This window comes from Panicum hallii, chromosome 3 (assembly GCF_002211085.1).
Source record: "Panicum hallii strain FIL2 chromosome 3, PHallii_v3.1, whole genome shotgun sequence".
NCBI lineage: Eukaryota > Viridiplantae > Streptophyta > Magnoliopsida > Poales > Poaceae > Panicum > Panicum hallii.
This window is the reverse complement of record NC_038044.1, coordinates 9,361,812-9,502,419: the sequence shown is the minus strand read 5'-3', so window position 1 is coordinate 9,502,419 and position 140,608 is coordinate 9,361,812. Positions and strand designations below refer to the sequence as shown.

Sequence of the window (140,608 nt, the reverse complement as noted above, 5' to 3'; positions counted from 1 at the left end):
CGACATCCCTATAGTCAGAGACTGGCTGCCTCTGCTCTCCTGCCTGCCAAGGAGCAGCACACGCAGTGATGCGGTACGAGTCGCATCGCATCGCATCACAACTCTGCTACACGCGCTGATACGCACGCACGCAAGGGCCCTCCGGCCTGCCGATCTCTGCGAGTAGTCAATGCCACGGATCCGTTCCTCTGTTCGTGAGACCGCATATGAATGCACCGGCAGCCTGTCAACGATTGGCGTGATGCGTCTCGTCCATTGCAGGGACGACGGATCCGCTCGAACATTGCAGGGACACGGATCCGCTCTCTCTCCATATGGACACTGGTGGATTTATCCGAGCAAGCCACCAGAGATTTTGAGGACCTTTTCCTTATATTTTCGGTGGACCTTTTTATCATTTTATGTTACATATATGAGATCTACTAATGGGAATATGATTATGCAGGGGTGAAAAAAAAGATGGAATAAAACATGGGACAAAAACAATGCCAATGCTCCCCCCCGGATAGTTTTCATAATTCCATTCTGTATTTGGATATTTCATTTTCTACTAACTTATAGGTTTCCTTAGTTCAGTTTAAGTTTTTTCTTTTTGATAAAGTAGTTGAGTTTAAGTTAGACCGAATCTGAGGCCATGAACTACTACCAACAACCGAGTAGCTCATTTTTTAAGTTGCATGTAACTCAACCGCAAAAGGACGCAGGAGGTAGAGCTAGCATAAACGCAGGACGGCAGGAGGCAGAGGTAACATCAAATGCGAGAGTAGCATACTGTCAGCAGCACTGTACCTGTACGTCCATTGTGCCAAGCCAGCAGCGCTCCGCGATGTCACGACCAAACCAAGCACTAGAAGCAGGTCAGGTCAGGTCAGGTCAGGTCGTCAATGCTGCCTGCACCGCTGCACGGTGTCACAAGCCTGCCTCGCTGAAAAAAGCGCAGTTTCCCGAAGCGCACACCGATCCAAAAAAACTCCTAGGCTCCCGCAGGCCACGGCCTACTGCTACAGGGGCAGAACCGTCACTTGGCCACCTCGTCGCTCTCGCCGAACGAGATCGCGCGGCCGCGAGATCGGTCCGTTCGTAATCCGACGGCCCACGCTGGCCTGCCCACGTCGCGCGGCCTGGTCGCCCGCGTGGCTCTATAAAAAGGCGACCGCCCGGCCGGCCACCGCCACGCAAGCAAGCCCCTGCCCTGACCCATCCGACCCGATCGATCGGCATATATTCAGCAGCTGCCTCGTGGTGCCGGAGAGGAGAGGAGGGATGGAGGCGGCGGAGGTGGCCGCGGTGGTCGGGAGGGTGGCGGAGCGCCTGTACGCGGAGGACTACGACGACCACGAGGGCATCGCAGAGGAGTCCGTCGCCGAGGTCATGAGCTGGCTCGAGCTCGAGATCAGGCTCGCCGCCGGGGCCGCCGTCCTGCCGCTGCCGCCGCGCCCTCCGACGCCGCCGGGCGCCGCGCTGTACGCCACGGTGGGCGGGGGCAAGGAGAGCTGCGGGTCGTCGCTGTCGGGGCCGGCGTCCACGGTGATGGCGTCCGTGGACGGGCGCGCGGGCGCGCCGCCGCCCCCGGCAGTGCCGTGGCCGTGGCCATTTCCGGAGCCCGCAGCAGGGAACGACGACGAGGATGCCGATTACGACGACGAGTGGGTCTCGCAGCTCCTGACGGACGGGCCCGCGGTCGAGGGACTGTGCAGCGGCCAGTAGCTGCGCGTGCACGATGGGACGAGGGCGTTTGTACTGCTGCGACGAGGCAGGCCGGAGTAGCTTGGTGTTTTGGTGTACTTAAATGACCAGCACTTGGGTTTCTGTTGCAGTGTGCGCAAAATGTTTGTGTTGGTGTGCATGAACAAATTTTAGGAGGGAAAGGGCAGTGCGAGAAGGAATAAGATGGTTGCCCCAGGGAAAAAAAGCTTGAAATTGGCACGCCTTTTTCATTTGGCTTCAAACGTGAGTAAGAAGTTGAGAACCCAGACGGTCAGACCCATACATGGCAGTTTTTAGTCTTATTTGGATTGGATGAAAGTGCTGGAAAACAGGAAATCCATTGAGGTGTTTGGTTGTATGAGGTGATCTATGGCAAGTTCATTGTACAAAATTTGTTAGGATAGCTCATGGCTCCACCAATGCGTGCATAGCAGAACATAAGATGATGGCATAGGCTCTCCATTTGATCTATGCAGGCAACACGGTGATATGACCAAGCACACAGCTCTCTGCGTTTCTGCTTGCGTTGTCAGGTTTTTTTTTTCTTTATATATCTTTTTCCTTTCCATTTCATTCAGTTGTGGCATAGGTCATAGAACTTGTGGGCCCAATAGGGAGCATTTCTTATCCAGGGGCCGGCCCGCACACGCTTTCAAGCCCAGGCCGACCTGCATACACGCAACTTTCAAGCCCAGACTGACCTGCTCTCAAAAAGGAAGAATTGGGCCTTAAATCCCGCCATTTACTTTTCATTTGATTCATGATATTCAATCTATTCACAATAGAATTTCTTTTCCATGTTTTGACCCAAGCGGAGAGCAAAACCCTGCATTTCACTAACAAACAAGAGCTTCAAAACTCCTACATCATCGATTCCCACTCCCTTCAAAGCAACCCAATTACAAGAGCAGTGACAGTGGGTGAAGTTTGTAAATGAAGCGCACACAAAAGTATACTTAGAAATTGTATTGGTAATGATTATTAAATTGAAAACAAAGGAGGCATGATAGTTAAAATGCATACGAAATTCTGAAGATTTTTGTGGCAGAACCAACCTGAATTATACCGGCTCAAGTACGCGAGTCCACTCCAAAGGGCTCCGACGTACTTCAAACGGTATAATCCCTTGGCCTGTCGGGTAACGTCCCGATAAACCACCGATACACAGGATCAAATAAGGTTACCTCACACGAAGGTGAGTCCAGAGATACATTCACCATCACATTTTACATCACAGGGAATTACATTACAAGGGTTTCCAAAAGAGGTACGAAAATTAAAATTCAGAGAAAAGATTACAAATTGTTAAAAACTATGGTTGTTAGCAGCGGAAAACATACGCGATGATTACCATACGTCGTTAAGACGAATGTCATGCTATGCCCGAGCACGACATCGCTCGATATCACCAGTGCTGGCCGGGGACGGGTCCCATTCCACGGACCAACCTTCTGAAAGAGCACAGGGCCAGGGCAAGGGAGGAGTAGGGTCTTCAAGACATTACCTGCAAAACATATATCTAGCAAGGCTGAGTATTCTAATACTCAGCAAGGCTTACCCGGAATTGGGTATACTTAGCCCATAACTAGACTTATGAAAGCTTATAATGGTTCTGGGTTTAGTTTCAGCTGAAAAGCAACAAAGAGTAGGTCCTTAACTTCAACTTTTACTTTTCAGGTTCTAGTTGATTATCCTTTCTAGGTGAGCACCTATAACTACTCAAGCATAGTAAGATCTTTATTTCAACCATCAGTATTAATCATCATATAGTTGCTCTTGTTACTCTGTGTGATAAAGGGATCAAGCAGTCTCAATCTGCGTGAGAAGCGGACGATTTGAATCGAATTTAACCTTGCAAGGTAAACCTAACTCACACGCTTGGAACACCACAGGGTCATTCCGAAGCAACCGTTTGCCTTTCATTCCGACTCGTGGACAGGTCCACCACAAGCGACTGCAGGAACATACGCACATCACTCGTGCAGGACATACGTCTGTAGCGCGACTACAAAACCCGTATTCCTGGTTGCCCTTGCAACACGTATTTCCTCAGTCGAACATAAGTAACCAGAAGAAGCAATCGAGTGGTGGGAGGTATGTCCACTCCTCGGACCGATTGGCTACTAGGCTTACCGCTTACCCATAACTCACGGCATGTGGTTAGTACTTTCAAACGCTTAACCCCGATCGGCACACACCGCGACCTTATCAAATTCAACAACACAGACGGGGTATCATCTCAACCATGCTACCTCACAAAACTCCCGTCCGGCATCCTTATAGTGATAACAGGAATGTAAATATTACAACTCCTATATCGCGCGAGTGACAGGAAATCACCCGACTTCTACCGGCCCTATTAGCATAGCAGCTAGTCGGACTCAAGTACTAGTATTCATCACATTGGTTCCTAGGAGAATGCAACTAGGGTTTCAAGCAATTCCTAAGAACTTAATGCAAAGAATATGTAAGTAGATATAGATTGCAGTATAATTAAAATAGTGGGTTATGTCCGGGGCTTGCCTTTACTGGTGGGACTGAAGTCAGAGATGTTAGTGTTGTTATCTTCCGAACTTGGTTCGGAGCTTCCGATATTCCCTTGTTGACATCCACTTGGTCTTCAGAAACATCCTCTACAGACTCCGGGAAGACCTCGTAAGTACCGTTGCCGAAGTAATCGTATCTACATGCAATGCGACATTACATTCAAAGTGCGCACATAAAACTACCTTACTTCTCAATACAGTTACAATCCAACACTCATATAACATACTATTCACATTACACCCAAAAAGATCTAAAACTAAACTTAGATAGAGCTTTAGGTGGACAACTAATTGGAATCGGCTGCTCGTTGAAGATCACAACAGAGCCGATTGGAAACAACGGGGGTTTAGCTGATGGAAAGGTGCATCGGATTCCTAGATGATCGATGAAAGTATCGATTACCTTGGTAGAAGGATGATTCCTAGAGCAATCGTGTTTTAACTGAGATGTGCTTAGGTGTTATTCTAGGTAACTAGGTGTGGTTGTATCGGCTCGATTACGTTAACACAACAATTGAGTAACGTATAGCCGAATGGAGTGTGGTTAAGGGTATATGACCGATAAGTATAAAGCCGATCTCTCAGTCGATAGATCGACTGATAGAAGTGTGTGGATATGAATGGGGAAGCTAAGGATCGATCGGCCGTGTTGACCGATACGGAAAAGCAACCAAAAATTGGTTTGGGTCGGACGATTGGCAAGAACCCTAAGATCGTGTGTGCACCTCAGATTGATCGGCTATGTGATAGCCGATGTAGGACGGAATAACAGAATGTTACCGGCAGTAGCCGATACTAAAAAGATAACAACCGTTCCAGCTAACCAGCCGATGGTAGAAACATTTTACAAGAAATGCATCGGCTGACAACTGTTACGCAGAAACATCATAGACTTAAAGAAAACAGATGTTAAGTGGCTAGGTTGATAACCTGCCACTGAAGTATAGTTGTCGAAACATATTAGTTAAGCAATAGATGCACATGAACTAACAAGAATCTATATACGGCCAGGAACTTAAGGAAACAGCAATCAAGACGAGGATAACGTCTTGACGGTAGGGATATGAGCACTTCGTAGGAAAGGATTAACTAGATATCGCATATCTCTACTTAAGACCTAACTTCTATAGCTTACTCTTTAGTTATAACATAAGCATACAATATAAAGCACAATATAACATTCATTCCCTAATATTTGACCTAGACCACACATCAAAGACTTTCACTTAAGATCACAACATAAAACTTATAGGTTTTGACTTAGGGTTTCAAACGAAACTGATTTTACATTTTTATGAACTTCCTATGAAAATCTATGAAATGTAGAAGTTCATCGATTTGAAATAAAGAAAGTTCTGGAAATTTTACAGAAAACACCCTAGAACTATCTAAAACGTAGCAATCAAGTCCCTGGTCCGGGAAAACAGATAACAGGAGGTTAACGACGATATTCCGGCAAAGGAATCGCCGGCATTAGAAAGATTCAGTGGATTAGGGCAAACCTTGGGGTAGCCTTAGTTATGAAGAAGAATACGCGGAAAGTAAATTCCCGCGGTGAACAAGATCGGCGAAGAGAAAAGCTCGACGATGACGAGACTCCGTGAATGACGAAGAAGTTTGTCGGGAAGGGTTGCCGTGGGTGGAAGATGGCCGAAGGGGTAATCCTCGCGGTAACTTGTGGTCTTGCTTGGCGATCGACGAGAGAAAGGTACTGCTGGATGTCGTGGACTCCTGGGACGAGATGATGGAGCCGAATGGGTTCGCTAGGTCAACTCCTCCGCGAACCTCCAGGGTCCATCCGCTCACGAGCTAAACTTTCTTTTGCTCCCGCATCGCGAAATCCGCACACGCACGCTTGCACGTCGTCGTCCTGCTCGGCCACCTCTCCTGGCGCACGGCCCCTGCACGCATCGCCCGTGTGCCGCTCACGCCTGCGCAAGTCCAGCCTCCGCGCTCCAGCACTTGCACTCCAGCGCGTTGCGTGCCGTCCGCTCCCGCACACGCCGCCACGTCGCGCCAGCACCTGCATACGCTGCAACTCCACCCCGGCCGAGCCACTCACGCACGCGCCGCCAACCGCATCTTCAGCGCCCTTCGCGCGCACCACTGCTCGCTCCGGGCTGCCTGCCTCCACACGGTTCTCGCATCTGCCGCACTCGTGCGTGTTCCTCTGTGCAGCGTCACGCCACGCCGCCACTTCAGCGTCGCCCGAGCCGTCCTGCACTAGCTCGCCCCCGCGCAGCGCTGCCCCACACACTCAGCTCGGGTCTGCGCGCGCCTACACACTCGGCTCCCGTTCGCGTCAGCACCGCCCGCTGGGCTCCTGCACGCCGCCTGCCTCTACCGCTCGCCAGCCCACGCCTGCACCTGCGCCGAGCTGCCCTGCGCTCACCCCTCCTGCGCCCCCGCTCGCGCCTGCGCGCCCACGCGCCAGCGCGCTGCCCGCGCGCCACCTTCGCGCCTACGGCCGCCTGCCTGCGCACGCCCGCGAGCCGAGCCAGCGCCGCTCCCTGGCTCCCGCGCGCCTGGGCCCGCCGCGCGCGCCCGCCAGCGCCCCGCTTGGGCCCGCAGCTCGCGCCGCTCCTCGGGCTCGCCCGCGTGGGGCTGCTGCCGCTGCGCGCCGGCCCCGCGCGCCCCGCACCGCCTGCTGCCGTGGCTGCTACTGCCTGTGTTGAAGAGAGGAAGGGGATAGGTGTGCTGCCCGTGAGAGGAGGAAAAGAAGGAGACGGCAGGGAAGAAGATAAGGCGCCAGTGATACGAGAACAGAGGAAAAGGGGGAATGGTTTTCCCCAAGGACCTATGCGTAAATACTGAAAACTGCAAGGGCCTGTCTGTAAAACAAAATTTCCCGTTGATTTAAAACTCAAATGAAGAAATGTCCAAAATGAAAGTTGGAGAGTTTTTCAAACTCTACAATATTGCTTTAGGGCTCACGTTCAAAAACTCAAAACTTATATTTTTACACGTAAATCTTTGAATAAAAGTCGGATTTGTATTGCTTTTGTCCTAAAGAATGAAACTTTATAAAATTCAGGACCTAAATGCAAGCATTTATGACATGTCATGATGACGGGATAGACTCGTCATAATGGTTGGATAGACATGTCATGATGACTTGCGCTTTTACACTTTAGTCCTGAGTAAATTTAAAAGTTACTTTTGTAAATCAAACATTTGCATAAAAGGACTTGTACTTTTATAAAATCACATAAATACCCTTTTTTTTACCACTTTACCCAAAATTTTTACACACTTCAACACACACATTTCAAATGAAACTTTCGGATAATTACATAATTTTTACAGGGATAGAATAAGAAAAACACCTTTGCAAAATCACCCTTCCCTTATTTTGAAATTACCTCCCATACAACACATTTTGCAAAAACAACCCTAGGTTTTTCTGTAATTACAAAAATACCCTTTTTACTTGCACTTTAAATTTTTCAAAAGCTTCACATAAACACACTTAACTTTATACAAATAAACACATATTTCACACTAACACAATATATCTAGTTTACAAATACATGAACTGTCACAATTTTATTCACAAAACAGTGCTAGAGTCCGTTTTTTTCTATTGCTTTTTTTGTCGTTGAAAACTAAACACCTCAAACTGTAAAAAGAATGGCCTCGCGAGAGTCAAAAACTCTAAAGCAAAAAGGGGCTAAAAAGGCGCGCAAGTTGTGTCACCACCTGTGATTGCAGTTTCCTCTTGGCCGTCTGAATGTTCTTCGGCACTTGCAGCAACAGGAGCACGGCGCACTCGCAAAGAAAAAAGATGGGTGAGTTTAAACCACCACATTGCCTTTCGGCTTAGATTCTCCACTTGCAGGCATTGCCATTCGAGGACTCTAGTACTCCATAAACATCACATCTCGCAAAGAACGGTAGATTCTACTCCATGGACCGCACAGCACAAAAGTGCATTTGAAACTCCACCTCCATGACTAAACGATGCTGAAGCCTTTGGTGCAGATCTCAAGTGTCGGTAATCTGCCAACGCCGTTAGAATTTGACAATAGAGGACTGAGGACCAGCCACAGAAACATCAAATTCAAAGCCAGCAGCAGATGCAGCGGCTGTCATACATTTCATTGCTTGCTCGCCGTTTCAGAGAACCACAGCAGTTACACACTCGAGTACAATAGAAACCCACCGTCAACATCTCACCTATGGAACCGCCACTATTGGGGCAGTGCGGGTACAAGAGCCCCCCTTTTTACATAGGGTGGTGTTTCTTTCATGCCCCTCAAAAACAGGGCATGTTATCCTATGATGAGCCCCCAGCAAACTACTACTACGAGACACAACAAAATACAGCGTACCATTAGAACTGTACACACGCAACAGGAATTTCCTCGGGAGGTTACTGCACCTTTTACCGGATGATCAAAGGCAGGTCTCAAGCCCATATTGCAAGTGATGACATGGAGATTGCACCAAGGAACAGTGCGATGTATGCCATCACTTGCTGTCGCAGCGACCCTGTCATCTTTGAACCCAAGAAGTCTGCAGCAATGAGATCCACCAGCGACATGTATATGAGGATGCCGGCCGACACCGAATCAAGAATGCCCTCAATCACAAGAGCCCTCGGGCTATTTGGATTGTAAAATGTGGACAAGCCTGCCCCAGCAGCTATCCCTGCCGGTGTTGTAATGGCAAAGAAGGATGCCATTAGAACCGCTGAAAGGTTCTTGAATTGTGCCTGTAGGGAGATACTTTGGTAGTGGGTCAACTGATAATTTAATTGAGAAAAAGGCAGCATCGCAGACAGCTAACCAAGGAAAATAAAATGAGTAAAATAAATGTCAAAGATAAAGTAAACAAGCAATGCAAACATGTCCATGCATTTTTCAGAGCCTGTTTAGTGCTAATGCGATCCAGTCAGTAAATGGACATCCAACCAAATTGTCATGACTCCGCAAAATCCTATTTATAAAGTATAGTAGGCAACCATAACTTGAAAGAAAAGTCATGGATGACCATTTACATGAATAAACGAACAGAAACTGTAAGGAGAGAAGAAAGATACTGCAACAAGTACACTACCCAGTTACACTATTAAAGTCAAATGTTTGAACTCTGGCATGCCAACACCATTTTTTGTAACCAATCAAGTATAAAAAACAGTACAAGTATTGCCAAAATAGTAGTTTTGGAAACATTAAACAAATGATTTGGGAGAAGGTCAATAGCGCAGAGGTCTGAATTCCTGATGTCAAGTGGTCACAAACATCAGTTTGGAAGGTTGAAACAGCCAACTTGAAAGGTTAGTAAAAGGAACAATTGAAAGAAACACAAACAAATTATATTCACCCCATATCAAGTTGAGGCGTGAGTATCAGCTGGATTTTTCCACCAATGAGAAATTATATAATATATTAACTAAAGGAGTTCAACATCATAGTATGAAACAGTTGGTTTCGGTGAGGGATGTCCCCCCAAAAGTAGTGGGCACCTAGAGACTGATAAATACACTAGCACCAAAAAGAATAAATAACGTTCCACCTAAGAATGAGCAATATCTAATTTGGGTTTGTCTTATTCATGAGGAGATATTGGAATAACAGGATAAATTTTTACACAAACACTAAATTTAAAGCAGAAATAAACTCGTCATGTTACTACTCTACATTTTGATTTATTCTTGCACAGTAATTTAAACAAATTTTGACATGCCATGATGGAACATCCACAAATTAGTTTTTCTAAAGTTTCAAGGACGGGGTCCATGCTCTTAAAGACTGATTCCCCAACCATCAAATTGACAAAGGAGCAAATCCAGACGAAAGTAAATGTAGGACCCCGTACACGCTACCAAACAGATCAACTGCTGGAAACTAGAGCAATCTAAATAATTCCACTTCCATGTTCTTCACTATGTGCAAAATCATCCATCATGGTGCCAATAGAGCTTGGTAAAGTTTTATTGATTAATTAAATAACGTGAAATTGAGAATTACTCGATGGAAGCTTACTGAAATTCTCACCTGAGCAATGCACCCGCCTAATGCAAAACCCTCGAAGAACTGGTGGAAAGAAAGTGCCGCGACAAGTGGCCTGATTGTGCACGGGCTCCGCGATACTCCCAGTGACAACCCGATGATCACAGAGTGAGACACTATCCCCATCTCCAGTATCTGCAACCAAGGCAATGGTCATCACAGTGTGCTCCATGAAGCATCAAAGCATCCCAAATGAGCTGATCAAACAACCACCTGTGACACGACGACAGAGCGGACATGCTCGGACACATCCCCCTCGCGGCCCTCTGCTTGTACCAGCTCGTGCCCATGGCTGTGGCTGTGTCTGTGTCCGTGCGAGTGTCCGTGGCAGTGCGTTTCCAAGAGCGGGGCCTTGCGCTCGTCCTCGACGACGGTGACCACGGTGATGTCCTCGTCACTCGCTGACGCGGAGGAGGCCGCGGCGAGCGCGGCTGCTGCGGCTGCCTTGACGCGCGCGGCCTCGTCGCGGTGCTTGGTCTCGTAGAACCTGGTGGCGAGGAAGTCGAGCACCAGCGTGGCGAGCGCGGCGGCCATGGCGACGAACCCGGGGAACGGGAACCGTCGCCACGGCACGGCGGGGAGGCATGGGCTGGAGAGCGCGTGCTGGGCGTCGTGCAGCATGTGGACGAACCCCGTGGCGAGGATGACCCCGGCCGCGAACGCCTTGGCCGCCATGAACGCGGCGCTGTCCGTGCGCATCGCGCGGCGCTTCCGGCCCGCGAGCGGCAGGCCCACCCCGAGCACCCCGGCCACCAGTATCGCCGCCATGGCCACCTCCTTGAGCCGCAGCGCCGCCGCGTCGTCGCGGCACCCGCCCCCCTCCGCCTTCTGCATCTCCTTCGCGCAGCTCGCCGTCGAGAGCGACGCCGCCATGAGCTCTGCACGCACAACACATGAAACCCGTCAATCTCCACACCAAACGGCGAAATACGTGGATAAACCTCGGAAAAGCAACTGAATTGCGCACCATTGCTGGTGCTCAAGAACTGGCCGGCGTGCCGGCGTACGCCGGCGAGAGCCATGGCCGAAGAATCCAATCCCGCGACGGACAGGCCGGACAAAAGTCTTGGGGAAACCGGTTCTTCAGGCGGCTGCCTTTTCCGACGCCGTGGATTCCTAGCTCCCCGTCTCACGCTAAAGGAACATGGCTAGTGGACAGAGAGAGAGGAGATCGAGAGAGAGAGGGGAAGTCGAAGTCGTGGGGAAAGAGTCGAGCAGAGAGAAGGGCGGACTTTCAAGAGAAGGGATGTCGTCATGGTGGTGGGAGTGCACCCAACCGCGGTGCCGATGCGCCGACGCCATCGACGACGTGGACGGCCGCGGCCGCGCCCAGGTGGTCGCGCGCGGGAGTCCCTGACGCGTGGGTCCTGCAGGTCTCGGGTCTAGACGACCAGGTGCCAGGAGGCATCCCGACCGTCGGCCTCCTCGGCAGACGGCGGGGATGTCGTGTCCCGGTCGGGCGCGTCCGATGCGGGACCTAGCGGCCGTATAACTACCTGGGCCCCACGTACGGAGGAGAGTGCGTGTTACACGTGGTCCTGGCGGGGATACAAGACTGATAGGTGGGTCCTCCTGAGGCGGGGCCCAGCGGGTAGCGACTGTTGTGGCGGGGAGGGATCCGCGGCGGAGGTCACGTGCAGGCGGGCGCGGCGTGGGGTGGATCGACTCGTGGGGGCGATGGCAAACGATGTCGACATGGTGACGAGGGGTCGCGGAGCCCACGCCGCGGCGGCACGAGAGGTCCTCCTGGATCGCCCAGATTGGGCTGCATTTGTTGCCTTGCTAGGCCCACAGTACTCGGAGCATGACCCTGCTGCGCATTCATCGCCTTGCCGGCTTGCCGCGGAGGAGCAGGTCGTGCCCAGTTACATCCAAGAAAAATCCATCTCCCTAGCTAAAAAATTCAAGGCCTGTTTTACTATGATCTTGTCCAAAGAATTAAACTTTTAAAGTATTACTCGTTGTTTACATAACTTTTGTATTTCTAAATACAAACGAATTTATCATGGAAGAGCTTAGAAATAAATAGTACTACAAACTACATATAATTTGACTAATTATTTTTTGATATCTATTTTTTTCCCAGAGGAGTGTATTTCAGCGGCAACGCTGGTGGGCTTCTGGCCCATTGGCAACATCAGGCCTTCTCCCTCTTCTTCTGGGCCATGGGAAACGCCGCAATCAAAATAATCAGTGCGTGCCGAGGATATACGGACATGCAGAGCGACTGCAGGTGCCATTGCTCGTGTGTTCTCGCCACTTGCTTCGTCTTCAGATCTCGCTGACGCTGAGACGCTAGCTTCACTCTTGCGTTGAGGAACATGGAGTGCACGTGACTAAATGCCCTAGTGGGCGTGCATTCGTCTTTGTACGGTAGCTCGTGGAGGCACCTGGCTTCCTGCCTACCCTAGCTATAGGATGCAAGCAAGGAACGCAAGAAATTAAAATGGGCAGCATGTGCGTGCTGGTACGTAGTACCGTCAGTTGCAGAGGACTATCGGCAGTGACATGCGTGACTGCAAGTGGGAGCGTGGCAGAAAGCCCCCCAACCTCCACCGCCGTGAGCCGCGGGTGGATCGGCCGCACTCCCCTGCCTCCGCTGCCACCTTCGTCGCCGCCCGCTGGGTCCGGGACGGTGTCTCCATCACTGCCCTTCGCCACCGCTGATGCTAACCCGGCTCTCGTTCTCGATAACAGCCTTCGTCTTACCCCCGCCGCGGGCCACCGTCAACCGGGGATCCAGCCCCGCCCGGCCAGCGATGCTCCCACGCCGTCTCGCCTCCTCCACCGGTCGAACCGTCATCATTAGCGGGCCACCGCTGCCGCCGACCTCCCCTCTAGAGCCGTCGGCCATTGGAAGCCCCGCAATCCTAACCCCACCACCTCGACAACCACCCATGTCACCGGCGAGACCTCGCTGGCCGCCGCTTCCCCCACCTCCTACTTCTTGCTGGCAGTCCCTCCACCCCCTCCCCCCTCCACCTCCCCCTTCCCTACCTCGGCGGCGTGGCGAGGGGAGGCGGTGGCGGCGGGCCCTAGCTAGGTCTTGTGCGACGGATCACATCGCACCCGCGCACGCCGGGGCGGAGCCAGGAACAACTCAAGCCCCGGGGCTTAAAAGCTAATTCATAGCTACTTTATTGCTTAGCTTTAGCTTTTACCTAATTTTTAGTCTGATTTACCACTTTATCCCAGACTCAGGATCCGGGCTGCAGCACAGGCAGCACGCGGCCTAGCTTCGCCCCTGCGCGCGCGTGACCCTAGCATTAGCACAGTTGCAGACCTGAATTCGATGGACCTTCTACTAAGTACGTATCTGAAACAGAAAAGAAAAACATATAAATGTTCCTACTTTGTATTGGGTAGTCACTTTATATTCATTTTATGCTGCAGTTGTTACGGGCTTTGGGCCCTAATAATCTGATAGTTTGCACTGACGAACCGTATACCAGGCCACAAACTGGGCCTATGATCGACAAGGGCACGAGCCCACGAGCTTCTTTCAGCCTCTCTGAGGTTTTCATTCCATCGTCTCCCCTCCGTTCATGGGGACGCACACACGCAGGCGTCACGTGCCCCTGGGACCGCACTAGTCACTACTCACTAGAGCAGGCTGCAACGCGGCACGCAAGCGCCCCTGCGTTTGTATCGAGTTCAGGCGGCGACGCGCAGGGCGAAGGCTAGCGACAGGGGGGCCGAGCCCTGGACTCCTGGTCGCTTGTCCTCTGGAACGGCGGTGAGCAGCCACTGCGAGCAGCCAAGCGCTCCACTGTGCCCGCGTTGCACGTTCGGTCAGTTTAACGCATACGCGTACACCAGCTGATTACTGCGACGTACGTAGCGGGACGCTGACTTGACGGTGTACGTACACGTACGGGGCTAGCTGCTGCTACTGCTGCCTGCTGGGCTGCTGGGCTCCTGGCCGAGGAATCCGGCCGCGGCCCGGATGCGTACAAACAGATGCGGACGGCTGCTGGCTTCTTCTCAGCTCAGCTCGGCCCAGCCGTACGTCGTCGGCTTGCTCGTAACGCGGAGACGCGCACGGGAGTGCAGTGCCAGTGCAGGCCGCAGGAGCCCCAGCTGCTGCCGCTGCACGTCACGGGATCGGGTCCATGCATACATCTACCGCAATTATGTTACCCCCCGCGGCTCGCCGGCGGCAGCAGATGATCCGCCTTTGCATGGCTGCAGATCGGCCGTCGATTTCTCTCAGAGAGGATGGATTTAGCTGCTAGCTGAACTCTCTCTGGTTTATTTCCTTCTCCATGCCGTGAGGGGCACGCGGCTTTCTTTGGATGGGTCCGCCGGCGATGTCGTTGACGACCACGTACGCAATCCGATTTCCAGACTTGCAGCTGGGGGTCGGCAGACGATGACCGGGAGAGCCCGTGCCGGCCGGCGGGCAGGGTGCGCCGCCCCAAGCCTGCCCGGCTGGAAAAGATGCGGAGTTCTGGAACTCGCAGGGAGGCGGAGGCAAACTCACACTCTACCTTGCCTTAAGCATCCTCGATTGCCCTTAGCTTGTTTCTTTCTTTCCATCCGGTGACGTCTACGCCACCCACCGTACCCTCCTCGTTTAATACCTTATCTCTCCACAATTACACGTATAGTCAGTCGATGCAAGACAGTCCACTCCAGCTACACCTACACCTTTTCCATTCTCAATTCATCTCCTCCCCTTCCTTCCTTACTTTCGATTGCAGTTGCAGTTGCAGTCGCATACACACGCACGTCACACGGTCAGTCACAGCTAATCAAGCGAACAGAAAGAGAGGGAGGCGAAATTGACGACGCTTGTACAAGAAAAACGTATTAATTACATTTAGACCCAGACATTTCTCACGGAAACCCTCAGCTTTAGCCAACCCTCTCACCGCCAGCCCCGTAGCAAAAGCACCCCAAGTGTACAGCAGGCGAAGACGTCTTACTAACGTCACGGTCCATTTTGCTCCGTCCCGTAACGTACCCGTGTATCTACAGAGACCCAAGCAAGCGACCCGCCGCGGCTCCGGCGTGGTCGTCGGCCGGCGACGCGCGGCCCGGCCCGGCCCGGGGCCTAGCCGTAGAGCGCGCCGACCTCACGGAGGCGCGGGACCAGGAGGCCGCTGAGGTGGAGCCCCATGAGCCCGTCGAGCCCGCCCACGGGCGCGCCGCCCACGAACAGCGCCGGCACGGCGGCCGCGGCGGCCGCCGACGCCGCGGCCTCCTCGGCGGCCTCCTCCACCTCGATCACCGTCGCGTGCGCGCCCACGGCAGCCAGCAGCCGGCGCATCACGTGGCACATGCAGCACCCGCGCCGGGCGAAGATCACCACGGGGCTCTCGCGGACCAGCCGCCCGACGCGCTCCGCGGGGGCCTCCACGTCGCCCGCGGGGTCGATGGTCAGGCCCAGACGCCGCCGGGGCCCGGGCGTCGGCCCCTCGCCGGCCACCGCGCAGCTCACGCCGCCGCCTCCCTGCATCTTCTCTTCCTTCTCCTCTTCGCTGTGGTTGGGGCGGCGGCGGAGGAGATCGACGGACCCGGCTGCAGCCTTGCGGGAGCAGAGAGGGGCGTGCGTGTGGCTGCCGAGCTGCCGCCGCTAGCTAATTCACGGCGTGAACTCTCTGAGTGGCTGGTTGGGTGGTCGCCGTCAAGATCCGGGCCGGAGGACGGGGGGGAGGCCCCGTATATATAGGAGCGGGCGCACATGGGGGCGTGACGTCAGCCGGAAGGTGACGGGCGACGGTGGGCCCGGGATGGCGTCACGTGGCTGCACGGGGAGGGAGGTTAGCTTGGATGAATTGAAGAAGCAAAGTGGAGCTGAAGGGACAACTCGCCATCGCCGATATTTGCTAGGTAGGGTAGCACAGCAAGTTGAAGGGCATCGACTAATTGATGGGATCCCACTGCTCTCAAGAAAAGATGTGAATCTCGCATGACATGGAGGGTTTTTGATCATATATAAGGGTATCCATCTACTACCAGGACTAAAGAGTTGCTTAGCAAAGAAGTACATGAACCAAGTAAGAGTGTAGCCAGTATCAATCAAGAATAAACCTAACATGCTCCGAGACGTAGCCTGGGCATGCCACAGTTTTTGACCATCGCTACTCCCGTCATGCCACACGCAGAACCACACTTGATTAGCTGCCAATTCCTATCTCGTGAAGATAGGACCACCTTTGCGCGCACTTTGGCACGTCCAGATCGATAGCTTTCCGCACATATTTCCCTGTATAAGTTGGATCCCGCACCAACTCTCAAACCCCCTCCCCAAAATCTCCACCCCGGACTCCCAGTTTTTGGTAAGGAGTCTTTTGAATTATGATGCGTGCATACAGTAGTACAACTACCATGCGATCCATGCTGTGCAGAGAACTCGTACACAAAGTGGACCGAACACGTCATCAAGTCTCGAGTCTCATCAATCATGGTCTCCTATGTAGAGCCATGTTGGGCCCCGCTCCAAGCTAGGCAAAAACTAGTAGCAAAGAAGATAACATTATAATTTCAACAATTCGTGCTCCCCTAGAATTAGCATGCTACTGTGCAGGTTACCATGTGCATCAACTTGTTAAACAGACGTCTGATTTGGACAGGACCAGTGCCTTGGAGTCACGATCGAGAGCCCCGATTTGAATTATGTATGTTGTGCAGCAATTTTGCATTCCGACCCCCGTCTCTAAATAACTAACCAAGCGTTCTATTCACCCGCTAGTCACTTCGCATCATTCTCCGCATGGAGTCGCGACGGCCCCAGCAAATCCCGACGAGGCAACGGCGACGGAGAAGAAAGAGATGACGCCCCGAGCTGCAGGGCCCGAGGTGGGCAGCGGCGGTAGCCGGCGACGTCACCGCCTCCGCGCCGGCATGGCGGGCCCTCCGGAACGTGGCGGGTGACCCGCGCGGCCAGGGGACTGGCCGCTCGTGGGCGGGGCCCGCCGGCGGGGTGGGGGGCACGGTGCGGGCCACGTGGCGCGCGGGGCCTCCGTTGACGTCGCTGTTCCGGGGCGCCCGGGCGCGCACGCCACCACGGCCCATGCACGGATCCGGAGCCCCGCCGACGGCGAGGATGGATGCCGCGGCGCCGGGGCATTTTTGGCTCCTAGTGTCGCCGAGTCAACTGCCATAGTACTCGTACCTGCCGCGCGCACGCCGCCCACGCTTTTTCGAATTATGGCAGCCCGGCCGGTGTGTCGTGCGCGTGTAGTCTGCGAGTACGAGCATATCGTCACCCAAACTGCACGTCCGTTTCAGGCTTTCAGCCTAGATCCGGTGACAACTGGTTAGGCAACAACTATCTATTTGCAAATAAATAAAAACATTGGGTGTAGCACGTTAGAAGTTTCCAAAGAAATTGGCAAGCTACGAATCAACATTAGCTGATCCAAATGCATGTTGCCAAAAGGTAGGCTAATTTTTAGCAAACTCCCTTAGCAGTTGTTAGCCCATTAGTTGACTTTCGGAGTACACATTTTTTTGGATGACCGAATAAGCCGATAGCTCATCATCATCATCCCATTTGTTGATTTTATTGAAGCTGCGTCATCCATAAAGCATGGGAGTCTCTGATTGTTGATACCTCCAAATTCTGAGCCTTTTTCGACACTAGCTAGGCATTGAATTGTTTCATCTAAAACAAACAGCATAATTCATGCGGAGTTCCTTTTTGTATACTCCATGTGGCAGCAATCGGAGCCTAAATATCCCTGAATGAACTGAAGGGTCCTTTTCGCCACGCCATCGATGGATGCACGGTCCAGACGTGAGTGATCGCTTTACTGCACCGGGGGAAAAAGCGCTCGACACGGCGTGACACCTCAGCAACACTACTATACACAGCTTGCTCAACTGAAACGTAGCCCCGTTACGTTATTACTTACCCTAACAACGCAACCAAGGCGCCTAGCTAAAAAAGGCAGAAAAGGACCAAAGCAAGTAATACGCCTTGGTGCGTTGGAGATGACGGCAGCGTCCACTACTGCTCCGCTCTATCAAAACCCTAATCAAGCCCGGGCACCAATCGGAAGCAAAGCAACTTGCCGCGTTCTAATTAGTTTGTTAAGCATGATCTGACGCCAAAGTGGCACAGTTCGCGGCCCGTATCACTCTGGCACTCTCTTTATCCTCCCCTCGATCTTATACCGCTAGTAAACATAGACTGCCGCTCTTAGTTTAATCGCCACCAGATCAATGACTAACTAGTGTAGTGCATGATGCAGTTAGGAAAAGATCAACCAATTGGCGAGGCACACGACGGCACTCTGTTTCAGGTTTATGAGAAATTGGAATATCTTCAATCAAATTTCGCATATTTTTTGTACAAAATCTATTTGTTAGAACGACGGAGAAGGCGGCAGGATTCGAACTTGGTAGTATCCGCGGACAACTCAAGACTTCCCTCGCAGTCACAGCGTATGCTCTATCTACACTTATACATGCCTCAACTCTTGCCCGAGCTCGGGATTTATGCTTCCGGTTCATGGAAGCATAATTTGAGCTCTTGCTGTCTAGTATCTTCCAAGGCATTATATATGGAAGTAATGAGCAGGTTTTCTTTCCCTGGAGGGAATAAACTCGATCGCTAGTTGCTGATCTAAAGTTGCACATCTCTTTTTGATAGGTTGCACAATAAAGGTTGAGTGAGTGTGGCTGCCTCCAACCATAGTGGGAGAGGGACAAAAACTGGTTGAAATCTTTTGCAACGTCCAATGGGTGGCTTGGCTGGCCCTCAAAACTAATGGCCGTAGTTTTCTTATCCGGGGGCGACGTCTGGTGGAAAGGAGCCACTTTTGCACTTAGTTGCCTCCATGGTGCCATGCTTTAATTCCGCATACGTCTCGTGTTGTTTAATCATGCCATCTGCTGGTGCTTTTTGCTGCTGTTGTTGATGACAAGATGTGTGACATATATAAGCATCATGCATATTTATGGTGACTTTTTGTGTGCATATAATTTTGATTTATTATGACATATATAAACACCATAACGGTATGAAGTTCAAAAATTTGGATCTTTGTAACCCTTCATGACGGTATATGAAGTTTGTGGTGTGATGTAATCCGCTGGGTTACTTCTTACGAAAAGAAGAGAGGTAATGTATTGCACACGTAATGAAATCATCAGATGACTCATAGCAAGGGAGTAAGAGTAATTGTAAGTAATTGAATGGTTATAAGACGATGCATGTATACACAACACCTAGTTAAACAACCTGCCCCCGATCCTTTGTCTTCGACGATGTTTACCTCTGGACATCTGGGTGTGCCTCGATCCTTCCCATCTCCTGTCGCCACCTTGCCGCCACGACAGCACCCACATGACACAAGCCCACTTGTCTCTCCCCACCACCGTCCTCTCGATGCGTCGTCTCATCTTGTTGCGCTCGTGCCCAGCTCTTTAATGTCCGACCTCCGTCCAAACCTACGTCGCACCGCCATCACCACAGTCAAGGCCATCTCCGGATCCACTGATGGTATTATAACAGGGGCTTCGCGTTAGTTGAAACCTAACTCAAATCTCCAAATCTTATATATGGTAGTCATTGTCCATCTATCTTCAGAGAAAAATCTATTCTACACGCGCTTATAGCTACTTCTATATGTGTATCTCATGATGTAGGATGTATCTGACCCAATGAAAGGCATGTACGAGGTGTATATGATCATACTAGACCATCTGTGGTGATGGTATATACGTTGGGTATGTGACCATACATAGAGTACGTGACCATGCTCAATTTTATATACTAGTACTAAAGTATAATAATATATATTTAAAAAATAGGAATGCTTTTGAAATTTTTTTATATATCCTTTTGAAGTATCTTAGAATAAGTATATAAACATACTTAAAGTGATATATATATATATATGAAAAATCACCTATTAGCAAATAATAAGTCACGCACTCGGAGTAATAAGTTAGAGTTAAAGCAGCAAAACCTGACTTTCTTACTACAAGAAAGATGATCAGTTTCTGCATGTGTCAGCGTCGTTTCTTGTTGGAGAGAGTTGAAAGGAGTACTGGAGCTTCCGTGACGAATACTATTATTTGAGCATATTCGAATCTTGTGCATGAAGCATGGTGCGTCGCTCCCCTCTAAGCGATAAATGGCCGCTTTGTGTGATGTGGATGCATGCATAGTTGTCATCTCCAACTCTCGACCATAGATGTCGAAAGCACATCACGGCCGGCCGGTAATCGAGTGTTATTGGATAACACGATATCTATCTAGTTAACCCACCTTGTCATAATCACTAACTTTGCTACTACTCCCTCTCTATTAGTTTGCCAACTTGCGATTGGTATAAAAACAATTAAAACCTAGTCTACACGAACTGACTGAGGTCATCATTTGCTTAAACTAAAGAAGAGGAAATCGGTACTACTGTTACACACTTTATTTTACTTTGCACGGTGATCATTTCAGCACATACACCATTGCATGTCTCTTTATTAAGTTGGTGCCTCTCATCTCATCTCGTCATCATAACCACTGATCTCTCTGGTCTATCCATCCATCCATCAATCATGCATATATGTCGTCATATTCCAAAGCCAAGCTATCTTGTGACTTGGTTTCTACTAGATGGGGTTGGGTCAGGAAGCACCATGCATGCACCTCCACCACCATTCGTCATCCTCTCTCTTTTTTCCATCCTTTTTTTTTTTTTTGCTTTCTTTCTTTCTGTGATGGGTGCATGAAATGCCGGACCTACCTTAGCTTCTTGCCTGTTGATGCAAGCATGATTAATAAGCCACTAGCACGAACTAGAAGTTACACAATTGCGTCGGCGAAATGGCATATACTTCGTACTAGGAAAATGGGATCTTGGAACAAAGTGGCAATAATGGGACTAGCAGGAAGCTAAGTGTGTGAATCCAAGTGTTTTGTGAAGAATGGACTTGCACACCAAATCGCATTGGAGATTCTGTGGAGGTCGCTAGCATCAGAATAAAGCCAGCACACCGTCCGTCATCTATCGACCTTCTCCGGATTCTTTGGAAAATTTATACCGTTTCCGATGCTGTTATCATATCGTTGCAAGAAAGTTAAGGTCGGTCGTGACAGATGAAACGCCACGTATATATACACGTCGATCGGACCGCAAATATTTGACTTAAAGCAAAGCTAATAGCTTAGCCAGCTCGATCAATCGCCCATCTAATGGCCCGGCCGGTTCTTCTATTTCATCTAGCTAGGACGTACCAGATAATTATATATAAAGCTAAGGGTTGTTTGTACCTTCTCCGTATTGCATACGGACAGAATTTTTGACGCGGAATTCAGCAAGATTTGGCCTCTCTACTCCAGGCATGCGCATGCATGGTGGTCAACACTGTTGTATCACCCTATGTATAGTGACAGCCATTGTTCTTACAGTTGTGACCACAATATTAATTTGTAACTGATCCTATGAGACCCAAAAACTAGCTAGAGTGCGCATGCATCATTGCATTTCCTCATCTCGTAGCTGATGGTCGTGGATGCTGAGATGTATAGGTAGATCCGTTAAGATTCTGAATTCTATCATGCACACTCTCCTCTCTCCCGGTATGGTGGCCAGCACTATTGTGGCAAGCAATTATTAGCAATAGGGATGGGAATTATGGTTTGTCGGCTGTCCCCATGATAAGCTAGCTGTACGAGCTCTGGGCACAATCCCTTTGCTCGAATCGGAGCAGCTAGCTGCCGGCTGATCCATCCATCCATCCCACAGATCCGAGGCTCGGCATTTTTGCTCGAATCTTCTGCTGATGCACGAGCTGAACAAGCAGCCGATCTCCCCATGCGCGCGTTCGCAAATGCCGCACAGTGGCCGCACTCGGGATTCCGTCGTGACACGAGTAAACCGGCCGCGCGCCTCACGTGCCTAGCTCCTGGAAGCTACGGACGCGCACATGCGCTCGTGCGTGGGCAATGAGTAGGACGCGACGCGTACAGACAAACTGCCGTAGAGCGCGGTTCATGGCGGAAACGACAGGGCCTTGCCAGCGACGGTGCACCTGCCCCGGGCACGCCGCCGCCGCTAACGGTTTCGCGTCGGTGGCGCTTCCGCCGGCCGCCGCCGCCGCACGCCAGCCCCACCGGCGGGCCAGCGATATGATTTCAACCTTTCTTCTCCGCACGGCGGCGTTTCGCCAGATTTAACATCCCTTCAAGCAAGGAATTCCCTGGCGCATGCGGAGCCAAAGAAACAAGCACATAGAGGAATCGAGGCTAGCTGCAGCGCATACTTTATAACTTTATATGTGTGTGTGTGTGTGTGTGGAACCCTAATGATGCATGCAAGGGAATCAAGGTTGTCCTTAGTGGAGGAAGGGGCCTCGCTCGATCCTAAACTATTCTCGCACCGGATCGACGGACGGTTCTCAACAATTTACTAGCGCTAATCAACTCCAGGAACGCTGCTGCAATGATTCACCGTCAAAGCTAGCTAGAGCTGGGTGCTGGACCAATGTGGACGATGGTGCCCCAATTATTACTTCAAGGGGGCCCACCAGGTTCTCTGTCTGCATTCCGGTGACATCATGCACCGCATCCTGATTTGTTAGGCATCTACCATCTCGGTTGATTTGCTTGTACATTTCCAGCTTTAGGCGCTGGAAGTAACTTTAGACTAGGACTTCACCACCTTTGATCATCGATCCCATCTTTTCTGTAAAGGTTTGAGGAGGAGGAACGTCTGGTCTGCAGGTTAGGGGGATTCTGCTTGCTTTTGGCCGGTCGATCACTAGTGGAGGTGTGTGCTCGCTTCAGCTGGGTCCTCTTTTTAAGTTGTTGGTGTCAATGTGCGATAGTAGCAAGTGTATGGCAAAAAATAGTAAGTACATATGACATGATATTGTATAATCTCTATACATTAGCGCATATTAATATATACACACACACTATATAATAAGGTCATTGTTTTCCCCCACCGCCCGTCTAAAAAGGTGTTGTGTAGTGCAGTTGAGTGTATCACACGATATTCCAGAGAAAGAAAATGGAGAGGTTCCAAGCTAAGGCTGCTTTATTTGACTGCAGGATTATTGTGGAATTAACAGAGACTCTTGCTAGCTAGTGATGGGTGACGACACAGTCGGTTGGCATTGCATTTGCACTGCTTCTTTCTTTCAACAAGACAAGTTTAGGAGGAGCTAGCTGTTTATAGATTATTACCAGCAGAGTCCAACTCATTTGCCATGTCCACGGTAATAAGGTCATGCTAGTTACTAGCTAAGTTCTTTTCAGGCCTTGGATGCATGATCAGTTCTCTCTCTCTCTGCGCCAATCCGTGCCGATGTCGGCACAATTTTGATTTCTTGCGCCGCTTGTCAGTGTGCCTGATCCAACCGAGGCGGTTAGCTAGATTAGGGTTCGCTGCTGCCTCACATGGCATCGATGATTGATTAACAGCATGTCGTCATCCGCCGGTTTGTTCCCTTCCGGTTTAAATATGCATATACAGATTAGTGACAGGCAGGTACGTTACGTGGGTCGTCTTTGTTTCGTTAGGGTAAGACAAGACGAAGGAACAGATGGCTAGATAGCTTCCTCTTGACTTACAAAGGGATCTAGCCATGCCCATGCAGGTCGTCATAGAGCAGAGCAGCCGGCCTGTGCCAAGAGTATTAATCTGGGAGCTACCAATGCAATGCAATGGTCAGCCGACTGAAAACGAGAATCTCAATCGACACGTAAATACGCTAACCCTGCAGACCGTCCCATGGAGATTGGAAGGCAGGCTTCCTTTCTTCTCCATCAATCATCTTCAACCTTCTCTACGTCGCCATACATGGTTTTGGTGCTCTGTCTTTCTTCAGCAGTGCCATCATCTCGGTCCCCAATCCCGTCCTGCACAACTTCTTGTCATCTCTGGTGGACTTTAGGCTTGCGGATCCGCGGTCGCCGCCTACCATCACGTTAATCTGGCCATACTAATCATTTCTTTCATCTCACTTCCATGACAGCCAGCAGCATCGACCGGCTCTCAGTGGGCGGGCTACCCTAATGAGCAAGTGTCAAACCCAAATGAGCTTCGTTCGGCCCAATTGCAAGATTTTTTCTTTGCATGCGCAGTTTTCTTTTGGTGCGTCCTCCTCTGATGGGCTTCGTTCGACCCATATGCTTAGTCTACACGATTTGCTCAGGCCTTGCTCTTTTTAATTAGAAAAAAAGTTTTTTTACCTCCTTGAACTTTAGGACGAATCTATATTAAACCGTCCGTCTGGACTTCTTGAACTCACAATACCGGACACATAACCTCCCTAATTGGTTTCTCTCAGTGGTTTCTCATTTTTTTCTTTTATATTTATTTTGGCTGAATCTTTAAAAATATCATAGTAAATAAAAAAATTATAAAATAGAAAATCCAATTTTGTTGGACTTCACATAAGTAGATCTATGCAGTGAACATATGATATGATATAATTTAGTAAAAAAAGTTTATTGTACTTTTATATATATATACTTTTCTATAATTAATTCATAGCTACAGTTTTCTTGGTCCAGTTATGGTGAAATTTTTATGGTAGATTAATAATTATATTATTAAGATATAGTAAAAATTTTATGATCACTGGATCATGTAAGCCAGACATGAGGCATGGGGAGAGGCTGAGCTCTTGGCGGACCTGGTGCAAAATTGGGCCATTCTGGGCCGTCATGCAGTGGGGAGGGAGATGGAGATGGAGACAGTATAGTGGGCCGGAAGGGAGGAGATTGGCAATCTGTTATGTGTTTTTTTTTCATTTTTGAATTCATACATATGGTGTATATTGTATATATAAGAAATTTTGCTCAAAATAATGAGTATTCATTTGAATACCCTTAAATTGAAGTGGCCCCGCCCCTTGCAATGGCGGTTTCATTTCAGTAATGATACTGATATTCAAAAGTTCCTGGTATTTCCATAGAACATTCTAAGCAACTTCCTTTTTTTCTTGAAAAGCTAAGCAACTTCGTTTTAGGAAAACAGAGCAATAGTAGATTATTCTTCTTACAAGTAAAACTAACAGAATCTTTGAACATATTCATGTCGAGCTGATTGAAGCTGCCCCTGGGCTTGGAATACATTTCAGCCAGCAATAGTCCTGTTGAACTTGATTTTAAATTAGTATACATTATTAAAGGTCAAGTTTTGAAATTAACCCTTGACCATTTCAGCCAACAATTGACCTTTAAATTTCACTGTCCTGAAGTTGGAATGCATATTCATCAATTGTTTTTTTTCTTCTGAGAATTGAATTTTGGCCACAGCTCTCTGTTTGAACCGTAATTTATCAGAAAGTGTGTCATAAGGACATATATCGTCTGCAGAAACTAGAGTTATCTTATTTTCTTTTGCAAACTGAATGTCCTCGTAACAATAGGGGTGGACTGTTTCGTTGCTGATATGAGAACTGCCACAATAAGATCGAGACAGTCCAAACTTCATATTCCTAATATTTTCTCTAGGCAGCTTCATATGAGAAAAAAAAGGAGAGAAAACAACAGGTCTTCTCATATAAGTTAGACTACCCACCATTGAAAAACATTTAAGGTTGGTCTCAAAAAAAAATTAAGGTACATATGTTCAAGTTGAAGCTGCCCTTGACTTTGAATGCATTTCATCCTATCTAGAAGTTTGAACTTGAATTCACTTAGTGTTATGTTAAGGCACTGATCAAGGGATATCAATTATCCCGTGCGATGTTCAATCTTGTCCTCAAATTCGATCAGGATAGCTGCCTGTTTGAGTTGAATTGTTCTGGGGTTGCTGACTAGATTCAAGAACGCATCATCAACAATGAATGAATTTTATTGTGCGCGTGCATATATAGTAAAATCCAACTCCATTTTAGTGGGAAAAGAGAATGCAAATCGAGATTCCTGTTTGCCAGTGCATGCAAACGTGAAGTCCGTTTTGATCAAATCCAGAGCTAGCTGTACTTCCTCAAAAGTTAAATCTTTGCATTGCTATGTGCCTTGCTTTGTCGGTCCTTTTATTTGTTCACTCTTACTGAAGCGTGTCCTACTGAAGCTAGCAGCTGACCGCACTGAAGCGTGTGATTAGTGAAAAATTCTACACAGGTGCTTATGTGAACATATATACTCTTTACTTTGTGCCTGTTTTAGGTATGAAACCACGGAAAAATGTGTCCTTTGTTTGTCCACTGATGTTGATGATGACACTGCTGATGTCGACCAAGAGTAGAATAAGGGAAAATATGCAGTCCAGGATAAAGCTGATTCGGGGATCCACCACCAACCACCCAAATATTCCTCGTGGGTTGTTGTATACTTGTATGACCTTCGGTCACTATTCAGACGACACCATTTCAAGTTGCCCTTCCGTAGGAGTAGGGCAACTCTCAACTTGCTCTTCCCACTACTCGCTGGTCGATTCAGTGCGAATCAATCGAATATTTATCCATCACGTGGAGTTCCTAAAACTCGCCAGCTCAATCAGAAAAGAAATGGCCAGTTTATTCCTGATCAAACATTATCTAGCTACCTGGCAGAACGGCTACAGATCAATACTGCAGTTCGGAGTCACGATCCGCATGAATCACATTGGTAGACCAACCGCTAAAGTAAAAGGCTCCACCTCTCTACATTAGCGACTCATACGAAAACAAGTTTTTGAAACTTCCGATACAAGCGTCCATAAAAGTTACAGAGATTTGCGATGCTCTTATCTTATGAGTAACCCGTTTGCTTTTCTTTCTCTGAGTGTGGATTAACATGAACTTTTGTGCAGTACCGAGTGCTGGTCTTTTCAAATTTAGACCATTCTCAAAATCAGTAGCCAAAAACTTCATAGCAAATGATACATACTCCATTTATCTTCATATTAGGTTTGTCCTAAGTCAAAGTTAGCTAGTTTGACCAAGTTTATAGAAAAATATAGTAATAACTATACTATCCAACATATGCACTGTCAACGTATATTTCATGATGGATCCAATGAAACAAATTTGGTATTATAAATATTATTATTTTTCTATAAATTTAATTGAAGTTGACCAAGTTTGACTTAGGACAAACCTAATACGACGTATAAATAAAAACAGGGGGATTAAAAGACTGGTAGCTGTCAAAACTATAGCCACAAAGTTTATGGGTTGATGGGGTCGAGGAACGGGATCGAGGAACGGGGTATGGTCCTTACGAGAGGTTTTTATAAGGTGGAGATCAAAATGACCCACATTCCCTAGGTAGAATCGGCATTTCCGGATCGGGGAACCATATCTTCAACCCCGATTTATATGACTACTCAAAACTGGCCTAGCGATGAGATGTATTCATCTGCAACGGGGCAGAAATTTTCTTTTTTCCTTTTTACATGTGGCTTGCTATCTTTGGGCTCTGCTTAGGTTTTCAAAAAAAATCTTTAGAGCTTTGGGCTCTGCTTAGACCTAAGCATTGGAGGAATAAGAAAGCTTAGCTTATTCCTCCCAACAGACATATATAGCTCAATGCACACGGACTTGTAAAGGGTGACGTTTTTTTTTCATCATCTTGATCGCTGCTGCGGCTCCCGCACAGCTTTATTTTCGTCCGGCCGCTATGGAATGTCGCCCGTCCAATCTGCTACGGAACATCGCCCATCTGATCTGTCCGTCGCCTCCTCTCTCTCCCCTCCCGCTTGCTGCCACCGTCGCCCCCAGTCCCTCACTCCGCACTCGCGCTGTCGTCACCCCGTCCCCCCTCGCCGCTGTCGCCCACCGCAAAAAGGCGCGTGTCACCCCTCGCCCCCTCCCCTCACCCCCACCCGCGAGCAGAGTAGTTTCCAGCCCGTGCATCGCTCCGGCCACTCTAGCCTCCCCCTCGCACTCGCCGACGCCACCGCGTCCCCCTCGCGTCACCTCCCCATCAAAGCCCAGGCCTCCGCGACACCCTGCTGGAGGTGCCTTGAGTCCGACGTGCTGCCTCCCCATCTCACAACGCACCGCCGGCCGCCTTCCCCGACAGCCATTAACTAGCAGCTCTCTCTACGACGGGCTTTTTATATTTTTGCAATTATTTCGATCGCCACTCATCCAAATATCACTTTTGCGGTTGCCCTTACAGAATTGCCACCGGAAGAGAAGAGATCTTACAAGTTAACAAAAATGCACGTTTTGCGTGCGTGGCGTGCCAGATCACGATGTCAGCGTGGAGGCACATTGCGAAAAGACAAAGCTACCCCCGCCCTGCTCCTTTTTTCTCCCTCTCCGATAGCTGGGTCTCGCAGCCCCTCTCACTGCCAGGTGGGCCCCACCTATCAGCTTCGTCTCTAAATCCGCGTGCGACTGTGAGTTCCCCTGAACTCGCTGGCCACCGCCGCTCCTGGCCACACCAACGCCAGGCCGCCGCCGTTGTGGCCGAGCCTCCCCTCGTCCCCCGCGCACTACAGCGGCCCCGTGGGGGCACGGGGGCGTGGCGCACAACACACACCTCTCCCGCACTTGTCACCGTTCGTGGCCTCTTCCCCTACTCTCCATCTCCACTCTAGCCTCCCTCATCGATGACATGTGGTTTCGATTGGCATTGCCCCCCTGATTTGATCCGGATATTTGCAGGTTTTGAGGATGGTGGGGGTCGGCTGGAGCCGCCGGCGCCGCCCGCGAAGGCCGCGGCGGGTTTGTCGCTGCGCAGGTTGAGGCCTCGGAGGGCCTTCGCCAAGCGGTCCTGGCCGACTGGGGGTTTATCGATGTCGCGGCTGGAGATTGGTGTTAATGCCTCCGATTCTCTAGGGTTTGTGAGGTGGCTGCTAAAGTCACTAGAGCCATTGGCGATGTAGATCCAGGAGCCGAAGACGAAAGTCACGGCTTCTTCCAGCGCGACGGTGAAGTTGAACAATGCCATCGAGCTCGCCAGGGGATCTTCGATGAGCACCTCTACCTGGCGCGCTAGCTGTTGGTGTTTTATCGCCAGGAAAATTCCCTAGAAGGCCCTCAAGCAAATGACGCTTACTTCTATGGCCCTTGAAAACTGAAACGCCCTTCTGTGGCCTTCTTTTTATTTTCGTGTCCTTCCATGGCCCTCCCGTTACATCCGTTAGGCCAACCTGTTAGGGTTTGAGGTGAGGAGCAAAAATTCTTGGACTGAAATACCCCCTGCCACTCCCACACACACCCCCGACCCCATCTCCCCCATCCTATCCTGTGAGCCCCTCGTCCTCTCCTCCAGGCGCGCGCGGAGGAGGATCTGCCCAGGGGCGCGGCTCGCGGAGGGGCCGGCGGCCAGGGGCGCGGCACGCGGAGGGCGGGCGTGGAGGGGCGGCGCGCGGAGGAGGGGCCGGCGCGCGGAGGAAGGGCGCGGCACGCGGAGGGCCGGCGCCCAGGGGCGCGGCGCACGGAGGGGGGGCACGGCGCGCGGAGTGGCCGGCTGCCCAGGGCACGACGCGCGGAGAGCCCATTTTTCTTCTTCTTGTGCTTCAAATGTAGGAAACATTGTGAACTCATCAGGGTCAAATAAGGAAGTTGCAGTTTTGCAGGGTCATAGAAGGAAGCGTGATTTGTTTGAGGGCCTTACAGGGGATTTCGCCCGGGGGTACTATGGTCTTTTCACAATCACTTAACTGGGACTTAACTGCAGATGTAACGGGAGGGCCGTGGAAGAGAACGAAAATAAAAAGGAGGCCACAGAAGGGCGTCTCAGTTTTTCAGGGCCATAGAAGGAAGCGTCATTTGCTTGAGGACCTTCCAGGGAATTTTCCCTTTATCGCCAAGCCCACCGAGAGATACCTCCGAGGTGATAGATTGTAGGAAGGATGTCGCTGAGATCAGGAACTCGAAGGTGTAAGGAACACAAGGTTTAGACAGGTTCGAGCCGCGATGTGTGTAATATCCTACGTCCTGTATGGTGGTTTGTATTGTTTTATATTGGTTATGCTAAAGCTATACTTTGGAGAGGATCCCTACCCACAAATATATAGTGTGAGAGACAGTTATATAAAATCCAAGAACCATGCTAGCTTACGAGCTAGCCAAGCACTAGCAAGCAGGTGTCTAATATGTGTGATGGGCGAGTGGCACCAGACCCCATCATGCGTGCAGCGTTACCTTGAGTATGACTGTAACAATGCTCTCATCCAATGAATGGAATCCCTTGTCAAAAAAAATACTACTTGGGTAGTTTTTTTTATACTAACTAGTTCTACTCGTATCCGAATAATTTATAACAGTTATAAGTTATAGAATATATTTTATCCTTTATTATGAAATATTCTATGCTATATGCTTGATACCGTGGCTCTGGATCTTACAAAATTTAGTTGTAAAAGTTGGACCAATTGTAATTGTTCGAAAGATTTAGGATCTTACAAAATTTAATTGTAAAAGTTGGAACAATTGCAATTGTTCGGAAGATTTATAATTGTTCCAGCTAGATGTTTCAGGAGGTGCTGCTTGGAACATTATGTAAATTTCCAAAAAAATATTGTGGAACAAATAAAAATATTCCAATAAAAATATTGTTCTAGGACAAAAAAATCTGAGAACAAAATAAAGTGTTTCGTGAAGGAAAATATTCTCAATGAAAAAAATTGTTTTGAGAACAAATAAAAATTTTCTAAGCAAATAAGAAACATAGTAAATTTAGCAAACTCAAAATAGATTTATATGTGATCTTGTGAGAAAAATTGTACGTATTCAAATTATAATTTTAAATTAATCCTCAATATTAATAGGTTAGCATGAACCGTTGTGTACACATTGGATTGGCTGGCCACACCGTAGGGTCATTAGTGGGCCAAGGGCCATCATTGGGGCAACAAAAAAACACGAAAGCAGCAGACGAGGAATCCTCCGCGATACTATTTCACCGGTTACGGTGGGGTGTTTGGGTTACATGTCTAAAATTATGAAATTACCCCCATATCAAATGGACTCATGCACATCCGCAAAGGGTATTTTAGTCATTTTTTCAATTATTTCCCAAACGCAATACCTAGCATGCAAACATGGGAACGGGACAAAGAGCCTCATTGGTTTCCAAAATGTTGGCATGCTAAAATATCAACGAGCCCATAAATTTTTGGCACTCGTTTGGTTGAAAGCTAAAAACAGCCTATTTAACCAAGTGCTATTTTAAACTTGCCAAGATTTTAGTAAAAAAAAGTTACCATGCCCACATTTTAGCATACCCATATTTTCACATACAAATACTTTAGTATCCAACTAAGCAGGTCCAAATTCTTTATTTTCCAATCCCTAACCCACTTAATCATAACCTAAGAGTAAAGTGTACGTCCGGTCCTCGAACTAGACGTCATCCCGATCCCTAAACTTTCGAAATGCACATTTAAATTCTCGAACTTAGTGTGAATTTTGCCAGTAGATTCTTAGGTTACACTTAGATCCCCGAGTCCCGGAATCTTGTGACGTGTTAGAGGTTCCGAGGCGAATTCATTCCTGTTGGTTCTAGCCCGATGTCAGAGTGGGAGCTCGGTTTGCTGTCCTCGTTGCACACCTCATATATTTTGCGTAGTAGCTTGATCGTAAACCTTTGCTTTCCTGACAAAATGTAGAATTTGTACAGCCATTCTACCATCACTGTGACAGACATTTGTTTTGTCGTTCAAGATCTATCACTTGTCATCCATTCAAGGTTCGGAGGATCTAGATTCTATTAACTATTATTCTGATGGTAGTGAAAGAAGTATTGAGTCCTTCGAGATTCAGGTAATTCTGAGGCAAATCTGCATGTGCACTGAAACTGAACAATTGCGAAGAGCCCCCTTTGCCAAAAGCAAATAATCATTTAATAATTCAAATGAGTCGAGTTTGCAGATTCACACAACGAACATATCCCGGTTTGTCTCCCATTTCCTTTCTTGTTCTATATGCATTTTCCCATTTTTTTCATTTAATAACATGCATAAACATGGAAAATATGCACCACCTGTTTATAGCCAGTACCATTATTTCAATCATTGTATACATTATAGATTATAAGGGAGTACTGATAGTAATCATCAGGCAATGGAAACCACTTATACGACATCTTTGGGATGCCGAGGTGCATCGGATTCATCGTACAATGAGCATGGAACATCGCAAGAGAAGCTAAAGCATCGTTCGTCTAAGCATCTGTTTCTGGCCGGGGATGAGAATGACATGGACCTCCTGAGCTGCTTTGAATTGCCTGGTTCCTCTTTATTCCGCTTTTGACGACGGCTTCTGGATCTTGACGACCTTGTGCTGCAGGAACCAGAACTTCCCTTGCCCTCATCTCCTTATTCGTTTGATCCTCGATCCTAGGACGCCGAACCGCCAAATCCAACCCTCACTCCAGAACCAGCAGCGACGACTGAACCCTCAAAACCAGTCTCGAACAAAAATTCGTCTCGCGGACATGTCCCATGGATCCTTGATCCTAGAGCCACCGACGATCCAAGGACTCCCCTTCGATTCTCGATCCCGGTGCACCAATCACCCAAAAACCCGACGCGCAATCCAGAACCCCCCGCATCAACTCCAACAGGAACTAAACCTGAAAAAATATTCGTAAACCTCGACCCCTGGAGACTAGAGCAGCGGTGGCACGCGGCGGAGAAGAGAAGAAGCAAGAGGCAAACCTGCGACAGAATCCTAGGCGCGGTGCGGCCAAGGCGGTGTGGAATATGGATGGGGATGGTTCACAACGGTCGGGTCGGGTGGCCGTGGCATTTGATTAGCGCACACTAATTGCAGTTAACAGCTGCCGGCGGCTGCCTCATTTGCTGCTTTCCTTTTTGTAGCGGAAAAAAAAAGAGACGGAGGTTTTGAATTGGAGCGGTGAGCGGGTTGGTGGGCCATGTTTCCTTGTGGGCTGACCCGTTTAGGAAGCTGCACTTACTCGGCCATGGCTGATTGATGGTCCTCCACCACCGCGTCACCATGGAGGGGGACGCCGACGCAGATGAGCCGCCGTCGACGCTCATAGCGCACGGCATTAACTCCGTGTGTGGCATCCCGTTTGCTCCTCCTGTGCTTTTCCTTTTGTGTCGCACGTCCTTTCGTTTCCCTTGGGCGCGGCGTGGCAGCTGGGGGTTGTAGGTCGGAAGCGGAGACAACAGCTCCACCCGGGATTTGGAGCCGGATTGCGGATTCCTTCGCGCTCCAAGCTGCAAGTGCACATCTTCTATCCAATGCTTCTCTAACTAAACGCTTCCTCTCCTGGCATAACACAAGAACCTTGTCATCTTCAAGCTTAGAAGGTGTCACCCCCATTTTGTGGAGAAGCAACACTCAAAGACTCACAAACAATACAAGGACATGACAGTGTGAGGCCACCCACTGACGATTTGCAGGTGACGATATTTGTGTGATGGAGTTTTCCATGTCTGATGCTACAAGAGTTTGGAATCAGTGAATTGCCAAAGTTAAACCATATGCCAGAAATGGCAAATCAATAAGGTTATTACAACCATTAAAGTAAAACGCCTCAATAATATGATTTCCTTAATAAGAAGGAAGGATTTACCCCAAGGCCATCAGTTGGCCAGTTGATTCCATTTCATGTTGTTGCATCCTCTAATTTTCATTTATAATTTTGCCGGTAAAGGCTCAAGATAAATGGACACCTTCTTTTTAATGAAATGGACACCATATTTCTGCAACGAAATATGACATACATAGAGTTAGCTATCCACATTTTAGTTGTAGCATAGCTAACTATTAGATTAAAAATGGGCATAGTAAATGGCGTCACGGTTCACGGATCAAGGTGTGCACAAAAGAAAAGAAAATAAATAGGTGTTATATGCACAAATATAGTAATTAACTCACCAAACATCCACACAATATGTCCATGATTAGGCTAGGTACAATAAAGACATGGTCGAATTCTTTAGCAAATCAGCCCAAGAACAAAAAAAAAAGTGTCAAAACCAGAGTCCAGATTAAAGGGCTACACTTTTGCTTGCTCTATGGGAAAAGTAAGGTAAATCACTTCCATTGTGGCTACTGAACTCGAACAAGCTGACCACTCTGTCATTAGCAGTAGTGCTAGTTCGCAGGAGCAACCACTCCACTTGTAACCAATCCGACGGCCGGAACAAGCACAGTTAGGATAAGAACAGTTCGTCCAAACAAAACCCACAACAAACCTAGAAAACCTTCACCTTTTTTATGGTAGTGGCTTGGAGCGCAAAGGAATCTGCAATCCGGCTCCAAATCCTAGGCGGAGCCGTTGTCTCCGTTTCCAACAGCTCCCCGCTGCTACGCCGCGCCCGAGGGAGATGAAAGGACGCGCGACACAAAAGGAAAAGCAGAGGAGGAGCAAAAGGGATGCCACACACGGAGTGCGGAGGACGGCGCCACGCCATTGCTGTGGGCTATGAGAGTATCTGCGTCTGCGTCCCCCTCCATGGTGATGGTGGTGGAGGACCATCAAACAGCCATGGCCGAGTAAGTGCAAATGTGTGCGTGTGTGGGCCCTGCGACGGAGAGCACCCTATGGAACGAGGACCCAACTAGCCCATCAAACCCATCTCGCATACTAAACGGGTCGGCTCACGAGGCAACATGAAGCCCATGGGTCCACCTCCTCCTGCTCCTCCTTACGAGCCCACCAACCCGCTCGCCGCTCCAATTCAAAATCTCCGTCTCCTTTTTTTTCCGCTACAAAAAGGAAAGCGGCAGATGAGGCAAACGCCGCCAGCTGTTAATTGCAATTAGTGCGCGCTAATCAAAGGCCACAGCCACCCGACCCGACCGTTGCGAGCCATCCCCATCCATATTCCACACCACCCTCGCTGTGCTGCACCTGGGATTCTCTCGCAGGTTTGACTCTTGCTTCTTCTCTACTCCGCCGCGCGCCGCCACTGCTCCGGTCTCTAGGGGTCAAGGTTTGCGAATTCTCGTTCGGGTTTAGTTCCTGTTGGAGTTGATGGGGGAGGTTCTGGATCCTGCGTCGGGTTTTTGGGTGATTGGTGCGCCGGAATTAGGATCGATGGGGAGTCCTTGGCTCGTCGGTGGCTCTAGGATCAAGGATCGATGGGACATGGTCCGTGAGATGAATTTTTGTTCTAGACTGGTTTTGAGTGTTCAGTTGTCGCTGCTGGTTTTGGAATGAGGATTGGATTTGGCGGTTCGGTGTCCTAGGATCGAGGATCAAACGAATATCGTTGCCTTTTTCTGGTGTGTTGGTGGCCGTGCGTGTAACTTGTTCGACTGATTTCTTACTAGAGGTACTATGATACGGGGATGGACCACGTGTGCGTTTCAGTTGGAAGGTGACAGCTAGTTCAATTCCTGGCCAAGGATACATGGAATTACTGAAAAAATTCTTCTTCATTCTCAGTTTCTTTTCTATCTCCCGATTCTACCTGCTAATATTTTTTTTAGTTTCCGGCTACTTTGTGAAGAAAGGATTTGCTGTCTTATTATTCTGATGTACACCCTTGCCACCTAATGTGTTTCATAGTTTACTCTTTGCTCACCACGATCTAATCTATGCAGGGACTCAATTTGTGGGGAATCTGTGAATCTTTCATGCGTCTGAAACATGAGAAGATTCTTTTTCTTTGGGTCCTCCGCTGCAAATGCAGGTGAGGAAAATGGGACACCGGGCAATGATAGCAAGACCAAGCATAAATATACACTGGAGGCAGGAGATGAGGGCAAGGGAAGTTCTGGTTCCTGCAGCACAAGGTTGTCAAGATCCAGAAGCCATCGTCAAAAGCGGAATAAGGAGGAACCAGGCAATCCAAAGCAGCTCAGGAGATCCATGTCATTCTCATCCCCGGCCAGAAACAGATGCTTGGACGAACGATGCTTTAGCTTCTCTGGTGATGTTCCATGCTCATTGTATGATGAATCCGATGCACCTCAGCATCCCAAAGACGCCGTGTAAGTGGTTTCCATTGCCTGATGATTACTATCAGTACTCCCTTATAATCTATGATGTATACCATGATTGAAGTAATGGTGCTGGCTATAAACAGGTGTTGCATATTTTCCATGTTTATACATGTTATTAAATGAAAAAAAGGGAAAATGCATATAGAACAAGAAAGGAAATGGGAGACAAACCGGGATATGTTCGTTGTGTGAATCTGCAAACTCGACTCATTTGAATTATTAAATGATTATTTGCTTTTGGCAAAGGGTGCTCTTTACAATTGTTCAGTTTCAGTGCACATGCAGATTTTTCCTGGCATCTATCATCTGTGCTAGATGTGATTGCATAAAAATTACGTTCTTCCATTCTCACCCAAATATATATTCTTGTGATTGAGTTCCACTTTAACACTAGCATCTTTGTGGCAAATCCCATTTAGATCTGAAGGCCTTGTGTATCATAGCTCATTTTATTCATCATGTCATCTGAGAAATGATTTTAACAGTAATTTTAACTTGCAGTCCCAACATGTGGTCACCAGAAAGAAATCTAGTATTGAGAGAATATGCAATAAAGATCCCTAAAGAACATTCTGCCATGGAAAATGATTCTCCTCGTTCAAGATGTTGTTCATGCTCAGCAGGGCACTCTCCTGTTAGCTCTCCCATTGCTCTTCGATGCAGGCCAACAAGAGTAAGCAATTTATTAAACAAGAATGAAGTACTAGATCGATACATTGATAGAGTGCATGAAGATGCAACGGTAAATGAGAAACAGAAGCAGTACTCCTCTGCCATATCTATGGTTTCTAATTTGGGAAGGCCACCTCGACCCCAACCAACAGTACCATCTATACCAAAGTCAACAAAAGATACTACAGAGAGCTACCTAGATGTGGACTTAAAAGATGCCTGCCTTCGGCAAATTGCTCAAGAAGGTAGGGGAGATACCTGCAAGATTACAGTTATGTGCAATGCAGGTAGAAACCACATAAGCATGTCGGATGCTTTTGAGAGAGAAAGTACTACTTCTGTTGAAGATATTTATGAAGATTTTCCAGATGTGAGACCTCCAAGTGTTATTTGTCCCTCCACTTCTCCTACTTCAGGTATGATCTCAGGACTCTTCCATTCAATGAAGATTCATGGTTTTGTGATGCTTCTCAATATTTTCACGATGGATTTTGCATTAGGGGAGGAAGAAACTGATGACATGTTGCTTCATAGAGCTAAAGAAGTTGAGTCAAGATTTATTGTTCCTTGTGGAGAAGAATATGAATTCAGCATGCTCAGAGATAAGCGAATGAGCTCAAATGACATGCTTCAATTGATCCAGCAATTGACAGAAGATAGGAAACAATTAGCACATGAACTGTCTTCACAGATCAAGGTGCGTGTTGCAGAAAGATTTTCTGCCAAAGAGCAATACAAGCAATTAAAGAAAGAGTTAGATACCAGAACTAGGAGGCTGGAGAAGGAGAAGAGTGAAATACAAACTACACTTGAGAGAGAGATGGACAGAAGGTCACATGATTGGTCTGTCAGACTTTCAAGATTTCAATCTGAAGAAGAGAGACTACATGGACGGGTGAGAGAGCTTGCAGAGCAAAATGTCTCATTTCAGAGAGAAGTTACTTTTCTAGAAGCAAACAAGGCTGAAGCTTCAACTAAAGCTGCAAGTTTGGAAGTGCAAAACAGCAAACTAAATGATGATCTAGAGAAACTCAGAATGGAGCATGAGAAGCTCCAAAATTCCTCAGTAGATTTGCATGCTCGTTTTGCTGAGGTCGTGGAGGAAAGGGACCACATCCGGGAATACTTGAAGGACAAGGAGGGAGAGAACAAAGCATGTCACAAAGTGATTGCAAGACTACAAACAACATGTAACGAACTGGAAAGGACAATTACAGGCCTGAGACAAGGATGTACAGCTGAATTAGATAAGAAATTTGTTGAGTGCGCCAGTGATAAAACTAGGAAATTGCAAATGGAACTTATTAGACTGACAGGGGTGGAGCAAAAGTTGAGAGGGGAAATTCGATCATGTCATCTTGAAGTAGAGTCCCTCAGACAAGAGAATATTACACTCTTAAATCGTATGCAAGGTGCTGGAAATGGAGCAAGCTTCTGCTCAATTCGCCTTGACCAAGAGCTTCAGGCTAGAGTGGCCAGTTTACAGATGCAAGGCTTGTCATTACTTGATAAGATTAGCCAACTTTGCACCAAATTGTTGGATTTGATCAAACACAAGAAACATGAAAATGAATCTTTCAGTGGCAATGATGTGTTAACAATCAGTGATTACACTTTTGAGTACCAGAGCATCAAAGGAGGAACTGAAAGTCTGAAGCGAAGTTTGAAGACAATCAATTATGTACTAAGTGAAAAGCTAAATGTACAACAAAAATCTGGTGAGATTGCTGGAAGTAGTCCTTCCAGGGAGCAAATGGTGAGCTATTTCTGGTACAAAAGGACTTTTGCTGTTTGAAGTAAATTAAAAAAGCTGTGACAGGAAAGTTTCTCCATAAGTATATTTCTGGATAGTTACGTGTTCTATAGAACGTGCTTTCCTGAAACTTCTACAATAAGAATTTAAATAGGATGCCTATAGTCCACTTAGTAGTGATTTAAAATTTTATGAAAAGTTGAAATGGTTTAATGGTTTTAGTAATTTAGTTTCTTAAGCATATTTCTGTCACCACTGAATAACTTCCACTCTTATGTAGGATGATTTTGAACTCAAGCTGAAAGAAGAGGCTATGCTGAGCAGAGTACTAAAAGAGGCAGTCTTGTCAAAGGAACTTGACATTGAACAACTGGAAGCGGATCTAGCATCTTCACTTCGTCTCCAAGATGTTATGAGAAACGAGATCCAGAGAGTTCAGGATGAACTTTCTTGCATCACCCACAAGGCTAAGCAGTTAGAGCTTCAGGTAACATCACATACTTACTCCACAATAAACCAACAGTTCAATATCTTTTCTCTGATCAAAGTAGGATTTTGATAATGATTTCCCGTTCATCATGTATTACTGTGAAGTTGTCTGGTGTTAGCCTTGTAATATTCTGGTTTCAGTATATTTCAAAATACTTATAAGCAGGTAGGTTCTTTTGCTGAACGACTTGGTTAGAGGACGGGAGATTTAACTTCCATCTCATTGGTCTAAAAATTTTCTGTTAACCGTACAAATCCATTGTGCTACTCATTACTTTTCATATTTTGACATCTTTCTAAGAATCTAGGATAAAATGTGCCCAAGTCGAGATTTAGTCTACTGTGGATGTTCTTCCAATAAGCTTTCTTGTTTAGGATCTTGATCGTCAATCAGATGTTTTGTTGAATGTTTCCGGAACCACTTCTAATCTTAGGATGATGCGAGGTAGCATATAAAACAATATATTGTGGTTTTAGAGGCGTCTGGTCAGCAAGTATTCATTCCAGGGATCATCACTGCTAGTCGTAAAAGAAAGGAATTCCTGAGAAGAAACCAACATAAAGTAGATATTTGTGTACACTAAGTGGATTGTGCAGCAATTTGCCGAGATAGGCAGCAATTGACCACCAATCATACTGTTGTGGTCATTCTGGTACCATCCGAAAAGGCATGATTCTTGAAACAGGTAGTCTAATACTCTAGCATGTTGTTCCATGTTAGATGCTATATATCCATCTTAGATTTCAGCTTCATGTTCATATGATAGTTTTTCTCGTGGTCCTTTACCTGAAGTGCTTTTTTGATCATCGACAGTCTATATGCTCCATTGTTACAAATTTAGTGCACTGCACTTTACAGGTATCCAAGAAGGATGAAGCAATGAATGAGATACAACAGGATTTCCAAGAATATGCAAAGGAGCTTGCCGCTCTCCGCAGGACTCTAGAAACAGTGACCGAGGAGAGGGACCTGTCGTGGCAGGAAGCAAAGCAGCTGAGAAGAAACATCAGCATCATGCAGAATGAGGTGGTTTCACTGAAGAAGAAGATCGAAGCCCTGGACGAAGACATACTTCTCAAGGAGGGGCAGATCACAATACTGCAGGACAGCATCGAGAAGCCATTCGACATCATCTGCAGCCCCAGGTCGATGAGGGAGTTTGGCATGGAATGAAGTGTGTGACGCCAAGAACATTTTGTTTTTTACAGCATGCATATGATCCTTTGAGATATTATGTTTATTTCCTTAAAGACAGATGCTTGTGAATAGGTCGTTCATAAGCTTCTACAGTGTCTACGTGCAGTACACCATAGTGGCTTGTTTTGCTACTCAGTGGCCCGGTTTACACCATTTGTAAAGCGTGCATAACATGGGATATGTTAAAAAGTAGTCCTTGTCCTGTTACCGTCACTTGTCAGTAGCATTATAATATTACTGTCAGGATTTCATTTACTGATGCACGCTTAATGAACACGGTATGGGCCCGGCACACATCATGACCCTGATCGTCATTTCAAAGAGTGAAGCAAGATGGGTTAAATGGCGGTCCTGTGGAAATTATATGGGTTAAATGGCTTGTAAGAAGAATACCCCAAGTCATGGGTTTATGGGCGCTGTAGTCGCGGCTTCAGTGCATGTTGTCAAATTGCATTCTTCATCAATGCTGGGCCAGTGGCTGCCCTTATACAAAGTGTTGCAAATCTTCTTTGTTAGTTGTTTTCTAGCAATATGTATAGCCTGTCAAATTTATATTTCAGTTACTAAACGTTTAGTCTTACCTTTTGTTTTAAGAGGAGCAATGGGCACAGCGTCTTTAGCAAAAAGGATGAATAACAGAGAACGAAACTAGCTGCCCATTAGAGATAAAATTGAAGAAATGCTTCATCCCATAACTACACAATGCCACCGCTTCCTGATTGTCTCTCCAAATTTTCATCCTGGAGTTCCTTCCTAACAACTGAAACGTTGTTCCAACGACCAGCATCGGCATAGATGTTTGACAATGCTACTTTGGATGCACCATGTGTTTGGTCGAGCTTTTGGCAATTCTTCTGCAGCTTTCTCTCCTAAGCCTACATTACCTTGTTCCCTTGCTGCCGAAAGGATGCTGCCCCAAAGTACCATATCTGCTTTAATGGGCATCATCGTGACAAGTTGTTCTACCTCTTCCAAGTACCCTGCTCGACCAAGATCAACCATGCAACCATAGTGTTTAATTGTTGGTTGGATTCGAAATTCTCTCATCATGGGCTCGAATGTTGTTTTCCTTCAGCTACCATACCAGTATGACAGCATGCATTTAAAACGCCAATAAATGTAATTGAGTTGGGTCTAATGCCTGTCCTTTGTAATTGCGAAAACAGGTCAAGCGACATGTGTGCTTAACCATGGACAGCTAAACTGCAGATCATAGCATTCCAGGGAGAAATTGAAGAGAACTTATCACTGGCATGATTGAATAACTGCACTGCATCAGCAATGCTTCCATACTTGGCATACATATCGATCAGACCAGCATTCAGGTTATCCGTAACCCTGATTGATCCGTTGATTATAGTCATGGATCCATCTACTTTGATCCAATGTGCCAGATTCTGAAACTACTGATAAAGCACTCGCTAGTGTGATCTCATTTGGATCAACACCAGCATTCAGCATAAAAAAAAGAGCTGCAAAGCCAAGTCTGAACATCCATTCAGTACATATCCAGACATCAAAGTACTCCACGAAATGGATGCGGAGGGTTCGTCTGTGGTTCGGCTTGACGATTTGTTCAGGCCTTCCTCTTTTTAATTCGCTCGGCAGTAATAGTATTATGGGCCAATTTTCGAATGTTTTCTGCATACTGTAGCCAGATTGGGCCTAAGATCCGAGCCTGTCTTTGGGGCAATCAATGAGCTCATAAATCACTTTCGCTTGTGAAGTTCGGGGCACACTTCACGGAATAAATTTATGGTTCCACAATATGTCATTGCTTTTGAGGCTGACATGTAGGCCTAGGGCCCCATGTCATTCTACTCGCATAATGTGGATCATCCGCTATTCAGGGATAGCCAGCAGAGATTATAAGGTAGTGCCTCCGTTTCAAAATTCATAGGATTAAGTACCAAGAGATTATAAGGTAGTGCCTCCGTTTCAAAATTGACAGGATTAAGTACCACGGGTGCTCTAAGCAAAGTCTTCAAGAACTTAAGCAGGGACTAGCCAGCTGCTGCCAGGCGGTTTGGCCTGGAATTTTTTTTAAAAAAGGTTAAAAAAATTAAATTCGAAAAAAGGGTACCGTTTTGAAAATTTTCGAAAAATGGGTGCCTCCCGCCAGATCAACGGGCGGGAGGCGTGGGGCCGGAGACCTTCCGCCCATCCAACGGGCGGGAGGTCCCAAAATTTTTCCCAGGCCCCTCCCGAGGGTCTCTTCACGAATAAGAAATTTTTCCTATTCGCGAAGAGGGCCCTAAGGCATCCCGCCCGCCCAATGGGCGGGAGGTTTCCATTCTTTCTTTTTTTTGTTCGAATTTATGTTTTACAAACTATTTAAAATCATACTTTTTTCAAATATAAGATTTATTCGCCATACTCTTTTGTATACATATAAAATTTTAATTCAATTTTATGAAGAAGATTGTTATATCTAAAACTCGTATGAAGATGGTTAAACGATAACGTTTTGCAACGTAGAATCCAAATATTACGATAGTACGATACATCAACCTATTAAAAATAAAATAGTATCATACAAAAAACAGTTTAAATATATAGAGTCCACCGAATTAGGAGTATCTACTCCGCCTGTCCCGGTCATCGCGCTCTCTTGGTCCTCCCCCTAGTCCTAGGCCGTCGGCGTATGTGCCCCTCCGAGTACGTGAGTGCATCTGGAGCACGGTGAGGACGAGGCGGAGGAGGCGCCGGCGTGAACGGGTCATCCTGGGACTGTGGAGCTGGAGCGTCATACGTCTGGGAGGGACTAATGATGTCAGGCCCGGCGCCGCCGCCCACCAACTCCGATAAACTGACGGAGCCGCCGTCCCAGCCGTCACAGTCCGGCACACCGAACAGACCACCGTGTGCAGAAGCTCCCATCGACCAAGCATGCTGGGTATAGTCCTGAGAATACGGAGCAGCTGGCGTCGAACCCGATGGGAGAGGCGTTCCTGGAGCATAGGCGCCAAACGTCTGAGGCTCCATTCTTGCAGGAGGAGGCCCCATTGCCGTCGAGTGCATGACTATAAAAACAAACGAAATTAGTCGTGTAAATCAAAATTGATCCAAATGGCAATTATAAAGGACTTACAGCTCGAACTGGCGGCAGTACCGCTGGACGCTGCGTGCGGTGCTGCAGAGGTCGACGGGCCAGCTGTGTACATGTGGGCGGACGTATGAGATGAACTGGAGGCCCCCACGTCGTTTCTGCTGCAACACGTCAGTGCACGTAATGCTCGCGTCAAGTTGTCATGAATCCGACGAAAGCTCTCTTTGTACTATGCGTCCAGTACATGTACTCCACGTTCAAACAACGTGATCTGAGATGCAGCTTCAACCTCCGCGCAGTTGATCAGATCGATCTGCATGAGTAATGGGAAGCAGAGTAATATTATTATTGATTTTTTTAAAAAAAATATTCAATAATTGAAGTTGCGAAAGACGTACGCGCCACGCTGTGTCTAATCACGGTACAAGGGATACGTGTCCGAGATGGCCGGCGGGTGCTGATGCTCCGCGTCATCGATACGTGAAAGAGCGACGTACGGACGCGTGCGAGTGAGGTACCAGCGGACGTATGCGCCGTAAGACGCCTCTGTGTGTGGCTGCGGCTCGTCCCACACATCGTTAGGTGCATCTAGGCACTCTCCTACGTACTCCTGCAGCTTGACAACACAGTTGACTTTGTTGGCATGATATCCCTGCGTGAATATCTGTTGCAAACATTTGGAAGACAACATTATTTCATGATAACGGTTATATAATTAATAGAAAATGAGTTATCACAAACTTACTCGTGTACGCTGCGCGGCACGGGCTGGAACGCTCGGGGTAGGAGAGGGAAGTGCTGTTGTCGCCCGAACTGCCTCATCACTCGCTCGACGCAGTACGGCTCCACGACAATATCGAACACTAGGTTCTTCTTTGTGAGCCGGTATGCCTCGTCACGCATGCAGAGGGAGGACAATCCGTGCGACGCACGTGTCTGCACAACCGCAACGGTGTACGGGGTCCAGATGACATCATGTGGCCGCATCCGATCAAATTCGGACACGAACTGCGGGTATGCTTTTCGGACCTGCCAATGTGCCCAGCTCATCTGCAAAATTACACAACTCGGTACTTTACATATACAGAAATGTACAACAGTAAATTAAAGAGCTTACCCGTCGATCGGTCCAAAGCGAACCCATCGGGGGGCTATCCTCGTGCCACAGCCCATACATCTCGGGTGGATAAAGCTCCTCGCTGATTAGGGGGCGTGCTATGGTGAATCGCTCGTACGACCATAGCTGCAGTAGAAGTGGACAGCCTGTGATGACAACGGTCCTCTCCGTCTTGAAATAGGCCTAGCAAAGGCCTCGGTACGTGGCCCGGCTCCACCCAGGTACCTGGCCCGGCTCCGCATCCGCAATCATGCGCGCGTACTGGATGAGAACCTTGTCCACATAGTTGCCGCTAGAGTTGCAGAAAAGAGCCCAGTCGAACAACCACAACAAATATGCCTCCAGGCAGCGCGACACCTCGTACTGCCCAGCCAGAGGGTGGAGATCCTGAGCCTGAAATATATTTGTTCAATGCTTAGAGGTAGTCACGTATGATTCAATTAAATTAATTAAAAATAATTGTACGTACCCTATATTGTATTACCCAACCCTTGGCTGGGCCGGGCGCAGGTACATGCAAAAAATATGGCGGGTTCACTGGAGCAAACCGCTCCTGAAGCTCCGCCCTCCAGGTAGGTGGCACGGCAACCGGACCAACAGCTTCATCCGCAATGGGAAGCCTGAGCAGGTATGACACGTCCTGCAATGTGGGGGCCATCTCCCCGCACGGCAAGTTGAACCTGTGCGTCTCCGGACGCCACCTGTCCGCCAACGCCGCAAGTAGAGAGCGGTCCAGCTGCATCCGCTTCTTGGCGCCACCGTCTTGGCCGTCGCCAGCCTGAAGCATACGTGCGAGTGGCAGCAAACCAGCCTCACGTAACCTGTATATTTTGCATTATGGTTACAATTAACGTACAAACAATACATTCATTTCGTAAAAAAATACAAAGTATTACCTGTCAAGCCAGTGGTCGTCCAGGTGCAACAACTCCTTTGCTACACGAAGGCGCAACTCGTGAAGCTGCTGCCCCTCCACCGCTGCCAGGTACGACCTGTGCCGTTCGTCGGTGTTCGCGTCAAGGAGCTTCGGTGTCTGCGCCATATCTGCATGAAAAATATAACTACCCTAAGAAATATATCTAAAAACTATTAAAAATACTAAAAACTATTCAAAATATAACTATCCTAAGAAATATTCCTAAAAACAATTGAAAATACTAAAAACTATTCAAAATATAACTACTCTAAGAAATATTTCTAAAAACTATTCAAAATACTAAAATCTATTCAAAATATAACTACCCTAAGAAATATTTCTAAAAATAATTGAAAATACTAAAAACTATTCAAAATATAACTATTCTAAGAAATATTTCTAAAAACAATTGAAAATATTAAAAACTATTCAAAATATAACTACCCTAAGAAATATTTCTAAAAACTATTGAAAATACTAAAAACTATTCAAAATATAACTACCCTAAGAAATATTTCTAAAAACTATTGAAAATACTAAAAACTATTCAAAATATAACTAACTTAAGAAATAGTTCTAAAAACTATTCAAAATACTAAAATCTATTCGAAATATAACTACCCTAAGAAATATTTCTAAAAACTATTGAAAATACTAAAAACTATTCAAAATATAACTACCCTAAGAAATATTCCTAAAAACTATTAAAAATACTAAAAACTATTCAAAATATAACTACCCTAAGAAATATTTTCTAGATTATAGTTATTTTCAAGTAATTATACGACTATAACGAGAATATACCTCCAAACCGACGTGTGAATAGGGCTTCACCGCTTGCTCTCCTCTCTTCCTCTCCTCCCTTTCTTTTTTTTTTTCTGATTTTTGCTGAATAATATGGGAATTTGGGGGTAGGTGGGGGCTTATATAGTGGTAGTGGAATGTCCCGCCCGTTGGGCGGGCGGGATGGCCCTTGGGGGACCCCCAGCCCGTTGGACTGGCGGGATGACGCAGCGGCCGCGTCAGGAGCCTCTTCGCGAATAAGAAAAGTTTCTTATTCGTGAAGAGGCCCTCGGGAGGGGTCTGGGAAAAATTTTGGGACCTCCCGCCCGTTGGATGGGCGGAGACCAACGGGCGGGAGGTCTCCGGCTCCACGCCTCCCGCTCGTTGATCGGGCGGGAGGCACCCATTTTTCAAAAATTTCCAAAATGGTACCTCTTTTTTAAATTTAATTTTTTAACCCTTTTTAAAAAAATTCCTTGGCCTACCGAGGCGGAGGCACAGCAAGCACCGGCCTATCAACAAAGGACACCGTCGCAGCCCAGCGGTGACCAAGCCTGAGGCACGTAGACGCCCTCCTGACTCACAATGTTGCCACGGGGTCGGGAGGCCCGAGCCGACCCCGGGAAGGAGCCCGACCTCAAGATCCCCTGAGGAAGGTGCAAGAAAGCATTAACTCTACTGGATTCGACAAAACGTGCATGTGCACCCCTCGCCCGACAGCCGGGGTTGAGGCGCCACCTACGGATCGGAGGATCGGTGGGAGCACCTCCGGTTAGCCGGGCCATCGTGACGCCACGACAAGCACGGGCGCCGGCAGCGCCCCCCTTCGTTAGCTTGACGGGACCATTCGTACCGGGTCACCCTCTGCCATCAGGCGTAGGGAGAGGTAGGCGCGCCGAGCTAGCGGGCCTGCCGCAAGACCCGACGGCAACGATATCAGGGGCGCCCGACCTCCCGACCATCACGAGGGAGGTTGGCTCTACCTACTAGAGGCCCGCCCCGGCACGTTAGGAGGGGCGTGCCGCAAGTACGACGGCGCCATCCCCTGCCACGGGGATGGGGAACAGGACCAAGGGCGTGTCAGGCAACGCCGCGGACCGGGCGAACGAGACTTGCTTCGGGAAGAGACGGGGCACGTTCAACCGAGGGCGCCGGACGGGACACATGGGATGATGACCTTAGGGGACAAGGCACCCCTTCTCTCGCGCATTGTAGCCCAACCCACTAGACATATAACGCGGAACTGAGACATATAAGGCGGAGCTGAGCCTTCTCTCACGGACTCTTGAACTCAACACACCCACATGCACCGCTTGCAAGCACCCATCATTCGAACGTTAGGAGCACGAAAAACACCACCCCATACTAGACGTAGGGCATTCGCCCGAACCGGTTTAAATCCTTACCTTCGATTGTTAGCTATCGAGCCATAGAGAAGTACGGCGCAAATTACTAGCCGGTGATCAAAATACCGATAAAAATGTAAGTCATTTTGGTTTTTCTAAATTTATATTGTTTATTATGTACTTAGATATAATATATATCTAGATGTATAGAAAAATTATGAATCTAAAAAAAGTTAAAACGATCTAAATTAAGCAAATGCTGTAAACTGAGAATTGCAAATGAGCTGTCATCGGGCCGTGCCACGAGCCCCACGACCCACGGGTGGTGAACCCTCACCACCAAGGAAACCAAAAGTGCTTGTTGACCAGTTCCTACTGCACAACTCTACACGCAAGTATTCGTCAATAACTTCTCGTGGGGTATTATAGTATAGTATATCAGGGCAGTGCCTTGATTGCCAAGGAATGAAGCAACAATAAGAGAAGTGGTTGCTCATCACTGAACAGACGAGCCATGTCAGGGCGATAGTTTAGTTTAGGGAAACTAACTAGTACGAAAGAGAAAGGGCGAGCCTTAATAAGGTGCAGGCAATGTGCTCTGCAAGGTCAGTTAGCTTTGCATTCATAGCCAATTATAACTGATCGAGTGCGTCTCCTACCAATCTTACCACGCTCAGAATGGGAGTCGCATTTAGTTTTTTTTTTGGAGAATGGCCTGAATCTTGACGATTGATCATCTCAGTGGGGAGGACCCGTAATGTCAACCTCATTTTATAAGAAAGTTCGTACGGAAACATTTGCAATAGCAAGTGGATGGCGTACTGAAAGCTCGTCGTATGTAATGGTTGTTTCGTTTTTCAGTAATAATACTGAAGTTGGAACGCCAGAGGGATCGAGGCACTGAAAACGTTCCTGGTGTTTCCGTCGAACATTCTAAGCAACTTCGTTTTAGGAAAACAAAGCAATAGTAGATCATTCTTTTTACAAGTAAAACTAACAGAATCTTTGAAGATATTCATGTCGAGCTGATTGAAGCTGCCCTGGGCTTGGAATAAGTTTCAGCCAAAAAGAGTCTTGTTGAACTTGATTTTAAATTAGTAGTATATATTATTAAATTAAAGGTCAAGTTTTGAGAATTAAGCCTTGACCATTTCAGCCAACAATTGGCCTTTAAATTTCAATATCCTAAACTTGGAATACATATTCATCAATTGTTTTTTTCTGAGAATTGAATTTTGGTCATTTATCATCTCTCTGTTTGATCCGTAATTTATCTAAAAGTGTGTCATAAGGACATATATCGTCTACAGAAACTAGAGTTATCTTATTTTTTTTTGCAAACTGAATGTCCTCGTAACAATAGGGGTGGACTGTTTCGACGCTGATATGAGAACTGCCACAATAACATGGAGACAGTGAAAAACTTCATATTCCTAATATTTCCATAGATCATTCTAGGCAACTTCATATGAGGAAAAAAGAAAATAAAGCAACAGGTCTCCGCATATAAGTTAAACTACCCATACCATTGAAAAACATTTAAGCTGCCTGGTAGACATGTTTAGTATAAGTTGAAGCTGCCCTTGACTTTGAATGCATTTCATCCTATCCAGAAGTTTGAACTTGAATTCACTTAGTGTTATGCTAAGGCTACGTACTCCTGCTGAAGCTAGCAGCTGGCCGCACTGAACAGGGCGTGTGGTATACTCTCGCAGACTGCCGTCGAAAGCTACGTACAGCGACTTGCGGCATGAGACGACGATCGACGTGCGTGCGCAGCCGAACGGTAAAAAAAGGTAGGACTACTCCGTAGCAGTAGGGTTGGTTGAATGGAACAATTCCTGATTCCGGGTTCCCCTGCTAGCTGCCTGCTCCCCAGCGACCAACCAGCCAACCCAAGCCGAGGGTCGATCAAAGGCTTCGTCAACCCATCCTGCTCCGAGACCGAGAGGGAAATTCCACGACCTGTCAACAGTGCGCGTGGTGGTAGCTTTACAGTGAAGCTTTGGGCATTTCCGCACCACGGCCCCGAAATATTCTTGGTCTACTTATTACTGGAACACACGAATGTTTCAAGCAAATCGACAGGTTATGCTGCCATAATTGTTTGTTGCGTCTTGTTAGTACTAAATTGGAGGGTCCTTTTAATTTGGAGTGTTCCTGCTGATTTTTATTTCATACTCGGCTACCAAACTGATCCTGATGATTTATATTTCAAAACTTGAAAAAAAGGGTTCGAGTGATGAGCAGAGCTTTTTGGAGTGAGGAGACAACCAGTGGGTACTTTGGTATGCACAAAATAATGAGAAAAAGTCCCAGCAATTCACCCATCCAAACAGATTTGTCAACGGCGGCGAAGCTCTGTCGCCAAGCTGCTGCTGCTACTAGTTCCGAGCGTGTTGACTCGCTTATCCGCGGCCGTCGTTGACCCGACGGCATGCCGGCTGCGGCGGGGGCAGGTAAGCTACCAAGCTTCATTCCCAAGAAATCCAGTCTGGTCAGGACGACACGTATACGTCGTCGTCGTCTCGGTGTGCTATCCTTTTCGTCTCCGTGTGGACGAGAGCGCGCCATCTCTTTAATGTTCCGTTGATCTCTCCGCCATGCATGTACATTGTTCATCCTGTCAACGCCTGTGTTTACGTTGAAACTGTCCGTGTAAATCGAACAGGAAATGACAGTTTAACCTGTACTGCTGTAGCCTTGCATTGTGTCTTCTGCCACTTGTTTGTGAATTGTAATTCGGCAGAATTATTGAGAAATCTTCTCACATTGTATTCGTTCCAAGATGAGATAAATGGAGATTACTAGCTGAACCCAAAAGGGAGGGAGTAGAGAAGGTCTAAGGTATACAGAATCTCACCGGTGCCCAAAGAAAAGGATGGGAAAAAAAAAAGAACCAGCTACAGTATCTTACCCTGTTCAGAAGAACACGAGAGAGCGCATGACAAGTGTTTCAAGAACACCCGTGACAGCTCGAATTAGCAGCTGGGATCCGATCGGCAAGCTTATTTTGCTTCATGACGTGCACATACACCAGAGATATTATATATAACTAAGTAAGTAAGTAGGTCAACAAATAAACCTGGCGTCATTAAGCCCAGGAGCTGGGTCTCGCGCGTATACTAATCTCAAACCAGCGCTTGCTAACCTGCCCGCGTGGCGGCCCACCATTTGTCGCCCTACCGTGGCCACGGGGCTTTGTTAGAGATAATCGAGCTTAGGGACCGTGTGGCTATGCGGTGATGTAGGCGATTAGCGAAGGTGTGGGTGATTAGCTAAGCGTGGTGGGAGCCTCGTTGGAGAATTTGTTGGAGCGTGACCTATGTCGATGGAGACTCCTCGTTCGCGCCAAGAATCCTTAGGCGGATGCCCTCGCCGCGTATGCACCGTCCCCGTGGACACGCCGCGGCCCGCCGACAGCGGGGCCCACGGGCAGCGACACGTCCGGCCCGCGTCCGTACAGCGCGAGCCTGTTTTGTATTTGTACGCATATAGCAAAAATACAAAGACGTATACGAAGCACGGCTCAGACCGTACGTCACGGATCACGCCATGTACGGGTGCCGCCGTATAGCAGGGTGTCGTCGCCGTCTCTTGCGCGTTGGGGTCAAATTGTGGAGAGACCCCTCGGTTGTTGACTATTTGACCCAGCTGAAACGGCCGGACTGCTCCAGCCGGTGTATCCAGGGAAGTTGGAGTGTTGGCTCTCCTCAGCTGTTGTCTGCCTCAATTCATTTTTTTTTAAAATTTTGACATCTTTCAAAGAAAAATATCATTTTTTTACTTAGGGAAGGTGGTGAAATCCCTACACATCACTTTCCAAGAAAAGGATAAATAATGGAAAGGCCACCAATCTCTTTGTCATTTTGTGTACCTTATCTCTATATAGATCAGAACAAACCTTGCTCTTAAGCTAAAGCAGTATGAATAGGGATGGCATCCTAACAAGATGTGTCATGCATGACGATGCGTTTTGCCACGTCAACTTTAGGTTTGTGGAAATCAGGACATATGGCAGTTTCCGGATTATTTTTACACGCCAATTATATATGCCCCAAACAACTTTGCAAGATAAAAAAAACAAACAACAAGGGAAATATTTCAAACTTCTTTTCCCCCCCAAAAAAGTTTGATGTGCGTGACGTGATTTGATCATATGAAACAAAAGATTTTCCAAGCATGGCCGGATCAACGGCGGCCTTGACTGCCCCCATGCATGATCTCTGAATCGAAACTGGGCACGCACGCATCGGATCCGGTCCAAGGCCACGACTGGTTCCTGCGTTGCTTTCATATATGCCCGGCTGCCAACCACCGGCACTCGACTCGAGCTACATGGGAAACCATCTGCAACCGTCCACGACCATGAATATAAATGGGTCTAGCTGCCGCTCTGACTCTTCCATGCTGCTTGGCTTTTGAACGCTTCCGGCTCGATCAACCCACTATGGTCTACTGCTTGGTACATGGTCCAGTGCCATTACCCACATCGGTGGTGCTTTATTACGCAGCTCAAAGCAGGGTTATGCAGATAGGTCATTAGGCCTTTTCTGTGCTGGTCCATTGGGACACAAAAACTTGATGAAAAGAGTGTCAAATTTGGTACGCGTGCAATCAAACAGAACAAAGAGCGAGGTCACACGTGCAATCAAACAGTTTTAAAGATTTTGCTGCCCGTGTCTCTAGTTCTAGATTTTTTTTTGAACAAGTCTCTAGTTCAGATTTGATCCAAAAAGCATTATCGTAGCATTGTAAATCGGTTGCTTCACAGAGAAGTGGGTAGTAACTAGTCAAGTGTTGATCAAGTTAATCCCTCGCAAGAAAACGAGTTGATCAAATCTCTAGAGGCTGCATCACATTCAAAAATATCACTTTTAAAAAACACATATGGAGTATGTATTTTTTTCAGAATCAACACACATTTAAGATACTCTGTCCTTCCTATACTGGCTGTAGTTTTTTATAATAATAAAGACCCAACAAAACTCTTTTCCTTTTTTCTAGGAGCTCAGCAAAACCATAATGGAAAAAAAATTGAACTCTAGTATTTTTTAAGGTTGTGAGTGGCATAATTAGGATATTATGGATGCTGCCTTGGGATTCTGGGATTATAAATTGTACTGATAATGCTACTATATTATGATCCGATAATTCATATTTCTGAAATTTGGGCTAATATCACAGTCAGAGGGTTCTTGTAAAACGAGATGAAACCCAAAAACTCCACATATGACGGGCTCACTATCGAAACTTTTTACACAATGTCGGAAGTTCCGAGAACATTGTTTCATTAGTAGGAACATGTCTGCACACCAACTAGACAATTTAGGATTACCAACATTTTTATGGAGTGCTTAATATTTTGTTACAATTTCCTCTAGAAACCACCTATTCTGTTTCATAAAGGGTCTTCCAAGGGCTCAAACGAGAAAAATATGAGCACTAGTATGCAAAATTTTGGCAACATGTGCATCTTGAAGAATCTCAATATCTTTGCTCCAATATCCAAAAGAAAGATTACCTGACGCGGATTCCAGTTTGAACAAAGAAGGGCGTGTTTTGGAAAAATGAGTTTCGACAAGGTGTAAACTGGAAGAACATTCAATTCAACTATCTAAACGCTGCAACTTCAGCATCAGCAGTGAGCAAAGACTCTTGGATTTCTTGGAGGACGGGGAACACGGAACGATTTCGCTGGCTGCTCCTGTATTTTTTCCACGTCTCTGGGGGAGGGGAGGCCCCACGCCGGCGCGGGGCCCAGTCCTAGATTTCGTCATATATATGAGAGGGCAGTGACAGCCCCTGAGGTTGCAGTGCATCAACAACAGCTAGCCACATCGCATTCCAGCTAATTCCATAGCTTCGTCTCGGCAGCTCCCAAGTTTTCAGCTGCTCCTGTTCTTTGGGAAGAAGGTTGGGTTCCAAACTCCGAGACCACCATCAGGTAAGGAGCATGGAGCTCTTTCCTCTGCTCTCGAATTTTCTATAGCTTTGCTCATGGTTTGGGGGCTTGCTGGGCTCGTCTTGCTGCGGATTGGGATTAGTGCGTGAGCTGCTAGATGCAGAGTTCGAGTCAAAATGTAATCTTGAGACCTCTAGCTGCTGTTTAGTGTCTGAAGTAGTGCGTGTCAAATGTTTCGGTTGTTCTTGAGTGCTAAATGCAGAATTCTGAATCAAATTTTGATCCTTGAAGCCTCTACCCTGTTGTTTCTCCTTGCGACTTCGCAGAAATTTTAGATAGGAAAAAGTTTCTTCAGCAGTGACGCGGCCTTGAGGTTCTTCAGGGTGTCGGATCCTGTTAACATCAATGCAGTTCAGGCCGTTTCCTTCGCCGTTTTAGATGCAGGGATCCTAGACAAAAGATCAAATCTTTAGGCCTTTGTGACGTTTTTGCTTGGTAAAGCTGAACGTTTTAAAGGCGCGGCTGCTATCTTGCGTTCAGCTTTTGTTTATGCTGCTATGGTGGCAGCCGTGGAATTTCTTGGATGCGTTGGTCTCCAGTCGTTTCCGCCGGCTCGCTGCTTGTTCCAAGTGTTTGTTTGGTTCACTTCATTCTTCTCTCTGACTTTGACCATGTCATGAGAGCACACCTGCCATCCCTCCCTTTCTTCTTGCAAGTTGCTTCTGATCACTGTGCCACCGTACCAGCTGACGCTGAATTCGCATTTCTGAAAAATAAAATTTGCAGGGCCAGTTTTCAGTTTATGGGATTGTACCGCAACGAATGGGCTGAAGCTCTTGGCATCGAGATCTCCAGCCCGAGGGCGAAGGACGGCACCATGGTGGTGAACAGAGTGTCCCCGCCATGGGACGACCAGGAGAAGCTCTGCTTCCCCAAGGGCAAACTGATGCCGTCACTCAGCTTCAAGCTGTGGGAAGCGGAGGCGGCGGTAGCTTCAATAGTGGACCATGACAGCAGGCCGAGCGAGCTGAACGTCGGCGACGACCGGAGTGATTCGGAGGTGGTGTTCGTGGCGTCGTCGCCATCGCCAAGCCCCCGTGTCTCCTCCAGCCCCAAGTGCGAGCTCGACGCCGCGGCGGTGAAGCTCCAGAAGGTGTACAAGAGCTACCGCACGCGTCGGAACCTCGCCGACTGCGCCGTCGTCGTCGAGGAGCTGTGGTGGAAGGCGCTGGACTTCGCGTCCCTCAAGCACAGCTCCGTCTCCTTCTTCAACGGCGGCAAGCCCGAGACGGCGGCGTCGCGGTGGGCGCGCGCGAGGACGAGGGTGGCCAAGGTACCACGCTTTACAGCTGTTCGTCCGTCAGAAATGCTCATCGAGATGCGTTTGGAATTCCATCGGAATCGCAGCTGCTGACGCGAGCTCCTTTTGTTTTGTTGCTCTCGTAGCTTGGCAAGGGTCTGTCGAAGAACGGCAAGGCGCAGAAGCTGGCAAGGCAGCACTGGCTCGAAGCTGTAAGTCACATGCTACATAACCTAGGAACTAAACTAGAATTAAGATCCAGTGAGATTGCTGCGAGTGATTATTTGTTTACTGATTCCTGCTGCTCTTTTTCTGAATGTGCTTGCTGGCAGATTGACCCGAGGCATCGGTATGGGCACAATTTGCATATCTATTATGATGTCTGGTCCAAGAGTGAGAGTACAGAGCCATTCTTTTATTGGTAAGTGAACCTGATTTCAGCCGTTTGAACTTGAATTTGTTAGTTTGAAAATGAGGCTAATGTAAAATATATGTACTTTTATGAAATGCACAGGTTGGACATTGGGGAAGGCAAAGAAGTGAACCTTGAGAAATGCCCTAGGAGTAAACTTCAGAGCCAGTGCATCAAGTACCTTGGACCAGTAAGCACCTGAAGCCAAACAATTTTGTAATGAAAAAAGTAGCATTATGTCCAAGACTTTGCAGCCTGAATGATTGGAAGATCAACTGACCCTTTCTTTTGTGTCTCTTGCTATGAATTGCAGAAAGAAAGGCACGAGTATGAAGTTGTGGTGGAGAGTGGAAAACTTGTGTACAAGAAAAATGGAGCTTTTGTTCAAACTTTGGGTGATTCCAAGTGGATTTTTGTCCTCAGCACCACAAAGGCGCTCTATGTTGGACAGGTAAACATAAATTTCAGTTAACCAGATTGCAGTTTTTTTATTACACCGACACACTGATAACTGCTATACACCATGTTTGTTCTATCGATTTACAATTGCTTGCTGCATTGGTTCTGAAGTTCTTGTTCTTGTTTTGGCTATGTGCAGAAGAAGAAGGGATCATTTCAGCACTCCAGTTTCCTAGCTGGTGGAGCCATAACATCTGCCGGAAGATTGGTTGTCAAAGAAGGAATCCTCAAGGTATGCTCGCTCATACTGAAAATAAATCTTCTTTTCATACAATGAAAAACGGTGCTGCGCCTTCGGAAAACTTATATAACTGACGGTGTTGCCTACATTTCTTCAGGCTATATGGCCGTACAGTGGTCACTACATGCCAACTGAAGAGAATTTCAGAGAGTTCATCCGCTACCTTGAAGAGAATGGCGTCGACCTCACTGACGTCAAGGTAAATGTTAGTACCAAATCTCAAATCAATTTGTATGCCACATGATTGTCCACTCATAAGAGTGATCACATCAAGATCAGAACTGACATGACATAAATGCTATGGTTTCTTTCAGAAATGCCCAATCGACAAAGACGACGAGTACCCCTTGCTCAGCAAACCTGACGCTCAGCTCAGCGCCGCCGTCTCCGGCGACACCAACGGAACAGATCACACCACGGCCGCCCCAGCCGCCGATGAGCAAATGGGCGAGTCCGAGGTGGTCGACGGCGATGTTCACCGGACGACCGACGACGGAAACATGAGTGAAGCAGAGGAGGATGACACCGACATCCACTCTCGCACTGACACCGAAGAAGAGGCGCACAGTTCAGAGCAGCTGCAGAAGGAGCCGCCGGCGACGCCGCCGGCAAATGCTGCTGCTGCGGAGCACGGCAAGAACCACCTGATGTGCCGGTGGTCGACGGGAACGGGCCCACGCATCCGGTGCGTCCGCGACTACCCGCAGGACCTCCAGTCCCGAGCGCTCGAGCACGTCAACCTCTCGCCGCGGCTCAGCGGCTCGCCGTCAAGGAAGAGGGACCCAGTGCCGTCCCCCGGCCCAGCCCGGCGATGATCCTGTCGCCGAGGCTGGCGTCCGTGGGATTCCAGCCCCAGACGGCGGTGTCCCTCACTCTGCCTGACTTCAAGAGGAGCAGGTTGCAGTGAACAACCATTCAGTTCTTGATTCATTCTGTTGGCTAGGTGACCAGGACAGTAACTAACTGGTCAGATTGTTTACTGACAGGCCAGTGATTTTTTGCCGCTAGGTCAGTTAGCATATTCCTTCAATTTTTGGCTGTTCATTTGTGTACTTGATTGTACATTTTTTTTCAGTTTGTAGATACCATTTGTGATTCTTTTGTTAGATGTATGTATGCACAGAGTGCATGTACATTACTTAGTTAAAAGGAAAACAAGATAGGGCAATTTCTTTTTATGGGAAGAAAGGACAATTTTCTTTACAAGCATGGGTTGCGTTGTTCAAAGCATGGAACCGTTTAAACGCTACTTTTTTAGGAAAAAACATGTACAATTATTCATTTCGAAGATGTTCGTAGGTATATCTTTGCCTTGCTATTTTCCTCTGGGCCTGCACGCCATGCATGGCCCATACGATAAAATTAGCCTGCCCACACACAGGCCGTGGTCCGTACAGAAAGCATATTGGGCCCTTATGCGCACGGCGCAATCCGCTCACCTTCTTCCTTTTTTTCCTTGAGCTCACCGTCGTTCTTGTTCTATCCCTCTCGGCCTCGCCGCTTTCTACTTCTCCAGAAATCCCTCCGCCTCCCTCCTTTCTTCTCCACAGGCTGTTGCAGTGACCCCTGTCTTGCTATTGCGTAACCAATTTGTTAGCAAATAATGCAATACCAAGATCGAACACGAGACATAATTTTACGTGGACAATCCTTACGGGAAAAAAACTACGGGCGCCAGCCGGCAAAACTCTACTATATCGTAAAGTATTTACAGAACATGGGAGAATTACAATGAGGCGTCACCTCTCCCCGACGGCTTACAAGATGTATTTATATGGTGGAACACATGATCTACTTAGGCCACAACATAACGGGCCAAGGCGTCCCTAAAACCCAACTAGAATTCGGATCAATATCCAACAAACTCCACCTTGAGACGAATTCCATCTTGCAGCAATGAAGAATCAACAATAATCTTTCTTCAATAATAAATTTCACCAGCGCCAAAAAAGTCACTAGGACTTCAAACTTTAATACCAACTAAGCTTGAACACAGCTCAAACTTAGATGTAGGAACATGCTTTGTCATCATATCAGCAGGATTATCATGAGTGCTTATCTTGCGTACCTTAATACCACCTTCAGCAATAATACCTCGAATAAAATGATATCTCACATCAATGTGTTTTGTTCTCTCATGAAACATCTGATCTTTTGTGAGATAAATAGCACTTTGACTATCACAATGTATGGTAACGCAAGAACAACTAACCGTGCAAAGTTCAGAATATAAACCTCTCAACCAAATAGCTTCTTTACAAGCTTCAGAAATAGCCATATATTCAGCTTCAGTAGTAGACAAAGCAACAGTAGCTTGCAGACAAGCTTTCCAACTAACAGCACAACCACCAACGGTGAAAACATAACCCGTGAGAGACCTCCTCTTATCCAAATCTCCGGCATGATCAGAATCAACATAGCCAACAAGTCCATCTCTAGATTTACCAAATTGCAAACAAGCACTAGAAGTACCACACAGATACCTAAAAATCCTTTGAACAGCCCTCCAATGCTCCTTACCAGGATTAGCCATGTATCTACTGACAACACTGAATGCATGAGCCATGTATCTACTGACAACACTCAATGCATGAGATAAATCAGGACGAGAACATACCATGGTATACATAAGAGAACAAACTGCACTGGAATATGGAACTCTAGACATGTACTCAATATCATCATCTGAATTTGGACATAAATCTGAAGATAATCTGAAATGTGCAGCTAACGGAGTACTCACTGGTTTTGCATCATGCATATTAAAACGACGAAGAACCTTTTCAATATAACCTCGCTGACTGAGGTATAACAAACCAGATTTTCTATCTCTAATTATTTCCATACCAAGAATTTTCTTAGCTGCACCTAAGTCCTTCATCTCAAACTCTTTATTTAATTGTGCTTTTAACTTAGCTATTTCTGATTTTTCTTTAGCAGCAATCAACATATCATCAACATATAGAAGCAAATAAATAGCTGAACCATTAACTATCTTCAAATAAACACAGCTATCATAATCTGACCGCTTAAAACCATTAGAGAGCATAAATGAGTCAAATCTCTTATACCATTGCCTAGGAGATTGCTACAATCCATAAAGATATTTCTTTAATTTGCAAACAAAGTTTTCTTTTCCAGGAACAACGAAACCTTCAGGTTGGTCCATATAAATATTTTCATCTAACTCCCCATGCAAGAATGCAGTTTTAACATCTAATTGCTCAAGTTCATAATCATGCATAGCAACAATACTGAGCAACATGCGAATAGAGCTATGCTTTACAACTCGGGAAAAGACATCATTAAAATCAATACCTGAAATCTGGCTATAGCCCTTAGCAACCAATCTCGCTTTATACCTTGCAGGCTCACTTGGGGAAATACCTTCCTTCCGTTTGACAATCCATTTACAACGGATAGGCTTTTTATCCTTAGGCAATTTTACTAAATCCCAAGTACCATTCTTTTCAAGCGACTCCATCTCATCTTGCATAGCGGTCACCCAATTGTTGCAATCAGCAGAAGTAATAGCCTCAGAATAATTTGAAGGTTCTGAATTACCTTCGATCTCTTCTGCAACACTCAAAGCATAAGCAATATTGCATTCTTCAATTAATCTTCTAACTAGCTTACGAGCCCTGGTGGGTCTATTAGCTGCAACAGAATGTTGTGGAGGCTGCACAACAGGAGAAGAATGCTCAACAGAAGACGAATCATCAACAATTGGTGAGTTATCAGGAATTTGTGCATCTTGAATAGCAACAGTATCATTCTCTGGTGTATTATCAACATCAATAAAATGCTCCACCTGCATACTTGTTTTTTGCTGTCTCTCAACAGGAGCATCACTAGACAGGTTGTCAGATAACATAGGAGTTTCATTAAAGATAACATTCCTACTAAGAACAACCTTTTGAGTTTGTGGATTCCACAATTTATAACCTTTAACACCAGTTTGATAACCAAGAAAGATGCACTTAATAGCTCTAGGCTCTAATTTACCATTATCAACGTGAGCATAAGCAGTACAACCAAAAACTCTCAATTGTGAATAATCAGCCGGAGAACCAGACCATACCTCAATTGGAGTTTTCTTATCAAGAGGAATAGAAGGTGAATGATTAATAAGATAGAAGCAGTGGAAGCAGCTTCAGCCCAAAAATGCTTATTCAAGCCAGCATTAGACAGCATGCAACAGGCTCTGGAGATGATAGTTCTGTTCATACGCTCAGCTACACCGTTCTGTTGAGGTGTATGAGGAATAGTATAATGCCTGACAATGCCTTGAGACTTGCAATATGCTTTAAATTCATTAGAGCAGAATTCCATCCCATTATCACTACGAAGAATTTTAACCTTCTTCTCAGTTTGATTTTCAATCATAACCTTCCACTGATTAAATGCTGAAAATGCTTCTGATTTATTTTTCAAGAAATAAGGTCATACCTTTCTAGAATAATCATCAATTATTGTCAACATATAACGAGAACCACCATGAGAAGGCTTGCGAGACGGTCCCCATAAATCAGAATGCACATAATCAAGAATACCTTTACTTGTATGAGTTGAGGTATTGAACTTCACCCTCTTGTGTTTGCCAAACACACAATGCTCATAAAATTTCAATTTACTGATGCTATGTCCATCAAGAAGTCCTCTCTCGCTCAAAACTTGTAAACCAAGCTCACTCATATGCTCGAGATGCATATGCCAAAGATTAGTAGCATCAGAATCAGATAATGAATTTGAAATTATAGCGGCATCACCTGTAATTGTAGTACCATGAAGACGGTACAAATTTGCTTATTCAAGATAGAATAAATTATAGTTTTCTTATCAAGAGGAATAGAAGGTGAATGATTAATAAGATAGAAGCAGTGGAAGCAGCTTCAGCCCAAAAATGCTTATTCAAGCCAGCATTAGACAGCATGCAACAGGCTCTGGAGATGATAGTTCTGTTCATACGCTCAGCTACACCGTTCTGTTGAGGTGTATGAGGAATAGTATAATGCCTGACAATGCCTTGAGACTTGCAATATGCTTTAAATTCATTAGAGCAGAATTCCATCCCATTATCACTACGAAGAATTTTAACCTTCTTCTCAGTTTGATTTTCAATCATAACCTTCCACTGATTAAATGCTGAAAATGCTTCTGATTTATTTTTCAAGAAATAAGGTCATACCTTTCTAGAATAATCATCAATTATTGTCAACATATAACGAGAACCGCCATGAGAAGGCTTGCGAGACGGTCCCCATAAATCAGAATGCACATAATCAAGAATACCTTTACTTGTATGAGTTGAGGTATTGAACTTCACCCTCTTGTGTTTGCCAAACACACAATGCTCATAAAATTTCAATTTACTGATGCTATGTCCATCAAGAAGTCCTCTCTCGCTCAAAACTTGTAAACCAAGCTCACTCATATGCTCGAGATGCATATGCCAAAGATTAGTAGCATCAGAATCAGATAATGAATTTGAAATTATAGCGGCATCACCTGTAATTGTAGTACCATGAAGACGGTACAAATTTGCTTATTCAAGATAGAATAAATTATAGTTTTCTTATCAAGAGGAATAGAAGGTGAATGATTAATAAGATAGAAGCAGTGGAAGCAGCTTCAGCCCAAAAATGCTTATTCAAGCCAGCATTAGACAGCATGCAACAGGCTCTGGAGATGATAGTTCTGTTCATACGCTCAGCTACACCGTTCTGTTGAGGTGTATGAGGAATAGTATAATGCCTGACAATGCCTTGAGACTTGCAATATGCTTTAAATTCATTAGAGCAGAATTCCATCCCATTATCACTACGAAGAATTTTAACCTTCTTCTCAGTTTGATTTTCAATCATAACCTTCCACTGATTAAATGCTGAAAATGCTTCTGATTTATTTTTCAAGAAATAAGGTCATACCTTTCTAGAATAATCATCAATTATTGTCAACATATAACGAGAACCGCCATGAGAAGGCTTGCGAGACGGTCCCCATAAATCAGAATGCACATAATCAAGAATACCTTTACTTGTATGAGTTGAGGTATTGAACTTCACCCTCTTGTGTTTGCCAAACACACAATGCTCATAAAATTTCAATTTACTGATGCTATGTCCATCAAGAAGTCCTCTCTCGCTCAAAACTTGTAAACCAAGCTCACTCATATGCTCGAGATGCATATGCCAAAGATTAGTAGCATCAGAATCAGATAATGAATTTGAAATTATAGCGGCATCACCTGTAATTGTAGTACCATGAAGACGGTACAAATTTGCTTATTCAAGATAGAATAAATTATAGTTTTCTTATCAAGAGGAATAGAAGGTGAATGATTAATAAGATAGAAGCAGTGGAAGCAGCTTCAGCCCAAAAATGCTTATTCAAGCCAGCATTAGACAGCATGCAACAGGCTCTGGAGATGATAGTTCTGTTCATACGCTCAGCTACACCGTTCTGTTGAGGTGTATGAGGAATAGTATAATGCCTGACAATGCCTTGAGACTTGCAATATGCTTTAAATTCATTAGAGCAGAATTCCATCCCATTATCACTACGAAGAATTTTAACCTTCTTCTCAGTTTGATTTTCAATCATAACCTTCCACTGATTAAATGCTGAAAATGCTTCTGATTTATTTTTCAAGAAATAAGGTCATACCTTTCTAGAATAATCATCAATTATTGTCAACATATAACGAGAACCGCCATGAGAAGGCTTGCGAGACGGTCCCCATAAATCAGAATGCACATAATCAAGAATACCTTTACTTGTATGAGTTGAGGTATTGAACTTCACCCTCTTATGTTTGCCAAACACACAATGCTCATAAAATTTCAATTTACTGATGCTATGTCCATCAAGAAGTCCTCTCTCGCTCAAAACTTGTAAACCAAGCTCACTCATATGCTCGAGATGCATATGCCAAAGATTAGTAGCATCAGAATCAGATAATGAATTTGAAATTATAGCGGCATCACCTGTAATTGTAGTACCATGAAGACGGTACAAATTTGCTTATTCAAGATAGAATAAATTATAGTTTTCTTATCAAGAGGAATAGAAGGTGAATGATTAATAAGATAGAAGCAGTGGAAGCAGCTTCAGCCCAAAAATGCTTATTCAAGCCAGCATTAGACAGCATGCAACAGGCTCTGGAGATGATAGTTCTGTTCATACGCTCAGCTACACCGTTCTGTTGAGGTGTATGAGGAATAGTATAATGCCTGACAATGCCTTGAGACTTGCAATATGCTTTAAATTCATTAGAGCAGAATTCCATCCCATTATCACTACGAAGAATTTTAACCTTCTTCTCAGTTTGATTTTCAATCATAACCTTCCACTGATTAAATGCTGAAAATGCTTCTGATTTATTTTTCAAGAAATAAGGTCATACCTTTCTAGAATAATCATCAATTATTGTCAACATATAACGAGAACCACCATGAGAAGGCTTGCGAGACGGTCCCCATAAATCAGAATGCACATAATCAAGAATACCTTTACTTGTATGAGTTGAGGTATTGAACTTCACCCTCTTGTGTTTGCCAAACACACAATGCTCATAAAATTTCAATTTACTGATGCTATGTCCATCAAGAAGTCCTCTCTCGCTCAAAACTTGTAAACCAAGCTCACTCATATGCTCGAGATGCATATGCTAAAGATTAGTAGCATCAGAATCAGATAATGAATTTGAAATTATAGCGGCATCACCTGTAATTGTAGTACCATGAAGACGGTACAAATTTGCAGATTTCAAATCAGCTTTCATCATAATAAGAGAACCTTTTGACACTTTTAAAACTCCATCTCCACCGGAGTATTTGTACCCTTTGCCATCAAGAGTACTCAAAGAAATTAAATTCTTAGTCATATCTGGAATGTGCCTAACATCAGTCAAAGTTCTGACAATGCCATCATGCATCTTAATTTGAACAGATCCAATCCCAACAATTTCACATGGTCTATCATCACCCATTCTAACAGAACCTCCAGATTTAATAGAATTATAAGTGATAAACCAATCTCTATTAATGCATATATGAAAAGAAGCACCAGAATCAAGAATCCATTCATCACCATTATTAGCACATCCAGCAAAAGCAACGAGAGTATCACCATCAGAATTTTCTGAAATAGAAGCAGCAATAGAAGCTTTACCTTCATCATTGGATTTATTTTTCTCTCGATATGTGCCAGTTCTCTTCTCTTTGTTTTTCAATTTATAGCATTCAGAAATAAAATGATTGTCCTTCTTGCAATAATGGCAAAATTTATTACCTCTGCCTCTAGATTTTGAACAGCTATGGTGGCTATTAGAACTTTTACCTCTGGAGCCGGTATTGGACTTTTTCTCTGTCCGACCACGAGCAGCCAAAGCTTCACCATTGGAAGCAGAACCATCAGAAGACACCATGTGTTTCATTTTCTCCTTGGCTTGCAGGGCCTCACAAACATCATTCAACGTGAGAGTGTCACGACTATATAATATGGTATCTCTAAAGTTTGCAAATGAACTAGGCAAAGAACATAACAGAATGAGACCGAAATCCTCATCTTCATATTTTACCTTCATAGCCTGAAGGTCAGAGACGATATATTTGAAGACCGTCAGGTGATTTGGCACAGAACCACCCTCTTGCAGTTTATGCAAAAATAACTTCATCTTCAAATGCATTTTGCTGGTAAGATCCTTTGACATACAGATCGACTCTAGCTGAAGCCATAGAGCGGCTGCGGTTTTCTCCTGTAAAACCTCTTGCAAAATATTATTAGATAAATGAAGATGAATTTGAGACAAGGCCTTACGATCTCTTCTCTTTTCCTCCTCGGACCAAGAATCTGAATTTTTGTTTCCGAATTTATCAAGCGCATCATCTAAATCAGCTTGTGACAAAACAGCACGCATCTTAACTTGCCATAGTGAAAATCTTGTATCATGATCTAGCAGCGGAATATCATACTTCATAAAAGCTATTAGATAAAATAACCAGAAGAATTCTGAAATTAAATAGCTAAAAATAAATTCCTGTGTGCACTTCCTGAGTGCACGTAGCAAAAATCAACTAGAAACAAGTCTCCTTAGAACAGATGTGTGCCCGTAGCAAAGAGCCAAATTAGATTTCTCTCAGGCAACGAGAGTCACATGCAACACCAGCAGTACTCTTCAATCTCGATCCGCATGCACAGCACCCAAACTTCTCAGGCAAATCTCCTCACGACAGGACACGACAACACATGAGGAACTGCTCTAGTAACTTTTCTTCCCGACGTAAGAACCCAGAACAAATCTAACTGATGATGGCGGCAGGAAGACAACTCCGCCTTGGACTCGACAGGGAGTTGCCGATCTTAATCGGCACGGAAAACGAAATCGGCCGAGACGTGATCTAGCAGATCAAATCGACGATGCAGGAGCAGCAACACAGTAGATCAAGGTGGATGAGACCTGGGCTGAACGCCCGGGCAGGCAGACGTAATTCGGCGGCGGCGACGAACAGGGCCGAAACCCTTTTTTTTAACTCGTGAATCTCGTAACTGGCTCTGATACCACTTGTTAGCAAATAATGCAGTACCAAGATCGAACACGAGACACGATTTTACGTGGAAAACCCTTGCGGGAAAAAACCACAAACGCTAGCCGGCAAAACTCTACTATATCGGAAAGTGTTTACAGAACGTGGGGGAATTACAATGAGGCGTCACCTCTCCCCGACGGCTTACAAGATGTATTTATATGGTGGAACACGTGACCTACTTGGGCCACAACATAACGGGCCAAGGCGTCCCTAAAACCCAACTAGAATTCGGATTAATATCCAACACAATTGATTGGCATTCCCTCAAGTTTCGTTTAATCAAATCTGACTAATATTTGCGGATTAGTGATGTCTCTCTGAAGATACAAACCATACATCTCTGTCATTTCTGTTTCTATGGTCAGAATGCCTTGCATTTTACCTAGCACATGACGAGTTGAGTTGGCTGACGTCTCTCTAGTTTCTCCCTCGTTCAAAAACTATCCTGAGCTAGAGAATTAACCTGCAGCAGATCGTCTCTGTGCAGTCAATATATTTTGCCGTCAGGGAATGCAGCAAATTTCTGATAAGCTGCCGAGCTCGCTTGCTCTCCGGTGGGCGACGGGAAGTGAACAAGATGAACCAAGGATTTGAACCCCTTCAATTCTGAACCGGCCGACTGCCATGGCATCAGGCTTGCTGCAGCAGCGTGCCTTCGGAGCTCCGAACCTCGCTACTGCAAAAAGGATTCTCTACTGCTCGCAGCTAAAAATATTATCTTTAGAGGTGGATAATATATCCATCTCTAAAAATAATTTCCAGGGACGGGAATCTGTCTCTGCAAATCAATTTCTAGAAAATAAAAAAATTGAAAACAGTAAAATAATAAATAAAAAAATATTGCAGCCGACCTGCCACCACAAACCTCTGTACTATTGAGGTACAATTTTTTTTGATAAGGTTCGAACCGCATACCTCAAGGCTCGTGCGTAGTTTTCTCTTCACCATACTACACAGTCAACTATGACTCTACAGAATATGCTATTCTTTTATATTAACTCTGAAATTAATTTGTAGAGACGGGTGACACCATCATCCGCCCCTAGAAATCCATTTCTAAGGGCGGTGGCCCTAAAAATATTTTTCTATTTATTCCAAAAATTTATTTAAATCTTTACATATATCAAAATAAATAAATAAAGTGAAACTTCTACATTATGATTATTGCAGACTGTAGATAAAAAAAATATGCTAAATATATTTCAGTGTATATAAAGGTTAAGATTTTGGAAATCTCAAAGTATAAATTGAGTTGCATGAGATATAGTTATAGTTATTAAATAACTTATAATAATTTTTTAGACTATTAAATAACCTTAAATGAAAAAGTTATCAATAAAATTGTAGGTCTCGTTAATCTCTACAATTTTGGTATAAAGTTTGACTACATCCGAGATTATATGAAAAAGTTATAAGTACTTTTTTATGTGGAACTATTTGTAAGGACGTCAAGACAAATGACGCCGTTACCTGCCTCTGGAAATGGTGGTCATTTGCAGGGTAAAGCCATCATCCACCTTGAAAATGGCTACAGCTTTCAGGGGCGGGTGATGGTGTCACCTGTCTTTGAAAATGGTGGTCGTTTTTAGGGATGGGTGATGCTACCACTCACTGTTAAAAAATATATTTACAGAGACGGATCAATTGCTATAGTAATCTGGCTCATTTTGACTCGCTCTTAGAAAAAAGAAACAAAGCATTACTACAAATTATTTAATTATTTTTTTAAGTAGTGCCTGGCTGGGACGACCAGACGCCTCGCAGGAGCAGGAAAACCGCCGCCGCGACGCGTCCAGTGATTCCGGCCTTTTCTAACGCGCCAATTCCAGCGCCAGCAGCTTTTGACCGCCACCAGTCCAGGCGGCGCGTCCACCGCCGTCCAATGAGCGCAAGCCTCGCCGGATGCTAGAGCAGATGCACTACTGCGGACACATCCGATCCCGCTCGCACCACGCTGGCCACCGTCGCCGGCGAAGCGAGGAAGTCGCTGGTTCTTCTGAGCCACCGGACCGCCGGGTCGGCGGCCACCGGCTGCCGCGCGCGACTCGCGAGGAAGACGCTCATGAGGGTTGAGATGCTCTCAATCCGAACCGCACATGTCGGATCAGACGGCTTGTAGGCACCCAGGGGTTGACGGTATTTCAAATACCGTCCGCCCTTGGGCTCCTGCCCGGCCATGGCGCGCCGGAGCGGCGCAGCACTGAGGCCGTCCCTAGCTTCTACCCTCTTCCTCGAAGGCACCTGGAAGCCTCGCCATCTTGCTTCTGGCAAGCTCTGGTCCGGAGGCCAAGGGGCCGACGTGGGGGAGCTCAGCGCGGCGGGACGGCATGTGGCAGACATGGCGCGCGCGCACAAAGCTCCAGCCTCCATCTTATTGTGATAGAAATGAAGAGAATAAATAAGCTTTAGTTAATGTAATAAAGATACCTATTATCATTTCCAAAATTCCAATCATTTTATTCATTTGGAAAAATCCAAAAAAGGATATATAGAGAATATATAGATAAATTACACACGCCTAAGTATAGACATCGGCGGTCGGATCATCTGCGTCACTCAGTCGCTAGCCTCATTCCCTGCTCGGAGTCCTCGCCGGTGCGCGCGACTAGGAGGAGCGCGACACGGCTCTGACCGGCCTGCTGAAGACGCGGAGGCAGGTTGAAGAAACAGACGTCGCACGGCAAGAACGGTGGTGTACACCACGGGCTGGAACGAAGTCTCCTCAATGTCGGGCGGCGGCGAGGATGGCGCTGTCGTAATAAGCAGCTGGGCGGGCGCCGCCATGATCGCCTCGATCGTTTGCAGGCACCGCGTGGGCGACACCGGTGCATGCAGCCACACCGTCTCCCCACAAGCACTCGCGTCGGTGGCGCCACAGCGGGCGGCATGCCTGTGAAGACTGAAGAGGGATTGCTAAATTTTTTACAGTGTCTAGCAGCACATCAGTAGCTAGCTGCAAACAATGTCCAAGTGGTAAGACTGCTCTCATCGGCACGTGTGGAATTTGAACTCATCTCTCGTGCGTGTGACAATGGTAATAAAAACAAAAATTTGAGTATCATACATCATGATTGGAATTTTGAAACAACGACCGGCATTCGATCCTATCATGTTTTTGGTCAACACTCAAGACCGACCAGTGTCTGACTTTACTGGTGGTTGCTCCTTATATGTTCATACTTCTTCATTCTAATTCCAAGGTTATTAATTCTCTGACCAATTATGCAACCTTTCTAATTCCTTTTAGGAAAAATGGTTAATAACTCTGATGTCTGAAACTCTGAAGTTGTATGTTTCACCGAATTTGGCTTTGCTGTTCAGTATCCTCAAGCAATTTGTCCGAGCCCAAGATATTAGGCCTTTTAATGAGCTTCTGCAACTGTTGATGCTGATGAGCAACAGCATAGTGGCCTTCTGATCGCATTTTCTGAAGTTCTACATTATTATCTTCTTTAATTTCACCATTCTCTGAGCCCTGCCGTGCAAATCAGAAAGAGTAGTGGGTTTGGTGTTTTGGAAAAGCAGTATGCGGTGCGGTTTTGCCTGCTTCCTGTTATGTAGATTTGCTAGTTCTTTATTAGGTGAATTATTACCACCATGATGGCACCTTGTAATCACTGTTTATCTGACTTTCCCTTCCCTTTCTGCCAAAAGAAATCACCATACCAGAAGAGAAGCTAAAGGCAATTGGCATGGCTGCCAACTAGGAGCGGCCGTTTTGTTAACTTATCTGTTGGCAATTGGGATGGCTCCTTGTTCACTACTGCTCATTTTCTCCCAAACACAGCCTGGATTCATGTTTAAGTGAGCTAAAAGTGGACTAGAAGACAAGATCATATAGAGTGGAGTACAAAAGACAAACTACCTGATTAATGTAGTGAGTGAACTATACGGTAGAATTAAAGATTGGGATAGGGGTGGAGTACAAGTTAGTGTGGGTTTGGTGAGCACATGGTACACATGCACACACACATTTTAAGTTTTAGAACCATAAATAAATCATGAGCATCATATACACACTGTGATCGCTTGCAACGAAATTCCAGAGTCCAACTTCGCTCAGTAAATCTAATTCAGATTTTGAAAGGTAATTCGTACTAGTTAACAAAAAATAGTAAAATATTTACCACAAGACTAGCGGCATGCATGGGATTTCTTCATTACTGGCGCATTGATTCTGAGATTAATTCTTCCAAAAGAATAATCACCACTACGTATTTCCATGGAGGTCATTTCCCTGTGTGATATTGACCATTAGTTTGTCCTTGCGTCACACCCTCGCCATGGTCGCCCTATATATCCGTGTTCAATCACAAGGCCCAAATAAACACGAGTCCAACAAACGAGCTACTCTTGTTTGCTCGTCAACAAGTTAACCCATCAGCTTTACATCAGTATCAACAATCATGGCGAGCGCATTGCTGCTGGCGGTTGCTGCCGTGATTGCTCTCGGCGCCGGCCATGGCGCCGCCTTCGACCCCAACCCTCTCCAAGACTTCTGCGTCGCCGACACGACATCGAAAGGTTTGATCGACGATCGATGTCCTTGCACTAGCTTCGTTCTTAACCCTGCCGCTAGCTCACTCCCATGCACGTGTGCGTTGCCGCAGTGCGCGTGAACGGGGTCCCGTGCAAGGACCCGGCGACGGTCACCCCGGACGACTTCTTCTTCGCCGGCGTCGACCGCCCCGGCGGCGCGGCGAGCCGGCGCTACGGGTTCACGGCGCTGCCCGTGCAGATCCCGGGCCTGAACACGCTCGGCGCGTCGCACGCGCGCGTCGACGTGGCCCCCGGCGGCGTGTTCCCGCCGCACTACCACCCGCGGGCGTCGGAGACGGCGGTGGTGCTGGACGGCGCCGTCTACTTCGGCTTCGTCACGTCGTACCCGGACAACAGGGTCTACGCCAAGGTGCTCCGCAAGGGCGACGTCTTCGCCGTGCCGCAGGGGCTCGTCCACTTCCTCTACAACAACGGCACCGCGCCCGCCGCGCTCTACGCCACGCTCAGCAGCCAGAACCCCGGCCTCGTGCTCCTCGCCGACGCGCTCTTCGGCGCCGGCCTCCCTGACGACCTCCTCGCCAAGACGTTCCTCACCGACCTGGACACTGCCCACAAGATCGGAGCAAAGTTCCGGTCGTAGGAGATGACAATGTTTCTCTAGTTTCCAACTTGTTCATGTAATTTGCAATAAACATGTGGCCGATCGAATCGCGACTGCTTGAATCAATGACAACTAGTCATGCTAATTTTACATACGGTGTATTGTTCAAAAAAACTATTCCTCCCTGTTGCCGTCAACTCGGAATTCTAGTGACACAGTTTGAACACTGATTGAAGTTACAAAGGAATCGTTTTCTATTTCTCAGTTCGACCTGGGCTACCAGTCAATCTAGTCCATGCCATTTTTCATTTTTTTTAAAGGAATCAAGGTTAAGAAAATAACTGACCGAACCCAATTTACAGTTCACGTAATTGACTAAATGAACAGAAAAATTCAACTTGGAAATAATATTCAAATGGATCAAAACTAACAGAAAGTTTGACCAAACTAAAATGAAAAATGTATTACTCTAAATAAAATTCAGCATAATATGACAGTCCATCCTCTGTTTCAGGGTACATTCATTTAATCATTTTCATTTTAGATCCATCCAAACATCAAATCCAGAGCCACCGAGCTCCAAATACTCCCTCGACTCCAAACAATAGAAGTCATTTTTTGACTAATGGCGTCTATCAATTCACCACACGATTAATGCCACTAATTTCACCATTAATAATATTTTCATAATATAACTCTTATTTAGAACAATACATTTTCAAAGAAATTAGTAGTTGATGCGTCATTTTGGTCACCATGTCTGATATTATAAACAATAAATCAAATGGAGTAGCAGATGGCATCACAGATCTACGTTCAGATTACAGACATACTTAACTTTAATCCATGCTAGACACCAAATGATGTTATACTAGCATCATGAGCAGGTGGCACTACTAGTGCAGAAAGGGGAACGATATTTCCATTACAGTTACATGTGGAACCTCACCAGAATGAAGCTTATGTACAGATACAAGAGCCAGATAAGGCTAGCTATCATACACATGATAAAATGATATACACTGGATTCCCTTGAAAAATCTGGAAGGCCGTAGCAAAGCGATAAAAAATAGATGCAGTTTTTGGGGAGTAAACACAAATTATTGCTTTTCAGATTCCATGATGGAAGAATGAAACCCGAAAAAGGACCAGCAGAAGTTTATGTTGTCTAGTTGATCCTGTTCATGACATCATGGTAATACAAGAGAACGCACATAGGCTGCCCGTAGATGCAGAAAAAGAACCAAAAGATCATGTTGCCAACCTATTGAAGATGCCACAAGTTAGAACAGATTCACATCGAAGAACAATCCTAACTGTAGCAACTTAGGAAAACATTGGCTCACCATCGTGTCTCTGAATTTATTTTTGAGGTAAGATGTCAATACGATAAGGGGAATCTGGTAAAGGGAAAAAACAAAACATGCTGTAAGAAAATGTTCACATATTAGATGAGGACTCATGATGGAGTTGTATTAGGAAACAGATATCTTCAGATGCTCATAACATAGCAGCCTATCCCTTTTTTTTTAACGGACAGGTACGGGATTGTGCCTATCTCATTGATAGCAGACTATCCAATGAATAGAAGGAGCTAATAAAGAAAAAGGAAGCATTGTTGAATATTATCAACAGCATTTGGGTTGTATCCAATTACCTGCAACATGATTCCTAAGAAAGCCCAGAACTTGAGTATGCGGCAGGGAACAGCAACACATAGCTGGTGTAAACAATTATAAAGGAATTGTATCATAATTTGCTCAAAAGAGGCTGGACTATGAAATACTGAATGGTATAAAGAGCAAACTTCACCCAAGCAATCTACAGCTTGTAAGTTCAGAAGAAAAGCATGTCAAAAGGGACAATTTAAAAACAGAAAAGTATATAACCAATGTCTGCTGCCAAAGCAAGTTTACCTCATGGAGTACAGCAGAAACAAAGAACGATATAAAAACAGCAACTTCCTGCAACAAAATTAGCACAAGTGACTCTTGTAACAGCAACAATAATAACAGCACAAAGTACTAGACGTTCACCTCCAACATAGCAGCTAGACTTTTAGTAGAGGACAGTAGACCCATACAAAAATCAACACATCCTTACTGCTAAACAAATTCAAATAATCTTTTTTGCTACTGGAATCTTTACAGGTTTATGAGTACATGAACTTTAGTTTCACTGAATATTCTTATAGTTAATTAGGAAATATAAGGAACTATGAACAAGCATTGAGTGGTCAGGACTCTACAAGGCATACATTGTAATTAAGCTACAGTTTAATCTAATGTAACTGGAAGCAACCCGAGCAAAACATTCACACAAATATCATTTTACCTTAGATATACCATTCCGCATGCAAGGAAAGTATATGTGACGAACAATCCATTTATGCACAGGCTGTGAAAATGTGGGCATTATTAGCATTTCAACAAATGAAAAAAATAGATGGATCAACAAAGAGCATTACAGAAGAATAAATCCATCAAATTCTAATTAAATCTTAGAATAGTTCTGCATAGCAAAAGTTTCAGGCCTCATTTTGAAATAAGTCCATCTTTGACCGCCTCCCCACACCCCCTGCCACAGTAGTTGTCCTCCAAGTTGGCGGTTTTTACCACCTAGGCTATGACATGTTGGGGCCCATGGGTCCAACTGTCAATCTGTCATTCTCTCTCTTTTCATGGCCCAGTTGGGGAAAAAATAACTTGGAGGAAGAACCTCTGCCATGTTATCTCAAAAAAACACTGGAAAACGGTACTAGAGTTGAGGATCAAAATTAGATAAATAGGAGAGTTGAGGTGTTTCTCAACAATTTTACAGTGGTTTGCCATTTTTTATGCTGCAGCTTTAAAATGGTTATATCTAACCCAACAGTGTATACCATGTCTGACAGTACATTCATGCTAAAAGTACTAATGCTTAAAAGAAAAGAAAGGCATACCATGTTCCATTTTCTCCAATACTAATCTCGTCCAAGTACGCCAGCACAGGCAGCAACAGCAGCAGCAAACATCATACACAACATCAGCTATGCTTACCTAGCTTCTTTTTAACACTTGAAAAAAGAAGTAATACTACAAGACAATAGTATCTCACCTCATCAATTGTTTTTGCATTCCACCAGTCTTTGTAGAATTCACGGTCACCAAAGCGAAGAATCTCAGCAAGTATATTCAACCTGTACAAATGTACAAAAGTTCAAAAGTGCAAATACACATATTTTAAAAAGGCATAATTTTCTTCCAGATCATGGAAGTCTAAGGGGAAGTACGTATATAGAGTTATAGACCGATGTTTTAATAGCTATATTCTATGGCTGGTCATCGATTTGAATTCGAATGTATAAATAGAAAAATAGAATTTACCATAGATGGAAAAGGCAATAGAACATGCAAAGCCACAGGTACACATTTGGTAATGATAGCTTCAAAACAGTCTCCACAGCATTCAATAGTCCTCCCTTCAGTGGATGTTGAGAGTTCACGACAATAGGATTTATGTACTGCAAGTTTGTAGTATCAATAAAAGATTAAGAACTGCATGAGGATATTTTACAAAACATACAGAGAAATTTCTTACTTGCTCAATAATGAATCCTTGAAGACCAGTAAATATCAAGTACAGAATAATTTGACGAATTAGCCAACCTTTTCTAATACAAGGAGTTCGAGGATAGCTTGGCTGCAAGCAAAACAAAAGCAGCACATTTCACCTTGTCAGCAACCCTTTTGCAGCTAAATAGAAACAACCAAAAAAAAAATTCTGCTTTAGATCAACATACATGATGAACAGAAAATTACCTGATAACAGAGTGTTGGAGCCATCATGAAGTATGCTAGACTCCCAAGAGTTGGAGCTTGTAAATTGTCTATGTCAGCTGCGCTGAGTTCGTTATCGACCTAACAGAGAGGGTGTGTTAATCTCAAGCAACAGCAGTTACATATATGAAAAGAACATAAGCTGTAGTAACTGAGCTGCTCATGCATGAGGCCAGGATGGACCTGGGAAATCCCACAACACCTGGCCCAACATATCAGTATTTGTTATTTTCTTATAATAACAATAATAGGATATGTTATATTCTTAAGAATAATAGTTTTAAGCATAACATATACAGATATGTGTGTCTATTTTAATTACCATTTTAAGAACCCAGTTGGGCCAACCGAAGGTCCTCAATTCCTGATTCCCAGGCCAAAGCTTGGCCCAGCACCTTGAACCGGACAAGTCCAGACTACCATGAACACTTCTAAAAGTAGCAAGGTAAAGGGTCTAATTGGGGAAATGAAGGAACATCCAGGGATGAGAGGCAGCAGATCATGAATTTTCTCAGAACTGAACCAAAGTTCATTGTAAATATTTTTATGTTAAGATTCCTTTGTTACATTAAATGTCACAAGTCACGACTCCTAAAGAATACCCAAATAGCAGCAGAAAAATCACTAAAGTAGGTAAACATATTTGGTAAGTCAAAATGATTGTAAGCCTCTTGGGTAGTATTTCAGATGTAAAGTGAAATGCCAATATCTCCTCCCCCAACGACTCTAATAGTTTGCCTCTCACAAGAAGGAATATGGATAGGTAGATTCTGTGGCAAAAGAAAATCTAAGAGTTCAATCAAGTCAAAAGCCCCTCAGGTAGTATTTCAGATGTATTTAAAAAACCAAAGTGAAAAAAAAAGCAGAATGTGAATGTCTGCTTCGTTGTGACTACGAGCTTAAAGAAAATACAGCATAAATGAAGGAAACAGTAGAACACAAGAGACATACCTTCTTGCCACTTGTGATCAATTTCCTTATATCATGGTTCGTATGTGCAAAAGATACAAGCTTCAGCCAAACAATGCAGGCAATAAACATCAACAGAAAGCCTGACAAAACTGCAGAATCACACCTGAACCAAGTTACAGAATTTGATATTAAACAAAGCAAAATGATATCATATTTGTTTAAAAGCTCTATTTCCCAAAAGGTCTGAATGTGATGTGACTTTTCATATAGGCTTATGTAGAGTCCCAAATGTCATTTAACTTTTAAAATAAGCTTATGGTAGCTTCATGCAAACTATACAGAATAATGGCACATGCAGTTTTTTCTGCTTCTATGTGCCTTCTTAATAAATTGGATCACAATATCTTGATGCAGAGCACAGTGAATAATCAATCAATATATTTCAAAGATTACATATACTTACATAAGAATTACGAGCACTGGATATACAATTTCAGCCGTTGTAAGAAAGATGTGAAGACTGGTAGCAGCCTGAAAAAAATGAACGATAAATCAATGGTATATCACTATATCAGCAACTTTTGAAGAAGCAATATAACCAAAAGACACAACTCTTTTATCAAATGCAATGAATAGTCCATATGCAATATGGACAAATGTATAAATTGTTAATGAAAATCCCTACATCAGAAAAGTAGGGTTTATAGCTAGTAGGTATCTGCGTACAGCATCAGTAATAATATTGTTGAATGCTAGCTTTTCAACTGCAAATGCACCAAGGGGGAAAACAGGTAGACTAAGGCTGAAAAAAAAAAGATAGAAAAGCTGATAAGTTTAGGGGATAATAAACCATTGAAGAAGTGGACGACATAGAAGTTTTGACTATTACCAACACATTAGCAGTGGCCAGTCGCGCAATGATGTAGCATTAAACCAAAAGCCAGATCTTATTAATAAGCCATACTGCAAAAAAAAAATCAGAAAAAGACCGCTAAAATAAATATGCTATGTGAAAGGAGGATTGATAGCTACTTGCTCGATTAAAAAAGTCTGATAAGAACCTTCATTAAGTTCTCTATAATGAGCCTGCTGTTCACAGCAACCAGAACAACGATACATAAGTTGAAAAGGCCCGCGTGACTCTGTTAGAAACAACAAAAGAGAAGTATTAGTTAACAGACATCTGATCAGCTGAATGATATTGCCCTCCAGAAACTGATATTCTGAATAAATAGTATTACAAAGATACAAAAAGATGAAACAGAAATTAGAGGAAAAGGGAGAAGAATAGCCGCATTCATTGTGGCCTCAGCATGTGAGCTGAAGCACACACATGTACTGCATTGGCTAAAATGGTGGGCTGCATAGGTTGTCTCTAAAGGCGGTCACGTGATTTGAACCCACAACGCCCAACTACCGGTACCCAACTAATAAAGTTCCTTTCTCCACACTTCACAAGAGACACCATGCCACTATTTAACTACGTTAGTTTTTTTTGAAAGGAAGTTAACTACGTTATCAAATGAAGTATACAACGAAATGAACTGTTGGGATGCTTCGTGCTTCTCGCACGCATCAGCATGATGAAATGTTTACTCCCCCTCCCAGATTTCCACCGCAAAGGCGACACCTTTATTGCACATGCACATGGAAGCTCCCCAATTTTATGGTTACAACAAAGCAGTTGAAAATCTTAACTGATGAAATCAACTAATCAAGCATGGTAAGACAGCCTCAGAGCATCAGACAATTTCGACGAACAGCTCCGCGAGGCACTGAAATGGGGAGGGCCCTGCTCTCACCTGCTTGAAGATGGCGTCCGAGCTGAGGGGGCTCTCCTTGGCCTTCCGGTGGACCGGCGCGGCCGCGCGGAAGGTGAAAGCCGAGAAGTCCACTCCCCCGGCGCCGCCGCCGCCGCCGCCGCCACCAGCCGCCTCGCCGCCGGCGGACGAAGCGTCTCCGCTGGTGTCGCGGCGGCGGGACGAGGAGGAGGGCTCGCCGGCAACGAACTCATCCCCGGAGTCGGCCGCGAAGCTGGCGCGCGCGGCCACCGAGGCGCCGGACCTCACCCGGCGGCGCAGCGCGGCCGCGAAGCGCTCGACGGCGCCCCCGCTCCCGCGGGCCGGGCGCGGCGGGCGGCGGTGGACGGCCGGCGGCGCCTCATCGGAGTCGCTCATTGGAGCGATAGGGCCTGGCTGCTCCATACCTCCCTCCCTCCTCCCTCCCTCCCTTTCCTCCGTGCGCGTGTAGGCCTCTCGATTCGGTGGAGACGAGGAGGCGACGCGGTGGTGGTGAGTGGTGACCGGTCTATGACGTAGTGTCAGCGAGGACAGCTTGGTTTACACGTTGGGCCGTGAGGTGGGGCCCACGTGTCCGTGTGCCCGGAAAGAAGAGATTCATCAGCGGCAAGATCCTTCTGTTCGTTTGTTCGTCGTTGGCTGGCGGGGTCAGGACGTCAGGTAGCGTACGGGTTAAGGAAGAGTATTGCAGGAAAAAAAGAATTTGATGTGAACATTCAAACTTTAAAATATTCAGAAGAACAAATCCAAATTCGTAATCCCCACTAAGGGTGCGTTCGCTTCCTGTGGTCTAAAGTTTAGAGGGGTCACATCAAAGAGAATCTTGTCATTTAGAAGTATTAAATAAAGTCTAATTACAAAACTAATTGTAGAACCCCAGGGCTAATTCGCGAGACGAATCTAATGAGGTATATTAGTCCATGATTAGCGGATGATTACTGTAGCATTACTGTGGCAAATTATGGATTAATTAGGCTCATTAAATTTGTCTCGTGAATTAGCATCCATATGTGCAAAAAAATTTGTAATTAGACTTTATTTAATACTTCTAAATGACAAGATTCTCTTTGATGTGATGGATCTAAAATTTAGAGGGTAGAAAACGAACACACTCTAAGAGCATCTTGAGCGGATTCCTATTTCCCAATTCAACTATCATATTAGAAAAATTTATATAAAAATTGTGCTCTGTAGATCCTCTTTATCTTTTTTTTCTTTAATAATTATTAAGACAAACCAACATTCCACCCCAAACTCTCCCCAAATAGAAAAAGAAAATAGAGGGAGAGTTTCAACTCTCCCAACACAGTAGTTAGCTTAATATAAGATTATTAGGTAACTGCAAAATAACTCTTCCAATAACCATGATAAAATTATTAAAATAAAATTTTATTGAAAAGCTATTGGAGATGCTCTAACCACTCCAGGGGCGTGTGAGGCAACCGGAGGTTCAAATCCCTGCACAGTTTGCCTCTACTCCCTCGTGTCCAACAAACATCGTATGGATATGTGCACTATATAGAAAAGCAAACAATACGCGCATAAATGTTCATATACGTCCATGAATACTCACCGCTAATAGTAGGGTGGTCATTAATCGAGAGGTCGATTTTTTCGGACAATTAATGTGAACGCAATGTGATAGCGAATTCCTATGAGATTTTAAGATTTTAGGAAATAAATTAACAACCAGATTTAGAGAAGGCGCCGGAGAGTCAGGAGTGGAGGACAGGGACTAGGGAGGAGGAGAGGCGGCGGAGACACTATTGGGGCGTGATTGGTTGTCTTCCCGGCAGAGCCTGGCTCGCACCAGGGAGCCAGGCCGGCAAGGGCCAGGTTGAGTGCATGCAAGAGGGTCGTGATTGGTTCCCTTCCCAGCTCAGCCAGGTTCTCGGGAGATGGTGTTTGGTTGCATGGTTGCACACAGATTTGAAATGGGAGATGCAATGCTAGTTTAATTGGTTGCCTGTTACAAGCTGTTGCAGTCACTCCTTGCATGCAGATGGTGAGGTTACCACCTGCTTATGTAATAAGGCCAAATAACAGCATACTTGAAGCAACTATTACATACATTTTAAAACTAAGAATAAATAATGATTATAGACTTATTGCAGCCTCAAGTGGTAAGAATAGTTTACAGAACTAAGCAATCTTCTAAAAAAGGAAGATGATACAAATCAAAATAAAAATGATTAGAGCTTCAGCTAAGATTATTACATCTTTCCAGGAACTACTTTTAGTTGGATGACTAACTGATCTACTAAACTCCATCTTTTCATCACAATAAAATGCTGCAGAAGCATCATCTTCCTGGAACATCATTGGCATATGGGCACCAGCTCAGAACAAATGAGCAAAAGCCATCAGCTTGTAACAAATGAGAAGAAAATAATCATCATTGGCAAAAGGGCATCAGCTCAGAAATAATGACAAGAAAATAATGATCATTGGCAAAAGGGCATCAGCTCAGAAATAATGACAAGAAAATAATGATCATTGGCATAAGGGCATCAGCTCAGAAATAATGAGAAGAAAATAATGATCATTGGCATAAGGGCATCAGCTCAGAAATAATGACAAGAAAATAATGATCATTGGCAAAAGGGCATCAGCTCAGAAATAATGACAAGAAAATAATGATCATTGGCATAAGGGCATCAGCTCAGAACTAACAGAAGCAATAATCATCATAGGCAACAAAGCATCAGCTCAGTTTTTTGCCACAGCAACAGCACATTACAAATCCATCAGAATAGCATCACAAGTTTTTGCCACTAATTTCTATGCTGGCCAAATATACATATATAGATATATAAGTTGCCACTAGTAGATGCAACAGAATAGCACCAGGGAGAACCAAAAGGTGAGAATAGCACCAGGGAGAACCACCATCTGGAAGCAGCAGCCTGGCAAGAACCATCAGGTAGAGGAAGCATGGGAACAACACCAGCCTTAGCCCACAAATGAAGCCAGCAATAGATATGGCAATATTAGAGCAAGCCTAAATGGGAGGCACCTCGACAGCACAAGCCTGACCCCCACAAAAGCAGCAGCCATCAGTATAGATGGCACCAAAAGTTGGAGCAACAACCACTGGCAGTAGGCCACCTACAGAGAGTAGTGCTTGGCCAAGAAAGTTTTCAGCCACAGCACACGATGTGACTCATTCATCTTGACAAAAGCACCCCCCTGAGCCCTGTTATCCAGAAGGTGAGAATAGGCCACAATCAGGGCCTCCTCGCTAAAGCCGGGCATGAACATGACAGCCTCGTATAGGTCAGGATGCTCATCTTGCGCCTTGGTCTCACGAATAGCATCAGCTACATTGTTAACAGCAGCAGCCATGCTAGTCATGATAGTGATGTCCTCATCACTTAAAGAGAATCTCTTCCTCTTATTGCCAGCCGAAGAACCACTACCACTGCCACCCCCACCTCCTTCCTGTTTTTTCCCCACCTCTTCAAACAGCTTGCCAATATCATCTTCTAGATGCTTTAGAGAGCTCTCAGCAAAATCAGAGGGGGAGCCCAAAGCCTCACTAGAGCCCATGGCAAATTTGCCAGTGGCACACCCAGTGCCGAAGATAACTTCCATGTACTGGTAATTCTCAATTGGCTTGTTAAGCAGGTCAGCATCCTTGGGGTGTGCCTAAGATTATGCATTAGTTGGATAAGAGAGTGTGAAAAAGTATTATCTAACTGAACTGCATTAATCCTATATACCTTGACATGCCCGTTGTAGTGCTCCTCTTCTAAAGTTATCATGAAGTTATCCTCATCCCACAAGGACCCACTAAGGTCTCTAAGCTTTGACACCCTCGTCCACCTCTGCCTCCATTTGCGCAAGTGATTGTACACTTGCTGTCCAGTGACCTCGTTGCCACTAAACTCTTTAAGTTCCCTGGCAACTTGGTTTAAGTGGACCTCCTTAAAACCTTTATCAGTCCTAACACCAGTGGAGATGAGAAGGCAGAAGCGGCGAAGCACAAATGAGGACATGACAGAGGTCCACCTCATGGCTTGCCTCCCTGGCTGCCCAGCGGCAACAGCAGCAGCAACAGGCTGGACACCATCATGGCCGATGGCGTCAACAGCCGCAGCTATCTGGCTACCAGCCTGGGCAAAAGCAGCAGGCATTTCGTGTTCCATATCCTAAGGATAATGTTCCAACCAAAATCAGAAAAATAGCACTAATATCATCACAGCTGAATGCCCAATTGCCTCAGAAAAATAGCACTAATATCATCACAGTTGAATGCCCAATTGCCTCAGAAAAATAGCACTAACATCATCACAGCTGAATGCCCAATTGCCTCAGGAAAATAACACTAATATCATCACAGCTGAATGCCCAATTGCCTCAGAAAAATAGCACTAATATCATCACAGTTGAATGCCCAATTGCCTCAGATTAATAGCATAAATATCATCACAGCTGATTGCCCAAGTGCCTCAGATTAATAGAAAGTAATAGCATCATTGCAAAAATACCCAAGTGCCTCAGATTAACAGAAACTAATAGCATCATTGCAAAAATACCCAAGTGCCTCAGATTAACAGAAAGTAATAGCATCATTGCAAAAATACCCAAGTGCCTCAGATTAACAGAAAGTAATAGCATCATTGCAAAAATACCCAAGTGCCTCAGATTAACAGAAAGTAATAGCATCATTGCAAAAATACCCAAGTGACTCAGATTAACAGAAAGTAATAGCATCATTGCAAAAATACCCAAGTGCCTTAGATTAACAGAAAGTAATAGCATCATTGCAAAAATACCCAAGTGCCTTAGATTAACAGAAAGTAATAGCATCATTGCAAAAATACCCAAGTGCCTCAGATTAATAGAAAGTAATAGCCAAGTACTGATACAACAATAAGAGAGTACAATATTACTAGTACATGATCAGAATCAAATAAAGTACTGATACAGCAATAGAATCAGAATCTAAATATGAGACATGCCCCTATTTGCCCACATTTGATTGGCCCATTCATCTCTAAGTGCAGCCCAGGCAGAATTATCGTCCATGTGAACTCCATGGCCATTGGTTGAGTTATTGTTGGGCACCCATGTAGACTCAGCAGGGATAACCTCATCTACACCATGCCCAAGTATCCAGTTATGTAAAATGCAACATGCAAGCACCAACTTCACTTGTGTCTTGTATGGATGAAACGGTTTGTTGTCAATTATACGAAACCGATTTTTGAAACCCCCAAAGCCCCTCTCGATGGTTACTCTCAGACTAGAGTGCCTCAGATTGAATAACTCCCTTGCATTGGTTGGATAATTTCTACCACCATACTCATTTAGGTGATATCTAGTGCCCCTGTAGGGAGGTAGAAAACCAGGGCGACATGCGTATCCAGCATCAACTAGATAGAATTTTCCTATCAAAATTGTAAACATGTATTAGGTCTATTGGATCTACCTTGCATTTTCAATATATTTGACCAATTTGTATATAGTTACCTTCTGGGACAACTAATCCATCATGTCTCTCTATGGCATCAGCTAGTATGGTAGCATCATGGGCTGACCCCTCCCAACCAGCCAATACATAGGTAAATTTCAAATCAAAGTCAATTGCAGCGAGCACATTCTGAGTAGGGTAGTGCTTCCTGCCCCGGAAAGCAGCTTGCATCTTTCTTGGGACTCTAGCATGAATATGGGTTCCATCTATTGCTCCCACACAATCCTAAAGATCAATGGCCAAATTATTTGTTACAAATTAAGTTAAATTAGGAACTAGTACATCAAATGGAATTATTAGTACCTTGAAATATGGGTACCATCTGTGGCTGTTTCTTATCTTAAGGGGTGTCTCACTGGATGGAGGCCTAATCATCTCTTGCCTCAGCTCCCCAATGGCATACAACACCTCTTTAAAATATCTACTTACAGTCTCAACAGACCTCCTCCAGGTTTGGTGAATAACTCTAAAACGTTGGTTATGGCCAACCACATGAAGAAACATGGCAACTTGCTCTTCCACACTGCTATGTATGCTATCTCTAAGCAGGTTTCTATGCCTAAGCAACTCGCACAGACGAAAAAAAAGGAGTCTTCTCATACGAAGCATGTTTACACACTCAACATCATTACAATTGTAAATTAGGTTCAGGTTTCTTTGCCTCTCTTCATCCATAACACTCATTGGGGCATAAGTAATGCTGGGACATGAATGTTGGACCATCCTAATTCTACTTAACATGAATGCATACATAGCAGTGATAAGAGCAACAGCTTGAACAATAAGAATGCGTCTCTGCTCTTCAAAAGCCATCTATACAAACAAATAACAACGACTCAGGAAGGGAAGACTTGGGTATTTTTGCTCATAAAAACAAATAACACAGGCATAAAAATAAATATCATCACAGGCATGGGTATTTTTGCTCATACAAACAAACATCATCACAGGCATGGGTATTTTTGCTCATACAAACAAACATCATCACAGGCAAGGGTATTTTGCTCAGAAAAACATGCATGTACATCACAGGCATTAGTATTTTGCTCAGACAAGTATTGTATCACAAATCAGAGAGGGGAAGGGAGGGGGGGGGTGAATACCGCCGCAACCGCAGTGGAATCAGCCAAGATCCAGGCCACCAACAGACCAGAACGGAAGGGAGGGGCAGATCTGCAAGTGCACAAAAGAAATAAGTTACAAATCGAAGGAAAATACTCAAATCGAAAGGGGAAATGGAGATCTTGCCTCGTAGGAAGGGGGTGCCCAGATCTAGCTACCTGCGAGGAACAAAAGAGAGAGTTCTTCGTGAGAGTGGAGGATGGGACTCGACAAAGAGAGAGTGGAGGACGGGAAGGGAGAGAGGACCGGAACCCTAACCTCCGTCGGAGAATGGCGAGCGCGGCGGGAACGAGGACGCGGTAGGGATATATACCCACGCGAGCTTGGCGGGAAAGGAGCGGTAACCCTAGCCATTGGCGGGAGAACGACGGGAGCGCGCGAGCGCGCGCCCGGCGGCCGTCGCCTGCACAAGCGGAGCCTGGCTCCCGGGAGAAGCTCGATTTGGGCGTATCTCTGGAGCCTGGCCGAGAGGGGCCTTTTGCATCCGCGCAGCCTGGCCGAGGGGGTGGACCAGGAAACCAAACACGCGGAGCCTGCATCCGACGGGGCTGGTTGAGCTGCATGCAGCCAACCAAACACGCCCTTGGCAATCAGAATGTTCGGGTGAGACATCTCCAGGGTACGGCCGCTAGAGGATGGAAAAGCTCGGGAGTAAATGGATTAAGAGAAGAAAAGATCCAGTCATCCAGAGGTTAAAGAAGCACATGGTTCGTTGATCAACATCGGTGGACTGTTCTTTGTCAACTGAAGAATAGCATTATTTTTTTCTTATCTTGGAATGAGGAGCGTGATCGGCAATGCCACCGCAAGGGTCATAGGCAGCTACGGATGCTTGAATTGGAGGCAAGTTAGAGCCAGAGAGGTTAAGAGGCACTGGATCATTAGATTTATAGCTAGGGCATCTTCAAGAGTCTAGCTATCCTGGCTTGGCTAGCTAGAAAAAAGAAATACCTTAAAAAGCTAGATCCAACAGGCTCTACAAAGATCTCCCTCGCTATCTCCCTAGCCATCCCCGCTATCTCGCTCGGCAAAGGTTCCGAGCCGAGGGGCTCGGCATCTTCTCCTCTTGCGCGCTCCACCGTCGCCTCTCGCTCCCGTGCGCTCCGCTGTCACCCCTCGCTTGCCGTGGAGGACACGCCACTACTGCGGAGAACGCGCCCCTACCTGCCGTGGAGTCCGGAGTGAGCGAGGAGGAGGAATCAGCGGCAGCGGGAGGTTTGGGCTGGGTGTTGCTGCCGCCATGGATGGGGAGCAGAAGGAGGAGGGGGGAGTGCATGACGTTGTGGGGCACGTATCGGTGAGTTGGAGGAGAGGAGAGAGAAATGTTGGATACGAAGAGTGAGATTTAGCTAGTCTATTGGATTGTAGCTAAATATAGAGAGAATCTTAACTAAATGGAAATATAAAGAGTAAGATTTGCCTAGATTTTTGAAGATGCTCCTGTAATTTAAAATGTTAGATAATGCACACACAGATCCGTTAAGAAACTCGTACCAATCCTGAATCCGCTGCTATGCCTACCCATACATGTACAGATCACATGCATCCTTCTCCTTTTCAGGGAAAAAAATAATGACGAGTTCATTTCACTGTACATCGCGCGCGCAGCCCCTTACTTCCCGCCAAGTTCAAATTAAAGCCACCATTTGCATTGGCAGCCGCAGCCGCAGCACAAGCAGCAGCGAGGCCACCACGACGGCGCTGCCGACGGCAAGCAGCATCCTAACTCGCACCACCCAGCCGCCGGGGCATTCGTTTCCGACGCCGGAGCCTTCTCCTCCTCCATGGCAACCTCAAGCCTGCAAATCAACCACAGACTTTCACGCGTCAGGACGATGACGGCGGCGACGAGCTAAAGGAACCACGCATCCAGCCAACGACGGGGTCACGTACGTCACGACGGAGTGCTTGCCGGTGGAGACGCTCTCGGTGGTGGCGAACCTGACGGACTTCCTGGTCTTGCCGCCGGCGTCGGTGCACCTGGCGCAGTCGTGCCTCACGCACAGTCCCCCTGAGCGCACCGACGACGATTCAGAGAGGGACGGCAGCCTCAGGGGCGCCTCGCGCCCGGTGGGGAAGCTGGGGAACCCCGCGGCGTCGTAGTACAGGTCCGCGTACATCGCGCCGAGGTCGCCAGAGGAGTGGCTGAGCTGGATGCTGAAGAGCGACTCGTTGGAGGTGACGCTCCAGTCGCCGGGGCTCGCCGTCGACCGCGTCCGGAACATGGACGACGGGAGCCGCTTGGGGTCGTACGCGGCGGCGCCGCCCTCGGGCCTCTGATGCTGCGCCATCATCGTCTGGACCGCGGGCGCCCGCGTCGTGGGCTCGAAGTCCAGGAACTCGGCGCCGGGGTCGGACGCCTCGATGTGGAAGAAGCTCTCGTAGGACGAGGTGGAGGAGATGGATGAGAGCTCGCCGAACTCGGGCACCACGAAGGGGATGCTCTCGGACGACAGCTTGTTGGACGCCGGGAGGTAGTTGGTGGACGAGGATGAGGTGGAGAGCGTCGGCGACGCGGCGGGCGACGAGAAGGAGGTGGAGGTGGAGGCGGAGAGCCTGCGGTCGTGGCGCGCGACGGGCTCCTTGCGGGCGCAGGCGCAGGCGGACATCTGCCTCCTCAGCATGGCCGCCGCCTCGGGCGTGGCGCCGGACCCGGAGTCCTGGTCCGGCGGGGGCGCCATTGTCACGAGCGACCCGTGGTCGCGGTCGTGGCCGATCCCCGCTCGCCGCCGCGCCCGCTCCGGATCAGATCCGCGGATGGCGGCGAGGGCGCCACGGATCTGCGCCCCGCTCGATCGGGATTATTTGGCATCAGCAACATTGGAAAAATCAATCTTTTTTTTTGCGGGTAGGAAGAAATCAATCTTGATCGGCGAATGTTACAAAAAGATGCAAGATTGTTCAAGCAACACGTTGGATCAGTCGGATCCTTCTTACCTGAGAAGAAAAGAGCGGACTTGGACATGGAGGAGCGGGGGCGACGGCCGGAGCTCGGCGGCCGGGAAAGAAACGGAGCTCCGACAAGGGGAACGGCCGGCCATGTCTCGGTTTTATACGCGTCTAGGAGAGGACGGAGCTGGCTGACGCGGCCGGTAATCGCCGGCCGTTTCGGCTGGAAGCGAAGCTACTTTTGGGCTTTTGGCCGGACCCGACGCGCGCAAGGCGTCAGAATTAACCGACGACCAACCGAAGCCAAGCCATGGCACGCGTGCTCGCGACATCCTGGACTGGCCGATCGACCTCGCTCCGTGCCGCCCAAAATAAGGCTCGTGGCCGGTGGCCGCGCGCACCGCCGGAAGGAAGGCGGAGCGTTTGCACGCGCGCGTGGCCGCGAGTGGTGTGTCGTTTGGCGTGGGAAACGTGAGGATCGCCGCCGCTCTTCGCCACCGCACGCGGACGGACGGGCCTCCTTGGCCCTCAGTCCTTGCCCCACAAGCGCCGCCCGTGGCACACACCAACCCTCCATGTAAGCCGGGGGAGAGTAAACTCCCCGGTCCCCGCCGACGCAACGCAACCCTCGGCACCACTTGGGCCCGTCCGCTTTCCTCTGGCATGCGCCGGTTAAGCTTAAGCCCAGCTGCCTAATTTGGCCCATCGGCGTGGAACTGGCCCGTAGAGCATACATTTTTCCTAGCCCAACACAGAGCTTTTCGGACAAACCGATCCATCAGGCTCGCTTGACGCTTCCTGTAATTATAGGTAAAACAACTCCTTGAAAATATACTGAGTGCCATGGCAATAATGTTCATGCCTTGTAATAATTTTAAGAAGAGAATGGAAGTATCTCCATCCTCTTCTTAAATTTTTCTTGATAAAATGTACATGCATGACCTTTCATATCTAAACAAGTAAAGCATTTCCTTTCAGATCACGAGTTCTGGCCGCATGCAAATTCATGCCTATAGATCGCTTCTAGAAGTGCAGCCATCAGTTGCTAGCTACCGATAAAGCAGAGGAGTGCCTCTTGTACTTCCAGCTTCGTTGCAGCCTGGAATGTTTATCTAGCCTAGCTTGGATAAAAAGGCATGCGCTGCATCAGAAAATGGCAAACGTTGCCAACTCGAGACAACGCGGATTCTAGTTGGCAACGTGCTAAGTAAGAGTCAGCAGAACCTCTTCATCAGGAGCATACTAAATTGGAATACAATCTAATTACGAAAAGGAAACTTTCAAGATAATTGATTAAAAGCGCTCCTGCCTTGCTTCTAACGAGGTCGACGTGACAGGCATTTCTTGCTTAGAGACGCTTTGCTTCGGGATCGACTCTCCTGATGGGCACCATTACCCATTTCTTCTAGAAGCTGTAGCTGAAAATTTTTGTTTCTTGGAGTACCTGGAGATTTATGCGCGTCAAAGAACTTGTATGTTTGTATAGCTGATCCTTAGCTAGTTCAAGCTGTTACCAGTTGACTACACACTGTTTGACATCTAGCAAATGCTAGAATATGGTTTCGAAAAGTTCTGGATTTCAAACGTCTACCAAGTTTTACAACACATTGTACCAGACGTCAGACTAGAGAGATACAGAGTATTGACCAGGTTTAATTTCTCCGCAAACAAACCAAGCTCACACTTGTCATATATGCGCGAAAAACAGCCTATATATGGCTGGTTCAGACGAAAAGAGAACGACCTGAATCTGAATAATCTATGTCCCATTGGGATACCTGAACTAACTTACAATTTAACACGTTCTGAAATTACTTCATCAATGGTTGTTATGCGCTATGGATCTTTTCCACTCTCAACATTTCCACCTGTGGATCTCTCTACCGATCTCTGTGGTGGTATTGAACACTTGGGCATTCTCCAACTTGTTTGTAACTTTGTTGAGACCTAACCAATCTCTCCCATCATGTATAATTTATAATACAAAAAGTTTGAATCCAAAAGCTTTTGTTAGGATTTGATTCTTAAAACCAAGCAGGGATCCCTGAGGCAGCTAGCAAAGCCCACACACACCTAACCCAATTCATGCGTGATTTGATTCTATGGCCCTGTTTGGGACAGCTGGAACTTGTTCAGAAGCCAGCTGGCCGGAGAAGCAGCCGGTTGAAGAAGCAGCTGGTCACAGAAGTTACATGTTTGGCAGACTGCTTATTGAATGGGCTGAAACCCTGTCAGAAGTGGGAAATAACTGAAATACTCTCCCTGTTGTCTGAATACATGTATTTAGTATGTATAGATGTATATTTATGTATTTATAATAACAAACTAATAATAAAATAATTAACAACACAAATTAAATAATTATATATTAGATAATTCATGATTGTTACATAAGTTATTTGGGCAAATATTACATATCTAGTAACCTCCCATCAATGCTTGCGCAATGGCATCACGTACACCTTCCATATCTTCTTCATCCACAAATTGACTTGTACTAGCTCCCATGTCCCCATCCTCATCGATATACGTCTCATCTGCTGCCATTCTATCAAAATCCACATCACTCAAATTACTATCTCTAATAAAGTTATGTAACGCCATACAAGCAATTATGATCATTGTTTGCTTCTCCATTGGGTAGCTTGGCACGTTTCGAAGAATGCGCCATTTCATTTTCAAGACTCCAAATGAATGTTCAATAATATTTCTAAGTGATGGGTGAGCATGGTTGAACACCTCTTTCAATCTAATCGGTTGCCCTGCATTTTGAAATTCTGGAATGTGGTACCTTTGACCTTTGCACGGTGCTAAATAACCCTTTCGATTTGGATAACCTGAATTAACAAGATAGAACTTTCCTTGAGGAGGATGTGGAAATTTATCCTTGTACTTGCCATACAAAGTGTCCCTCCATATACGTGTATCATGAGCAGATCCAGGCCATCCCGCCACCACAAATGTGAATCTCATGTCAAAATCACAAACAGCCATAACATTTTGACTACAATATCCATATCTATTCATATGTACTGCCTGCTCTGATGCTGGTACAGTGACTTCAATATGGGTTCCATCTATCGCGCCAATGCAATTTTTGAAATGAGGCCAAGATCTATGCTCTCTAATTTTTGGATGTACCACAGCAAAAGAAGGATCTTTAGGTTTAATGTTATCAGCAGCCAAAATGTTAACACTTTCCAAAACATCATTGAACCTCCTACTAATAGTTTCTAAGGAATGCGTAAAAATATGCTTTGCTTGGCGAACTGACTGAGGGGCACCACACATCCATAGAGACATGCCAAGAGCTTCTATTGAGCACATCTCATCCGAAGATGCTAAGCCATAATTATTCACCAAGACCTCATGCAAGCTGAAGAACACTGACCTTCTCATTCTAAACATGTCATAGCAACTTTCTGGATCACTTAGCTGCCTTTGAACCCACTGAAAACCTGTCTCCTTCGGCACTTTCCTTGGCTTCTTTGCAGATGAAGGTGTCCCACAATCAACCATTGCATAAGCTGCAATTGCAGCAGCTTCATACATCCAATCACTTTTCACTTGAATTACTTGCTATCCCAGTTTCATTAGACTCACTTGAAGTGAATGCCATCTGTATAAATGAGCACAACTCAGCCATAGAAAATATTTAATAACAACATACAGATTTCAGAATTGATTACAACCATACAAGATATTTCATATCAGCCATAAATTATTGATATCAGGTTCAACATTCAAAACCAAGTTCATCATGCAACAAGATAAAATCAAAGTACAATACTAATGGTACAATGCAAAGCTAGTATTGTCTAGCGTGTCTTCCTCTCCTCCCAAGTTCTCTTCAGCCATGCAAGCTTCCCAGCTGGGGTCTTAAGAGTGGTAAACACATCACGGTACTCCTTCTTGATGAGGAGTTGTGTGGCATAGAAATGTTCATCACTTCCTTCACATGCTCCAGCCTCAATAACTGATTCCAACATTTCTGCTATCTCTTGTCTAACATAATCATTAGGAGATGAAGTTGCAGAAGACTTGCTTGAACTAGCTTTTTCCACAAATGAATCCACAAACCGTTTGAACTGCAAGTCTCTAAAATTCTTCTTTGTTTTCTTCATTGGGGATTTGTGAGCAGCACCTCTTTTCTTAGCATTTGCTCCTGGCGGGGAAAATGGAAGCACCTCCTCAACCTCATCGTCATTACCATCTGATCTCTCATTTGCTCCTGCTATTCCCTCCTCTGCTCCTGCTGTTCCCTCCTTTGCTCCTGGAATAACAGCATATACATTGGTGCAAGACGCACCGCTAAACATTATTTCGAGATCTTCTTCATTCTCCAATGGAGCAAGTCTAAATTTTTTGCATGCGGGCATGGCCTGAAACACAATTAGTTGTAACAGTTAAAATCAAGCCATGGAACTAATATAATATAACAGAACCTAGCACAAGATTGCATACCTCCATTTTTTCTTTCCACCATTCATCATCAGCTGCAATAGAACCAGTCCTTGGATCTCTCCCTAAACCAGATGCGGCCAGAAGTAGTGTCTTCCATGTTGTATAGTCATTTTTCAGTGCATCCCAACGATTTTTCATTTGAGAACGGTTGTAATTTCTGCCAGTCCGTTCATTAAACTGGGCAATAAGATTGGCATACCCTTTGTTGTTCAAACAACCTTGTGGTCTATTATTTGCCAACACTTGTTCCACACATATCTCATTAAAAATTTTAGCAGCAGTTGGATCCCATTGTGCATTTGGTTTCCTGCTCTTTGACGTGTTCTCCATCTATGCAAGTGACTAAATTACAGCTACTCTAATTGTTTAAATTAGCACAAAGTAGATCACAGAAACTAGTTGTCTTACCTTGCTGGTGTCGATCTTGAAGAAGTGGCTGCAGGGGCGGGGCGGGGCGGTCCTGGCCGGCGCGGCGCGGCCCTGGACGGGGGCGCGGGCTGCGCCCGGGGCGGGGCGGCGCCGCCCAGGGCAGGGCGGCGGCCTCGGGGCGCAGGCGCGGGGCGGCGCGGCCGCGGGGGGGGGGGGGGGTGCGGGGCGGCGCGGCCCGGGCCGGGCGGCGGAGGCTGCGGCGGAGCGGCGCGGCGCGGCCGCGGGCTGGGCGGGGCGGCGTGGGCCCGGGGTGGGGCGGCGGAGGCCGCAGCGGGGCGGCGCGGCGCGGCCGCCGGTGGGGCGGAGCGGCGCGGCCCGGGGCTCAGATGCGTTGCCGGCGTTGTTCTGGGGGGGGGCGGCTTGGTGGAGCAGGGGGCGGGGCAGAACCCTAGCTCTCCATGGAGCAGAGAGGGGGGCGCAGGAGGGAGGAACGGGATGAGCGCCGTGGGGAGTCGGGAGAGGGGCGCGGGTGGGTTGGGTGGTTCTTTTTATACGGTGGCAATTGCAGGTAATTTGTTGCAACTTTGAGGGCATTGAGACCGCATAAGCGGTGGGAAGCGGGGTGGCCTCAGCTTTTCCTCTGCGCTGGTTTTACGAAGGCACAGAGTAGCGCTGGTTTGTTAAGCGCGGATAGAAGCGTTTGTTAAGCGCGGATAGAAGCGTGGTGTTTGGCTGACTAAGCGCTTAAAGATGTTGAAAAGCTGGTTGAGAAGCTGCGCCAAACACCCTCCTATAGCTAAAGTATAGCTAGGGCCTAGGGGCTGTATAAAATGTTGTCTGCAGGAGCGGATGCATGATACCGGAGCATTCCACGTTGCACACACGCCCATGTTCTTGCAAACTACTGCTGTCGGTTTGTAACCAAAGAAAGATCTGCATGCATGTTTAGCACACCTTTTCTTTTCGATAAGAAACGGTGCAGGCTAATATAATGCTCCGTGATGTATAGTCATAGGCTCATAGCAACGCTGGTACTCTTTACTGAGCCACATGCACATCATATACAGACAGACTGAATATCTGCAGTACGATGGCTGGTAGTGATGAATAAACTCGCTTTGTCCAAATCCCTATATGTGATGAGTAGCATTTGCTGTTGCTAACCTATGGTTTCATTTTCAGCCATCCAATCTCTATTTCTTAGTTTTGAAGTATGTGTTTGTGAGCTGCTAGGAAATGGTTGTATACTTGTATGTTGCTAGCCCATTTTCACATGATTAATTAATCATACGTAGTTGAAGGCTCATCTAGATGAATGATTGTCACATCTTTTTTCACAATTTCCGTCATTAGAATTTGCCACATTCATTTTTATGAGAGTCCAAACTTCGCACTGCATAAATAATATTCTCATAGCTGTCTTCATAACCATGACAAATAATTCTTTACCACATATTTCTACGTGACTGCATAGATTATAGATATCATTGCCAGTGAAATTAATTACATATCTCTTTTTAATTTTTGTGCTATCCATTAGTTTAGCCATAATCAGTTTTGGATCGAACATGTATCCAGCGTATGTCCACATCCATGATAGTCATCATGTTCACACTGAGTTGTCTATATTTTCGCTTTGAATACTAGGAAAAATTAGGTCAGAAAACAGGAAACAATGCATGGCCACCCCTATCCAACGCGGTTCCATCCAACAATAGGTTCATCTGATGAGGTATTATATGGTTTGCTTGCACGAACTGCAATAGGTTCAGCATCTTCGCGGGAACGGTGGTTGATTTGGCCTCCATGAGTGAGTCTATGTGGCCACCGGATGCAAAAGTGTGTTGAGAACTTGAGAATGTGCTACGAGAGTGCGCCATGGTTATGACGTCGTTATTAATTAATGTGTTATTAAGTGTTTTTAGGCATTCTTAGAGGTGCTCTAACTACGTACTAATAATATAAGGCACGCGTATGATTACAAAGGTAAAATAATAACAACTACTAAACTAGTGAAAACATACCGGTTTTATTTACTTATTAAAACTATATATATTATTTCCATTCTCTACTTCAGCATATATATTGAACCTTACGTGAACAAAAATCTCATCTCAAGTTCTTAACTGGGTTGACTTCGTGAATAAGACCTACTTGGACAGCAAACCACGAAAACCTGCCTTATTGGTCTAGGCTGGACGACCGTACATGGTGAATCCACAAGCCTAACAAAGTCAATCAGAACCTAGAAACACATTTAAAATAAAAAAATAAAAACACTGAAAAGGAACCAATTAACCAAGGTCCATGGCACAACATCTTCGGTTTGAAGTATGGTTAAGTGGGTAATAAACAGCTATGCATATGTAAGAACCCTTATTCTCTTTCTATATGATCTCTGAACACGGAAGAATACTGCCAGATAGCCAATCATTGACACCCCAAAAGTCTAGCACACCAAACTGCCCCCTCCATTATTTTTTAAACATTTGAAAATTCAAGGTCCGATCCTCAGCTCGTGAACTTCCACCCCCTCTGACATTTTCACACCCAGCGCATATGATATACACACACATCTCTGTATATATACCAATCAACCCAAGCCAGTGGTTGCCTGCCTGTGCACTGTCCATTTGGCATCCCAAGCCTGCAGCAGCTTTCTCGGAGGGAGAGAGAGAGAGAGGGAGGGAGGGAGGGAGGGAGGGAGGGAGCACCAGCTTGCTCTGAACACTTCTCCAGCCTCTCGCTGTCTCTGATTACACACCCAACCATGGGCGGCAGGCTGCTTGCTTCTTCCCAGCCGGAGCCCTCGCTGTCGGATATCGCGACCTCGGCGGCGCACGGGGAGGATTCGCCCTACTTCGCGGGGTGGAGAGCCTACGACGAGGATCCCTACGACCCCGTCACCAACCCCTCCGGTGTCATCCAGATGGGCCTTGCCGAGAACCAGGTAGAGGCTTGTGACTAGGTCACTGCGGAATGCATCGTCGTCATGTTCTGTCATGAAGCTGCTGACTGATTAGCCATGGTGGTGGTGCAGGTGTCCTTTGATCTCCTGGAGGCGTACCTCAGGAAGCACCCCGAGGCGTCTGACTGCGGCGTCGGGTTCCGAGAGAACGCCCTGTTCCAGGACTACCATGGGCTCAAATCGTTCAGGATGGTAAGATTGGACGAACCTTGAAATAGACCAACCCTTGCAGTGTGCTTGATTTCTTGCTGGCCGATCGATGAACTCACTGTGTGATGTTTGGTATGAACTTATGATCGGTAGGCAATGGCGAGCTTCATGGAGACGGTAAGGGGAGGCAAGGCGAGGTTTGACCCGGACCGCATCGTGCTCACTGCCGGCGCCACGGCCGCCAACGAGCTCCTTACGTTCATCCTGGCCAACCCCAGCGACGCCCTCCTCGTCCCTACTCCGTACTACCCAGGGTAAACATTGTTCCATTGCCATGGCTGAAAATCTCAATAAAGTGGTATCGTCGTGGCGGCGTTATGCTTAATCATGGCGTGTGTTCTTGCCAATTGGTTGCTGCAGGTTTGACAGGGACCTGAGGTGGAGGACCGGCGTGAACATCGTGCCGGTGCACTGCGGCAGCGACACCGGGTTCCAGGTCACCGCCGGCGCGCTCCAGGCCGCGTACGACGAGGCCGTGGCCTCAGGGGTGCGCGTCCGCGGCGTCGTCCTGACGAACCCTTCCAACCCGCTGGGCACGACGATCGAGAGGGCCGTCCTGGAGGACATCGTCGACTTCGTGGCGCGCAACGACATCCACCTCATCTCCGACGAGATCTACTCCGGCTCCGTCTTCGCGGCGCCGGAGCTGGTCAGCGTGGCGGAGGTCATCGAGGGCCGCGTCCGCCGCGGCGACGGCCGCGGCGTCGCGGCGCGCGTGCACGTCGTGTACAGCCTCTCCAAGGACCTTGGGCTCCCGGGGTTCCGCGTCGGCGTGGTGTACTCGTACAACGACGCCGTGGTGGCCGCGGCCCGGCGCATGTCGAGCTTCACGCTGGTCTCGTCGCAGACGCAGCGCACGCTCGCCGCGATGCTCTCGGACGCCGCCTTCGCCGCGGCGTACGTCCGCGCCAACCGGGCCCGCCTCCGGGAGCGGCGGGACCACATGGCGGCCGGGCTCGCGCGCGCCGGCCTCGCATGCCTGCGCGGCAACGCGGGGCTGTTCGTGTGGGTGGACATGCGGCCGCTGCTGGACGAGGCGACGGTAGCAGGGGAGCTGAGGCTGTGGCTGCAGGTGGTCGCCGAGGCGAAGCTCAACATCTCGCCGGGATCATCGTGCCATTGCTCGGAGCCAGGGTGGTTCAGGGTGTGCTTCGCCAACATGAGCTTGGAGACTCTCGATGCTGCACTCCAACGACTGAGCTGCTTCACGGAGAGATGGAACAAGTCCATACAAAATTAAAGCTGGAAAATGTTTCTTTTTCCTTGCCATCCTTTTGGGTGACAAGATTGATCAGAGATGTGCATGAGCGTGGCCGGACTCCGGGAGGAGATGAGAAGATTGCTGCAGAGTAACCCTTTTGATGGTGGTAACATCAGTTTTGTAACAATTTGTGTCCTCGACCGCTTTTCTTACTTTTCTGTAATTTGTTTCTTGTATGAAGTGCATACAAGGAGTATATATGTATACTTCTATTCGGAAAATGTGTAAAATAAAGTCGAAAATTGTTATCTAGTCCTCAAGAAAAGGTTCAAATCCATTACTGTTTTCTATTTATGATAATTAAGAGTAGGGCTTCAAAAACTGCAAAAACTAGCATGTAACTGGCCGAGAAACGGAACGGAGTATGATTTCCTTGTCTCTTACCGTACGTACCATTGATCATTAATGTATGGCATCCTAAAATCCATGAAGTAAAATAATTTCGAAATCATATGCCATTGGGTTTTCTCTGAAACATACTTTCGTAATATAGGATTTTTACAATTTTCATTATCATGTTTATATAAAAGGTTGCGACCAATAAAATTGCATGTTGAAGACTGTGGGATATATAAACATCATAAATTTACGAATGGAGTACAAGTTACTGCATGGCTTTAGACCCTGACGTTGTGTGATTTTCCTTATTTTCTTTTATCTAGAACAACTTGTTGGGAGGTTTTGAGACCATTTTGCCAATGATAATCTTAGAGTGGCTTTAGAGTGTATGGCTTTATGATTTTCCTTATGATATTAACATCAACAGTGTATGGCTTTAAAGTGGTTCTCACCATTCTTAGACAATTTCGGCAATGGAAAGTTCGCCGGCCTGCTCCTTTGGTACTACTACAGCTTGTATTTAGAATGCGATTGTTTTTCTAATTTTGGTTACAAAAGTCAGCTGTGGAACCTTACTTTTTATGAGCCGTAACAACAAATTATGATTGTAGGACAGTTAATCAACTATAATGCATAGCTCAATGCAGTAAATTATTATGCACTGGTCGACTCAATATTAAAGACATTATATATGTATTCTGCCATTGTTCCCTGTCGACTAATGTCGTCTAAGATTATTCACAACAATAAGGACTAATCTCGAAGATGTTTTGATAATGAAGCAGAATGGCTGAGCTGTTATACAAAAGAGAGCAAAGCTTGCTTTTCACACGGTTAAATCCAAATGTTCCCTATATTTTGAATGTGAGATAACCCCAATAGTCAAATCATTGTTTTTTTAAAGACTAGTTATGACTTGGAGCTACAAGTGCTCTCTCAGCAGAGATGGACGGAGGATCCCCTATGGTCTATGATTTTAGAAGAATGCTCCAATGGTCTACGGTCTGGTGAGAAAAGACATAGTGCTGACAGTTTTAACTTTTAAAATCCTTGGAGATCACTACTAGAAAGTCTGAAACACAACTTGAGCTGATTGGCCGTTCTCTCTTTGTTTTGTCTTCATTTGAAGGAACCTATAGCAAGCTTGCGACAAGGAGCGCCCTTCTGTCTGCCCAACAACCACATGCATTGTACCATCGTGTGTTCTACACGATCGACCGAACCGATCAGCTTCTTGACTTCAGGCTTTGCTAACCCTTGTGTGAAAGAACTTATCTAAGGACTTGAGGAATCAACAAGGAAGACCAAATTCGTTGATTGTTTGAACCATGTACGCCTCCATGATCTTGAGTCAGACTGATGTATGCATGGTTTTGGCTGGGCAAGGTATGAACAAATCTAGACAGGATACATGGAGTGTACTAGAGTGCAGGTCGGTTAAGTGTGACATGGAGTTATTCATCAAATGTATCCACATATCTGGATATGCATGCCCTGCTGGTTATGTGTGAACAAAGGAAGATTGGCAACTCGATCATGCATTGCTTGTGCTCGCAGGAGAATGGACACCAGTGCGTGCGTGCATGTAACTTACTCATGAATCCAGTCAGGCTCCAGCTGAGCAGCCAACGGCTCATGAAATATCCATGTAGTTGCAGACTAGAGATATGGTATTATTTTAACAGACACTCGAAGCTTACGTGTTGCTGGAATATTTGTTTGTTTTTTCTTAGTTTTATTGCGGCATGCGGTAGGTTTAGTGTCTGCTTGAAAATTTCTTATCTCTTAGTCATCTACTATAACTACAACTGAATATATAGTATGTGAGTTGCTCAATGGTGATATACTTGTAGAAAAAAGGTTCCTGAAAATTAAAAAAAATCAATCACCTGAAAATAGACATTCCAACGATGAAATGTCATATAAAAACTTTGGTACTACTATTACTACAACAAAAACAAGTACAAAATTTTACTCAAATTAATATTTCAACTGCTGCAAATCTGATCTTTAATTTAGTTTCCTACTAGCTAATTGCAACCTTTTTGAATCTTCAACAAGAAAAGATGTTAGATGTGAGATCCAACAGTATAGTAATTAATAAAATGGAATTGTTTTGGCCTCTTCAGGATGGCAGAGAAGAAAATATTATAAGCCTCAGTTTCTGTGGAATTGACGTGGCTTCAGCACATGCAGGTTACATAACTTTAAAATATGAGCAACTAGTAGAAGCATATAGCAAGTTGAATCCCATACGCATAATTTCATTCCATGTCTTAATGTGTGCATCCAGGAAAACATTAAATTATGTGCAGTCAGGACGTGAAAATTAGTCCTTGTGATTTGGTAGATAATTCTAATTTATTACTTATTTGAGGCACTCATGCATAGAGAGACAAGTTGAGATAAACAATCTATATAGTTCTCCCTCTGTATCAAGATACAGGCATTTCTAGTTTTGTACGTACGTACTAAGTCACACCATACATATATTATTAAGTTTGTCCATGCTCATATATAGAAGAGCTAGTATCATCAAAGAAGTACACAATGAAAATACATTTCCTAATAAAATAATTCACTGATACTAATTCGATACCGTGAATGCTGATATTCTTTTCTGCAAAGTTAGTCAAACTGAAGATGGTTTGACTTATGACAAAACTAATTATAAGAATGCTTATATTCTAGGAAGCCATGCATTGTATTTAGATTTTAATGCCCTTCCCATCACTTCGGGGCCAGTAGCATGAATTTACACTGGAGCAAAACCAAATGGTCTGTAGTGTCCTTTTCTGGGAAAAGAATAAATCGTTAGATGTCTTAGGAAAACCTGAAAATACAATTGAACATCCAAATTAGGGTTCAACTCATATAAATATTTCCTGACGTATGAGTGTAGGTCAACACTCAAAACAAACCAAAGTTTGTTGGCAACTCATTCTAAAGTTCAAGCAGGGATGGTGCGCCCAATAAATAAGCTATGCATGTCGTCATATCGATCGTCAGGGACAGGGGCGTCCAGATATATATGTTCCGGCCGGTGCTGTGCGTGCGCTTATTCTTATTCCCGGCGAGCAGCTCATGCGACGCGCGCGCACAAGGGTTCAAAGAAGCAGCAGCTCGCCAGCATGGGGCTGTGCGGAGGTCACGCGTGCATTATATTTATTTTGTTACATGTTAATTAGCCGGGGTACGGTTAGCTCATTTGCATTATTGTATAGTATAAATCTAATCCTTGCTCATTATTTCTTCTTGGGCACTGACTGATGATTGCCACTTGTTTATTAATATTGTATCTCTTGTAAATTAAGTGATCCATGGACGTAGTGATACACACAGGAAGACTTCTCGAGTGGAATCATGATGATCAAGTATGGACGATGTCACAAAGCTACAAGGCAAGAGAGGTAATAAGTGAGGTCTGCTAGTACGTTTTTCATTAGAAAAAACTTCATATGGTTGAATATCAATTAATTATATTATCCTCTAAGTTAATAGATCCTAGCTGCAAATTCAGTACCCATTTGGTGACACCTTTTTCAGATTTCGAGCCCATGTGAAGTTGTTTTATACAATTTCCATTTTGTTTTTAGCTATACGGTATATGTTTTCTTTTCTTTTCTTTTCTACTTTGGAATATGTAGGGCAGCTGAATAAAAAAATCCAATAATTTCCCAACAAATTCCTTAATTTTAATTTTAATTTCGAGTTACCAAAACTTTACACAACAACAAATTCTCATCAACAGATCAGATTTGTAACTGCAAGATTTTTTTAGAAGAAATGGCCAGTATACTTCTTGAGAGTACTTGTTCATCTAGTCCGCTCGATCGGTCGTCCTTGGCTCCTTGCATATATCACCTCTGCTGCCTGCTGCTTCCTATGATTCAGTTGGCACAAAAGGAAAGTGGTGTAGGAATGCATGATTATTGAATTTAAAGAAGAGGCTTGTTGGATGGTGGGAGTTTGAGCTCAAATCCTAGTTTGAACTAAACACTGAATGAAAACTTTGTAAACAACCCCATCCGTTCAAGTTCCAAACATCCATTATTTTTGTGCAAGTAGCAGAACGGCGATTCAAGTAGTTTCTCCATATTTCTATGATGCATGGCTAGGAGCTTGCGTGACTGACATAGTCCAGCGCCGACCGCGCATGACTTATGCCACAAAATCCATCCCATCACTTCGAATTAACTAGGTCGCACATTATGATAATGCAGGTAAAAGATCACACGTCACGCTCTAACATCACACATGCCCTGCGCCTGCCCAACAAATGGCGACTTCAGGAACGAACTGTTCTCCTGTTACTTGTGCGTTGGGACACTGAAACGATGGATCATATCGATGTTAACTTCCATGGGCATAAAATAATCATGCTGACCTCCAGATACATACATATATAGCAAGAAGAATACCGAATGGGGAAAACCTTATAAAAACTAAAGTCAATTAGCAGACACAGTAATGTTCCATATGTGGACTTGTCAATGAGTCAACACCACAACCAGAGATAAGATTATTGGTAGTTTCTAGCTCTAGCAGCTTCATTATATTTTTTGCTACAACTATTGTATATGTGAAAATTAAAATATCGCGTGCACGACACCTGTATATATGAATCCTACAAGTTTTGAACTCGGTTATCTATATGCACTGACACATCAAGTGGATTGTCAACTGATGCACATGGAGCTACAAAATTTCATCTGTTGGTGAGTCAACGAGTTAAAAATATTGGCAAAATTTCCTTCAAGATAACTTCAGTTGGAAGAGGGAGGATAACTACAATAAGGCCGGGCCGGTCTGATATTATCGACCTGAAGAGACCCTGTCGAAATCACTGCGTATATGTGTACGATTGGAAACAAAGCTAGTGTTCTGTTCATGTATCTAAGATCCCATTTCATCGTGGAAACAGTCAAAATTAAGTGCCTAGAAACTACATGTACTTCTCTGTACCGTTGCTTCTAGACCTCCACGCATACATCAATCATATATATATATATGCAGGCTGGGAGGATTCAGAAGGTTAGAAATAATCCAATCTTCCACTCTGAAATTGACTTCTGATATATCAAAGACACTTTGCCATGACGTTGACGATTTGCGAATCGACAATGCTTTATATGGGAAATGCAGGGTAGAACGAGGATGAGGGTATCATGATTGAGTATGAAGGACATGAGACACTTCATGCATGTTTGGGCCACCTTGACCATAATAACCATACGTTCTATGTGGGTGCTAGACCCAATTACATGCATAATTTGACACAAAATTGGGTCATATTCATTTTCTTGATTATTAAGATGATTTTCAATCCTCAAGCTTTAAAAAGTTCTGCGAAGCTACTAGGTCTTGGTTATTGGGCCGTAGTAAGAATTTACAAAGTTTTGGACTTGCAAAGTGGTCTCTGACGGCCTACTAAGTAAGCATTGGTTCGGACTTGGGGCATCATCCATCAAGCGATCAGGCTGGGCTCTATCTGTTGGGCCGAATTCACCTGAACTCGTCCCGTTTCTCCTTGTTTCCTGAAAGAACCGGCCAAGCAAGTCCATCGTGACTCAAGTACTCACATGTTACCAGAAGCGCATTCCGTATGGCAGTACGTGTGAACTATAGGTGCCAGCATGGGAACTTGTGCCTGCAGAGTACGTTGTGCTCTTTTCTAAAAGCAAAGAAAACCTATGAAATAGCCTTTGCATCTGTCACGGGTACGCGATCGAACTAATTGCTGGTCGATATCAGGAGTACGCACTATGTATGTACACGGTTGGTATACGAAATGAGAGAATAGACCAGACCGGTGATGCTAGTTGGGCCCATTCGAGGGGGACACTTGTGTGTACCAAGCTGTTGGTCAGGCCCATGCATTTCACTCACCTGCTCTTCTTAGTAGTAGCGTCACCGACAGTCTACTGTGCTAGAGATCGAGAGCATAGGCCTAGAACGAAAACGATTTGCATTATTTTGTTTTCTTGATTGAATGGAGGAGGAGGAATAAGGAATGGACATCGATGAGGCATGGGACGATGGAGAGGTGCATGAGGCATTCATGCTCCTGCAAGGGCGCAAGGCTCCATCCTGTGGATCGGAGTTACTTGCACCGACAGCAGCTACTAGCTAGCCTGCTGCCAGTCTCGCAACGTATGTATGATGTGCTGCTGGTACACAGTAATGACACAAATCACTAGTATGGCAGGATATCCAATCCATACTACCTTTCAATTCAGTCTTGGTAGCTGCACAGTCTGTCTACGTTGGAGATGATGCTTGTTAACACGCTGACGCAGTAGACGGGGACTTATTTTTCTCAGCTAGGTAAGAGTACGTTGCTTACCAGAATTATTAGTTGACTTGTTATGTGCATGCGAAGTTGATGCTGCCCTAAAATATGCATGTATAGCTAGTAGTCAAGTCAATCGACGCCAATACTCACGGCAATTCTGTCAGAATATATAGGTACAAAGCCACCGGCCTGTTTCTCACTGAACAATAATCCACGTGAGCTAGCCAGACTCTACCGTGCGCCGACGAAGTGCATGCACGCACGCATATGGGCAGGTCGGTGTCGAGCCATTCATGGCCTGTTGGGCATGTACCAAACAACGTTGACGATGTCATGCTGCTGCGCATGCTGCATGGCCCGGCCAGATCGACAGACAGGTCAATTAATCTGCAGGATCCTGACGGACGGACGGGCCTCCTGCTAGCGCGCTCTCTCTCTCTCTCTCTCTCTCTCTCGATGGGATGGGATGCGCAGCGCACACAGCAGCCATGGTCGCCGTTGCCGACAAAACAGAGACCTCCATCGTCCATCACTACTGTTCACTAGCTCATTGCATCGCTGACGGTCTCGTGGGATCGGACGTGGATGATCCATGCACGCCCGGGTTTCCAAGCATGTAGCTGCTAGCCTAGTACTACCAGCTGATGCGTATATATAGCGACTTTCAGCCTACCGGCCGGCCATATATTTCATCGACCTAACTAGCTACAAATCCTAATAACTTATTGGGAGATCGATCTATATATCATCGCCAAGTCGCCATCGTCCACACCATCGATCGGCAGCCAGCGTTCGGTGGTGCGAACGAGTACGAGCCAACCAACAACAGTTTCTTACGAGTAGCATAGCACAGTGCACCGGCGAGCAAAGTCGTCGGTCTGCACCAGAAACTTGCATTGGTGTACGTTTCTTCACCAAACTGTATGCGCTGTTCAGATCACATACATGCACGACTGCAAGTTGAACCCGGTCCAGCCGGCCGGCGCCGTTCAGACGATCGAACAAGAAGCCTGCTGGCGCTGCCTACCCTACCCTCGTTTTCCTTCCTTCACTTATATGAAGCCGGCCGCATACGAGTCAAGAAGCTAGTTCGGGCGTTTCTCTTCTGCAATTTTGAGATGGTTCATGGTGCAGTGCAACAGTGACTTTGAGAACCTGCAACCGCGCCCACCGGAGCTCAGATTATGTACCCACTGTTCCCCTACAAAAAGAGGGTGATGATGAACCTTAGGCGTATTTCAAACTTAAACTTTAGGTGTTACTGCTTCATACGACAACACTTCTTTCCTGACGAGTTCTTTAATTTTTTTTCCAGCTTGATTTCGTGCTGGAAGAAGAATAAGGGTTGCATAGGACCCCCTCTGCTCGATATATCACGCACGCTGTTTGTTTACACGGTTACATGCGATCATCCAGCTTAGCACATGTCAGTAATAGGAAATCCTTGATGGTTAGGCAAAAACCGTGCTGATATTTGACACCGTACTAGTAAAGTAGCAAACCAATGCAAACTCTATCTCGCTCCCCAACCCCCAATCCGGTCGATACTCAAGTTGAAGAGAGGAAAAAAGATGCCTATTAACAATGACCACCTTTCCCAGATAGTGCAGAAGTGTCGCGATTTTGCCAGCACCACTCGGAAAAATGCGACGCCATGTTAGGCCAAAGACCAACAGAACACCACAAACACAGCAACAGAGCAGTAGTGCCTCACTACTTCTCCTCCACATCCCTAGCTATCCCTTGGGAGTACGTATATCCAAAACTGCATGAAACTGCCATATATGTTTATTTCTCCTTCACTGTACTGTCACAAGAAAATGAAATGACAAAGACACTCATCATGTACTTTTCCGGGTCTGGATTCCAGTAGTGGTCCAGTAGGTAGGTACGCTGTGTAATATATTTAGCATTTTTTCGATTTAGCTTTCGATATTTAGCATGTTTTCTTGTTGAACAAAATGCACATGGTTCCTTAAAGCTTTTTTTAGATTCTTAGCTAGGCATATAAGCTCTAAAAGTCAGGATCTGAGTCCATCAAATTTTTAGGCGAAAATTACCTAATTAAATTTCATTCTAAGATGGAAAAATATCTAATTTTATTAGTTGGTCGACACCTAATTTAGTCAGTAGTTATTTTTTTAAAAAAAATATTCAATGTTTCACAAGATGAAGCTGGGAGTCATCACTCTGGCCCCACGCAAATCAGGTGAAGCCCATGGCACGTCCAGGACTCCAGCCACGGTCAATGACAGGTGGGCCCACCGGAGGGGCGACGAGGCCGGGTGCGTCCGCAACAAATCCAAATCCAAAACAGTCGGGGTTGGGTTCGGCAGGGGTGCGACGACCCACCCGGTGAGTTTGACCAACCGAGCAGGAGCAACCCGCGGCGCCGTATATATACGCGCCCGCGCGCGGAGCCGCGGAGGCGGAGAGGCGGAGCAGAGGAGGGAAGTGGGGGAGAGAGGCGCCCTGGAAGCGAAGCAGCAATGGGGGAGTCCAGCGGGTCGGCCTCCGTGTCGGTGGACGTCGAGCGGATCTCCTTCGGCGGCAAGGTCCGAGTCCGACGACGAGCACCTAGTAGCTTTCTTGCTTCCGTTCCAAATGGGGATACTTCTTCTTTTTCAGATTTTCGATTTCGGGGGCGGCCCTGCTTTTTCAATTGTTTCGGGGCGTTCCCCCCCCCCCCCTCTAAATTTTAGTTCTTTTATTAGGGCGTAATTGGACTGCGTCTGCTTTATTTCTCTACTGTCCAGCTGTTTATTTCTGCCTAGAAATGTTTTGATTCCGTGAAATGCAATTTATACTAATGTGTTTATGTCTGTCACGTCGTCAAATGCTTTTGTTTTTGGTGTTTTTACCCAATGTTGTGCTGTTTTTATCATCTTTCTCAAACCAAGACTTGTGCTAGGCAATAAGTATGTTGGGATTTAAACGTTTCCTCTTGGCGATTGATACCACTCTTTGGTCCCTGTGTTCATCTTTTTGGAAGTCGCCAAAATTTGCCAAACTTAGCCTGTTCCACTTCCAAGTTTCTTTTGTTTGGACTTTGGAGTGGTCAATGTTGGCTGGGGTCTGGACTAGCGCTAAAAGCTGAAAAGGATGTGCCTTTTCTTGACCAGGAGCATCTTGTGAGGACGAGATGTGGCTCTGTAACAGTTGCAGTGTATGGAGACGAGGACAAGCCTGCGCTTATTACCTACCCGGATGTAGGTTTGAACTGTGAGTGTCATCACAGATTTTATAATTTACTGATAACTGTTATGACTGGATTCTGCAATCGCCAACCAAACATGGCTCATATGCTACTGTTTTTCTGTTGGCTTTGCCAGACATGTCCTGTTTCCAAGGATTGTTCTTCTGCCCGGAAGCTGCGTCTTTGCTGCTCCACAATTTCTGCATCTACCACATCAATCCTCAGGGGCACGAGGTCAGTAATGCCAGTTCAACCTTTGTCATGCGTTATGTTGGCCTTGTGTTGATTCAGCTGCTTACATGATCTTTGTCATGGCCTTTGTTAAGAGCCCAACAGTTGGGAGCGGCTCAAATCCCATCTGATGTGCCGGTGCCATCTGTTGATGATCTTGCCGATCAGGTTGCAGATGTGATCGATTTCTTCAGGTACTGTATTGTGACAGTAGTCCCAGTGCATGGATCCTTCACTGTATGATCTTTGTCTATAGAAATTATTCACTGGATAGTCAGAGGTGTTTAATTTCGGTTGGACATTTTTGTTCAATCTTTTCAGTTTAGGATCTGTGATGTGCCTCGGTGTCACGGCTGGTGCCTATGTCCTCACACTCTTTGCGGTATGTGTTTTTTTGAGTCAAGACTTGTCAGTTAATATAAAATGTCTCTATTGTGGCTGTGCTAATAAGGATTTTATACTCCGTCATAGACAAAATATCGGGAGAGGGTAATAGGACTGATGCTGGTTTCCCCTCTGTGCAAAGCCCCATCCTGGAGTGAATGGTTGTATAATAAGGTAACTTCATCTTTCAGTTACAACTGGCCATTTTCTATCCTGCCAGGTAATCCCAATCAATTAATGATGACAACTTATGCAACAGTTATTGTTAAATTTGCTCTACTATTACGGGGCTCGAGGCCTGGTCAAGGAGTGCTTGCTTCAGCGGTACTTTAGCAAGGTAGCTTCAGATCTCACTATTCTCATCTTGTCTTCTTGGGACTCATAATTATAGTTGCCACTTTTGTCTTACTGACGTAACTCTGCAGAAAGTGCGTGGGGATGCTCAATATCCTGAATCAGACATCGTGCAAGCCTGTAAAAATGTTAGTCTATTATTTTCAATTTGTTTTTTTTTCTCCATAGTTACATACTATACCAGAAGTAGCAGCAGTTCTTGCACATTCCTTTAGTTATAAATCAGGAACCAGTGGTTGTTTATTATTAATTTATATGCAGTTGCTCGATGAGAAGCAGGGTGAAAATATTTGGAGATTTCTCCAATCGATAAATGAGTATGTAGTGCGCCATTTATTCCTTGTTTTGAGTCAACTAGAGTTGATATCTGGAATATGGATGCTCATATGGATTCCCCCTCCTCCAGGAGGCATGACTTAACAGACTCATTGAGGAAATTGCAATGCCGCACACTAATTTTTGTGGGAGAGAACTCAGAATTCCATGAGGATGCCATCCATCTGACCACAAAGCTGGACAGGAGATACTGCGCACTAGTTGAGGTAATATAAGGATCCATGTGTTGCCATCTCCTGACAGAAGCACATATGGAACAGAAGCGTTTTACTCAGATTACTTTATGAGTTAACCGCAGGTGCAGGATTGTGGCTCCCTTGTAACTGAGGAGCAGCCGTATGCCATGTTGATGCCAATGGAGTACTTCCTTATGGGATATGGACTTTACAGACCGTATCAGCTGAGTGGCAGTCCTCGCAGTCCACTGAGCCCGTGTTGCATATCGCCTGAGCTGCTATCTCCTGAGAGTATGGGTGTGAATCTGAAGCCAATAAAGACTCGGGTCACCATCGACTTCTAACACTGGGAAACAAGTCTCAGGAGTCAGAATGAAAACGGACTACCTGTATTACATTACATCTAATAAAACTGAAGGCAGCCACAAGCTGGTTGCTCTAGGATGAGTGGTGGTCGCACCTTGCTTATATACCATGGCAAATGGCCATTTTTGTTGAAGATTAACATATATAATGTACATAAAAAAGAAAGAGCAGAGGGGAACCCCGTAGTAGAGATAACCAGGATGCTTCTTTGTTCAATCTGTTTTGTAGTCAGCTGTCAGCACAAATGTACATCTCAAAGTAGTTTGACAGAAACAATAAGAAAAGAATCACTCTCCAGGGTGTTAGATGTTCGTCTTTCATACCGACAAAATTGTCATCTGTTGGACCTCTGCACCTACTGTGTCTGGGTGGGAAGGACCTGCATGTACACCCTTATTTTGATTTACTATCTACACAAAATGCAGATCATTATTTCATCTCTATCCGGATGATGGCCCTCTAAACAGTTTTGCCGATTTCCATTATTGATTGAAGTGATGGACAATGTAGTCGACAGGAATAACCTTCTATTCATGTCATACAGTGGCAATTTATTTATCTGAGAATTTGTCTGGTTTACTGCCAGCTTCAGTTATAGTTGGACCAATACTCATCGACGAGCTTACAAAAAGCAGATTCCTTGTTTTCCATCAGACTTGATGGCCTGTCATACTCGATCATTTTGCCTGCAGTGACAACAGAAATTTATTCACATCAATTTGGACATACTTCTGAAAATCTTTATTTTGTCAGTGAATCTGTGTCTCAGCCAGAATGCATCAAGTGCTCAGAAGCGGCAGCCTACCGTAGGAAAGAACCATGACCATATCACTGTCTGTGACAGTAGGAACCCTGTGCGCTATGGTGATCACTGTGCACCCTGAAAACTCCTGCTTGATGACCCTCTGCAGAATGGCGTCGGTGGCTGAGTCGATGGACGCTGTCGCCTCGTCAAGGACCAGTATCTTGTTCCTTCGGAGGAGAACACGTGCAAGGCAGAAGAGCTGCCGTTGACCAGCGCTCCAGTTTTCGCCGTCATCGCTCACTGAAAATGTTTGATGATTAGCGACCAGAGAATTTTCGGTGCTATACATTCCTAACAAATTTATTTGAGAGTTTTTGAGGATATTCACAGTTTAGAATTATGACTCGCCTGGTGATTCAAGGAGTCCAGTAAGTGCACTGATTGTTTTCTTTAACTGGCACCTGTCTAAAGCCTGAAATAGAATAGTGCATCAGGACCAGGATCAGGAAATACAATGTTATAGCATGGCTATATACCGAATGCATTAGATTTCATGAACATTTCAGAATGCGCTGGTATAAATTGGTAGTTCAGATTTTTAATCTTGCTGACCTCCCAGATATCCTCATCGGTATGAAGACATAGAGGATCAACATTGCTCCTTACACTGCCTCTGAAAAGGGTTGGCTCCTGTGGAATGATGCTGAGCTTCATCCTCAGGTCCTTCAATCCAATGGTGCAAATGTCAAGATCATCAATGAGTATTCGCCCACCGCATGGGTCGACAAGGCGGAACAGTGCACTTAGAAGAGTTGTCTTCCCACTCCCGGTTCTGCCAACAACTCCTATCTTGTTCCCTGCTTCAAATGTGCAGGTGATACCTCGCAGGACCGTAGGCGCATTTGGCCTGTACTTGACCTGTAAACAGACAAAGTATGAACATGGGGGTAAATCCAATTTTTTTATTAATTTGAGGGGGGTTTGTGTCTCTTACTCTTAAGTTTTGTAAATCTATTCTTCCTTCAGATGGCCATGAAGGAGGAGGCCTACTGTCACTGATGACAGATGGAGGTTCTGCTGGGAGATGCATGAACTGCTTGATTCTCTCCACAGATATTATGTAATTTTCCAGATATGAGTAGAATCTTGTTAGGAACACTTGGGCAGAAGAAAGCGTCAATGCGTAGGAGAGGCATAGGCCAAGGAATCCTACGAAAGAAACCAAGAGAAGAATTTACTGGTTAGAAGATCACATCATGCACAGGTTTTCTGCTGAACTTTTTTTCATAAGGATTTTCAGCTGAACTTTAGATTCTATACCTGGAGCAACAGCTCCCTCCGGTAGCGAGACAAGAAGGATTGATGATGTGATGATCACCAAGATTTGCAGTGCTTCGACACGCAGAAGCACCCACTCCAATGCGGCACTGGTGTAGAAGAACAGTGTGGCATCTGTGTCAATGAGCCTAAGATTTGTCTGAATAAACCTCCTTGTTGCTGCAAATGCTCTGATGGTGATCACCCCCAACATTGATTCTGCTGCAAAGTTCATGACAGGCGCCTTTGTAGTTCCATTGATCCTTACCAGCTCCCTCGCTGATGCAATGTAGTACCTCTGCAACGTTACCATTATTCTTATTCGCCACACCATGCCAATTGCCAAAGCCAGGAATTTAGAGTTAAGAAACGGTGTTCACCTGAATGTATAACAGAACAATCACAACAGGAACAACCACCAGTACCACCTGCCATGTAACCATGATCATGATAACTATGGTTGCTGCCACTTCAATCGTGCCAGATATCACGAAGGTCATCGTATAGGGTACGTCGAAGTCTACTATGCTCAAATCTGTTGAAGCCTGCATTATCCAAAGAATGAAAAATTCAGATATGGCATCTACATCTGCTGAAATATCACTGAGAAGTTTACATATGTGGAATATTTTACCCGGGTCGTTATACGTCCAGTTGGAGTGGAATCGAAGAACAACATTGGGGCCTTGAACACTGAATCCATAAGTCCTGAAAAGAACTTCCGTGATGCTTTCAGGCCAAAGTGAGCAGCAAGAAGACTCCTAATATAGGAAAAGAGGCAGCTTGCGGTTGCCATCACTGCATAGACTCCAACAACAACTGCCACACTGAACTGGTGGGTTTGAACTGCAATTGCAAGCCAATAAGTTGCCAAGCATTGCAGGACGACGAACGCACACTGTGCAAGTATTATCAGGACAAGGAGAAACCAGCCCTTGGACACTGAAACATAGTCTTTGTATGGTTTCAGTCCAGTTTCTCCTAGTTCTCTCTTCTCCTCTTCTGTCAGCTGGACTGACAGTAAGTTACCGGTGGAGACCTCTGCCTCACTGTTCTGCGGTATCATTGGTATTTGGTACTGAAAGGTGCCTGGTTTTTTTGCCTCTTTGCCATGATCCTGGGAATCTAGTGGTGTTTTTGAGTCCCTGTGAGCATTGACAAGCTGTTCAAATGCTGTGCCAGACTGCAGAAGCTCCTGATAGGTGCCTTCCTGAGTTATTTCCCCATTTTCCATGACCTGGAGGAAAGTTTGGCTTATCTCTAAATCTCTGATATGTAATGGCTTTCAAAGTAATATACAGGTGCAGAATTCACTTACCAGAATCTTGTCAACCTTGGAAAGGAACTCTACTTGATGTGTCACAAGAATGACTGTCTTGTTCTCAAGTGCTGCCATCACACAATCCTACATACAGGAGCTTCAGACATCAACGAAATGATCGTTAGCTGTGACGTTAGCCAATCTTACATTGAATAGGGTAGCAGCTGTATGAGCATCGACGGCGCTGAAAGGATCGTCGAGAAGGTAGATGACTGCGTCGTTGTAGACCGCTCTGGCAAGCTGAATCCTTTGCTTCTGCCCTCCACTCATGTTCAGGCCTCTCTGCCCAATCTCAGTCAGGTCCCCATGCGGGAAATTCTCGATGTCCTTGTCCAATGCACAACACCTGATGGCCTTCTCGTACTCCCCATTGTTCATCGGCTTACCGAAGAGAACATTATCACGCACCGTGCCGCTCTGGATCCAGGACGTCTGTGAAACATAGGCGACCGAGCCAGAAACTGATACCTGATCAACAGAAATGGGGAAGGAGATCAGTTAGTTCATCATGTCATATGCTTGATAGCATTTTTGAAGAAATGCGCATTTTGTGCAACATACTGATCCGGATATCCTTGGTATCTCGCCAAGCATTGAGCACAGCAACGACGATTTCCCTGCACCGACAGGCCCACAGACCGCGATCTTCTCCCCCCGCATTGCAGTGACATTGATATCTTTCAGAGTTGCAATGGCTTTGCTAGGCTCCCAGCTGAAGACACCACTTTGCACGGCCAGGCTCATGTTGGAGGCTGCCATGCCCGTCCTGTCCACTGCGTCGTCTTGGAACTCGTCCTCGGTTAGGAACTCGTCGATGCGGTCCAGCGAGACCTTGACTTGGATCATGGTGGACATCACCTCCGGCAGCACCCTCATCGGCTCTGAGATGACGCGCAGTGTGGCGAGGATGGTGAACACAACGCTGGCGTCCAGGGGCGCGCTCCGGAGCGCGGCCGTCCCCGCAAAGATCACGGCGGAGATGATCGTCGGCGACATCCAGTACAGGGCGCTGCCGTAGGCCTTCTTGATCTGCGTCTCGGCGAGCCACCGCACCTCGACGTCGCGCAGGCGCTGCACCGCCTCCCTGAAGCTGTCCTCCCACGACTGCAGCTTGACGACCTTCATGGCGATGAGCACCTCCGCCGTGGCGCGCTGCCGCTCGTCCTGCGCCTGCATGAATCTCGACTGGTAACGCTGCAGCATCCTCGCGAGAGGGACGTTGAGTACGCCGCAGGCGGCGACGGGGGCAAGGCCCGGGAGCGCACCGGCGTCCACGGTCCAGAAGAGCATCGCGATGGCGAGGGCGAGCTGCACCGGCATGCACCACGCGCAGTGCAGCCAGAACATGAACTCGCCGAGCCGGTACGCGTCTACGGCGATGTAGTTCGCGACCTCGCCGGCTCCGTGCCGCCTCCTCCCCTCGCTGGACAGCCTCAGCTGCTTGTCGAAGACGGCCGCCATGAGCGCTGAGCGCATGCGCATGCCGAGCCGCCTGGATCCGAAGAACCAGTGCCTCTGCGAGAGCGACTCCACGACCTTCATCACGACCAGGCCGAGAATCAGCGCGATCCCGGCGGCGATCCTCCGGTCCCGCTGGTAGGAGTAGGACACGAAGCAGTACAGGATCAGCGGCGACGCAGAGAAGGACAGCGTCCGGAGGAGCGTGTACAGCGCCGTCAGCAGGAGCTCCTTCTTGTAGCACTCGGCGAGCACCCAGAACACCTGGTTGCTCGTCCTCGCGGCGTCCGTCTGCCTCCGCCGGTGCCATTCCTGCAGGAACGTCCGTTGCGCCGCCTCCGCGGCGTCGTCGGCGTCCAGCGGCGGGATGTCGCTGAGGTCGAGTGGCTTCGAGTACCCGAGCCGCAGCAACGAGTCCACCCACGTGAACGTGAGCCGGCTGAAGAATCCGGCCTCCCTGAACACCGACTTCCTCTGCCCCCCGTCTCCCGCCGTCAGCAACGGCTGGGTCTCCTCGCCGCCACCGCCGCCTGCAGTGCCACCTCTGCAGACGCTGATCGTGCAGAGGAGAAGCATGGAGCTGGCAACCCACGACGCGATGCCAAGCAGCTCCATCGGGCTCCCCCTCAAGATTTTCTCGACGCTGTACACGGTGGCCATACCCGCGAGCGCCGCCCACCACGCCATGGCCACAGCTCGGGAGAACCTGGTCGGGCGGATGAACAAAGAAACCGAGACGACAATCCAAACCACCCCTCTGACGAATAGACCTGCCCTGGGAGACAACGAAGAGGAGCCCCATGCGCCGGAGCAGATGTAGGCAACGCCAAGAACAGCGCAGCCGGGAGAAGTAACATAGCACAGCAATGGGAGATCCCTTGCGCGAGCCCTGAATCTCCTCGCCCATGCAGCGACCACCAAGCTCAGTATGTAGACGGCGAGGAGGAGGAGGTTGATGAGATCGACGAGGCTCCTCTGGAAGCAGAGAGACTCCATGTCGAATCCAAAATGACCCCCTTCGCACGTTGATGCAAACAACCGACCTGCGACTGCAAAGAATGGGAAATGTTTGGACGCCATTGAATTGACAACAGAGGTAGGATCAAGGTTTGGTTTTATATCTCCGGCTATATCTTCCGTTATCTCTGGCTATAGCTGTTTAAGAGAGATTTAGCTAAGTTTTTAGGGTACAATTTAGCTTTTAGCTGCTGCTATAGTCCGCTATAGCCGCCTATAATCTGTTTTTGTTTTTTGATATAGATAGCTAAATGCCTTAACCGGCTATTTGAAACATTGGGTAGGATTCAGAAAAGAGACGGCGCAAGTTCAGCAAGTACAGCAAATTTGGGGTTGAAATGGTTTCAGTACGGAGATCATAACTTCATTGTCCGGGGAGAACTGGAGGCGGCAGGACAGGAAGGGTTTGGTTACCTTGCAGGCTCAACGAATGAGGAGCCATCGCATTGCTTCTTGGATCTCTGCTCTGTCGTGGGCTGCTAGGAGACAACTAAGATAGAGAAGAGATGATCAACCTGAACACTGCCACCTAAAGCCCTGCCCGGCCATAAGTGTTGTGCCATGATTTACACATGGTCCCGGTGACAAGTAGGCCTACCGCAGAAGCACTTTTAGCACGTGATGCAGGACAGCAGGATTGTTGCTATGTTTAAGACTGTCTGTAGTTGCTGATCTACACTGTCTAGGCAAACATTGTCACCGATCGAAATACTCCCACCTAATAATAATGACGCAACAAGAAGTGATTGCAACTAAGAAAGTCATCATAGATCCGAGATAGAAGAGTGAATAATATAGATACAAAAGTTGATAAATAAACTTGATGTGATGTGAAGTATCCCGCGGGACAATTTTGTTCTCGTTATGTGGCCTAGTTTCCTACCTTTTTGATGATATGTTGTATATCAATGTACTTTCATTTAACCCTCATATTATTAGGTTTCACGCGAAGATATTCCACCATGATCTCTTCATGAATTTTTTATTTTGACATCCAAATCCCAGTCACCAACGAAATGTTCGGGCGGTGTGGCTCCATACCGAACTCCTTCAAGCCTCCTGGAAATTCCAACTGAAGAGTGTCACTACAAATGAAAAAAAAACTATATACTGTCACATACTGAAGAGGGAGGGGGGAGGGAGAGGGAGAGAAGCAGTCTGTAAGTTTGCAACCTAACTCTCAACCAATTGCAACACGAACTACAATAAATTCGGTAAGAGAATAAGAGTAAGAAGATGGACCGGCATTAATGGTGTAGTCCACATGGAGTAGTCAACTATTATATTGGTTTAAAATAATATGACAATAAAATATAGCCAATAATTAACTAAATTATTAGCCATATCAGATTGAATGATATACTTAACTAGCAAAACAGATTGTATACAATAGGACCTATCTTATGCTCAAAATTAGCTGCTATAGTTAAGGACTTTATGCATGGGGTAAGCAAGGGTGGGACAGAAACGGCCGGAAGCACGGTGCATTGTATTGTCAGTGTGCGGACCTGCTGCAAGCATCTCTCTACACATCAAGCTCAGATTAGTTGGACTTGAGGTTTTCTTTAAGATTTGTATAATCAATACAACCTGGAAGTAGATCTGCAGATAGTGCTAGTGGCACGATTGTATCGTACATAAACCAGCAAACGGTAGAACTATCATCTCGACTGAACGGTGTATTGTTTATATAGATGCCAGGGGACTAGGTGTGTGCATATTTAAACCATGCACGCTTGGGTGCATCCATCCATGCATATTAAACTAGTTACTTTCAATGCATAATACGGCTATATACTACTGTCTGATAGAATTTTTATGTAAATATGAGACAGTCGAAATTTTTTTATACCACTAAAATATTAATTAGTAGTATGAGATAGGATATCTAGATAGTATAGGTAGTATAAGGGTAATATGGGAAAAATCATTTCATTACGAGGTTTCATCGCTGATGTAATGGTCTAAAAGTGTTGCAATATATCAAAAATAATTGCAATAGATAAAATTGTAAAAAATATATAAAAATTATTCTTAATTTATATTAAGTTACTAAGACAATCTTACCCCTTCTAATGGAGGGTTGGATCTTTTCTATATGACGTACTACCAAGTGGTAGTATTGTGCGCCGTAAAAAGGCCTACATATATCACTAGCTAGTAACTATTACATCTTGGAATATAAGAACTAGTAACTATTACTCCCACTTTTTAAATTATTAGTTATTTTAACTTTTCTAAATTTATAAATTTTAATATACATCTAGACATAATATATGTTATATATATACTGGACCTACTGCTGGACCTACTGCTGAAGGCGTTGTTCTAACTCATTTTTGTTCTTCTAAGGCTCCCATCGAGTGATTGAATCTAGATTGGAGAGTAGGTCGTCACTCTCACAATTCTGGGAATGAAAAAAATCTTCATCGGTTAAGCCACTGATTCGGTGGTTTGCCTAACGCGGTACGGAACTTATACTCATTTGGCAATGAATTACTTACTACATGCTGTCAACCTAGCTAGAATGGCTGATCAACCATTTAAGATACTAACCACTACTACAAAGAAAAGGATTTATGTTCCATCACTTGTAAATGACATCATCATACTCATCATCAAAATTAATTTCTTCCCTATCATTTTTGCACCAATATATATACAGAAGTGGCACGCCACATTTTGCACCAATCTATGGTTGACGGGAGCATCTCAATCCGTGGGATTACACAAAAATGTTCTCATCGTCTGATCGGGGTAGGTACCAAGTGGAGACACCGACTGTCCTCGAGACCAAATCGAAACCACACTTTGGCACGCCGTATTGCCTCCGGAGATGGTCGTGTCATCTGCAGACGTAGAAGCCGGGCAAGACGACAACGGGCAGCAATATATCTCTATCAACATCAGTCTCCGTGCTAATTAAGTTATGGTGCAGCTGGACTTGAGCTTTGCTATTTTACTCGCTCGCAGCCTGCAGGAAGCAGGCAGGTGGTTCAGATTATGGAGAAGGGTGTTTCTTGCACGATCGCGTTAACAAATGCAGCTAACAGTACGGTCGTATCTCTCTACAGAACGGTGTAGTACACGTAGCTGCACATGCCAGTTGACGGCATCTAATGCTCCCATCAGCACCTTCCATATATTCCATCTTTCTGAATATTCATATGTTCCTATGGAAGTCTGAACTTATAATCTTTAACATCAACATGATGACCTATGCTTCTATACTCTTTTTCCTCCCATACATTCTACTCCTGTTTCTGCAATTCCATATATTCCATGTTTCTGAATATTCATATGTTCCCCTGTTTCTGAATTTTCGTATGTTCCCTGTTTCTGAATTTCCATCTGTATTTCAGGTTTGCAAGATAGTTCCTAGATAGCATCACCCGAAGAAGTAAACAGCAGTCAGGCTTTTATTAATGAAATAAACCTGGCAGCACCCTTCTGCCAGCGAGGGATCCATTTGTCAGGTTCGTTCATGATGTGAATTTTGTAACTGTGAGCAAACACATCTGAAATTTCTCTAACCCGACTTGGCTTTTGCTTTGGTTATTGAGCGCAACAACTACAGCAGCAGCAAACTTGAAAACGAATTTAGCCGACAAGTTGGCTACAGCACAATCCTACTGAAATCGAGGCTAGAGTGCTGCTACCTCCATCTCCCTGCGTTGGAAACCAAGCAGCTCGAGGTCACTCACTCCTGCAACGACAATAGCTCCCGCGAGCTGCTTCTCCTGTCCCGCGGCGGCCATTGGTGCGCGGACAAGCCTTCCTCCTGTGGCGGATTGCAGCCGCGTCCTTCCCGTCTGTGTTCTCTTCCGGTTGGAAGGATTGGAACGTGCGCAACCGATGCATGCCTGAAGAAACAAGAGGTTGGCATTCTCTGAGTCGTCAGATTTCACAACGACGACGGCTTCACGACGACCCCACAATCTCCGCTGTCCGCATCTCGGCAGCCGCCGTCTGCGGCGTCAGAGGCAATGGTGGCGGCGTCCTCCGGCAGTGCCGTCCCGTGCCGTACGCCCGACCTGCTGTTCTCCGACCCGTTTTGGCAGGGCAACCGCACTCCGACGTGCTCGTCGACGCGTCGCGGGTCGCCGCCCTCCGTCTGCGTTGTCCACCGCAACGCAGCCGCGCTCCCTTTCTTCTTCCTCCTCTTCCTCGAGTTCGCGCGCGGAGGTGGCCGGCCACATCAGCGTTGTCCGTCCGCCGTTGCAGGCTGGAGTACGCATGCTCGGAGCTCCGTCTCACTCCGCCGGCGTCAAGCTTTTCTCCGGCGTCGACATGACAGGCCTTGGTCTAATTCGGAGTTAGGGGGGATGTTTATAAAATCACAATCCAATATTTTACACAAAAACCAATCGCGATCCGATTTAGGGGGTTTTATAAAAATATTGAGGTGTCCATCTGTAAATTGTTTATCTCCGAGCTCGTCGTCCCGCCCCCGATCCGCCGCGATCTGCCATGGCTGCCCCTTCGAGCCTCCAACACCGGCAGCGGCAGCTCTTCGCTGCAGACTGGCCCCACGTAGGGCGCCCCATCTACGGGCCTGCCTCGGGGAGAGCCCGTGGCGCCGCTCGCGTCCCGTGCCGCCCGCCGGCGCCTTTAATTTCTCCGCCTGCCGCGCTGCCCGTCCGTCCGGCCCCGACTCCGTCCATCATGACAGCGTCCCCACCTGCTTCGAGAAAGCTGCCATGCCGCTCGAGATAGAAAGCAGGTCGGTCGGCAACTCGGCATTGCCTCGTCGCTCCCGCATATGCTCCCGTGGAAGCAGCTAGCCAAGTAGCCAGTAGGGGCGCCCATCCGCGCGTGGTGCCCTGCGCATGCAACCCGCCGGCGGTGCGTGTGCGGAGTTGAGTCTCTGCCACACTACTAAGAAGCTAAGTGAGAACCTCAAGATGAAGTACTGCAGAACCGCAAGCCTCTCCATTTCTTTTTTGTTCCTTCTGGTGAGGTAGAGAAATGGCTGACCTGTCATTGAAAGTAAACATGAACCCAACAGAAAAAAAAATTGAAATGAGCTCTTGGCAGTTTCGTCAGTCGAAGTGAGCATCCTGCAAATTGAGGAGGAAAAATGTTCAGAATGCAGATATTTTAATGGCTATGCAGTTCAGCATTGCAAAAACCTACAAAACTACACCATCCGTTCAATGCTAGCAATCTTGAAGAAAGCAAGAAAGACAAGGCAGATAGACACAGCGTACACGGAAAATCGGCTGAAAAAGTAGACTAGGATCACCTGAAATATGCCTGACAACTACAAAAAAACAACCCAGAACCTGCTGCTCCCCAAGAAGTCCAGCGGCGGCGTCAAGGCCGCTGCCAGGTACGAGGACTGGATGCATGAACGCGTCGCTTTTGTTCTGGTTTGTGGTGCCTGACGCAAACTTCATCTCGCTTAGCGCCGCAACCTCGGGCGAGAATCCTGTTGTGGAGGTAGTCGCCGGCGTCCAACCCCAGCACCAGCAGTGCCTCGGTGCGGCGAGCGGGCGACGGAGGAGGTGTCTGTCATAGGCTGGCAACTGCGCAAGGAGCCCAGATTCACAAATCACAAAATCGGCCCACAAGGCCGCTGAGCTGAAACCGCCCCCGCGCTGGGCCGCAGCCGCGCAGGATCCGGATGGCATTCCTGCAGCTTCTGTTCTGTGTGTGGGCTGTTTGAGTGTTTGCGCTTTGTGGTTATGTTCAGGCCCATCTTGATGTTTTGGAAGAATTGGTTGCTGGTTGGATCATAGGGTTCTGTTGTGGGCTCCAATTTTATGTTTAGAGCTTGTCTATTTGACATGCTCCAACTATTTTCCTAGCTTGATTTCCACATCAACCGTAAAACCAGATATCCTACACACTGAATTATCTGATACTGCGCAAAAATTGCACCACTGGGTGGTTTTGTGTGTGGCTCTCATCTTAGATGACGTGGCGCAGCCCCTGTAAATTAGGGACCGATTAGCAAGGGGTTCTCACGTGGTGGGTACTGAACTTGAGTGGCATGTTTTTTCTTCCAAGTCCGTTTGGAGATCATGTCGTGTTCCGTTGTGTTTCACGAGCCGCCGTATGCGTAGCCACAAGTTTGGTCCCTGCTGCGTCGTCGTTTGGGGAACACCATGCTTTCAGCAGCTAGCCATGAAAGCATGCATTTCGTGTGTGTGCATACATAGGACAAGCTACGCTAGCTCAGCTAGGTTATGATGAGAGAGCCACGCAGGCTACTCGATTGCATGCGACTGGACCAGATGTTTGGCTCGCCGTTCTCTGCATCTGGCCGGGCGACGCATGCGAACGGTGTTGGATCCGACGACTGCATGTGCAGGGAGGGATTGACGACTGAAATCTGGTGCAGATTAGCTGAACCAAGAAGCTAGCCCAAAACGCCCTTGATCCGAAGGGGTTAGGCCTACAAGTACTGCTGTACAATTGCACCAACTTCTCCACTTTTTTTTTTTTGAAAAACAACTTCTCCACTTATGCACCCACCGTTGCTGGTACCTACAAGTACATGTCCTGGATGGAGAATGAATTAAGAAAACAAATTAGAAATAATAGGCATCCAATGTGATTGCGGCGCAGACATGTAGTTGGAAGGTAGGCATGTGACAGGTTCATGGCTTGATAATGATATTGCCTGTCCTTTGATGCGTTTCTCATGATAATAAACGACCCTCTCCGGAGCTACTAGATAAGCAGTGAGCCTGAAGTTTTTGTTTTTTTTTAATCTTGTTGACTCTGGAGTCTTGACATATAACTCGGTATAATTAACCTTCCTGGTTGCTGCTCTGATTATCTTAACCGTGCCATGATGACAATATTCAGAAAGAAACAGCATAAGAATCTCCAGTGGACAGATAAACTGCTCTTCATATGAAGAATCCAAAAACTACTTGTCTCCCATACACGGATGTTTCAGCGCACCTGATCAACCAATGAATCCCTCAAAGATGTTATTTTGGAACTGACACTCTTCATGAGATTTTCTATTGGCACCACTTTTAGTGATATATTGTAGCACTTGATCACACTGAGGAATTAAAAAAATTGTGATATGTCGACACAAAGCAGAGCATCAAAGAGTGCTAACTGATTGCTTTTGCCAGGAAAGTGCAACCGCTGGAGTGTATGAACCTAGAAAGGGCGTCCATAAGGACTAGGTTTGCTCTTCATGGGATTATGCAGGTAACTACGGACTACGGTACTCATGTTTATTTTGGTAGTCAAGGAGATGGCCTAATTTTTCAAGCCATAGGCCTTTCTTACCTAACCTCGATAACTTGCAGAACAAAGGCTGGTGTTGAATTCTGTATCTCTTCCACTGCTATTGGCCCAATGTGCTGATCCAATTGAGAGTAGTTAATCTATCGATAAATTAGAGTAGTTAATGAGTAGTTTTCCACTCTTGACTGCGTCTAACTAATTGGATCATTTATGATTGTTGTTGTATCCGATTCTGTTTATTTCTACCCGGTTCCATTTCCTTAGTGGAATTAGAATATATTATTCAAAGTGGTGTGGAATCTATTCGGTTTCTAATTCGAACTAATTATGAATCTTTCTACCAGTTCCGAGATACATGTAAATCCACTATTTACATTCGTAAAATAGTATATGACTAAAACCTTTGACCTGTGTACTAAATTACTAATGAGCTTGCATTGATGGGCCTCGTATTAAGTTAGTTTGTTAGCGTGCACACACCTATTGGATGAGCCATATCTACAGTATATCTTGTCATCCTTGAGGAAAAAAGATATAATACAATGTCATGGATGGACATTTTGTCAAATTGTACGTGCTCATTCTTCAATTAATTAAATTTAACTGAATTCATGCATTCAATTATTCCAGCAATTTAATTAGTTGGATTAGATTCTAGTTTCTAACTACTATTCTATCTTATCGAAAGGGAGATAAGATGTCATCTGGGAGAACTTTCAGCCAAACCCAAATAGTCAGATTAGGTTGTCTAAGAAGTTAGATAACCATATTCATTTTCAACTCTAACTACATGCTCTAAAATTCTCTTATTGTCGGTTTGAGTGGAGGCATCTATTTTTGTTTCTCATCTGTTGTCAGCAGATGACATCCCTTGCTTTAAAATATTCCTCTTTAGTTTCGTCAGGACTGTTGCTACTTCTCTGGCATAGAACATTACTGCTGAATTCTCTGGCAGTGACATTGATCTATTTAATCCTAAGAGAGTAATACATTATAATAACCTGGGGTATTCTAGTATTATGAATCTTGTACACTGTAATCGACCTCCAATTATGACAAACGCATCAGCATCTAGAGTGCTTTATAAAATCCTTAGTCAATTTCTGTGAGATACACGTAACTAAGGAACATATTCTGTTGCAATCATCTACCTTCTATGATTGAAACGTAGTTTGCAAAAATCTTAATGAACTAAACATATCTATCTTATCATTAAAAGATTAAAATATCTAAAAAAATATGTGGAAGTGTAGATTTATATGCTGTGTAGTGTGTACTGAAGGTGACATCAAGTAGTAGTGGCAGAGACTCCACAGATACCTGTGGATTCTAAATACAGCTATATGCTAGAACCATCAAAGAGTTAGACATGTCCCCTTCTATTATACAGGAGTTTTTCATCATTTCCCAAAAAGCCCTTGCCACAATTCTCCCTCCTTTATTAAGCCCCCTAGCTACAACACCTTACTCCATCTTACCTAGCCACACAGAAGGTGGTCTCTCTTTCTTGGTGTCCCCTCCTACGCTGCAACTTCTTCTGCCCCTGTTCCAGCCATCACAATTGGGCATGGCTAGGAAGTGCTCCAGTTGTGGAAACAATGGCCACAACTCCAGAACTTGCAGTGGCCACAGAGGCCATGAGAGCAGCATTAGTACCAGCAGTAACAGCAGCGCCAGTACTAGCTGTGGTGGCTTGAGGCTGTTTGGGGTCCAGCTGCAGATAGCATCCCCTCCTCTGAAGAAGTGCCTCAGCATGGAGTGCCTATCACCAGCTGCCTACTATGGAGCTGCTGCTGCCTCCAGCTTGTCGCCTTCTGTATCATCGTCTTCGTCTTCGCTTGTGTCAATAGAGGAGAGCGCGGAGAGGGTCTCCAGTGGGTACACGTCGGATGGCCTTATGGGAAGGATTCAGGAGAGGAAGAAAGGTGAGACTGGAACAAACTGATGCGCTTACATAGAGTTAATTTGTCATGCTCTGCTCCAGAGTTTCTTTATGACAACAGTTGAAGTTACAACCACTGAATTGAATTTATTGTGACTCCAAATTTCGTTTCACAATTTGCAAGTTTAGTCAATTGTCATAGTTTCTTGCAAGGAATGGTTGATCAGTTTTAAGTTTAGGACTGATTTTTTTTTTGGGAACAGTACGTTTGGTCTTTTACCAAACGATTCATTCTTGGTAGAATTGTGCACTTGTCAGGTGATAAATGATAAAATATTGTCACTGTCAACTTGTTTTAACTAACGAATAGTTAAGACGTGAACGATCAGCACATCTTAGAAGCTATTTGACACCACAGGATGTTCATATTCTTCTGTAACTCCTGAATAATCGAACTGACAGGAGTTCCATGGACCGAGGAAGAGCACCGGATGTTCCTCGCCGGCCTCGAGAAGCTCGGGAAGGGCGACTGGCGAGGCATTTCCCGGCACTTCGTCACAACACGGACCCCAACACAGGTGGCCAGCCATGCCCAGAAGTACTTCCTGAGGCAGAACAGCTTCACACAGAAGAGGAGGAGGTCCAGCCTCTTTGATGCGGTACCTGACTGACCTGAATTCTCTGACAGCTAGCCCTTTAATTTGTTCCATGGCGGTGTGGCATGTAACTTTAGCCTGTCACCTTCGCAATCTGCAGGTTGAAGGTGCCAAGAAGGTAGCAATGCCGAGGATCGCATCAGTATCCGAGCTGCAATTCCCAAGCCTATCGCCCAGGTCGGTCGATGCAAGGACGAAGGGAGCTATGATGGTGCCTCCATGCCTGAACCTGATGAGCAGCACATCGCCCTGTGCTGGTGGTGGTCGTGCATCACAGCCGCAGCATCCATCTTCCATGAACCTGATGGCCAAGCCTCAGGTGCAACTCCAGATGCCTGATCTGGAGCTGAAGATGTCGACATCCCGGTTATCCGACCAGCCTGGTCCATCCCGTAGCATGCCTTTCTTCGGGACTGTCAGAGTTACCTGATCTTCTTCGACCTTCGGTTCTCATCAGAAAAGGGGGGAGGGAATCAGAAAAGAATGTCTAGAAGATCAGGCAACACAAGCACAAAGAAGCTGCACTGTAATTTACTAGCCTGATCAGCCGCGCACACTGAAAAAAAAAACGCAAAGGGAAACAATGGATTATATTTCCTATCGTATTTCTCCTATCACCTTAGCTTTATGTTGACACAAAGGCATGGCGAAGTTGTTGCTAGTCATATTTCAGGGCCTGCAGAAGGTGACAGATGAGCCTAAAATATTCAGTTTGCACTTGCAGAGAGAGATCACTGACAAGGACAGGCAGAACCACCAGCACTACTGCACACAGACATGATCATGTCCTTGTATATATATTACCTTAGCCATGCATGCATGGAGCCAATTTGCAAGCCATCCAAATTGGTTCTACATGTTTATGTGATTGTTACCAGTTGTGTTGCTGCCAATAAAGATCTATCAATCATTGTTCTCTCTGGCTTGTCGTCTCTCCCCGACACTGACTAATCACTAGCATATACACATGGTACACCTACGTTGCTGCAGAGGTCAGGAGATGCAACAGTTGTGTTGTTTAGTGAGTAATCAGGCCTGTCGCCGTCGGCGAGATAGGATGAGATTTGGGCGAAACATCTGAAAGTTCCACTTCAAGTATGAATTAACAGGTGGGGGCTCGGGATTACTTGCGTGGAGAAGCAAGGAAATCATTCGTCGTTGGGTTGATGCGGTGCAAGTTGGGGGGACTTATTCCTCTTTATTTACCGTGACCATGATCAGGACCCTGACCTAATAAAGCATGTCTGACACTAAACAATGGCGACATCATGAGGATACAGACGAAAAGCAAGCATCAGGGAGAGGATTAGGGTGGAAGCATTGTATAATCGGTAAAGCAGATGTGGAATGTGAAGATGAAAGATTCAGGGCTGGTTACTTTGGTTTAACATTTGATTTGCACGTTGGAGCTCAAGCAACTAGCTGGACAGGGTGAACAGAGTATTGGCGGTTAGTCTTCTAGTACAGAGTGTTTTGGTTTGAGGAGTGGGATTATTTGCTAGAAACATACTAGAACATGGTATGTGCAGGGATGATCAGTCAACAACACCACAGCTTCTGCTACCAATTAATTCATCAAGTGAAGAAGCTGAGTGGTCTGGTTGTTTGTGCCCAAGTATCCACCCTCCTCTGTTAGCTTAGGATTTTGGTTTAATTGGCGGCTAGTACATTTAGCTAAATATAGTAGTATCAGAGATCTAGATCTCTTTGTCATTAGGGATCGGATTAGTCCTTTTAACCATATTTTTTTGGTGGCCCTCTCTTTTGGCCAACCTTCATCATTAGGGATCGGACTAAGCCCTTCAGTGCCTATAAAGAGTTTGGCTGGCGGAATGAGATTTTTTGTCTCGGAAACTTGGATCCATTGTCGTTGCTACGTGCAGTGCTGTGCGGCGAGGCGATGGGTAAATTGCGTCACGGACTCACGGGCCGAAGGGGAAGGGACAGTGACTACTTGGGCGACGGATCGGCCGGACACGTCTCGGACGTGTTCTTGTCAGGTACACGAAGAGTGCAGGGAGCAGGAGATGAATGGAGGACACTCCTCGTTCTTCCATTGGCTAGTAGTGTCTTAGTACAATGACGGAGACAAAATCATGTGACGAAACGTCGCGACGTGTATTCATCGCGCGCAGCAGCGCCGATGCGTCGCAGAAGGAAGAACAGGACCAGCGCGACTGTTCTTCTTCCTCCTCCAGCTCACGACGGTGATGGCCGCTGGATTAGGAAAGAATGATTGCCGGGACACCGATGGTCACAGGTGGCTTTAGAAGAGACGGCCTTACAAGAAGAGAGGATGTAAGGGACAACCGGTGGTGGTGGCGGATCGCGGGCGGCGGTGGTCGGCGGTGTCCGGTGTGGACGCTGCCGGCCGGGGGGCTTGACATCCGATGGATCCGGAACTGGACGGGGGAGCTTGGGTCGATGGTGATTAGCGGCGGCGGAGACGCTAGGCTCTGCTCCAATCGCAGAGACGTTATAAAAAAAATCATGTGACGAAGATACTAACCTGCTGGCGAAAGGAAACACACCAAAGAGGCAAAGACCAAGGCCTGCATAGAGAGAGTGGGTGGCCAGGTAGGTCATCATCACCGGCAAAGACCAAAAGGCCCAAGACGAGCACTGGGCTAATCTGTGCTGCTTGAATTCTTGGCTCAGCCCATACTCCCAGGCATCGAGCACTGGGCGGAGTATTGGTTGTGAAGGCCAATTCCGTGCGAGCAGAGTAGTTTCAGATACGAATTTGATTTTAAATTATCTATTATTATTACGGTAATGCTGGGAACAAGACGTCCGATACAGATTCATTTTATCGGACGCTTCCATCCTAATGTCCTTTTGTAAAACCTTTCCGTGACCCTCAGTTCCAGATTCTTCAAGTGATTGTTCATCTTCCAAACAGCCTCACCTCACCCCGCCCTCCTATGGCTAAAAAATCAGCTGCGCTGCCTGCACGCCTTGGTCGTGGTTGCACCGGGGGAGGAGAGGAAGAGGATGAGGACGGAGGCAGCGTGGAAGGCAAATAAGGTGCAGTAGAGGAAGCATCGAGGTGGGCCTCCCGCAGCGCGACGCAGTGCGCCAGCAGGTCCTCCTCCTTGACCCACTGCTTCAGCAGCAGACGGTGCGTCCTGCTCGCCGTGATCTGGCTCAGTGGGTGCTGCTCCTGCCGCGCCTCCGCGGCAGACACGACGGGGGCGCTGGAGTCGGCCATGGGCGGCGGCAGTGGCGTTCGGATAAGAGAGGCTATTTCAACCGCCGAAACCGCGTAAATTTGGCCCTTAGGGTGGTTTCGAAGGTGGTTTTCCATTTTATGAAAATTAAAAATATTCAAATTTAAACTAAAAAATTCATAAATAATTCATTTCAAATCCAAAAAAATACAAAATGAGTATCAGTTTTTTCTAAAAATGTAACCTACCTATTGGCACTATACCTGTCAGTTATCCGTATCCATTTTTTTAAGTTCATAGTATTTGGTTGCTTGTAGTTATGCCTATTATTTTTGAATAAATAAGATTTAAATAGAGCAATAATAGATAGGTTATATTTTTTAAAAAATTGGTACTAGTTTCATATTTTTCTAATTTAAAATGAATTAGTTTTGATTTTTTAGATCTAATTAGAATTTTTTAATTTTTTTAAATTACAAAACCACCTTCGAAACCACCCTAAGGGCCAAATTTGCCTGGTTTCAACAGTTGGATGTTTCAATCCATTTTTATTGTAATTTTTCTATGAAGTTGCAATCATAATGCAATTTGGAATGGTTCATCAAATGACTATCTGATGTTAGATGGTTCTTTTTTCGTGATGTTTCAGTATGTTGCACAAGATGCTTCCGCATGTTGCACTAATTAGTTTGGGATATTGTATTTTTAATGCTACAACATGTAATTTAGTCCGACGATTGAATGTTGCAAGCAACATGACGCACATGTTGCGATCGGATTTTTTTTAATTCTCATCGTATGGTTGAGAAGAATTTTTAGTACACATTTTGTAGATTGCAATTATTATTATTTTTTGTTGCAGATAGTGTATTGCTCATGTTGCACATGCTATCTTTTCATATTGCACTTAAATGATGATGGAAGGAGTTTTACCGTATGACACTATCTGATGCTAGCCCCGGACGTCGGACGTCCGGCGCTAGCAAGACCGTTGTTATTATTATTTAATATTGAGAGTTAAAAAGCTACAATCTTATCTTACTTCTTACTAGAGATTAGTCCTTTTAATTTAACCAGAGTTATTTCACCAGAGTTATCTTTGATGGTTGTAAACTTTCAGTGGAAGAAATAAATTATTTGTCGGAAGCTATATGAAAAACCAAAACTCTTGCGTAAGGTGAGATACCATGATTCAAATCCTCACGACTCTACCGCCACATAATAGGGATGGTTGTGGTTCCCTAGATCTGGCTAGCTTGGTACCTATACGTGTCCTAGCTAGAACGTTAGTTAACAATTACGGTCATGTGGCGGCAATGACTTCTCGAGCAGCTAGGCCTGAGCCCAAACTAAAGTAGGTAAAATGCAGTTCATTAAGCTACCGATGTCCTTTAATTAGTTTAGTTTATGGTTAAACTTAGTACAAGGGAGCAGATGATTGAGGCCCTTGTTGGTCCACGTATGTCGTTCGTACGATTATTAGCCAAACCTTCAACACTAACCAAGCTGTTTAGTCAGCTTTAGACGATCTTCTACGTGGAACCCTCACTTTCAAACATTTGGAAGCACTATAAGAATATCATTTCATCCCTAAAATGAGGGACAACGGCGGGCTCTTTAGCCCACGTATAGGGCTGTCTCCAACGGTACCCTCTGAACGTTCTCTACCCTATATTCATGCACCTCTCTCCTCAAACAAGGATCGGGGCTGTAACGGTCGGCCTATCGTTGGCATGCGCGTCGCCCTGCAGTTGCGGCCGGTGTGCATGTTGCGTTAGATCAGCTGTCCTAGCAGCTATTAATTAACAGCTCCCATGAATGTGCATGTGACCCGGCCGATCGACCCACAACCATTTGAAGGAAGCAGTGTAATACGGACGCACGGCCAGTCGACTCATGTGCATGCAGCAGCAGAGTTGCAAAAGGTTACAAGCTAAGCCAAGTAAATCGTGCACGGTGTCCAAGGTTTGTACAAGCATGGACACAAGCCTCTATTATCACTCACTTGTGTTTAGCTAGGGCTCATTGCACATGTTTGCAGCCACGCGCTGATCGCATTATTCTCAGGTCTATATTTTAGGGTGGGGCAAAAAGTGAGGATCTTAAGACAGACAGCATGTTGCATTGGGCTGTAAGGGGAAAGTATATTATTATTTGCCTCTGTGTGAATAATTCATAACACTGATTCATAGTAATAGCGTAGTGTGAAGTGGGTTATTAACCTATTTATATTACGCTGCCTATGAGAACTGACCTGCATGCGTATATGTTTGAAGGCAATAATAAGAAAGACAATAATCGGAAGCGCCTTTCGGTGACAATTATGTACTACGTTTTGTCCCACCACAACACACGTAGAACAAATAATAATGCACCGGCGCCGTTTGTGGTGTGCTGTGCAGAACACGGCACATAAGCAACAAGGCCGAGTCCCAGGCTCTCGGCCACAAGATACCAGACCGGCAACGCCTCCCTGCATCTATCTATATCTATCCATGCATGGAGCGAGCCATGGACCACGCCCCCCACAGCGCATGCACGGGAGGGATCGATCGATGAGTAAATCTGGCGCCTCCGATAGATCCGGCGGCGACCTGGCGCCTCGCCCGGGCCCGCGCGGCCCCTGTCTCTCCCGTGACCGTACCTTTTGCATTTCAGCTTTTTTAGAAAAAAAAATTCGACCCCAAGAGAACGTAGTATTTTCAAATTTGGATCCTGGTGCTCGGCGCCATGACTCATGGTGCCGAGATCCTTGACATAGATGCTGATTTGGCGGTGACGTGGCAGACATCTCGGCGCCACGAACCATAGCGCCGAGCTCGGAGCCACACATCACAACGCTGAGCCTATTTCTATACGCCACGCCCTTATCCTCTCTCTCCCCACGTCCTCTTCCTCTCTTTCTCTCCCTTGCCGCCCGCCCGTCCGCCGGCGCCCGTCCTCCGCCCGCAGTTCCGCCACCGTGCCTCCGCCCGGCTGTTGCGCAGGCCTTCTCCGCCGGCCCTCCCGTAAGTTTTTTAATTATTTTTTAATTTAGTTAGGTATTGTAGTAGTTAGCAATTTAGGTAATTTTAAATAATGTATTTAATTAGTTTTAGTAGTTTAGTTTGGTAATGTAGTTAGTAATTTTTTGTAGATAGTTAGAAACCATATTTAGAAAATGTAGTTAACAGTAGTATTTAGAAAATGTAGTTAGATAGTAGATGTAGGTATTTAGTTAGGTAACTTACTTAGATAAATTTAGGTATTTAGTTTGGTAATTTGGCTAAGTACTTTAGGTTCAGTTAGGTATTTTTAAGTAATTCTAGGTATTTAGTTAGGTAATTAAGATAGTTAGAAAATATTATTAGTTAATTTTGTATATTATACCCATCATAACCTTCGTGTTGTGCATACGAACTAGATGGACAATTTAGTGAGGCAGTGTCGAGATGGAGGCAGTGTTGAAAAAAATGTGTTTAGGAATGTCACTTTTGATGGAATGCATAGGGTCTCCCTGGTATTCAATGATTGGCCGTTGTTTAGTGAGGTGTTTGGTAGAGCTCATGATGAGCTTCAATGCATTTCAAGTGAGGATGCCACCTCAGTTAAAAGGGTCGTCCACTTTGATAAATCGAGCCTGATTTTCAGACGGCTGGTCGCTGTTAAATGTGAGGTTGAATGGAAGAACCATGTAAAGACTATCATGAAGAATGAGTATCAATGTTTGGATTTGGTTGTGCGGAAGTTCTCAAATGCTCTGGGTCCTCGTGTGCATTCAGCCCCTAATGTGCCAGCTGCTAACCCTCCGTCACCCAACCTTGAGGTGGATCAGGAAGATACGGTTGCGGTCCCTGATGTTCAATCCGGTCTGAATGAATTTGGCATTTGTCCTCATGATCGTGTACATTGTCGGATTGATCGTGTACATTGTCAGATTGATGATGTCGGTATGACCCTTCAAGAGATTCCTTTGACCCGGAACCGTCCAAGTAAGTGTGGTAGTAACACCACCTTTTCTTTTGTTATTTGCCCTTGATTCCATTTATTTGTCCTACTACCATCTTTAATTGTTGTTTACATGCAGGAGATATTCCAGATAATATTGGTGTTCCCCCTATATCTCCGTCTTCCAATATAGGACGGGCTTCTAATAGTGTGGATGTTTAGATAAATGATGACGAGGAGTCTTATGGGAATGCAAGAGCCGTTGATTCAGATGATGACCGCCCAGTTGTAGCATTGAGCGAGAAGATATGGAGCGCATTAGACCTTTTTGTCCTGATCGTGATCCACTAGTTCATGAATACAACCATCGCAGTTGTTCTCGTAATGCTTATGCAGAAGGAAGAGATGGCGAGCTGCTAGAGGCTCCTGAGGCTGGGGATAGCATGGAAATTAAGAAAGACCTTCTATTCAAGGACTTGCCTACATTGAGATGGTTATTACAGGAGTATTCTGTGAAATGTAAAAGATCATTCAAGGTTAGACACTCATATGTGGAGCGGCACTACACAATGGTGTGCGAGAAGGCTGATTGCAATTGGAGGGTCTGTGCTCGGAAACAGAAGGCCACACGAAAGTTCAAAATCACAAAAATTCTAGTTCCACACACTTGTGCCGACATAGATCTATAACAGAGGCATCGACAGTTGACCTCTACCCTCATTGCCCTCATTGCTAGAAAGTTGTACTCAACATTAAAGTATTGCCCTCATTGCTAGAAAGCTGAGGCATGGATCTGGCTGAGAAAATATTTTGTTACAAGATCAAATATGGGAAATCATAGCCTTCACAGCAGGTAGTACTTAGGCAGCGCCGTCTACGTGACCCTTGCACTCCAGGCACCGACGCTCTTGGTAAGGGCAATGGTAAGACTAGGAGGCAGTGAGTGTTAATTCATGGATACTATGAACTGTTCAGCTCTGGACTATTCCGCGCATATGGACTATTATGGACCATAGACCGATGTGATATCCCGGTCCAGGACGGATGTGAACCCACCAGCGGCCTACATATGAGTGGTATAGCACGTGTGGGAAGTTCCCACCTTATTGGTTGAGGGTGAGTTTCACCAACATATAAACCAAAGTGCCAAGTGCGTTTCAACCTCCAGGTTAACCTTTTTATGCGAAGCGAGGACGAAAGCGCAAGTGAGGTTGGTGCGAGTGCGTATTTTACTTAGCGTGCGAGTAGGACTGAGATATATTTGAAACTAGGTGGGAGCATTACAATTAATATCAGAGCTGACCCTCGCGATTACAATTGGTATTAGACGCATGGGCATATGCTAAGAGAGAAAGTTCCTGACGTGCGGGGTACGTTGCCGACGAGGACGTCGGGTCCTTTAAAGTGGGTGCATGTGACATCCAGGTCTAGGATAAATTTGAACCCACTGGTAGCCCACGTGTGAGAAGTTATTCCATCTAGTTGAGGGTGAGGTTCACTAACGTACAAACCCAAGTGCATTTCAACCTCAAGGTTAATCTTTTTATGTGAAGCGAGGATGAAAACGTAAGCGGTATATATATGCTTCACTCTGCGTGCTGAGTAGGACCGAAGCATGTTTAGGACCGGCTGTGGCGTTACACCAGCGCGTGCGTATTATTCATGTGCTACATACGCTGGCAAAGCAGGCGCGGGGTACATCAGTACATGCTAGCTGCATGTCCTATGTCCTGTAAAATGCATGGCATGCTCCGACAACAAAGAGCTAGATGTCCATGGCATTACTACTACTGCCGACACGTACGTTACCGGCTATGCATATGAGATAGCTATGCGCTCGTGTCTGCAACGGAACGTAGATTGTAAGCTAGCCCATGTTCTCGCACCGTATGGGCGAATCTCTTCGAGTCAACGACCACCACAAAGAAGCTATTAATCAATTCCATCAACGGCATCCAATGCAAGCTGCTGTGTCGATGCCATCAACCAGCAGCCGCGCGCACGAAGAAGGCTTAATTAGATTGCATTTTTTTTTGGACGGGATTAGATTGCATCAGCGCTTTGATTTCGTACTGCTGGTTTGTTTAATGTGGCCGATCCAGCGCATGCGCCGTACGTGTCCCGAGGCATCTATCGGTTACCAACTAACAACCGGGGTCATGTGACGGCTGACGACGGCTAACCAAAGTGGGTAAAGCCGTTGCTTCAGCTAGGCTTATCCCAATCGATCTCCCCTGGTCTGTGCCTGTGGTTTAGTGGTTGCAAAACATACACTACTATACGGCTCCGTAGATGATTGAGGCCCTACTTGGTCCACGTACATGATGAGTCAAATCTTCTACGCTAACCAAGGAGGACCTTAGTTGTTAAGTCTCGAGGGTGTTCTACGTGGACCCTCACTTTCAAACGTTTCGGCGTAAAGCTAAGTATCATTCCTTGCCTAAAGTGTCCGTCATCGATCATCTGATCTTTTCCGTGTGACGTTTCACACGCGTGCAGACAGAACGGCTTATGAATCAAGTAATTACGATCGATGGTTGATTTTTAGAAGGATCGCATCGTCGGGCTTGCTGTTCGAACATGTTTTCACAGTGAAGATCTCTGATCATATATGTTCAACCAGAACGCCGGGGACGAAGAGGACGGAGCGGCTGCTGCTTCTCGTGGGCTTCTAGACCCCGCCTGATTAGCTACTGATTAAGATGTTCTTCCTTCTTGATTCCAAAAGGTTGGGTTATAGGACAGTACGGAGGCACTGCACGATCTCGTGGATCCAGAGGCAGGGAGAGCGCGCGCGCAATCGATTGCTCGGTCGGCCTACCTCCAATGCGGTGCGCTTGGCGTGCGGCTGCGGCTGCGGCTGTGGGGGCGCGCACAGCGTGGAGTACACAGCTTTGCATGTGAGTCTGGCCCACAGCGATCCACCACAGACGCGCGGGTTCACGCCACGTACCAGCTAGGGCAGCTTCATACACAGTTGCTGTCTCACGTGTACGGCAAATAAAGCTAACTGCGACAGTGTCAGGCGGCGTGCAAAGGGCACAAGAAGAGAAGAGAAATTCTAAGTAAAGCACTAAGCGAGGGCACATCGCCAGAGCACACCCTAGCCGAGCTAGCGACTGGAAACGGACCCGTACTACTGGCATACGGCCAATGTCCACGCATCCCAGATCCAGCCCAACTGCCGACGGCCCCGTCGGCCGTCGCCACGTCCCGCATGCAGGCCAGCCGTCCGGCGTCCGGCGACGGAGCTACGTCCCTCGTTGTCACGGATGCCCCAAGGGCAAGCAAGGGCCCCGAAGCAGGTTTGCCAGGTGATCAGGTCAGCGGCGAGCGGTGGCGCGCAGGACCGCCCACACACCGGGAATCGGCGGGGGCAGGGGGGACATGCCCGCCCGCCCGCCCGCCCGGCCGGAACGCAAGACGACAAGCACGAACGGACCGCTAGCTAGCGCCTCAACGACTGCATCGCAGGTGGTTGGGGCGCACGCAGCTCGTCCGTCCGGGCGCCGGGAGGCGGCGTGGCGGCCGCCGGGAGGCGCGCGAGGATGGCGCAGGGTCCTGGCGCCGGTACCACGCTGCCGCGCGCGCCACATGCGCGCGCGCTGTACCTCCGCCCTCCACCTCGCCCAAGTTCTCGATGGCTCCGCGGATCGGTCGCCCGCCGCCCCGACCCGGCGTCGTACGCACGCCTGCTGCCTCCGCGCGCCACCGCACCGTCCTTGCCATCGCGACGTGTCGCGGGCGGCGCCAGCTTTTTATTCCTTCCGCACAGTAATAACCCCGTACTCCTGCTGCCCCGTTGCTACTTGCTAGGTAGGCTTTTGCTCTAGCTAGATGCTGGGAGAGGGGGAGGGAGACCTTCCCTTTCTCACCGCCTCGATCCGGCCCCTTCGGTTTCGTTTGACCCTGATGAAGCTTCCGCGTGCAGCGCGCGGCCGGAACCGCGGAAGCCATGGATCGGGTGATTACCCTGCTGGATCGTTATCGCGAACGCCCGGGGGGGGGGGGGGGGGGGGGGGCGCATGCATGCGGTTACGGTTCCGGCGGCCTGCCGCCGGCGAGTGTTCTATCATCGCCGCGACCCGGAGGAGGGGGTCGCGATCCATGGCCGCTGGCGACGGCGGCCGTGCCATGGTTCGTACGTGTCTACTACCACCGCCACTGGTACAAAACGGTAGTCCGTCGAGAGAGATTCTTGGGCAAGCAAACGACCGTACGTGTGCGTCGCGAGGCGGCCAAGCAAGACGACGAGACAACAGCCACCGCGCCTTCCCTATCGGAACTCGTAAAAGGCCGGGCCGGGAACAGCAGCATTGGACCGGCTTGGCTGTCGGCCCCGCCCCCGGAGGCACTCCCCTCCACGTCGGCGGGTGTGGGCCTCCTTCTCCGCCCGCGTGGCGGGCCGGGGCGTGGCGACCCACGTGCGCGGGCGTGGACAGCCCTTCGCGGTCGCGGTCGTGGCCGGGAACGTGGGCGTGGCGCGCGGCGTCCGTGGGGCGGGGATGGGCGCGCGGATTGCCGCCAGCGTCGCGTACGCCTACCGTCCGACTGGGCCCCGCCGGCCCGAGCTGTGGCTTTCGTCGTCTACTGTACTGCCTCTCATCATTCAGACATTCAGTCGCCACTGCTGCTGCCAGCTGCTCCATCCAGCCGAGCCATTCCCGTCTCGGGGACGGATTATTTGCCTGCCTGCAGGGTTCAATACTGGCAGGAAAAAAAAGTAGGATGATCGGTCGAGAACTTGCTGAAATGTGATCGAGGAAAAGGAAGAAAAGAAAAGAAACGAAACGACAAAGACAAAGGTGGTAGGATAGCGGATAGCGCTATGGCTACAGACCGGGACATGAGCTATGCAAAGGAGGACGTGCGTAAGTGGCATTGATTGATCGGTTGGAGAACCTGGGCGCGTGCGGTGCACCGGATCTCGGGGCGATTTCGATGGAGGCGCCCAGCGCCCAGCTGGGGGCTCTCGGTGCACCGTACCCTGCGGGGCGAGACGCAACCACCCTCGCGGCTCCACGTGTCGGCGCTAGCTGGCACGGTCACACGGACCCGGTGTCAGAGCTAGCGCATGCGCGCGGTCAGCGGGCCCGGCTCCGCTGCTGCCATTGTACGGGGACGAGATGAGCTCGAGGAGGCACGCACGGCGAGACCATCCACACCATGCATAAATGGGACAGAGCTGCTCGATCTCCCGACCAACATGGGCCAAGCTTTGACACTAAACACTCCGTCTATTGTTCTTTGCTGTTCTGCACGTACCTGATACACACACACACTCTAACTAACTATGTTGATCTCTATAAAATTAATCTGCGCTACCATATCCAAACTTCTCTTGTTGCACGTACGGCACTTCATCCTGTTTGTCTAACCGAACGTTGATGAATGGTGATCTTGGACTGGGAATCTCCGCAGCTTGATGAGCATAGTGACCGGAGGGCCATAAACTAGGCAAGGGTCTTACTAGGACGGCATTGTACACGTACCGGCCGTGTGGAAAAGGAGCTACGACCAACAAGACCTTCTCCGTACAAAAATTCTTCTTAATTATTTTACTAATGATAAGGGGTCAAACTGAATAAATACTGCATTTCCAGCAGTAATTGGAGGGATGGTACGAGCGCTTCGCGCGAGACGCGAGGTTGAATTGAAAGTTGGACTTCTACAAATGGTCCGTATGCGCGAAATTGTATAATAACTTGTACGAAAATAAAGTACCAAGGCTATTTGTGAGGAGGCTTAATGGGATGCCTCACATCCTTATCGGGTGTTGCATATAACCATATAGACCGAGGGCCCATGAGCAAGACTTGCTTTTTATAAGGGAGAATTTGCATGATCTACCAAGTGTCATCAAGCAAAGATCGCACATTTTGATGTCTCGCCACCACCGCACACGTTTTGGTGCAACCATTTCTCTTTAGGCTGCACGAGCAAAGAAAAAAGGGATTAGTGGCTAAAGGAAATTATATGAAAATAAACTAATTAATTTCTCCCGTACCAATTCAGAACACTGAATTTAATAATTGGATCCCTTCAACCAGGAAGGCTCAAACGGTAGACCTTTAATTTCCAGATAAGACGAGGCAGCAATAATCATGAACAGGTACGTGCAGCTTCTAGTAAAGCTACTCTTCTGATGCGACAGACGACAACTGGATTCACCTGAGCGGGTCGATCGACGAGTTTGAAACGTTTCCACTCCGGGGGGGAGCAGCGCCGTCATCCATGTGAAGTTGGCAACTACCTCAAACAAGTAACCTCCTCTACTGGGTACAAAGCGTCAACTTCTGACTTCACCAGATGTAGCTAAGCCGTCCATCTCTGTTTAGCTAGTTCGCAATTTTTTTTGTTAAGTAGTAGAACTGCAGAAAATACACGTAACGCAAAAGTGGTGACACCGCACAACCTTCATTAAGGAAATCTCTATCCAGTAGGTACGGTAGATGTTTAGAGTGCATAAATAATTTACAACTTGGACAAGCAACATACGCAAGATGAATTAAGGTTTCATGAAAAACTTGGCAACATACCCATCTCTTCCCCTTCGTCCGCCCATCCTCGTAATCCTTATACACCACTACATAAATCCCATGGTCGGTCAACAAGCTTCTTTGTTCATTGAGCGATGTGAGACCATGGAAAGAATAATTAGCTATAAATACAAGTACATGTGTGAAGTTAGAGTCTCAAGGACGACTTAACACCATCTTTTTTATGAGATAATAAAATACACTTTAGTATTACTATATATGCCAGCCGTCTCTTCATCATTCTTTAATGAATAATCTGCATGTGACAATGAAGTTTTTCTTAAATGGCCGCTCTATTTTCACCCGAATTTTCTTTTCATAACGAAGCATAGGGCTCATCCTATGCTTCGTCCTCTATTTTCACCTGAAATTTTTCTTTCATAAATTTATTTCACATCAGGAAAGCTGTGACAATGAAAGAATGGTCGTTTTCAGTGTCAGCTTGAAATGGACGCGGGTGTCCATTCTTGCGTAGGTGCCTTAGTGTCTAGTCTATGAACTCTTAGTGCGTGTACCATTTCTCTATGTGCTGTATCATAAACTCCAACTACATAATCCTTAGAAAAAAAAAACTCCAACTACATAAAGAATTAGCTCAATTGTCACAACAGTTAATAAATTTAATAATATAATAGAGAAAATGGGAACATTATATTCAAAAATCGACGGTGTCTCGGTGTCAGTTCACTTCAAAATTTAATATAATACAAAATTGGAGCATTATAAAGAAATGGAGTAAAGCTTTTAGTCAGGTACATGTTAATAATCTATTGGAAATTGATTGGAGTTATATTTCTATGTTGAAGCATGTCCATCTAGGTTTGAGTTATTGTTTTAGCCAAGTTCTTGAATTTTTATGAATTTTTATTTCATGATGAGTAAATGATGTTATTCTTTCAACGATAGATGAAGTAATAACAAAACGCTTATGATGATTTTTATCAACTTTTATCAATCTTAAGATGTGCTAGTCTAAACTCTAGGAGATGCTAGAAATAGATATGCATGCATATACTCGCTCCTTCCACAAAACAAATCATTTTATGATTCAAAATTTGTCAAAAGAATAAGTTAGTGTTTCCCCATTTGGTACGTGCACGTACATGCGGCAGTCAATAGAGCCCGTCTGTTGTTTTTGGTTTTGGGACAGGGATGATAACGGGTCGGGTAAGGTGCGGGTAGAGTAAATATCCGTCCACGACAATCTCGAAAGTTCAAATTTTACCCATACCCGTGAAGCCTATCGGGTAAAGTTTTATACTCGTACATGTAAGAGCATAAATAATATATCATTCTAATGATATAAATAAATTTAGTTTAAATATGTCATCTATACAAGTCACTGCAAATCTTTATATTATAAAATAAAGATCAAACTCTCCATGCTACATGGTTTATTCTTATCTTTGGGTCTAGTTTGTAATTGCATGCACGCAAATTGATGAGTCAAATATTTGATATGAGAGGCAATAAGTAATGATAAGCTGCACCGCTAGAAAATAATTAAGCAACATCTCACTTCTCATTTACAATTCACAAAATCTCATATATTAGTTCTCTATAGTTCGCATAATCTACACTAGAATGATACTAAACATGATAATAATATAGATTTTCTAAATCACAACTAAATAATTTGATACTCGTGCCCGGCCCAACTTATTTTGGGTACCCGATCCGACCATACCCGCGGACGAAAATTTATACCCATATCCTCACCCATCGGGTACGAAACGCACGGGTAGGATTGCCATTCCTAGTTTGGGACTGTAGCTTTTACAATCACAAGCTGAAATAAAACAAGCAATGATTTATCATCTCATATTCTCATATTGTAAGTGGTAACAATCCACGTGCTGCTTTTTATACAATCTATAGCTGAAACTGATGGGTCCCGAGCATAACAAGAACGTCTTAATGACATCACGGACTCTGGTCGGACACACAACAGTATTCTTGTTAGAATTATGCAGGGAAAGGTTCTATTTTAGGTTTTAGCCCTAGGTTAATAGAATCTGGACATTTCATATCTACTTAATAAGGCAACCACAAGATGAGCTAAGCAACATGCCCGCATTTCCTATTTGTTTCATTAAATCCAAATCCAACGAACATAAACCCAGTCGCATGAATCAATCAAAATGACATCCTACAAAACTGATATATTTTTGCAATCACAATATAAGTTCATCCAGGTTTGTCCTAAATTAAAATTTCTAAATTGACGGGCACGACTTATAAAAATATATACTGTCTGGATTGAAAATTTTGTATACATTTATAAAAATAGCTTTTATATTGAATCTAGTAATGTTGATCTCATCATTCCATAAATAATCTACACTTTCTCCTACTCGTTGCGCCTCCTCGCTTCAACTCGTCGAAGGATGCGCCGCGGCCCGCGGTGTGCACGTAGCAGTTCCCCCACCTGGGCCTCCACGGCTCGACGGCGCCTTCCGAATCAGCAGGCCAGGCCCGTCCCCCACCCCACGACGTGTCCCTAGACCGGCGCGCCCGCGGTCCACCTCGCCACGCGCATGCCCACCGCAGCCCCTCCCCAAGCTCCACGTGTCCCGCCTGCTCGTCGCCACCACAAACCGACACGTGGGCCCCTGTGCCGGCGGCCCCACGTGTCAGAGCCCCTCCGCACCTGCCTACCCGAGGATAAGGCCACCGAGGCGAGACGGCGTCAGTTTGCCGCTCCCGCAAGACACATGCCCCCTCCCTCTCCCCGTTTCCCGTCAGTTAACCGCGGTCAAGTTAACCCCGGGTAGCTAGGGGCAGCCCGACGGATAACCCCGGTTAGCCCGCCAGTTTATAAACCGGCCTCCCCTTGGCCTCCTCTTCCCCGTCCACGGCCGAGCCAAAGCAGCCTCCTCCTCCAAGAGAGTTCGAGATCGCAGCTACAGACCACCAGCAAAGCAACCGCCACCGACGTTCTAAGAAGCGTAACCGACCATGATGATGATGGGAGAGGGAGCGCACGCGCCGCCGTGGCAGCAGCAGCCGGCCAGCGCCGGCATGGACGGGGACGACGCGTCGCCGTACAGCCTCCTGGCGGCGCTGCGGCATTACCTGCCGTCGAACGAGGCCGCGGCGACGGCGTACGAAGAGGACGACGAGGAGGCCCTGGCGGCGGCGGCCGCGGTGGACGCCTACGCCTGCGACGAGTTCCGGATGTACGAGTTCAAGGTGCGCCGGTGCTCGCGCGGGCGGAGCCACGACTGGACGGACTGCCCGTACGCGCACCCGGGGGAGAAGGCCCGCCGCCGCGACCCGAGGCGGTACCACTACTCCGGCACCGCGTGCCCGGACTTCCGCAAGGGCGGGTGCAAGCGCGGCGACGCGTGCGAGTTCGCGCACGGCGTGTTCGAGTGCTGGCTCCACCCGGCGCGCTACCGGACGCAGCCCTGCAAGGACGGCACCGCCTGCCGCCGCCGCGTCTGCTTCTTCGCGCACACGCCGGACCAGCTCCGCGTCCTGCCGCCGCAGCAGTCCAGCCCCAGGGGCGCCGCGGCGTCGTCGCCGCTCGCCGAGTCGTACGACGGCTCGCCGCTCCGCCGCCAGGCGTTCGAGAGCTACCTCACCAAGAGCGGCATCATGTCCTCGTCCCCGACGAGCACGCTCGTGTCGCCGCCGAGGTCGCCGCCCTCGGAGTCCCCGCCAATGTCGCCGGACGCCGCCGGCGCGCTCCGCCGCGGCTCCTGGCCGGGGGTCGGCTCGCCCGTCAACGAGGTCCTCGCCTCGCTGCGCCAGCTCCGCCTCGGCGGCGGCGGCTCGCCGAGGTCGGCGCCGTCCAGCGGCTCGTTCTTGGCCGGCTACCCGTTCGGGTCCCCCAAGTCCCCGGCCGCGCTGTACAGCCTCCCGTCCACCCCGAAGAGACCGTCCCCGGTGACGGTTACCACCCCCTCCGGCGCCACCGTCATGACCGTGGAGCGCCTCAACCTCGGGCTTATCGGGGACGAGGAGCCGGTGATGGAGAGGGTGGAGTCCGGGAGAGCCCTCCGCGAGAAGGTGTT

General features: G+C 46.4%; 12 protein-coding genes, 2 long non-coding RNA genes and 2 pseudogenes across 20 annotated transcripts in view; 7 read left to right on the top strand and 9 right to left on the bottom strand.

Moving 5' to 3' along the window:
* Positions 1-8,307: 8,307 nt before the first annotated feature.
* Positions 8,308-11,494, bottom strand: LOC112886161 (zinc transporter 7-like). Its single transcript, XM_025951963.1, has 4 exons — positions 11,235-11,494; positions 10,481-11,145; positions 10,253-10,402; positions 8,308-8,967 (listed from the first exon to the last, which is right to left on the bottom strand). The coding sequence occupies exons 1-4, from the start codon at positions 11,287-11,289 to the stop codon at positions 8,662-8,664; spliced, it is 1,176 nt and encodes a 391-aa protein (XP_025807748.1). The 5' UTR covers positions 11,290-11,494; the 3' UTR covers positions 8,308-8,661.
* Positions 11,495-15,040: 3,546 nt separating this feature from the next.
* Positions 15,041-15,895, bottom strand: LOC112886590 (glutaredoxin-C7-like). The gene has a single exon (XM_025952538.1). It carries the CDS (start codon positions 15,726-15,728, stop codon positions 15,324-15,326), a length of 405 nt encoding a protein of 134 aa, XP_025808323.1. The 5' UTR covers positions 15,729-15,895; the 3' UTR covers positions 15,041-15,323.
* A 16,197-nt stretch (positions 15,896-32,092) lies between these two features.
* LOC112886562 lies at positions 32,093-33,126 on the bottom strand. Its single transcript, XR_003227399.1, has 2 exons — positions 32,779-33,126; positions 32,093-32,693 (listed from the first exon to the last, which is right to left on the bottom strand). It is a non-coding gene; the product is annotated as an uncharacterized LOC112886562 (long non-coding RNA).
* Positions 33,127-33,143: 17 nt separating this feature from the next.
* On the bottom strand, positions 33,144-34,521 carry LOC112886561. Of its 2 annotated transcripts, none has more exons than XR_003227398.1 (3): positions 34,306-34,521; positions 33,666-33,795; positions 33,144-33,531 (listed from the first exon to the last, which is right to left on the bottom strand). It is a non-coding gene; the product is annotated as an uncharacterized LOC112886561 (long non-coding RNA). The 2 variants fall into 2 exon arrangements; XR_003227397.1 differs by having other exon boundaries at positions 33,144-33,358.
* A 330-nt stretch (positions 34,522-34,851) lies between these two features.
* LOC112883777 (paramyosin-like) lies at positions 34,852-40,371 on the top strand. 3 transcript variants are annotated; one of them, XM_025948991.1, is made up of 6 exons: positions 34,852-34,966; positions 35,645-36,034; positions 36,548-37,134; positions 37,219-38,474; positions 38,752-38,958; positions 39,820-40,371. In XM_025948991.1, the coding sequence occupies exons 2-6, from the start codon at positions 35,691-35,693 to the stop codon at positions 40,132-40,134; spliced, it is 2,709 nt and encodes a 902-aa protein (XP_025804776.1). In that variant the 5' UTR covers positions 34,852-34,966; positions 35,645-35,690; the 3' UTR covers positions 40,135-40,371. The 3 variants fall into 3 exon arrangements, with proteins under 3 accessions (XP_025804776.1, XP_025804778.1, XP_025804777.1); XM_025948993.1 differs by having other exon boundaries at positions 34,919-35,031; XM_025948992.1 differs by having other exon boundaries at positions 34,945-36,034.
* Positions 40,372-53,185: 12,814 nt separating this feature from the next.
* Positions 53,186-56,889, top strand: LOC112886387 (annotated as a pseudogene).
* A 12,729-nt stretch (positions 56,890-69,618) lies between these two features.
* Positions 69,619-70,529, top strand: LOC112886218 (germin-like protein 5-1). Its single transcript, XM_025952034.1, has 2 exons — positions 69,619-69,800; positions 69,887-70,529. The coding sequence occupies exons 1-2, from the start codon at positions 69,683-69,685 to the stop codon at positions 70,414-70,416; spliced, it is 648 nt and encodes a 215-aa protein (XP_025807819.1). The 5' UTR covers positions 69,619-69,682; the 3' UTR covers positions 70,417-70,529.
* Positions 70,530-71,198: 669 nt separating this feature from the next.
* On the bottom strand, positions 71,199-77,386 carry LOC112886216 (diacylglycerol O-acyltransferase 1-1-like). 2 transcript variants are annotated; one of them, XM_025952032.1, is made up of 16 exons: positions 76,910-77,385; positions 76,169-76,249; positions 75,997-76,070; positions 75,834-75,909; positions 75,571-75,638; positions 75,147-75,270; positions 74,178-74,276; positions 73,957-74,058; positions 73,743-73,879; positions 73,474-73,555; positions 73,319-73,339; positions 72,712-72,774; positions 72,294-72,341; positions 72,035-72,097; positions 71,724-71,777; positions 71,199-71,641 (listed from the first exon to the last, which is right to left on the bottom strand). In XM_025952032.1, the coding sequence occupies exons 1-16, from the start codon at positions 77,309-77,311 to the stop codon at positions 71,546-71,548; spliced, it is 1,590 nt and encodes a 529-aa protein (XP_025807817.1). In that variant the 5' UTR covers positions 77,312-77,385; the 3' UTR covers positions 71,199-71,545. The 2 variants fall into 2 exon arrangements, with proteins under 2 accessions (XP_025807817.1, XP_025807818.1); XM_025952033.1 differs by lacking the exon at positions 72,294-72,341 and having other exon boundaries at positions 76,910-77,386.
* A 2,628-nt stretch (positions 77,387-80,014) lies between these two features.
* Positions 80,015-81,042, bottom strand: LOC112885147. Its single transcript, XM_025950812.1, has 2 exons — positions 80,629-81,042; positions 80,015-80,554 (listed from the first exon to the last, which is right to left on the bottom strand). Exons 1-2 carry the CDS (start codon positions 81,040-81,042, stop codon positions 80,015-80,017), a joined length of 954 nt encoding a protein of 317 aa, XP_025806597.1.
* A 4,077-nt stretch (positions 81,043-85,119) lies between these two features.
* Positions 85,120-86,490, bottom strand: LOC112886215. Its single transcript, XM_025952031.1, has 3 exons — positions 86,442-86,490; positions 85,398-86,284; positions 85,120-85,303 (listed from the first exon to the last, which is right to left on the bottom strand). The coding sequence occupies exons 2-3, from the start codon at positions 86,183-86,185 to the stop codon at positions 85,138-85,140; spliced, it is 954 nt and encodes a 317-aa protein (XP_025807816.1). The 5' UTR covers positions 86,186-86,284; positions 86,442-86,490; the 3' UTR covers positions 85,120-85,137.
* A 3,632-nt stretch (positions 86,491-90,122) lies between these two features.
* On the bottom strand, positions 90,123-91,342 carry LOC112888023 (annotated as a pseudogene).
* A 2,635-nt stretch (positions 91,343-93,977) lies between these two features.
* On the top strand, positions 93,978-95,878 carry LOC112887357 (1-aminocyclopropane-1-carboxylate synthase 7-like). Its single transcript, XM_025953502.1, has 4 exons — positions 93,978-94,176; positions 94,267-94,386; positions 94,498-94,658; positions 94,765-95,878. Exons 1-4 carry the CDS (start codon positions 93,997-93,999, stop codon positions 95,642-95,644), a joined length of 1,341 nt encoding a protein of 446 aa, XP_025809287.1. The 5' UTR covers positions 93,978-93,996; the 3' UTR covers positions 95,645-95,878.
* Positions 95,879-104,738: 8,860 nt separating this feature from the next.
* On the top strand, positions 104,739-107,665 carry LOC112888115 (protein NDL2-like). Of its 3 annotated transcripts, none has more exons than XM_025954469.1 (11): positions 104,739-104,854; positions 105,422-105,508; positions 105,632-105,729; positions 105,832-105,920; positions 106,048-106,108; positions 106,198-106,284; positions 106,370-106,447; positions 106,536-106,592; positions 106,726-106,781; positions 106,871-107,006; positions 107,099-107,665. In XM_025954469.1, the coding sequence occupies exons 2-11, from the start codon at positions 105,442-105,444 to the stop codon at positions 107,318-107,320; spliced, it is 951 nt and encodes a 316-aa protein (XP_025810254.1). In that variant the 5' UTR covers positions 104,739-104,854; positions 105,422-105,441; the 3' UTR covers positions 107,321-107,665. The 3 variants fall into 3 exon arrangements, with proteins under 3 accessions (XP_025810254.1, XP_025810252.1, XP_025810251.1); XM_025954467.1 differs by having other exon boundaries at positions 105,822-105,920; XM_025954466.1 differs by having other exon boundaries at positions 105,422-105,521.
* Positions 107,666-107,828: 163 nt separating this feature from the next.
* On the bottom strand, positions 107,829-113,658 carry LOC112888114 (ABC transporter C family member 8-like). The gene is made up of 12 exons (XM_025954465.1): positions 113,615-113,658; positions 111,287-113,232; positions 110,873-111,193; positions 110,723-110,809; positions 110,039-110,641; positions 109,785-109,949; positions 109,408-109,702; positions 109,082-109,296; positions 108,700-109,005; positions 108,496-108,559; positions 108,148-108,387; positions 107,829-108,028 (listed from the first exon to the last, which is right to left on the bottom strand). Exons 1-12 carry the CDS (start codon positions 113,640-113,642, stop codon positions 107,931-107,933), a joined length of 4,368 nt encoding a protein of 1,455 aa, XP_025810250.1. The 5' UTR covers positions 113,643-113,658; the 3' UTR covers positions 107,829-107,930.
* Positions 113,659-121,880: 8,222 nt separating this feature from the next.
* On the top strand, positions 121,881-123,872 carry LOC112887147 (transcription factor MYBS3-like). The gene is made up of 3 exons (XM_025953246.1): positions 121,881-122,340; positions 122,760-122,956; positions 123,054-123,872. Exons 1-3 carry the CDS (start codon positions 121,983-121,985, stop codon positions 123,381-123,383), a joined length of 885 nt encoding a protein of 294 aa, XP_025809031.1. The 5' UTR covers positions 121,881-121,982; the 3' UTR covers positions 123,384-123,872.
* A 15,559-nt stretch (positions 123,873-139,431) lies between these two features.
* Positions 139,432-140,608, top strand: part of LOC112886794 (zinc finger CCCH domain-containing protein 35-like) — a 2,063-nt gene continuing 886 nt past the window's right edge. Inside the window, exon 1 of the mRNA XM_025952791.1 lies at positions 139,432-140,608. This exon is cut by the window's right edge and continues 886 nt beyond it. Within this exon, the coding sequence (XP_025808576.1) occupies positions 139,548-140,608 (1,061 nt within the window). The 5' untranslated portion in view covers positions 139,432-139,547.

Bases quoted from the DNA above. Each gene is read 5' to 3' on its own strand.
- LOC112886161 (XM_025951963.1), bottom strand. From the start codon at position 11,289: ATGGCTCTCGCCGGCGTACGCCGGCACGCCGGCCAGTTCTTGAGCACC. The intron at 11,146-11,234 runs GTGCGCAATTCA...TTGTGCGTGCAG, and splicing joins GTTCTTGAGCACCAGCAATG to AGCTCATGGCGGCGTCGCTC. The intron at 10,403-10,480 runs GTGGTTGTTTGA...CCTTGGTTGCAG, and splicing joins GCTCTGTCGTCGTGTCACAG to ATACTGGAGATGGGGATAGT.
- LOC112886590 (XM_025952538.1), bottom strand. From the start codon at position 15,728: ATGCAGGGAGGCGGCGGCGTGAGCTGCGCGGTGGCCGGCGAGGGGCCG.
- LOC112883777 (XM_025948991.1), top strand. From the start codon at position 35,691: ATGAGAAGATTCTTTTTCTTTGGGTCCTCCGCTGCAAATGCAGGTGAG. The intron at 38,475-38,751 runs GTGAGCTATTTC...ACTCTTATGTAG, and splicing joins GTCCTTCCAGGGAGCAAATG to GATGATTTTGAACTCAAGCT. The intron at 38,959-39,819 runs GTAACATCACAT...TGCACTTTACAG, and splicing joins CTAAGCAGTTAGAGCTTCAG to GTATCCAAGAAGGATGAAGC.
- LOC112886218 (XM_025952034.1), top strand. From the start codon at position 69,683: ATGGCGAGCGCATTGCTGCTGGCGGTTGCTGCCGTGATTGCTCTCGGC. The intron at 69,801-69,886 runs GTTTGATCGACG...GCGTTGCCGCAG, and splicing joins CGCCGACACGACATCGAAAG to TGCGCGTGAACGGGGTCCCG.
- LOC112886216 (XM_025952032.1), bottom strand. From the start codon at position 77,311: ATGGAGCAGCCAGGCCCTATCGCTCCAATGAGCGACTCCGATGAGGCG. The intron at 73,556-73,742 runs GTAAATTCTATT...ACATTTGTACAG, and splicing joins TATTGCCTTTTCCATCTATG to GTTGAATATACTTGCTGAGA. The intron at 72,775-73,318 runs GTATGCCTTTCT...ACATTTTCACAG, and splicing joins ATTGGAGAAAATGGAACATG to CCTGTGCATAAATGGATTGT.
- LOC112885147 (XM_025950812.1), bottom strand. From the start codon at position 81,042: ATGCCTGCTGCTTTTGCCCAGGCTGGTAGCCAGATAGCTGCGGCTGTT. The intron at 80,555-80,628 runs GTATATAGGATT...GCATAATCTTAG, and splicing joins ACTACAACGGGCATGTCAAG to GCACACCCCAAGGATGCTGA.
- LOC112886215 (XM_025952031.1), bottom strand. From the start codon at position 86,185: ATGGCGCCCCCGCCGGACCAGGACTCCGGGTCCGGCGCCACGCCCGAG. The intron at 85,304-85,397 runs GTACGTGACCCC...GTTGATTTGCAG, and splicing joins GGCAAGCACTCCGTCGTGAC to GCTTGAGGTTGCCATGGAGG.
- LOC112887357 (XM_025953502.1), top strand. From the start codon at position 93,997: ATGGGCGGCAGGCTGCTTGCTTCTTCCCAGCCGGAGCCCTCGCTGTCG. The intron at 94,177-94,266 runs GTAGAGGCTTGT...GTGGTGGTGCAG, and splicing joins TGGGCCTTGCCGAGAACCAG to GTGTCCTTTGATCTCCTGGA. The intron at 94,387-94,497 runs GTAAGATTGGAC...TATGATCGGTAG, and splicing joins GGCTCAAATCGTTCAGGATG to GCAATGGCGAGCTTCATGGA.
- LOC112888115 (XM_025954466.1), top strand. From the start codon at position 104,789: ATGGGGGAGTCCAGCGGGTCGGCCTCCGTGTCGGTGGACGTCGAGCGG. The intron at 105,730-105,831 runs GTCAGTAATGCC...AGAGCCCAACAG, and splicing joins TCAATCCTCAGGGGCACGAG to TTGGGAGCGGCTCAAATCCC. The intron at 106,593-106,725 runs GTTAGTCTATTA...ATTTATATGCAG, and splicing joins TCGTGCAAGCCTGTAAAAAT to TTGCTCGATGAGAAGCAGGG.
- LOC112888114 (XM_025954465.1), bottom strand. From the start codon at position 113,642: ATGGCTCCTCATTCGTTGAGCCTGCAAG. The intron at 111,194-111,286 runs GTATGTTGCACA...TCTGTTGATCAG, and splicing joins TACCAAGGATATCCGGATCA to GTATCAGTTTCTGGCTCGGT. The intron at 109,703-109,784 runs GTGAACACCGTT...GTAACGTTGCAG, and splicing joins TTGTTCTGTTATACATTCAG to AGGTACTACATTGCATCAGC.
- LOC112887147 (XM_025953246.1), top strand. From the start codon at position 121,983: ATGGCTAGGAAGTGCTCCAGTTGTGGAAACAATGGCCACAACTCCAGA. The intron at 122,341-122,759 runs GTGAGACTGGAA...TCGAACTGACAG, and splicing joins GATTCAGGAGAGGAAGAAAG to GAGTTCCATGGACCGAGGAA. The intron at 122,957-123,053 runs GTACCTGACTGA...CGCAATCTGCAG, and splicing joins GGTCCAGCCTCTTTGATGCG to GTTGAAGGTGCCAAGAAGGT.